The 141,846-nt window shown below is 36.0% G+C and overlaps 15 protein-coding genes and 1 pseudogene across 29 annotated transcripts in view; 9 read left to right on the top strand and 7 right to left on the bottom strand.

Moving 5' to 3' along the window:
• Positions 1-3,740, top strand: part of LOC109011274 (protein MALE DISCOVERER 1-like) — a 6,385-nt gene extending 2,645 nt beyond the window's left edge. For 3 of the 4 annotated variants that reach the window (XM_035688914.1, XM_018992394.2, XM_018992395.2), the window contains 8 exons: positions 755-856; positions 948-1,009; positions 1,101-1,565; positions 2,219-2,409; positions 2,530-2,662; positions 2,761-2,918; positions 3,000-3,191; positions 3,297-3,740. In XM_035688914.1, coding sequence (XP_035544807.1) covers positions 755-856; positions 948-1,009; positions 1,101-1,565; positions 2,219-2,409; positions 2,530-2,662; positions 2,761-2,918; positions 3,000-3,191; positions 3,297-3,557 — 1,564 coding nt within the window. In that variant the 3' untranslated portion in view covers positions 3,558-3,740. The remainder of the gene's footprint in view (positions 1-754; positions 857-947; positions 1,010-1,100; positions 1,566-2,218; positions 2,410-2,529; positions 2,663-2,760; positions 2,919-2,999; positions 3,192-3,296) is intronic. The other variant, XM_018992396.2, reaches the window with a different exon arrangement.
• An 844-nt stretch (positions 3,741-4,584) lies between these two features.
• LOC109021212 (protein DELAY OF GERMINATION 1-like) lies at positions 4,585-5,686 on the bottom strand. The gene has a single exon (XM_019003809.2). It carries the CDS (start codon positions 5,539-5,541, stop codon positions 5,011-5,013), a length of 531 nt encoding a protein of 176 aa, XP_018859354.2. The 5' UTR covers positions 5,542-5,686; the 3' UTR covers positions 4,585-5,010.
• Positions 5,687-14,607: 8,921 nt separating this feature from the next.
• LOC109011279 (CBL-interacting serine/threonine-protein kinase 12-like) lies at positions 14,608-17,594 on the bottom strand. The gene is made up of 2 exons (XM_018992402.2): positions 15,824-17,594; positions 14,608-15,122 (listed from the first exon to the last, which is right to left on the bottom strand). Exon 1 carries the CDS (start codon positions 17,351-17,353, stop codon positions 15,875-15,877), a length of 1,479 nt encoding a protein of 492 aa, XP_018847947.1. The 5' UTR covers positions 17,354-17,594; the 3' UTR covers positions 14,608-15,122; positions 15,824-15,874.
• Positions 17,595-22,952: 5,358 nt separating this feature from the next.
• LOC109011276 (calmodulin-binding receptor kinase CaMRLK-like) lies at positions 22,953-26,989 on the top strand. Of its 2 annotated transcripts, XM_035688915.1 has the most exons (3): positions 22,953-24,480; positions 24,838-25,587; positions 26,554-26,989. In XM_035688915.1, the coding sequence occupies exons 1-2, from the start codon at positions 23,076-23,078 to the stop codon at positions 25,548-25,550; spliced, it is 2,118 nt and encodes a 705-aa protein (XP_035544808.1). In that variant the 5' UTR covers positions 22,953-23,075; the 3' UTR covers positions 25,551-25,587; positions 26,554-26,989. The 2 variants fall into 2 exon arrangements, with proteins under 2 accessions (XP_035544808.1, XP_018847944.2); XM_018992399.2 differs by lacking the exon at positions 26,554-26,989 and having other exon boundaries at positions 22,987-24,480; positions 24,838-25,759.
• An 813-nt stretch (positions 26,990-27,802) lies between these two features.
• Positions 27,803-33,552, top strand: LOC109011280. 2 transcript variants are annotated; one of them, XM_018992404.2, is made up of 8 exons: positions 27,803-28,485; positions 29,048-29,108; positions 29,891-30,117; positions 31,292-31,493; positions 32,048-32,167; positions 32,273-32,373; positions 32,459-32,583; positions 33,278-33,552. In XM_018992404.2, the coding sequence occupies exons 1-8, from the start codon at positions 28,051-28,053 to the stop codon at positions 33,342-33,344; spliced, it is 1,338 nt and encodes a 445-aa protein (XP_018847949.1). In that variant the 5' UTR covers positions 27,803-28,050; the 3' UTR covers positions 33,345-33,552. The 2 variants fall into 2 exon arrangements, with proteins under 2 accessions (XP_018847949.1, XP_018847948.1); XM_018992403.2 differs by having other exon boundaries at positions 27,824-28,485; positions 33,282-33,552.
• Positions 33,553-36,948: 3,396 nt separating this feature from the next.
• Positions 36,949-42,168, top strand: LOC109011277 (nucleobase-ascorbate transporter 2). 2 transcript variants are annotated; one of them, XM_018992401.2, is made up of 13 exons: positions 36,949-37,535; positions 37,655-37,752; positions 37,931-38,107; positions 38,690-38,790; positions 38,887-38,926; positions 39,086-39,145; positions 39,789-39,973; positions 40,458-40,554; positions 40,635-40,780; positions 40,856-40,947; positions 41,058-41,135; positions 41,205-41,365; positions 41,622-42,168. In XM_018992401.2, the coding sequence occupies exons 1-13, from the start codon at positions 37,442-37,444 to the stop codon at positions 41,832-41,834; spliced, it is 1,542 nt and encodes a 513-aa protein (XP_018847946.1). In that variant the 5' UTR covers positions 36,949-37,441; the 3' UTR covers positions 41,835-42,168. The 2 variants fall into 2 exon arrangements, with proteins under 2 accessions (XP_018847946.1, XP_018847945.1); XM_018992400.2 differs by having other exon boundaries at positions 36,952-37,535; positions 38,887-38,962.
• A 34-nt stretch (positions 42,169-42,202) lies between these two features.
• Positions 42,203-49,138, bottom strand: LOC109011275 (O-fucosyltransferase 8). 3 transcript variants are annotated; one of them, XM_035688916.1, is made up of 10 exons: positions 47,786-48,219; positions 46,977-47,069; positions 46,771-46,870; positions 46,489-46,559; positions 45,549-45,637; positions 44,895-45,015; positions 44,660-44,803; positions 43,682-44,016; positions 43,356-43,596; positions 42,203-42,759 (listed from the first exon to the last, which is right to left on the bottom strand). In XM_035688916.1, exons 1-10 carry the CDS (start codon positions 48,107-48,109, stop codon positions 42,451-42,453), a joined length of 1,827 nt encoding a protein of 608 aa, XP_035544809.1. In that variant the 5' UTR covers positions 48,110-48,219; the 3' UTR covers positions 42,203-42,450. The 3 variants fall into 3 exon arrangements, with proteins under 3 accessions (XP_035544809.1, XP_018847943.1, XP_018847942.1); XM_018992398.2 differs by lacking the exon at positions 47,786-48,219 and adding an exon at positions 48,528-49,138 and having other exon boundaries at positions 42,248-42,759; positions 46,956-47,069; XM_018992397.2 differs by having other exon boundaries at positions 42,248-42,759; positions 46,956-47,069.
• A 3,641-nt stretch (positions 49,139-52,779) lies between these two features.
• Positions 52,780-58,514, top strand: LOC109011282 (shaggy-related protein kinase eta-like). Its single transcript, XM_018992407.2, has 12 exons — positions 52,780-53,157; positions 54,051-54,140; positions 54,334-54,393; positions 54,469-54,741; positions 54,814-54,888; positions 55,000-55,056; positions 56,346-56,486; positions 56,609-56,659; positions 56,730-56,825; positions 57,063-57,146; positions 57,448-57,549; positions 57,843-58,514. Exons 1-12 carry the CDS (start codon positions 53,143-53,145, stop codon positions 57,936-57,938), a joined length of 1,140 nt encoding a protein of 379 aa, XP_018847952.1. The 5' UTR covers positions 52,780-53,142; the 3' UTR covers positions 57,939-58,514.
• A 1,322-nt stretch (positions 58,515-59,836) lies between these two features.
• LOC109011287 lies at positions 59,837-65,798 on the top strand (annotated as a pseudogene).
• A 2,506-nt stretch (positions 65,799-68,304) lies between these two features.
• Positions 68,305-70,708, top strand: LOC109011283. Its single transcript, XM_018992408.2, has 2 exons — positions 68,305-69,558; positions 70,204-70,708. The coding sequence occupies exons 1-2, from the start codon at positions 68,852-68,854 to the stop codon at positions 70,421-70,423; spliced, it is 927 nt and encodes a 308-aa protein (XP_018847953.1). The 5' UTR covers positions 68,305-68,851; the 3' UTR covers positions 70,424-70,708.
• A 1,903-nt stretch (positions 70,709-72,611) lies between these two features.
• Positions 72,612-74,921, top strand: LOC109011285 (60S ribosomal protein L11-like). The gene is made up of 5 exons (XM_018992413.2): positions 72,612-72,745; positions 72,834-72,941; positions 73,074-73,116; positions 73,213-73,408; positions 74,510-74,921. The coding sequence occupies exons 1-5, from the start codon at positions 72,743-72,745 to the stop codon at positions 74,709-74,711; spliced, it is 552 nt and encodes a 183-aa protein (XP_018847958.1). The 5' UTR covers positions 72,612-72,742; the 3' UTR covers positions 74,712-74,921.
• Positions 74,922-75,868: 947 nt separating this feature from the next.
• Positions 75,869-80,403, bottom strand: LOC109011284 (rho-N domain-containing protein 1, chloroplastic). 6 transcript variants are annotated; one of them, XM_035688919.1, is made up of 3 exons: positions 80,217-80,403; positions 76,774-77,121; positions 75,869-76,545 (listed from the first exon to the last, which is right to left on the bottom strand). In XM_035688919.1, the coding sequence occupies exons 1-3, from the start codon at positions 80,320-80,322 to the stop codon at positions 76,154-76,156; spliced, it is 846 nt and encodes a 281-aa protein (XP_035544812.1). In that variant the 5' UTR covers positions 80,323-80,403; the 3' UTR covers positions 75,869-76,153. The 6 variants fall into 6 exon arrangements, with proteins under 6 accessions (XP_035544812.1, XP_035544810.1, XP_018847956.1 ...); XM_035688917.1 differs by having other exon boundaries at positions 76,765-77,121; XM_018992411.2 differs by having other exon boundaries at positions 75,869-76,542; positions 80,217-80,402.
• A 706-nt stretch (positions 80,404-81,109) lies between these two features.
• Positions 81,110-84,731, top strand: LOC109011273 (pentatricopeptide repeat-containing protein DOT4, chloroplastic). 2 transcript variants are annotated; one of them, XM_018992391.2, is made up of 2 exons: positions 81,110-84,139; positions 84,255-84,731. In XM_018992391.2, exon 1 carries the CDS (start codon positions 81,271-81,273, stop codon positions 83,902-83,904), a length of 2,634 nt encoding a protein of 877 aa, XP_018847936.2. In that variant the 5' UTR covers positions 81,110-81,270; the 3' UTR covers positions 83,905-84,139; positions 84,255-84,731. The 2 variants fall into 2 exon arrangements, with proteins under 2 accessions (XP_018847936.2, XP_018847937.2); XM_018992392.2 differs by having other exon boundaries at positions 84,258-84,731.
• A 2,401-nt stretch (positions 84,732-87,132) lies between these two features.
• On the bottom strand, positions 87,133-88,979 carry LOC109011281 (receptor-like protein 51). The gene has a single exon (XM_018992406.2). It carries the CDS (start codon positions 88,798-88,800, stop codon positions 87,475-87,477), a length of 1,326 nt encoding a protein of 441 aa, XP_018847951.1. The 5' UTR covers positions 88,801-88,979; the 3' UTR covers positions 87,133-87,474.
• A 2,410-nt stretch (positions 88,980-91,389) lies between these two features.
• Positions 91,390-103,556, bottom strand: LOC109011298 (cellulose synthase A catalytic subunit 8 [UDP-forming]). Its single transcript, XM_035688293.1, has 25 exons — positions 103,351-103,556; positions 102,852-102,948; positions 102,600-102,661; positions 102,352-102,408; positions 101,631-101,690; positions 100,725-100,781; positions 100,540-100,582; positions 100,165-100,242; positions 99,106-99,436; positions 98,886-99,036; positions 98,691-98,776; positions 98,055-98,137; positions 96,775-97,023; positions 96,269-96,345; positions 96,056-96,113; positions 95,820-95,973; positions 95,207-95,473; positions 94,421-94,766; positions 94,132-94,269; positions 93,884-94,009; positions 93,588-93,800; positions 93,182-93,449; positions 92,898-93,097; positions 92,341-92,694; positions 91,390-92,226 (listed from the first exon to the last, which is right to left on the bottom strand). Exons 1-25 carry the CDS (start codon positions 103,450-103,452, stop codon positions 91,639-91,641), a joined length of 4,245 nt encoding a protein of 1,414 aa, XP_035544186.1. The 5' UTR covers positions 103,453-103,556; the 3' UTR covers positions 91,390-91,638.
• A 15,846-nt stretch (positions 103,557-119,402) lies between these two features.
• LOC109017890 lies at positions 119,403-120,101 on the bottom strand. Its single transcript, XM_018992438.1, has one exon. The coding sequence runs from the start codon at positions 120,099-120,101 to the stop codon at positions 119,403-119,405; it is 699 nt and encodes a 232-aa protein (XP_018847983.1).
• Positions 120,102-141,846: the final 21,745 nt, after the last annotated feature.

Consider the following 141,846-nt stretch of genomic DNA (forward strand, 5'->3'; position numbering starts at 1 on the left):
ACTCAACAACACAGACACATTACCCCTCAAATGGTGGTCAGTACTCTCGACTCTCTATCTTATTTGCTTCTTCTGCAAGATTTGTGATATCATAACCATGCTTACTAGAATAATTTTTAACTGAAACAGAAGCTTGGATAAATGAACCCAATGAAGAGTAACCTTTTTTGGTATATAAAATAAAATTGGAAAACTTGTGTCCGTGCTCCTTTAATTTTTTAATCAAGTTTTTCTCTGCAATTACAAGAGAGAGGTGAGAAATCTGATGGCCAAAAGGGCTCGTTCTAATAATTTATTGCTCAAATGAGCTAATTGACAATACAGGATATACTGAAGTAATTAGATAATTAAAATCTCAGAGATGTATAGTTTGTACATTAATGAGACTAAATTTGTTCTAAACTTCTATACATTTTATTCTCTATTGAATCTTGTTCCTGTGTCACATTTGAGTTTCTCATCAATCTGAACCCAATTATATGTGGGCACTGGGCACTAAGTACTTCATTGTGACACTGCTGCTGGAACTATTTGGAGCATGCAAGATATCTGAACAATGCAGAACTTAATCATACACTAGATATATATTGCGTTTCAGTTATAATTAATGGATGTGAGACACATTCTAAAACTTTGCGCCAGCATTTGGGAGATTGACCAGCATGCCTTGCTAAAAATTTCTTCTAGTTGATAATGTAGAAAGGTCTACAGTTCTCTCCTAGATTTCTGATTCTTCTTTACATTGCCTGTGCAGTGCTGGACAGAGAAATTCAAAACTGATTAATAAGGCAGACTCATTTATAATCCCAATTAAAGGAGCTCTTGGGCGTTTTATCCATATCCTGTGTACGTCACGGTATGGAGATATGATTTCTGTTTTACCATCCTTAAATTGCACTGGTTGTCTTTCATGTTCTTTGTATTGAGACTGTTGCTTTTCCATCAAGGTTCAGGTTTGGAAAGGACACTCCGAATGGGAAAGGAGAGAGTTGCTGCAGCAGTCTACCTAGTGAGTGGAAACAATTTACCAATCCTGGTGCAGTGAATGCGAAAATTGTGCTACTGAATCACAAAATGACCTTGTTCCTTTCATTAAGCAGGTTCATCTGAGCCACACATGGTCCATGCTGCTCAGAAGTTCGTCAGTTTCGCACGGCGTAGACTACTTGAGCAATCCACTAACCTCGCAGCTGCACCTGCTAGTGATGGACCCCCCTCTGGACAAATCATTGCTCTTCCAATTACCAAGAGTAGTGGGGCTTTGCCAGCTGTACCACATGAAAAGAAGAAACAACACTCCTCACCCGCACCACAGTCTTCACCTGCTGATCACGAACAGTCTTTCCAAAATCCAAGTGGTTTTGTTCAAGTGCCAGGCAATCAACAATCTTCTAGTGGTGGCACCTCTGGAAATATGTGGAAGTATTTCATTTCTATAGCTGGTGTGGCCGTCTTACTCATGGTTGCTGCAACTGTTTTCTGCATGTTACGAAGCCAAGCAGTGGCAACCATAGGTCCTTGGAAGACTGGATTGAGTGGACAGTTGCAGAAAGCATTCATAACAGGTGATATTTTGACATGAGATAGGAAAAAAACATAACGAGCACAATGAGAAGAAAAGAAATTTTTTTATAAGTAAAAAAGAAGAAAAGAATATAAATAAATAAAAAAGAATCTGAAATCTAAATGAGCTAGTGGAACTATCAATTGAACACATTATCACATGGTTTAGCGTCTAGGGGGTTTAACACGATGGTATAGAGTGAAAACAAATAAAAATGGAATGTAGTTTATCTCTAGGACAAATCAGATTGTTGAACTGGCGCATGAACTTCAAGGCTCACCCTTAAAGAGTCATTGGAGGATAATTAGTTCTGTCCACAGATATTGAATGACTCTTTTGTGTTTTATGAAAATTGAAGTTTTGAATAGATCACCATCACTCATTACCGAGATGGTAACCTTGTGAATATAGAATAGTAAATGGAAGCGCCACGGATACATTAGTAGTGCCGTATGATGGTCCCATCCAAATCTTCATTAGATGCACTGCTTTGGAGCATGGAACTTTTCTGCTTCTTGTGCTATGCAATATGGGTTCGACAAAATCCCAATGGTCTTCAAACATGGCTGGTGTCTTAACCATAAGCTTATGATGTCCTTCTATTCTTTCCAGCTTATATGGCAAGACTGATTCAGGTGCATATATCAAATGCAGGGGTTCCCAAGTTGAATCGATCAGAGCTGGAAACAGCCTGTGAAGACTTCAGCAATATTATCGACACTCTGGATGGTTGCACCATTTACAAGGGAACACTGTCCAGTGGAGTTGAGATTGCCGTTGCATCAACTTCAATTAAATCTTCCAAAGACTGGTCAAAGAACTCAGAGATGGCATACCGGGAGAAGGTCTCTTGCTTCCGTGGTCACTGGAAAATTTTGGAACAGTGTCCAACTCATTTGCACTTGAATCTCAAGCTCTTATTTTCTTCTCACTTTATTGATTTATCATTTTTTGACCTGCTGTAGATTGATACACTGTCACGGGTGAACCATAAGAACTTTGTCAATCTTATTGGCTACTGTGAGGAGGATGAGCCGTTTGTTAGGATGATGGTGTTTGAGTATGCCCCAAATGGAACCCTCTTTGAGCATCTGCATGGTAGCACTCTTTAACTTATATCTACTGTAACTTATATACTTAAGTAAAATATTGGTGGCTTGCTAACTGAGAGGCTGAAACATTTCTCCTGTTTTCAGTTAAAGAACTCGAACATCTTGACTGGAATGCAAGGATGAGGATTATGATGGGAATAGCATATTGTCTTCAATATATGCATCATGATCTAAATCCACCCGAGGCACATTCTAACCTATGTTCAACCGCTGTCTATTTAACAGATGATTATGCTGCTAAGGTGAACTTTCTTTCGAACATTCTGATTGCCTTCATTAAATTTTGATCGTAGTGTAATTTACTCACTCTCGTGCTTTCTCAGATTGCAGAAATATGTTTCTTGTCAGAGGCTGCATCCAAGTCAAAGAAATTAGGTGAAGACGAAAAAGAGAATTCAGAATTGCCCCCACTTAAGGATCCGGAAACAAATATCTATAGTTTTGGAGTATTGCTGCTCGAAATAATTTCTGGAAAGCTTCCTTTCTCAGAAGAACAAGGGCACATTGTTAACTGGGTAAGGATCCCCCTTCCCTCCATAGTTTGTTCTTTGGGGCTAAGTCAGTATTGTACAGTCATTCCTGCAAAAGTTTAGATAAATAATTTATTACGACCATGCCAGGCTGCTGAATATTTAAATGACAAGCGGAGCATCAGCTACATGATTGACCCAACACTCAAGTCCTTCAAAAATGATGAGCTTGATGTTGTCTGTGAAGTTATCCAAGAATGCATACAACCAGATCCAAGGCAGAGACCAACAATAAAGTGCATCATTGCCAAATTGAGGGAAGTGATTGCTATTTCACCTGATCAATCTACACCAAGACTTTCTCCCCTCTGGTGGGCTGAACTCGAGATCTTATCTGTGGAGGCGACTTAAGTCCTCTCCAACTCTCTTCCGTGTGCTGTAAGTCAACGTCTTTCTCTTTGTAGCTGAATGCTAAAGAATAGCCTTTAATCCAGTCCACCTGCACATAACTGAATCCTATCATTACATACTAGGTACTCAATCCCTTTTTTGTCTCTGTTTTCACGTGTATGTTCTTATTAATCATTCTATTCAGATTCTTCTTGCTTCTCCTTCACATTCCTAGCGATACTAGTTTGCTAAATTGTTTAACAAGTCGTGTGGTGCTGTTTCCCTCCTGCATAATATGTACCGGATATTTGTATATTTATGAAACAATGTTTGAGATGTAAAATATTTACGTACATACTACTCGGAAGTCAGTCCAGTGTACGTATGAAAATGAACCTCTTAATTTGTAGGTCTTTTTCTTTTGTTTTCCTAGGTTGTCGAGAACTGTACCTAAAAAAAAAAAGTATTGAGAACTCTGAGAAACTTTAATCATCCATAGCCTGCTTGCTTTTGGGTTGCGCAGTGGTCAGCTAATTTGCTATTGCTTGCGTAACCTATCGATGTAGAATGATCTTATTATATTATGAAGCAGTCGTCAGCCCAGTTGAACTTAATATTACCGGTAGTGATGTGAAAATTAGAACAGAGATAGGAACGAAATCCTTCACGAAACAGAACACAGCATATTCAAAACCGTTTGGCAACTTCATTCCTCCCCGCTATCGCTTTTCGATCGGGGTGAGAGGTTGATGAATGCAGTACTACCACTGAATGCTTTATAGTTTTTTAGAACATCTTTATTTTTATTCTTCTGTTGATGTCATATATTTTACACAAAAGTAATTTCACAAACTGACTTGATCTGTCAAATTTATTTTACAATCTGACAGACTATATAAAGCGACATCATTTTGCAGGATTACTTTTGTGTTAGTCACTTTGTGACTAGTATTTCTCTTCTATTACAATTTATCTGGTGGAGAATTTTTCACCGAATTGGTTTACCACGCTCGTGTCCAACAGGCAATCAAGTCACATTCAATTGACGTATTTAACGTGACTTCAACACGTAGTATTAATCATCTTTGTAATTACTACAATACTTGATCTTTTAACCAAACCCAAAACCTACAAGGTTATTATAATCTGCCTAATTAATATATATGTAATTACTAGATTCTCTCATCTCTGCTCTCTCTCTCATCTGAGCTCTCATCTGAGCTCGCTCTCAATGGCTGCTCCCGTTTCGACATGTAATATGTATCATTTGGATGCAGCAAATAGTGGCTGCTACCAAGACTTTTTCATTTAACATAACACGTCGTTCTATCTATATACCAAGTCATTTCCGTATAGGACTTCCCCTACCATGCCTCAGATCTCTCCTTTTGCCCCACTGGTGGACACAAAGATGAAGCTTCTTACTCACCGCAAGAAAATCCACAGCCTGCCTTGGCGTCAATATCCCTATCAGTTACTTAAGCGTGTTCAACCTCAGCCTACCCGCCTCCTCCAAAACCCCCACCATTGCTTGCTCGTGTTTGTCCAGAGCTCTGTCCACTTCCCCGTTCATCTCCCCCACCTGGCTCAACCCCTTTGCAATCCCCACTATGGGATGGTCCGCCACGTCCTCCTGCAAGGTTGCCATCCTGTTCGTCAACTTTTCCTCGGACCTTAGCGTCTTCCCTTGTAACATGTTGATTGGGTGAAGCTGTTTGGAAGAGAGGTAGCCGAGATTGGCACTAGAGCTGCTCGTGCCCTGGAGGAACTCGCTTAGATGAACCTCAATCTCCAATCCACATAGGGCATAAACGAGTCGGATATACTGGGAAGGTCTGCAGCCGGCGAGCCAAAGCAGAGAGTTTTCCCAGTTGGTGCACCAGGCAGGAGCAAAGAAGGCAGAAACGTCGTTGTGGGCAAGTTGGCTTCGCTTGTCAGCGTAGTCTTGGAAGTGTTCGATGCATGCACTTTTCTGCGAGTTGGCTAAAGTTGTCTTCATTTTCATTGTTGGGGGAGTGTAGGGTTAGGGCTTGGTGGAGTTCGGAGAGTTATTGTTTTTGGAGGTTCATCCATTTCAGGAAACAGCAACGGCCCCGCTCCTGGCCATCAGTTGCCATATGAGATGGTTATTGAGCAAATTTGGGCCATTCCCGTGATATTCTCGTTCACTATATATGCTTGACAAGTGAGGCCGAAGTACACCTGAAGAAAACGAAAAGGGTGATGATCGATGTCGGTTTTAGAGAAACTTCTGGGCTGTTGCGCGCCAGGAGCGGAAAAGGATAAAAAAGTCTTCAATCTTCCGCGTTCTAACACATTTGGAGTGTTGCTATTTGAACTTGAGTAATGATATAAAATATATTACATAATAATATTATAAAATGAAGATATTTTTATAAAATAATATTATTTTTATAAAGTATTTTTTAAAAATATCTCTAATTTAAAATATAATTATATAAAATATTGTGAAAAATATTATGTATAAATCATTTTCTTTTAAACTTTATTTTACTTTTGGGTACGAGGAGAAGAATAACTAATGTTTCTTTTTGCTTAATTCGAGAATTTTTATTTAGTCGAGTAATGATATTTGCATTTATAATACAATCGCTCATTGAAAAAAATTGAATAAATATAAAATATACGTGTAAAAATAATATTTTAATGATAAAATAAATTTTTTTAAAAGAAATGTAAGGTATTTACAGAATTTATGAGTGTTCCTGATATTATTTTTTTCTTTTAGAAGCTTCTAAAAGAACATCTTTGATCAAATTACCATATTGAAGATGGGGGGAGACGACGAGCCCCGAAAAATGGCAGGCTGAGCTCCAGGTCTGATCACGGAGTCGGGACTTGTAGCGTCTTAGAAGTTGGAAGCACCTCAGTTTCAGTTTCAGTTTGTGAACACGTAGAGAGGTGTCCTCATCTAATAAGCGTCATAGCTTAATCACTACGCATTGCCCGATGCAATATATGTACACAAGTAACTTTACACGTACAGCTGTCGAGCAGCACTTTAAGGTTGTGTTTGAATGTTGAAGTAAGTTGAGTTGAGTTGAATTGAGTTGAGATGATAAAATATTGTTAGAATATTATTTTTTAATATTATTATTATTTTGAGATTTGAAAAAGTTGAATTGTTTATTATATTTTGTATTGGAATTTGAAAAAGTTGTAATGATGAGTTGAGATGAGTTTGGTAATCAAACTCACCCTGAAATAATCCTAATTCCTACCAAAAAACTGAATTTTTTTTCTAAATACAGATCATTGGTATCCATTAAAAAAAATGTTGGGAAAGATAAAAATTATGTATTCTATCTTTCTATTTCTTTATTTATTTTCAAAACAAGACGCAGTACTGTCTCTTTTTTCCCAACCCAAGGCTATTTCCATTATTGATAATAGTTTCCACTTTCCACTCCTTTAATTTTGGAATTTCCAATAATATATCATAATATAATTTATGAGAGTAAGGTTTTATTTATTTTTTAAGATGAATTAAAATAAAAATTAAAAATTAAATAAAATATTTTTAGAATATTTTTATTTTAAGATTTAAAAAAATTGAATTGTTTATTATATTTTATATAAAAATTTAAAAAAATTTTAATAATTAGATGAGATGAATTCTAAAAACAAACAAGGGATAAGTAGGAAGCCAGATAGAGCTCGAGGCAGATAGAGCTCAGGAGGACCTCTTTTATGCGTTTTCTTGTCGCCTTCCGAATTCCTTGGTTGGCTGCTGAATTAATTGTTTCATGTTGATAATGTATAGACATGACAAACTTTTGATATTTATTGATTAGAATGATCAGCAGAGGGCTCTATCATGACTTATATAGAGGATATCTCTTATATTACCTTCATGCACAAAAATTATACAAAGATGCCAGTGTAGACATCATTCATCGATGATCAACCACCAACTCAAAATGTAAAATGAAAGAAGAAAAATAAGATAGATTTGATCAGTTTCGATCAATATCGCTAGCTAGCTGCATGCACTTAATTAGATTCTTAATATCCAAAAATAATTTGGCATGCAACATTGACTAATTAATGATTGTCTCTTCCGATAATTAATAGCTGTCTAAATTAATCTAGTATTGTTCCACAGTTTTCAGAGAAAAAATCGGTGGTCTATCCATTGTTTTGGATGTCTAGAAGGAAGCAGATCATAATCTAAAGAGAAATATTTTAGATGTGTGCGTTAGATTGTAAAATTATTTTTATTGTAAAATAGATCTAATGGATTCAATGAAATTACATTAGTTTGTGGATTTACTTTATATAATCTATTTGTATATGTAGCAATTATCTAATTTAATATTAATATATCAACGAAATCGTCATTATGAAATCTAACATTAATGTATCAAGTATAACAAAATAGACCATGAAAAATTTATTAAACACTTACCACCAGCTTGTGTTTGTTGATAATTAAGAAAAATCTACCACTAAAATATTCTCATTGTGAATCTATATGACTTCAATTTGAACTGATATCACTGAGTGAAATCATGATTAAGTAGAAGATTTAAGAAGCAAAATACTGATTTTTGCCAACTCTCACTCCTTTGAAATTTATGCAAGATCCATTTGAAATGCTTATTCAACATGCAACAATTTATCGATCTTTCCATCAATCATATCATGATTTGTCAGCTTGAATTATGATCGATACATCGCATATTTGCTTTAGACTACAATTTTGTTACGCATTCCTTACAATGCACCGTTTGTTCCATTCAAATGAATAGTCCGTGTGATCGATATTAAACATGATCATAATAAGGATAAGGAATAGCTAGTTAGCACGCATCAGTCATCATGCACATGACATAAGAGATTTTGTCAAAAAAAGGGTAAATGGCCAAAATGATTAAATACAAGACTTATGAAGCCTTAAAATATAAAGCATGCATGAAAGTAATAGAGATTGTAATTTTAGGAGAAAGATTGAGAAAAGAGCAGGCAAAATTGCTTATATGTATTTTTGTATATCTTGTTTTTTTCATTACAGCAGAGTATAACTTTATATAGCAATGTACAAAAGCGTGGAAATAAGAAAATCAAATCCTAACAAGGAAGGTACAAATATTCTAACTAAATTACAGCTCATTCATTTGCATTTATTCTAGGAGATTCTTTGGTCCCTAATTTCAGCCGAGAAGATGTTGAGGAGCTGTGATCATCCGTGACTTGGGCAACTGAGTTGTATTGCTTTGGTGGCATATTTTGGGCATATTTCAACCCCCTATTGGGAGAGTGGATAGTGAGAACTTCCCATCTTGAGAAAAAGAGAAGACAGCAATGGAGATGGAAGTGCTTTGGTGAGTAAGTTAGCCAACTGTGAGCTTGAAGGAGTATAAGCAATAGAAATGATCCCTTCTTGAATTTTTTCACAAATCAAATGGCAGTCTAATTCAATTTATTTGGTACGTTCGTAAAAAATGGGATTAGTTGCAATGTGCTAGGCAGATTGGCTGTTGCAATATAAAGTAGCAGGCTGTGAGTGCATAACTTTGAGATCAGTAAGAAGATATTTGAGCCATACAATCTCACATGAGGCAATTTTCATTGATCGATATTCATCTTCGGCAGAGCTTCAAGAAATGGTAGTTTGCTTCTTGGATTTCCAGGAAATGAGAGATTGACCAAGAAATACACAATAACCAGTGGTGGATCTTCTTGTATTGGGACAAGAAGCTCAATCTGAATCACAATATGTAGTGAGATGACAGGAAAAGGATGCAACGAAAAATAGACCTTGTGCTAGAGAATTCCTGACATATTTTAGCACCTTATATGCTGCTTGAAGATGGGGGAGACGAGGGGCTGCCATGTATTGGCTGAGCAAGTGATTTGAGTAAGTTAAGTCTGGCCTTGTAATGGTCAAATAAAGGAGTCTGCCAATAAGTCTCCTGTATAGGCTTCGGTCGTCAAGCAGAGTACCTCCATTTTTTGAAAGCTTGAGATTAGAGTCCATGGGAGTTGTGTTTGGTTTCCAATTAGAGAAGAATCATGCAATATATCAAGTGCATATTTGTGTTGACAGAGATGAATACTAGTGGAATTTCTCGCCACTTCCAGACCTAAGAAATACTTTAGTGTGCCAAGATCTTTAATCTTGAATTTGGTGTGCAAAAAACTCTTGAGGTCTGAAATAGCTTGAGGATCATTAGAGGCCACAACTATGTCATCGACATATATGACTAGTGGAAGGAAAGAATGTCCAGATTGCTTGGTGAATAGACTATAATTAGCTCTAGATTGAATAAAACCAAAACTAAGTAAGGATGATGAGAATTTAGCATACCATTGACGAGAAGCCTGTTTAAGGCCATATAGAATTCTTTTCAACTTGCACACTTTGAAGGGATGAGAGGATTGGAAAGTTGTTTACGCTTTTCTTCTTGCTGGACAATGGCATATACTTCACTTAAACTTGGTAGTGGTTTAAGTAAAATAATTTGGGCCTTGATGTTAGTGAAAGAATCATGAAGTCCCATGAAAAACTTCATCATCCAGTCACATTGCTGGTTGGCAATGACATTTTCATAGCACCACATGTGCAAGTTGGTATGGTTTCAAAATTTACAAGTTCATCAAGCAAGCTCTTCAATTTTGAAAAATAAAGGCTAATTGAGTCGTCTCCTTGAGAGAGAGCATTGATAGATTGTTTTAATTCATAGAGCTGATGACCATTGTTTTGTGCAAAATGTTGTTCTAACTCAAGCCAAAGAGCGGGAGTAGTTTCAACATACACAACATTGTTCTTGATTTCCAAGGACATAGCATTTTGTAGCCAAGCTACAACCATGTCATTGCATTGAAGCCATGGTTCTAACAAGGTACTGGAATTAGATGGTTGAGAGAGAGTTCCATTGATGAACCCTAGTTTCTTCTTGATACGCAGAGATCTACGAATGGTGCGAGACCAAAAGTGATAATTATTGGCTGTCAAAAGATGATTTGTGAGAAGTGTGCTCGGGCCATCGTTGGGATCGAGAAAATAGGGGCTAGAAGGGTCTTTGGGGTTGAGGTTAATGGCAGCCATTTTACTGGCTGTGATACCATAACAGAGATTGTAATTTCACAAGGAAGGTTGAGAAAAGAGTAGGCAAAATTGCTTCTGTGTATTTCCGTATATCTTGTTCTTTTCATTATAGCATAGTATAGCTTTATATAACAATGTACAAAAGCGTGAAAATAAAGAGATCAAATGCTAACAATAAATGTATAAATATTCTAACAGAATTACAGCTCATTCATTTGCATTTATTCTAGGAGATTCTCTTGTCCCTAATTTTAACCGAGAAGATGTTGAGGAGCTGTGATCATCCGTGACTTGGGCAATTGAGTTGTATTGCTTTGGTGGCATATTTTGGGCAGATTTCAACAGGAAGAATGCCCATCATGCACTTCTCATAAGAGATTATGTCAATAAAGAAAGTCAAATATAAACAAATCTTGATACTCGGTTCTACTTTAGAATGATGTTACTTGCTAAAATGATTAAGTATATAACTTAAGAAGCATAATGTTGACTTCCCGTGCACTTCTTTGAAATTCATGTAGAATCTCTCTGAAAATATAAAACATGTAAAGTTCATCATACATTACTCAATGGAAATTATGACACTGTTTGGATTTGAGAGATTGGATGAAATGTATTGAAATAGTTTATGAATAGTAATAAGATTTATAAATTGAAATTTGTGAATAGTAATACTGAATAGTAATAAGATGAGCTTTTAATTCAAACCAACTCTATGTAATTTAATAGAGACTCCATGTGACTTAATAGAAAAAGTCAACTAAAATTGCGATGTTACTTGTAAAATGATTGAGTATAAGACTGAACAATTACGTACATAACTTCGCCGACTCACTCCCTCAAAAATCACATAAAATCCCTTCAAAGATAAAACATGTAATATTCATTTTTGTGTTGCCGAAATGGTGAAGTACTAGATGAAGAAATCATGAAAAGATCACATTGCCGACTTCCTGTCAAATGTCTACCTATTCACATGACATAAACTGATCTTTCCCTTGATCTTCCTATCAACATGCAAGGGTTTCTCTCCATATTCCTTTCAATCTTATCATCTCCACCGAAACCCACGTTTATACGCTTCTAATTACTTCAGACACCTCACCTGTAGTTGACGGGCACTCCAAGCGACCCACAGCTTTTCCTATTCAAACTACACAAACTAGTAAGAATTCCTCCCTCTCGATCAACAGGGCAGATCAGTTTTTATATACAGCAGTCCTGTAGTACTCTAAGAACAACACATTCTCTTTCACAAAAACAATATTGCTGTGCTTCTTTTTCGTCTTCCCAACGGTTATGTCAGTTTTCTTCACTCTCTGCGTGAGTAAGGCCTCACTTTTCATCTTCAAGAGAGAGATCAGAGAGAAGTGGGAACCGATATTTCTATAAATCTTCACGGATGGCATTGGGTCAAATCCGAATCTGTGAAGTGACAAGCATTGACAATATTAATTGCCGTCAATTCAGACTTATATATAGTACTGATCACATCAATGAATTGCATTATTGCTTATGGGAAAGAAATTATGTTGCATTATTCAAAATCTCCACACGACTCACAAGATCTCCGATGATTCAAAGCTCGTGATAACCACGTTCAGTCCCTTTGGTCTTATCTTATAATGCACGGTATCTTTTCTACCTATCTTCCTGTACGGAAGTAGATTGTAGAGGGAAAATGATAGTTTTGGAAAACGAAAGCCCAAGGATTCCTAACCTTTTGGGTGGAAAAATTGTGCATTGATTTGTCCACCTAACGTCCAGAGAAAATAGACATGGAAGTACGCAAAAGCAAAAGCGTCTCTGTTTCTATCCAGACAACTCCTTGAATGGCTAAAATTACTGTTGTTGGCACATCGGTGGCAAAAAGGTAGCAATAGATCGTGATGTATATGACTTTTTGCACCTGCTAGCTAACTGACAGTCTTGCTTACCATGCTCACCACCTTTCCAATCCAAACTTTTTCTTTGATTTTTCCTAGCATGCTCTGGATTTTATCTTAAATTTGGCACGTGGCTTTTTGATTGTTGTTGTTGTCATCGTCTGTTTTCACGAAAATAGAAACACCTCAGCATGACTTGTGAGTTTAGAAAACTCGGATATACTATTTCAAAGAATCGATGTTTACAGATTATCTGGTTTCCTTTTATGTCATTAAATTGACATCCTGATGATTCAAAAAGGTCCCCTCAGCAGTCACTTGTCGGCCTCTTTACTGCTAAAAAGTAATGTACAGTTAGTTATATGACATTAATAACATTATCAACGGCGCATGCTGCGAAACACAGCCCCACATGTGGTGCCATTCATATTTCATAATATGTCCATGCAAGCACTATCTAATATTAATAAAGGAAAACGTTCGAGTTTTTCCAGAATGTGTGATTCATGTTTTGTATGCAGCCCTCGTGACAAGAAAGGCCTACACCCAATAATCTGAAATCAATCTCTCAAGTGAATTGTGTCAATACAACGAACCGTTTCTTGGCCAGACTGCAACATTATCAAAAACTAAAGGCAACAGCTCGATCCAACTCCACTTTCTAGTTGGCATGTTTGACGAAACTCGTATTTACAGCTTGGGGGGAATATATTTTCTTAAATATTGATCCCTATTGCACATGAATCTTAAATCATCCAAGACTTACATTTTGCAAAATTCAGAGAATTAGATGACAGTAGACACGAAGAATCAAAAACTGATGCCACAATTAATCTGTCCATTGCTCTTAGAAGACTGAATATGTGGCGAGGAAGCAAACATGAATGGATTCCTTCTAAAAAACTAACGAGACTTCTACCATAATGATCAAGCCAAGCTACTGTTGGACCTATATCCTAAAATAATTAGTCAAAATTAAAATTCGAGTCATTGTAAAGAGTAAAAAAATTAGAGTGGCACTAGAACCACCGCTCCCAATTACCGCTGGGAGCTACCATTAGCTGTAAGATTTTTTTTTTTTTTCATACATGTATTTTTTAACACTTTTAAATATAAATATTTTTTTAAAAAATATAATATTATTAAAAAAAACTTACTCAATCACTAAGTAAAATAAAATAAAAAATCACAACGGTAGAAATAAACAGTAAGAGTAATATTTTCCAAAAAATTAACCATCTAAGAAAAACGCCTGCCACATCATCTATCTATGCTATAACCCCAAAAAGACTTTTAATTTGAACCTTCCCTATAATCACTTATAAAGCTTAGTTTCACCTAGTAAGTAGGTAATGCAGGTGCCAGGACTTAACACCCATAACTACCTTTATAACCTACTCAGTAATCTATGTGGATTATTCGTATTCCCAAATGTGAGACTCGGGTTATTACAAAAGGTAAGAACTTTTCTTGCTCGGAAATGTGAAATTTCACTCACCACCTACAATACTCAATCATGGGCATTGTGTCTACATCAAGAACTCATGATATTTGCTCGCCCTCACATCAGTTTCCTTAATCAAACATCTAATGACTCAAATTGAAAATACATCTCTCCAGTTTGTAGTCAAATATCCACCATACTACTTGGCTACTGTAAAAAAGAAAGACAACAAAACAAGAACAAAACCAAAGATCTCTCATTTCAGTAACTAGGGATCCCATGGAATATGTACAAACATAGAGGTCCATGTCCTAATGTTACTAATTCCCATCGAGAAAAAGCAATCTAGCTCCTTGCAAAACATTTTAGTGAAAGCAATGCCCTACTATCAGATGACAGGGTTTCTGCATATATTTTGGCAGTATGAGATAATTGGAAAAGCAAGAAAGATTACATGAATTGTTTCGAGGGATGATTATCCACTTCTATAAATCCCAGTACAAAAAATCCTATCAGATTTACCAGCATCTACTTACATGCACTTGAGGATGTCCCTCCTGATCACCATCATATACCAAATTTAGGTGATATTCCCTTTCATATCACCACCATTTCACCAAATTTAGGCAATATTCCTTCTTTTATTAGTTCAAAAGGTAACCAAAGTAGCCCCATTAGATTGCATGACAATTCATCTTACACAACTAAAAAAGGCAGAGCAATCCATCAAAACATAGTTGTACAAGTCCCCAACTATAGGAAAGTGGAAAGTGATATAGAGAAGCACTACAACCACAAAGAGATTTCACAAAAGTAAACTCACACTAACATGGCTTCATGTAATACGTTCTATCTATTTTATAATAAAAATAACTTTATAATTATATACCGCATCAAACTATGTTAATTTATGAATTTACTTTTATGAAATTCCTTTGTGGTTAAAGCATTTTTCTTCTTGTCATGAAGAGCGAGTATAAGGTAATATCAGCAGTCATATTAAAAAAAAAAAAAAAAACCCTGTACAAAGCAGCTCTAAATCAGAATGTCTGTGCCTAAATTGCACTCCAATGTCAAAGTTTCCAAATCAAAACTTAGTGCTCAGCGTCAACACCTTCACAAAATTAAGCTCCACTGCTCAAAAGGCCTCCATTGATTGATACATATCCAACTTTCCACAAGCCCTGAGTAAACCCAATACAATTTCACAATCATTCAAAGAAATCCTTACAATGGATATTTTATGACATCCACTACTTTCACACGAAGAAATGCAACTATCCTCTTATCTTTTGGTCAATTTTGCAAACATGATAAAAACAGAACAAGGAAAATCTATTGAGTCCAGGATTCCAGCTCAAGCATCTAAATATGGTCACTTCTATTAATCAACCATTCAGATGAGGAATGCCTCAAAACCAAACTAATCCTTAAGTGCATTGTCTATATTCAGAATGACAGAATTCTTATCCATGTCATCTTTGCCAGAAGAGCAAAAAGCAGCCAAACCAATCGGACACATTATATAACCCGTCAAAGAAATAGAGCTGCACAACGAACTTTAAAAAAAAAAAAAAAAAAAGAACAGTTTTGAGAGGACTCGCTTCTCTAATTGTTAGCATAATGGAATGAACACATGAAATGAGAATTTCTAGCAGTTCTCTACCTCGAAAAAAAGGGCAAGGATGAACAGTCGAGTAAAAATTATGTATTCCATTCTTTGTAATCTAATTTGGGATTCTCGATACAACAATAGAACTTAAATTATAGATGCATCTAAAGCTCCATCTAAAGAACAATATTCGAAGAGAGTAGCGAAAAATATATGTTTATATATTTGCCATACACAAGATTCATCAAAAGATAGAGAGAGACAAAGGCATACCCTTCTCCCTTCTCCCTTCTTTCCCTCTCTTTCTCTCTTTTCCGTTATCCTTTATTCAGTATCCGAAGGTAGAAATGAAGAAGTAACCGAAGGTAGAAATGAAGAAGTTTCCGAAGGTGTTTGGAATGAAGCAGATGAAAACGAACAGGCGGCTTCCTCTAACATCAAATTCTGCATACCGGGTCTCAATTCTCTATTGCAGAAGTCCTCGTATTCTCCTCTATCTCCGCCTTTCTTCTTCACCTCCACCACCACCAACGACGGCGTCAACTCGAAAATTTCGGCAGCAATGGTTAACGGTCCCTTCACGCCCTCCCTCGACCCCTCCAAGCTGACCCGGCAATCTTTCTTCCTCACCGTGAAGCTCACCAGCTTCGCGATTTCCTCCAGTTTCGATATAATCTTGGACACCGGTGCGCCCGATACGAACCTCGCCTCCTCTCCTCCCTCCTCGAACAACCCGGAGAGATCGAACCCGCGCGAGAACGATATGATGTCGAACGCGTTCAAGCTCGCCGGTCTCGGCAATGTATTCACCCTCCTTGTAATCCTCGTATCGAACCCTGATTCCGAGTCCGATTCGGATTGGTCCGAGACCGAGTTTTCATCCTCATCCGCCTCCTCCTCCTCGTCCACAACATTACAAAGCTTGTCATCCTCAATATAGAACTTGATGAGTTTAAACCCTTTTTTAAACCACTTGTTCTCCATGATCTCCGGGATTGTAATCCGGGTTTCCGGATTTGTATCCAGAAGACGGGTAAGAAGCCGAGTCAGCGACGGAGAGAACCATCTCGGACATCGAAATTCGCCCTTGTAAATCTTTTTGTACATAGCCATTATGTTCTGGTCGTGAAAGGGCAAATAGCCGGCCATCAAAACGAAGAGTATAACCCCACAGGACCAAATATCCACCTTCGACGCCTCGTACCCCTTCCGAGCCAAAACCTCGGGCGCAACATAGGCCGGCGTGCCGCAAAACGTGTGGAACAGCCCGTCCTGGCGAATCTGGTCGGAAACGGCGCTGAGACCGAAATCGGAGACCTTGAGATCGCCGTTCTCGTCGAGAAGGAGGTTTTCGGGCTTGAGGTCGCGGTGGAAGACGCCGCGGGAATGGCAGAATCCGACGGCGGAGATCAATTGCTGGAAGTACTTGCGGGCGACGTCCTCCTTGAGGCGACCCTTGGCGACCTTGTTGAAGAGCTCGCCGCCGCGGACGAACTCCATGACGAAATAGATCTTGGACTTGGTGGCCATGACCTCGAAAAGCTGGACAATATTGGGGTGGCGGACGCGGCGGAGGATGGAGATCTCTCGCTTGATGTGGGCGATGAGGCCACCCTTGAGGATCTTCTCCTTGTCGATAACCTTGATGGCGACGCTCTCGTCGGTCTTGACGTTGCGGGCATGATAGACCTTGGCAAAGGTACCATGGCCAAGGAGCTTACCGACCTCAAAGCGGCCGAGGAGCAAGGCCTGAGCTTCCTTCTTGGTGGTGGTGGGTTTGTGGTTGGTGCTGTTGTTAGCCATTGCGAAATCAAAAGGACGATATGAAAAGAAAGGGTGTGTGGATGTATGTTGGTGCTACGTAAATCAACATGGGACGGTAAGAGACCGAAGACAGAACAAAGAAAGCCTAGAAGGTGTTAATTTGGCATTTTTCTGTGTGGGTTTTTGTGGGGATGCGAGTGGCGTACGTTTAACTGTGGCAGAGAAACGGGAAGTCGGAGATTAGTCAGTTTCGGTTTGGAGAAACAGATTCCTTTTTAGTTGAAAGGACTCACTGGGTATATACTGTTATACTGTTATATATATATATATATCCGCTTCTGTACCTTTTTTTTTCTTTTAAAAAAATAGGAAAATTAAAATGATTTGTCATTCGTATTAGTTATGCAATATGCATAGTATTAACAACGAACAAATAATGGTGAAAGGTACTACAAAATGATAAGACGTCATCCTCAAATACATGGTTTTCTTTTTACCATATTGTTATTGATATTGTTCGTAGGGCAGATACCATTGTTGTTCTCGTCATAAAAAAATAAAAGCATTATTTACATGTTAGATTATCTGGTTGTTTACATATACTCGGTATGGTTTCATCGCTGAGTCATTAAACTTTTTTTTTTAATTATTATATTATATAAAAATATGTACATAATTTCCTTAATTAAATTACTTTATGGAAAAGTTTTTTTCTAAGTGAGTTCATACACCAAATCACGCATCGATACTGATATGTAAGGTATCCGTTTAATGAAATAGTGCGAATTGAAGACTGAAATGATTTTTGTGAAACAGAAGATCTTCTCTTCTCTCAAACTTTTTCTTCTTTTATTTTATTTTTAATAAAAAAAGACATGTTAGGGTCCATACTCCAGTTTAGTATACCAAACTACTTGTACCCAGCAAGGCTCTTGATTTTTCCTTATCACCTAAATATCAATTAAATTAAAAAATTAAACTTTGAAAAATTATAGACATAAGCCTCACATCCTGTACACTACTTAAAAAGCATATGATTTTACTTTTTTATTTTCATATTTCATATTGAATTGAAATTTAAAATATAAGGATAAAAAAGTAAAATCATATATTTTGAAGTAGTGTATAGGAGAGGAGTGTGGAGCTTCTGTATAGCACAACTCATTAAACTTGATATGAGAAAATACATGATGATTCTCTTATCACTAATAGTTGGTTTTGGTTATATAAAATTAAACCATCTCATCTTATCTCATCTCATATAATCATTATCATTTTTTCAAATTACTATATAAATATAATAAAAATTTTAACTTTTTTAAATTCTAAAATAAAAATAATATTAAAAAATAATATTATATAATATTTTATTTAATTATTAACAAAATATCTCATTCCATTTAATCTAAACAAATGAGACATAAGTATGAGTACAGATCACTCCAAAAAAAAATTCAAAACATCGTTATTAGAATAAGTAGTTTCCTTCCCCCACCAACGAATGGTTGAAGGTCAAATATAATTGAATTTCTCACCACTTAAAAAAAAAAAAAAAAAAAGAGTAGTTGTCATCGCCACGTTTGATTGTTTGATTGCTTAAACAAAATTCAACTCTAAAACATCATCAATGGCCATCTTACATCCGACCAAACTGTCACCAGCTATATGGGTAAGCAGAAGCAATAGACATTATGGCGTGGACGTGTAATTTATTGGTGGTTTCGTGGCTTCGTGCAACTCGCGTAGACGTGCCCATCGGGTCCTTAATACAGAGCATCTCCAAACCCTTTGATCCCCACGGTTTGACGCCACATTCTTAGAAGAGAAATTAAAACCGCCCCCCACCTAAGAAATTGTCTTGCAGTTTAATTATACTTCATAGCCAAGACAAAGATGGATGAACACTGCAGCGCGCACGTTTTGGGGCGGTGTGTATAAAAATTGTGGATGGCTTGGGAGATGGAAAACTCAACATGATGGTCGGTGATGATTTCGCAACACCCAAGCCCCATGTGTTATTTCCACGCCCATCTGTCATTTGTCTGTCACGCGGCCATTTCTATCACCTGAGTCAAACAGTTTACATAGAGGGAAGCATTTCTTTTAGGTAAATTGGATTAAACGCAAATTCGACCATCTCATTTAATGCTGTAAAGGCCACGTTATACATATATCTCTTTGAAAAATTTATTCTATCATTCTTTTTTTATTATCCGATGATGTGATATTAAATAATAAATTTATAAAAAAAATATAATAAATAATTTCTAATTATCTGATACTACGTCATAAAATGATATCTCTGAATACTGAAATAACTAATATATACCCTGGGCTGGCATGGGACGGGATGTTTGGGCCTCGGACTGGACTAAGGGTCTGCATGGGTTCTAATATATGCTTATGGCGGATTGGTTGGTCCAGTTTATATTGAGTGGGGTTTTGTACCCACGTTTCTGGATTATTGAGTTCTTAGGAGATGGGTGGGCTAGCTTCTCTGTCTCAAGCCCGCCTGGGTGAGGGCAGATTTATTATATATATATGTAGAGTGCATTCATTACATCAACCAGGTGAGAGGATAATGTTCGAGTCCAGAGGGATTCTGGACCTATATGGTGGGGCTGGGTTGCATGATTTTAGTAATTAATATGGGATGGATGCTGCAAGACTCCAGAGTCTAGCCCAATTATGATATCAAGTGGACTTCTCGGTGCAGCCAACCGAAGATGCAGCACTATGTCTTTTTTATTACAAAATTTTTTATCTACCGTCATTTTTGTATTTTTTTATACATTTCATTAATACGATTAATTGTATCATTTTTTTAATATAAAATAATTATTTTAATCAATTACATCAATAAAATATATAAAAAATACATAAAAGTGACTATATATAACAGAACTCTTTTTTTTAACAGATTTAACTACAAAATTGGTCAATGTGATTTATCTTGAAATCAAGTCAATTTAGTTTATGTACTTTTCAATTGAGTCTTTTATGCCCCGTGGGTTTAAATAGATCAAATTGGTCTCACCCGTCATAATTCTATTAGTAATCAATCAATTCAACACCAATGATAGTTCAACACGTTTCACTTGATAGACTGCCATGTGTGCATCAAGTGTATAAAAAATAAAAGTTTCAAAAGAAATTGTTAGAAAAATCTAAAAAAAAACTAAATCAAATTTATAAATAGAATAAAAAAAATTAAAATTTAAGAATATAAACAAAAAAAAAAAAAGGTTAATTGTTTTCTCTTTTTTTTTTTGGAAAAAAGAAACTTAAGAACAATAACATAAACATTGTTATTAAGGACATTATGTAAATAGATTACCTTTGCATTATTAATTATCAAAGATTTTAACTTAGGCATCCAAAATTATCAGTGTCTAAATTATAAAGTACCAGAAAGATAGATATATAAAGCGACAGAAGTAGTCTAAATAAAGTCTGTTGTTTGTTTTATCTTCTTCTTTTTGCTAGATAGAGCCATTTGTTGTTCGAAATGGATTAGACTTGAATACTTTAGATGATGATCTCGATCGAGTAATAATAAAAGTAAAACGACAGACTTCGATTTCACCCACCATGCAATGCATGCATGCATGCATATGTGTCATGAATCGGCACAAAGTAATAACTTATTCACATAAGACGACAGAAACCATTAAAGTACTAAAGTACTCTGCATGCATGCTTTGAGCAAGATCATGAAGGGAAAACATATATATATAGGTAAAGTGATTGCTGACCTAACTTTCGGATGGTAGTGAAAAAGTTGGGAGTTTTGATCTATCTGTAGTCATATGAAGTCGTGATTATGCTGTTTCTGGTGTTTTCGTTTTCGAGAGTGAGTGATCAGTCATGGTGTGGATCTATCTGAGTTGTCATTCTATTGGAATGTTGGTTTGGATTTACGTGGGTTAGGTGATGCAATCCACTTAACTTACCCTCCCTTTAAACAAGATTAATTCCTGTCTGCCTTCATTTTCTTAACACAAAGATCAATACAATACAAAAAGAAGTAAGCCAAAAGTCACGTGCCAGGGCAGGTCGACCATCCACATGCATAAAGGAAATCGTGGAGCAAGTTGCTTGCCAGCAGCTTCCAAACCCATTTGATTGTTTTTATCGGATGTTGACGATGCATATTAACGATGTTATGGGGTATATATATATATATAGGTTGCCTTGACTAAAGACTAAGGCCGCTAATTAAGGTGGATGACTTAAAAATTATTCAGGTGATCAAGGTCGTCGTTGTGTGTATATATATATATATATATATATATTTCTTTATAAAAATCTTAATAGGAGGAGTGATGTAACTCTTTATAAAAACGATCAGGATAAATTTGTTCATAAATCGTGTGAGACTTCTCAACATATATATATATATATATATATATATATATTGCATTTTGTGGCGGGAGTCTTTAAATGGAGATCAGACTCCTTCGCTTTAAGAGGTACCATAAGCACTTCCTGTTTAAATCTAATTTATAATTTCAAATAATTATGTACGTTTTGGGTATGTTATAATGCCAAACTATCAAGTGGCTCATTCGTCTTTATGTTGATGTTTGCAAGCCTCTTGAATCTTCTATTTATCTTCTTTTTTTTTTTTTCTTTTCTTTTATTTGTGTGTAATGCAGCTTTATTTCTGTTTTCTTTATTATTGATAGGAATTCTCTTGTTAAGACCTTATAGAATCAATTAAAACCTCAGATTCATACTACAATCACGATGATTCAATAAAACCTTTAAAATAAGTCTCAGAATTCTATGAGTGAGAATGGGTGGATCATCACTTATTCAATGCTACAGAGAGAGAAAGAATTCAAAAGCTCACTCAAGCCAAATAGGTTTGTGACAAACTTAAATCAATAAGATATGAATTAGTTAATTCCCTTTCCTTATTAAAATGCCAAATGTTGTTATATGTAGCTAGTCATGATTTGCAGATCATCATACGCATGTGAATTATTTAATATGAACTACTTTTGCACGCTTGGCATTTATAATTGTCGGTTTCTTCATGTTTATGCCAATGTCTCGATTCTATGTTTTTTGCTAGCTAGGCTAAAGAGCATGGCTTGATCATCCATTTTGTGAATTCACTTCTGGTTTTTGTTGGGTTAAATCACAACAATTCAAAATGATATTCCTTTACGAGAAAATCTATTTATAAGTCTTATTTTTTACACACCCAATACATCACTGATATGGATACTATCCATATCAAGTATGCTAAAAATGGTTGGCGTATTGTTTTTTTTTTTTTTTAATTTCAAGTTATAATGGGTTCAGCTATAAATGATGTGTTAGTGCACCAACTTACCCTTTATTTATCAGAATGAAAGAAAAATCCGGAATGTAGTTTCATCTGCAAAATATGCAAACGTAATTGATCTACATTTGTGAGAAGTTGAGGAATAAAATGCATAGGCAAAACCTAAATCAAGGTGTATGTTGTCTCCTCCAACTAAAGTCAATACCAGTCAAACACTAGCATTAAAAAAACTCTACCCCATCTGATTTATATTTGGTCCCTCCCTTTGACTCTCCCGTCAAAGTTAACGCCGTTAGTTCCCACTTCACTAGCCTTGTTCCCACTCATACCAATAATACCCATTTTCTCTCTTAACACCAAAAATATAAAGGCCCTGCCTCCTGGCATTTCATATGCTCTCTGTTTCTCTCTCCCAAAGTATGTAAGCAAGAGAATCTCATTTTCAAACTACCTTTGAACCGAAAAATGAAGACCTTCTGCAGATTTTTGGTCGTTTTTTCGCTGGTTGTACTTGTGGAATCCGCATGCAACAGTACAGACCAAGAACTGGTCTTCAAGGCTTTCAAATCAGTCAATGGATTTAATCGTTCTTGGTTTCAGTCTGCAGATTGGAACTGTTCAAGGCCTCATATTACAGAAATAAGGCTTCCCTCCAGAAATTTAAGCGGCATCATCTCATGGAGGTTCCTCGGGAACATGTCTCAGTTGCGGATTCTCGATGTCTCTGGGAACTCTCTGCAAGGGTCTGTGCCTGGTTGGTTTTGGTCCCTTTCAAGCTTGGCATATGTTAATTTGTCCAAGAATCGGTTTGGAGGGAGCATTGGATTTGAACCCACCATGAGAAATGGTTCCTTCTCGTCGGTTCAGATGCTCAATCTGTCAAGCAACAGGTTCACCAATTTGGTCCGGCTCGGTGGTTATCCGGAGCTTAGAGTTCTTGACCTTTCGCGCAACAATTTCCGAGCTTTGCCTTCTGGGTTCGCCAACCTCACCAAGCTAGTGCACCTCAAAATTTCAAGCTGCAAAATTTCAGGCAATGTAAAACCTATTTCAGTTCTTCGGTCATTAAAATATTTAGACGTGTCCAACAACTCCATGAATGGTACTTTCCCTTTTGATTTCCCTCCACTTGGTATGCTCAACTTTCTTAACATTTCACTTAACAATTTCACACTAGTAGTTGACCCAGACAAGTACCGGAGATTTGAAAAATCCTCGTTTATCCATTCTGGGACCTCAATTTTCAATCCTTCCAAAACGCCAAGCATTGATCATGTCCAACCTCAATCCAAAACCCCACCTCACAGTCGCAGACCCGTCCAAAAACACAACCCTTTGAACAAAAACTCCAGCACTAAAAACCCAAAATCAAAAAATAAAGCTCTGGTTCTGGGTCTATCATGTGCATCTGCGTCTGTCTTTGTTTTCATGGCCATCTGTTTGGGCTTGTTGTACAGAAGGAATAGACTTGCAAGACAGAACAAATGGGCAATCTCCAAACCGGTCCAATTGCCCTTCAAGTACGAGAAATCAGGACCGTTTTCGTTCGAGACGGAGTCGGGTACGTCATGGGTCGCTGACATCAAAGAACCAACCTCGGCTCCAGTGGTGATGTTCGAGAAGCCATTGATGAATCTGACCTTCAAGGATCTGATCGCCGTCACTTCACACTTCGGCAAGGAGTCCCAGCTCGCAGAAGGTAGGAGTGGGCCTGTGTACAGAGCCATCCTCCCGGGAGAAATCCACGTGGCAATCAAGGTCCTGGAAAACGCCAGGGACGTCGATCACGACGATGCCGTATCCTTGTTCGAGGACCTTTCCCGGCTCAAACACCCCAACCTACTCCCCCTCTCTGGCTACTGCATTGCAGGTAGTGTACTGCACCTTCTTTTAAAATTCACATTTAAGTTTTTTATATTCGAGAATCTTGTAGCATCTTTAGATATTTGACCAACTGTAATTTAAATTTTTTTTTTTAAATTGACCAACTGTATTAATCAGCCTCACGGGTTTTAACTGCTTTCAGTACTGCCCTGCACCGTAGACTGTTGTTTAATGCATGACCATTGTCACGGAAATCTAGCGCAGGCCATGATTAGATTCTGTAGAGATTCGTCACATATGGACGCTCTTAGATTGATCCTCTTTTTTTTTTTTTTTTTCATTTTTCATTTTTTTTTGTCTTTTTTGTTGTTGTTTTTTTTTTTTTTTTCACCTTCCTTTTCAGGGAAAGAGAAGCTGATCTTGTACGAATACATGTCCAACGGCAACTTGCACCGGTGGCTTCACGAGTTACCGACCGGGGAGCCCAATGTGGAGGACTGGAGCGGCGATACATGGGAGCTGCACCATGCCTCTGGATCCCAACTATCATCACCGGAGAAATTGGTATGGCTCACGCGCCACCGCATTGCTGTGGGCATAGCGCGAGGGCTGGCATTCCTCCACCATGCCGGATCCAAACCCGTTGTGCATGGCCGCCTTGTAGCTGCTAACGTGTTACTATCCGAGAGTTTCGAGCCACGTATTATGGATTTCGGATTTGGAAATATGAGGACGCAAGATGCGGGCCAATGGAGCACGGAGACGGACGTGTATTGTTTCGGGGTGGTACTAATGGAGTTGCTAACGGGTAGGGTAGGGTCCGTTGAGACGGTGGTGTGGGTGAGGAGGTTGGTGAGAGAAGGTGTGGGGGCAAGAGCGCTAGACCCGAGGGTGAGATTAGGAGGGGAAGAGCTAGTGAGGGAGATGGTGGAGAGCCTCCGAGTCGCGTACTTGTGTACGTCGGAATCACCTGGGAAGAGGCCCACCATGCAACAGGCCTTAGGTCTACTCAAGGATATACATCCCGCTCATGGTGCGGATCTCACTCATCTCGACCCTGTCTTGTCCCAGAGAATCAAGCCCCGAGATAATGGAGTGCCACCCTCGTGTACTTAATTTGAAGCGCATGCCAATAGAAGACTGGCAAAGAGGGGTATTGCCTCCATACTTAACAGCTTTGATTGAGGCAATGTGTTTACACCTGTTCGTGACTCTAGACAATTATTTTTGTGTCTTGATTAAGATTTTATGTCACAAAAACTTGCTGAATTTTAAAACTTAGAATGAGATATATTGACATATATTCATAGTTTTCAGATTATTTATTCAGTATCTTAATGTTTTTTCGAGATATCTGATGATGTTAAATGTTGTGGAGTTCATTTTATGTATCTTTTGATTTCACCCTAAATCTTAGAGTTCAAACTAAGTAAGAATTCTGAAACTATTTTAATTTGTGATGTAAAGATAAAAATGAGAGTGAAAGGAAATGGAGAAGAAAGAGAAAATGTAGAAAAGATGGGAATTAAGGGGAGTGTGTTTGCATGGTTGTGTTTTGGGTGAGGAAAGAAGGCAGATAATCCCAGTTAATATTGCTTCTCTCTTTGGCGAGCTGGGTATACCTTTTCATCTCTTTTCTTTTCGAATGAATACCATTTCTTTTTCTTTCTTTTCCTTTTCTTTTTATTCTTTTTATTTTTTAACTTCTTGTTACCTTTATTCCTCTGATTTTACTTTTTCTTTAGTTTTGGAAATTTTTCCTATTCGTGCATGAGGTTTAATTCCTAGTAATTCCTTTAGAAAAATTATATATATAGTTACCTAATTTTAAGATATAACTTAATGTTAATTTGTTGTAATTTGATGTTAAAAAAAAAGGCAGTTTATTACAACTTATATGAGCACTTGGTGCTTAAAAGAACACAAATAATAGATGATCCGTAGCCAAGCTTATAGTACTTTACGTGGGATATGCACGTTGATATAAATATGCAAGTAGTTAAAACCGAGTGAGAAACTCGGAAAATCTCATACATTATATGCTGTCAAACTAGTTTTCTTTGTCCACTTGATTTGAGTAATTCTTACATCTTCCTATCGATGGATGGTGGACATGCAGTACAGAGGCTGGAGTTTCTGCGTCATTCAATGCTTGATTATTTACACAAATCATTCTCATGATGATCCTCTGAAGCTGGCATTTCAATTCCCAGTTGGAAGTACATGCAAATTGGAGTGAATAAAAAAAAAAGGCAAAAGAGAGCTGAATGAAGAATGTATCGTATGTAAAGCAGACAGCGACTTCAACGAAATGCCGTGCATGCCCTGTAGGGGCTCTTAACACTAATACCAGTTAAATTGCCACTTGCCCCGCGCCCTGTCCGTCATGCATGGTGTAGCTGTAATTTGCTGCGCACACTTTTCTTTATGGAAAGAAAGAAAAAAGGTTGTTGAATGGCATACAAATCGGCTTAGGGCCAAGTGCTTTACCCAGTGTTGTCTTTTGGACCATAGAGGTGGGACTCTCTAGGAGTTTCTTATATGTCATCCTTTTAGCTTTCATGTCTTTGATACTTTTGCTTTGGATAGTCTTTTCTTTTCTGTCAAATTACTTAATTGTATTACATAAATAAGAAAGATAATCTGGTTTCCATTAACCCCTGACCATGTCAAACCCACCGACAATCCATCTGCTGCATTTTCATTAACAAGTGCATCAGTAGTGTAATATAGCTTGAAAGGTAGCTAGTGGTCAGCTTTCCACTAATGATGGTTCAACCGGGTATAAGATTTGCTTCGATTTCTTTCTATACGACAAGTTGTTCAGCTCCTACTTTAAGATCATGTATGTGGGCTCTAAGATGTGGACTATAAATGTAATGAAAATACTACTACTCCCTGTTCTTGCTTTGCACAAAGGAATTATTGATTCTCCTTTGCTCACAAAAAAACAGAAAAGAATCATATTTTTTTTCCCTTTTTTACTTCCTAATCACGTTTTGAATTATATATAAAGATTAATTATGGTTCTTTCACTAAAGGGGATGTTTTCTTTCTTTCTTTTTGGGTTTCATACAAGTTGAATTGGAGATGAAAAATAAAAAAATTCTTCTCATCAGTTATTATTTATCATCACACCTTACATTCTATTAAAAATACTTTCATATCCTATAAAAAACATTCTCACGTCTTATAAAAAAATTATAGATATGAAATATGAGAGTGAATTGTAACTGATGCATAGTAAATTCTCAAAAAAATAACATTGTTCTTGCGTAAATATGTTGTCATCCAAATTGGGATACCACTGGATCGGGATGCCCACAAAGGCTCAAGCTCTTTTATACGTGACCCATAGTTAAATCATCAAATTTTAGGTCGGCCCAGCCCATAATGCCGGAGTTTCCTCTTCGAAGCTCCTAGTACTAGCTCTCCAGCTTCGTCCCCCCCAAAACCCTCGGTTCCTCCCCAAGTTTAATTACTGCTAAGTTTTCTTGCAGGCCTCCAATTCGAAGCCTTAACAGCTTCCTCTTCTGCGAAACTGTGAAAATCGACCTTAACAAACCCAGTTCTCCGACTCCCATATTAGATCCCTAATAAGCCCTAGCTCCTCCCCATGGCATCGAAGAAAAAGCAATTCGAAGGCATTGCTATGTTATCCATGTACAACGACGAGGAAGAAGAAGAAGAAGAAGAAGAGGAGGAGGAAGGTATGGAAGATGTAGTAGAACAAGAAGAACAACGACCAGAAGATGAAAAAGCAGAGCGACAAGAATCAGTGCGAGAGCAACAAGACGACGATTACCGGGATTCGATAATGACAGAGCAAGAAGACCTGATGGCAATTGACGAAAGAATAATTGGTGGTGATTCTGCTAACGACGACACGCCGCCGATTGATAATGAGAGTACGATGCCACGGCTTCCGGTTTCGGTGGTGTCGCCGCAGCAAGAGGCAGCGTTGTCCGGTAGTTCGAGGATGAGTAGAAAAGGGCAGCTTACGATTGTGGATTATGGTCACGATGAGGTTGCTATGTCTCCTGAACCAGAGGTACTACCCTTCTTCTTTTCTTCGTTTTTCATACAAACCGTGTTTAGTTGCCACGAGACTTTGGGAAATGGTAATAGGATTCAATAAATTATTTTTTTATGATGTTTAAGCTACGGTTGAGAGTGCTCTGTGCGCTTTATGTATCAAGAATCAATCATACTTATAAAAAAAACAAATGAATCAAGATTCAGTCATGAGGGGAGGTTATACGAGCGTTAGATATCGTATAATATATATTTCCCTGCCACCAAATGGTGTTTTTATCTGATACCGAACGTTGCAATCAAGATTGGAGATTTTGTGCAAAGTTTCTGGATATTTGAATAAGTTGTGAGGATGTTTTTGGAGAAATTTGTAACTTCGTGGAACATTTTTTTGGATAATAGGTTTTGTCAATGTTCTTGTTGGTTAAAACTTCAGCGAATGGTGCCTCTTCCTCTGAGAGAAGTTTGTTTGTTTGTTTTTTTTGTTTTTTTGGGTGGAGGTTTGGTGAACGTACTCTCAGTTTTATCCTAAATTGCATTGTCTCAATTTATATTTTTCTTTGTGGTATTTTTGGTAGGATGGAGAAATAGGAGGAAGTGGTCGAGTGATGTTTGGAGAGGAGCTTCAAATTGCTAATGGTATGTATGATGTGTTTGTGAGTATTTGGTACTTTCTTTTGTACTTCCTGCACATTTAATCACTTTTTTCTTGTGACATAGGCGGTATTGTTAAATAACATTGTATATACTTGTTTTTGTAAGTAACATTGTATGTGCTCATGATGCCCTCATCCTGCCAATTAGGGTGGTCATTGGGAGATGGACATTTGTTTTGCAAACTGGCACGCTGACATTGTATATCATCAAAATACGCTTATGATATTTTCAAAGGGATAAATGTTACATAATGGCTATCATTGTTTAAATACAGCGTTATATTCATGTATTGAAATGGTCACATTGATTTGCAGATAGGTGGCCAAGTTGCCTACTGAGCCATTTTTCCTTTGGTTGCCAGAGTTGTTGGAAATGCAGAAAATGGTAGAGTTTATTGACAAAGATAACATGAACATTGTGAATGAATTGTGTCATTGCCCTATTGATGTCATAGTTCAGGTTAAAAAAATATTGCATGAGGTGTTTGATTTCTGCACTTATTGGGAAACATGATGGGTTGTTTACAGTAAAATTTTAAATATAAATTAAAACACAAAGCATATTTGAGCTCTTGGTCATATACTCAGATTGTAAAGTGGTGGTGGGGTGAGTATGGGGAAGTCAAGTATGTCTTACTGATATAAAAAAAAAAAAAAAGTATTAAGTACACAGGAGTTAAAACTCATATGTTTGTTTATGTGTTATTTTGTAAGTCCAATAGTAGGTCTCCACTTTTCTATCTTCAATTTCGTTGTTTGTTATAGGTAATTTCCATGAGAAAATGCCGACTGGATCTATTCAGGCTTTAACACCTAGCAATCAAGTAACTTCATCATCTGATCCATCACATAATGATGCAATGAATGATGCGGTGCATGAATCAGATGGTGCACACAATGAGGAAGCTGTCATGGAACATGAAAAAGAAGTTGATCCAATGGATAAGTTTCTTCCACCACCACCAAAGGCAAAATGCTCAGAAGAGCTACAAGTAAGCTCCCTTCAAAATTTCTAATGTTTAGGTATGTATGTTGTATACTCCCTGTGTACTTGAATAAATTTACAATATTGAGGTAAATTTTCACTTTGTGAGATTGAATAAATTTTCATTTTTACTTTTAAAGAGAAGTAATTTCTATTCAAAATTTTATTTATTTATTTCTCAAGAAGATTGAGGTTATTTTATTGCATTTTGCACATTACAAAATTCTTATAATTACAAGATTGAGGTAATGCAACTTTTCTTGCCTAAAATGATAAATTTGAGCCGTTGTCCATTATATGCATATGTTGCCTATTGGTTTGTAGAGATGAGATTTTACTGTGTCATATTACTTTTTTTTTATCGGTATGAAGACGAGGTTAAAATTTTAGTGCTGGACATGGCGTTCATCATACTTCATCCATTTCTTTCTACCTTTTTTTTTTTTTTTTTTAGCATAAAGTTAGAACATGAGTAAGTCGTTTTACTTACTTTTTCACATTGTACTCATAAAAATATCTTACTTTTTTTTATTTGTTAATCTTCTGTTAAGCTGCTGTTTTGGATTTGAACAAAAAAACTATCATGAAACCTATGTTATCATCAATGTTGAATCTTAAGGAAAATTTTCCATTTTGGATTGAATGATAAAATGTGAGGATTATTTCCATTGAATTATATATACATTTTTGAGGGAATTACAGTGATAAGTGCAGTATAATGTTGTGTTTAAAGCAACTCCACAAACTCTATTTATTGCAAAGCTGTTTTGGGCTTGCTGAAATTAGGGATGTTTTGTGCCTGTACCACTTAACATAACCTCTGATGCTTACACATCCAAATTATTTATGTATGCAAGTTTTTTTCGCACTTTTTAATGAAATTCTTGTTACTCATAAAATAGTCATGTATGCAAATTTAAGTGATAGCTTGTAGGGTATGCCCCTGTGAAAAAAACTGTTATATCTTAGGGTAAAGGTGGCAAAATGACTTGTCTTATGAATCTTTATTGTGGTTGCATTGCTGTAATGTTGCTTCTAATTTAAGATTTTTCTAATATCTCAAAAAATTTCCGTTCCATGCATTACTATGTATTATCAATTAATAATATTTTTATATTGATGTACGGTATAGCATGCTTGATTTCCTTTGATGTCTATATCCTTTTGTTATGTTATTGCAGAGGAAAATAAATAAGTTTCTTGATTACAAGAAAGCTGGAAAAAGCTTCAATGCAGAAGTACGCAACAGGAAGGATTATAGGAACCCAGACTTCTTACTACATGCAGTGAGGTATCAAGATATTGATCAAATAGGGTCTTGCTTCAGGAAAGATGTATTTGACCCTCATGGATATGACAAAAGCGACTACTTTGACGAAATAGGTCATTAACAGTTCCTTTTGCAGATCTCTCTCTCTTCTCTGTGTTTATATGGCAGCCCACAAATTTCTGTAGCGTGCAAGATGGTCACTACAATCATGAATATATATTAAATTCATAAACCCAGACCCTTTGTTTTGGATTGCTTTAAACAAATTGAGAAGTTAAAACATTTGTCTATCTGAAGTCAGTGTTATGGAACATTATCGGTCTTTTTGTCATTGCCTTTGCTTATATCCAGTGCGAGGGTTGATGAATATTCAATTTCATACTGTGGTTGAAAGGGTGTATTTCTTTATTGACCTATATTATGTCAGGTATATGTATTTTCAGAATTATGGGGTCAAAGCTTTAGTCTCGACTTACCAATGAAGATATCATGGTCAAGTTATTTTGTTTGTTGTTCTGATCTGTTCATCTTCCTGATCGCATTAATTTCTTTGTTTGCTGCTTTTGTTTGTCTTCTGAAGTTACCTGACAATGTCCATCTGGTATTGCTATCATAGATCTCTTCAACATAATTGCTTGCCACTAACATCTCATGTGTTGTGTAGCAGAGGCTGATATGAGGCGTGCAGAACAAGAAAAGAAGAAGAGTCAAAAGGTCGACTTTGTTTCTGGAGGAACACAAGCTGTAACAATTGCACCTACATCAAGAATTAATATACCTATTCCAGGTCTGAAAAAGATCTTATTTGTTAATTTAGTGGGTTATGCGTTATTTGTTTCCTTTTAAAATAAAATTGGGCAATGCCATGTTCTTATATTAAGTCCTTCTATAGGTGTTTCAACTGCAGCTGCTACTGGTTTGCCATCTGCCCCACCTGTGGCTGATACTGCTACGAGGGACGTTCGACAGAACAAGAAGTCTAAGTGGGATAAGGTTCTCATAAAGGCATATGCCATTTATAATTGCCAATCATATCAGTAGACTCGCCATATTTAAGTGTTTATTTGTTTTGTTTCAGGTGGATGGGGATCGAAGAAATTCTTTGCCCTCTGGGGGGCAGGATTCCATTTCTTCAGCTGGGGCTCATGCTGTACTTTTATCTGCCGCTAATGCTGGCGCTGGCGCTGGATACATGGCTTTTGCGTAAGTTTTGTTAACAGCTTCAAACGATATTTTGTTACTTTTCTTCTCCCAGTATTTCTATACTTATGATTTTAAGTTTGTGTCAAATGTTTGGATAGTGATAATACCTGAGAAGTGTTGAGAATGTTTGTGAATAGTAGTGAAGAAGTAATAATAGAATATTAATTAGTAGTGAAAAGTAATGGATAATAGTAAAAAGTAGGTGAAAAGTAATAATAAAGTAATGAATAACAGTGAAGAATGTTGTATTGTATTCATGTATTGCTCTTGCAAGAATTATCTGGTGTCTGTTATATTCATGTATTACCCTTGCAAGTTGCCCAAAGATCGGCTATGAACACTGAATGTGTGTGTATTTTCTCAACTGCCATAATGCATGCATCTGAGATGGGCTTAGGATTACATACATATATGAGGAATTACATGTTGCAGTAACTGCTAATGCATCCGAGTAAATGGTTAAATGGGGTAGCTTTGGGGTTGTGGGATAATGAATATGTAGGGATGTCTTTATTATTTTATTCAAAAGTTCTCCGATAGCTGAATTTATCCATCTGAGGTCAACTGCTGATTCATGTTGTTGGGTTTGGGTAAGATAACATGGTGGGACTGGCAGTTTTATTCTGATTTTGTTGCTGTAATAAAGAAAGAAAAGTATGTAACTAAATAATTAATGTTTTTCATCATGTGGCAGGCAGCAAAGACGGCGCGAGGCGGAAGAAAAAAGATCTAGTGAAAGAAAGGTGGAGAGGAGATCGTGAGCCATTCATTGTACTAGTTACTACCATACAACAACATTTTTGAAATGGATAAATCCGTTTTCTTTTTCCTTAGTTAAGGCCCGAGGGCAAATGTATGGGCTTGTATTTTATTTTAAACCATACGTGCTGTGCTGTCTACTTCAAAAATGAAAATCATGTATTTTTGTCTCATTATTGGCATGGCCCTCATTATCGATGTCTGTTCTGACGGATTAAATGGCTTTGTTTTTGTTTCCGTCCCTTGATATTATAGTACATCAAGAACAGGTACTCTCTCTAATTATTTCTTCATGTTCAATTCAAATAACACCAAAGAAAATCTGTCCTTAATTAAATAACCATTATTCAGGAACTTCAGCCTACAGCTTCTAATTAATTAATACTCGTTGTAGATAAGCGTGTTGAATAACAGTGGAAAGTGGAAGGTTTAATTATTGTGCTCTCCCAACTCGAAAAATATTTAATAAAGCCCAAACAACGAAGAATGCACGTCCAATTAAATAAGATTGTTGATAGAGGAGTCGGCACTTCGCACCATCGGCATCCATCCTTTTCAATAGGGTGATAAGTACTCTCGGATCTAATTCGTGGTAGGGGAAATCATTTGTGATATATATATATATATATATATATAAAGTAGCCATTCCTACCCTATGGTTTACAAATTTTTCTTAAATTGTTGAAGATCTTCTCACATTCCTATCTTCAATTATTTATTTTATTTGAGTTTTCTTGATATGGGATGAGAGTTTTTTTTTTTTCTTCTTTTTTTGGTTACATCATGAGCAATTTGGTATTCCTTCCTAATTTATTTAGTTTTCTTTCCCCTTTTTATTTTAGTAAAAAAAAAAATCATCCTCTATCCAAACCGGAAGGAATCTTAGGAGCTAGCCCACCTAGTCATATCCTTCACACCCCATCATCATCGTCAACATGCTATCTTTCTTTATTTGAATGGCATGATCTTACAAATCATTTGCTTGAGGGGTCGTCTTTTCCCCCAGCCCATCATTCCTCGGTCAACGTCGAAGCTGGTATCCATGGGCAGGCAGTCGACAAAATCATCCTAGCTTGCCTCCACTACTACTACGTACTCATGCTTTGTTGATTCTACTTCTGTCACCATCGAAAACCATGCTTTCCCATTCGGCGTCCCCCCTAGCTTATCTACTCGAAGTCACATACAAATGCAATGATCTCGTACTTATTTTATTGTTATAAGTATTGTTTTGCGATTACATATTCATCATGTCCATTTTGTTGCTCTTCACCATTTAAATCTCCTAATTAAATGACTTTAGAAATGCTTTTTTTTGTGATCAAATACTCAAGGAAAAGGCTAATGGCCCTTGGTGAGCTTTAGGGATTATGGGTTCAACCCCACCAAATATTAAAGCAGCACTACTAATCTCTTAAAAAAATGGCCTAGAAAACAAAATCTCTTTCTACTCTTCTTTTCCTTTCCTTTCTTTCTTTCTTTTTCTTTTTGTTATGAACGATAAGAGAAAAAGAACAAAAATGCAATCAGAATACACAATTCACTTGTTCCTTACATATAATGCTAGTTGCATAAACCTCTGAAATATTCTCAAGTACTAGTGCTGTTAATTAGTGTGTACGTGTGTTTAGATCGATCTCTATGTATGAATCCTTATATATAGATTCTACATCATGTATTCTAAGGTTGAGTTGTGCAGTAACTTGCCCCTTTCTCTGGTAGATCATGCTGCATCACAGCTTCCCTAGAAAACTTTTGGTTTTGCGTGCGTGAGAGTACCACATGCAGATGGTCATGAACTTCTTGTACGTGGGATTGTAATGCTATATATTGACGACTAGACAAGCTTTTGCATGCAAAAGGATTTCGAGCGCTGCAGATGTGCACATACTAAGAGGATGCAATAACAGCCTGTTTGTGGATCGAGAGTCAAATCTTTTTGTTCAGCACTGTGATATTCAGTTTATAAATTTCAGCTTCTACTAATAAAGGATGAAGTAGCTTTCCATTTCCTGTCCCTGATTACTGCTCCTTTTTTGGGTAGTGATTCTCGTGATCAAACAAAACAGCATTACAATGAACCTTTAAGCAACTTCATTTCCTGATCTTCGAACGTACAATATATAAGGAGAAAAAACTCTAAGCAAAATAGCATGGTCGCCCTAACATATATAGTACTGTGCGTGGTATTAATGATGGGAGCATTGCGTTTTGATCTATATCATGTAAAGCTGTAGAATCTCATGATTCATGTATGGTGATTACTGAAATCTTAATTATATAGGAGACAAGAATATTTTCGCCTTCTCATCTTTTGAAGATATAGCTTTTTGTATCTGTGGGGTTTATTCCATGATAACAAACTGCTCTTTTCTAAACGACATTGACACTACTTCCATTGGTTACCAAAAGCTAGGCGTTTTTAACTTCTGAAATAGTTGTTCTCCAGTTTTAACGTAAGATACAGGAGAAATTCTGTTTGCTGTGCACGCGCACGCCTTATTTGATGAAACGATGTGTTTTATTAAATAAAAAAATACATTGTTTTGGCAGACGTCCATCCCCTTCCCCCTTCCCCCTTCCCCTTCCTCAGTGCGAGATCCATCTGAGCCCTTCCTCAGCTCGAGACGGTCATGATCTCCTTCCTCAGCTTGAAGTCTCCGTCCCCTTCCTCAGCTCGACCTCGGCCCCTTCCCAGATCTCTCTCTATTTGAAATTGATTTATCAGAGTTGCTCGTATTTTTTCTGTTTTTTGAAAAAAATAAAATTATATGTAATACAAAAAATTATATAAAATGTTGTAAAAAATATAATTATATAAAATATTATAAAAAATATAATTGTATCAAATATTGTGTATAAATAATTTTATTTTATATATTATTATTTCTGTATTCATTTTGACAGTACTATTAATGCTCAATAAATGTTATAAACTAATTTCCTTTTGTTTTTGTTTTTGTTTTCTCTGGTTGGCAACTTGGCCCGGGCAGATGGTCAGAGCGGTAAATATCATGAATGAAGTTTGCTGGCACTGGCAGTGAAAAAGGTGTGAGCAGAGGAGCTCTAGTTTCGATGCAGCTTGTCTTTTGGCATCGAAAAGAGACGTTAGAGATTCGTACACTGTTCCTTCACACGTTGAGGGCACCCTTTCGTTTACACGGAAGAAGATAGCAGTATTTTTAAAAAAAGATATGTAGCAGAGAAGAGAAGCCTTTGATTATATAATTCTCAGCCAACCAATCAATACTCGTAACAGACTAAACACATACAGATTATGAAAGAAAACAAAAACACAAGAAAAAGAAAGAGAGCAGAGATGCAAATGTAAAGTAAAAAGGCGCAGATGGAGAGAAATTATGAGTGCTAGCCCATCTGAAATTAGATGCAAAACGTTCATCTCTTTCTTCCTTTTCTTTTCCTTTCTCTCCTTTTAAAACAAAAGAATAAAATATTTTTCAGAGATAGAAACATCTTCTTCTAAAACACCCAACTTGCCCTTTAATTTGTTGCAGCAGTTACTTTTTCTGGGTGATAAATTTACATGCCAACCACGTATTAAAGAAGTTGAGTTGTAAAATTAATGAGAGAAAAGTGAGGCAACGGTAACCTTCAGGCTTCAGTTTGTAGGTTCCTTGAGGGGCTGGTTGGGAATTTGAATAGGTTAACGGAACTTTTTTAAGAGTGAAAAGCGAAGCAGGGGAGATAGAGATGTAACTACAGAGAGAGAGAGAGAGAGAGAGAGAGCTAATAGTTGGGCGGCAAGTGCAATGTTTTTGTCAGTGCGTTCTCTTTCTCAATCCATTTGCAGTCTATCTCCAACTGTTAACTTCTCTCTTTCTCTAAACTTTTTCTTCAATCTCTTGCTTTTGCTTCTATCGTCCATTAGTTGTTTTTTTTCTTTCTGCTTTCCACCGCGATTGACTCTCTCTCTCTCTCCCTCTCTCTCTCTCTCCCCCTTCGCATTGATTTGTACGTCTTGGTTCCATTTCGGTAAGCAAAACACCCCGAGAGGATCTCTCTCTCTCTCTCTCCACCCCCCTCTCTCTATCCATTCGGATTTGGTGGCAAAATAAGAGTTGTGAAGTGGGCGTGAGCCATGGAAGCTCCAAAACAAGAAGAGATAAGCCATCATCCACCAATGGACCAACTTCAAGGCCTTGAGTACTGTATTGACTCGAACCCGTCATGGGGTATGGCCAGTTTTATTCCTTTTCCCAACCCCGTTTCTCCATTCATTGATTTCTCGTTTTCTGGCCCATTTTTTAATGTTCTCTGTTTGTTACCTTCTCATGTTTGCGTGTGAAAACAGGGGAGGCAATAGCTCTGGGTTTCCAGCATTACATTTTGGCCTTAGGAACTGCAGTTATGATCCCAACATTCCTTGTCCGTTTAATGGGCGGCACAGATGTGAGCCAATTCTCTGTGGTTTAGATTGTTTATCACAACTTTGTTCTGAGTTGGAAATCAGATAGTAAATTCCGTGATTTTGTGTTCAGTTTTTAAGAAAAGTGTGATTATTTTTCCTGCCCATCTACATGGGCTTGCATAGTTGATACGACTTTTTTTTGTGACTTTGATCCTCCAGAATGATAAAGTGAGGGTGGTACAGACTCTGCTTTTTGTTGAAGGAATTAATACATTACTACAAACATTATTTGGGACCCGGTTGCCAACAGTGATCGGAGGATCTTATGCATTCATGGTCCCCATTATATCCATAATTCATGATAAGTCCCTGATGAGCATCGAAGACCCTCATCTGGTTAGTCCAATGATTTCGATCATTTTTCATTGCTCACTTCTTTATTATTTTTCTTAAAAGTTGAACCTTCAGTGGAAGGGACTTGTTCTTTCGGTGGATACTCGTGTGACCTACTCACTTACCCAGTTGTCTTTATCATATCAAACTTAATCTATTCAAATTTGTGTGAAGATCCAAGATAGATAAAGGTGTTCTAGTGTGGATGGGCGAGTTGGTGGGTCCAAGTGTGTTTTCGAACATAATCTTATCTTTGTAATATTAAATTCTCAATTCACAGTAACTCTTATCAGTTAAATGTAATGGCAAGCTGCAATATTTTTTATTTCCTTTGGCATTGAGTATTGATAACAAAGTCCCAACTAATAATTTGGAGTTGCATACGATCTCGATAAAGAGTTTCTCGTAAGTTTACGTCGAATAATTTAAGGATGAATTCAAGGGCAAGCTGCCGTTGTATTTAGCTGCATTCATTTTTTAACATGTTATATCATAAGTACCTGATACCTCATATGCTGATTTTGGAGAATTTGAGTGCCTACTTGTTTTATAGAGCAAAACTAAAGGGCTTGCATTTATTTGTAGAGATTTCTTAACACCATGAGAGCAGTCCAAGGTGCTCTGATAGTAGCATCAAGCGTACAAATTATTTTGGGATTTAGTCAAATGTGGGCCATCTGTTCCAGGTACGGATTTTTACAGTCTTAGTCAAAGTTACGAATCCGAGTATCAGTTTTTCTTTTTCCATAGATTACATGATTGCATTCTTTTCACCTTTTCAGGTTCTTCAGCCCTCTTGGAATGGCCCCAGTGATTGCGCTGGTGGGTTTTGGTCTGTTTGATAGAGGTTTCCCTGTGGTATAAGAATATTATTGCCAATTTTCTTTTCAATCCTCAGTATTTTTCCAAATTGAACCTAAAGAAAAAGTATCACTTGTTATGTCCTTGATACTGTATTTTGATTTAGTGAATTTCTATCAGGTTGGACGGTGTGTGGAAATTGGTGTTCCCATGCTTATTCTGTTTATAGCCTTCTCCCAGGTACTACTGCTATGTCTCTTTTTAGCCAAGATTACATATAAATTTGTGCTGATAAAAATATATAAAAGCACGCTTAGGCATTGCTATTGTATATATCCTGTATACTTGGGTTTTTACCTATTCTTTACATCAATTAAATCTTGTTTACTGATTAAAAAAAAAAACATCCTGTAGGGAAAAAAAGAAAAAGAGAGGCCACATTGAGTAGCATAAATACTTCCATGCTTAGGAGAAACTTTTACTTAAAAAATTAATTTGTTAGGTTAATCATGGTTGTGAATATCTATTAATTATATCATAAATTTTTAAGCTTTGTCAAAGTAGGAATTTTTGGAAGTTAAAGCTCAAATGTAGTATTTAAGAGTCAACTCAGTCCGAATTTTAAGAGAAGTTCTCAGGAAACTCATTTTAATTGTGCAGAAATTGAACAATATTACATTTTCTAAAACTACTAGTGATTTATATGGATGATTTAAAAGGGTGATCGGGCAAATTGGGAAAAAATGTCCTTGGGATCTCTCTTTCACTGTTGCCAAATGTGCTATATTGTGCCAGGTCTGGTTTCTTCGTTGCATAAAACAGATATACTTGCCAGATATATGATAAGCATTCTAACCGTGGCTGTTTGTTTTTTTGTATACAGTACCTAAAAAATTTTCAGGCAAGACAACTTCCAATACTAGAGAGGTTTGCTCTCTTGATATCAATCACTGTGATATGGGCATATGCGCACCTCTTGACAGCCAGTGGAGCATACAGACATCGACCAGATTTAACCCAACTTAACTGTCGAACTGACAGGGCCAATCTCATTTCTTCTGCTCCATGGTTGGTAGCTAAAGTAGCCCCTTGTCAAATAAATGTTATCAAATGTAAGAGGCTAAAGACTCTCACTGACAGATGATGATACACAATATCCAGGATTCATCCTGCTGAGGATCATAATGGTTTCTGAATGTCACATCACCTTTGGGGGGTGGGGGAGGAGGTGGTTAATCTCCCCCCCCAAAAACAAATTTAAAAAAAAAAAAAGTAAATGAGGATCAAAGCTTCACTCTAATTAAATTTTGTTTACTGGAAATTTCTGGAGAAGAAAATGGGCTTGTGATATGCAATTGAAAATCATAAAGAGGAAGCGGCAAATAGAAAGATTGATTGCCTCCATCTCACACATTGCACTAGAACATGATGTGATACAATGATTGAAAGAATATTCATAAATTCTTCTCCCAAACTTGGTAGAAAGATTGTGAAACATTGGACGAAACTTTTATCAACTGCCTGTTTGACCTTGAAATTGATTTGTTGTCAGGATAAAGATCCCATACCCTCTTCAATGGGGTGCTCCAACCTTTGACGCTGGTCATGCTTTTGGAATGATGGCTGCCGCTCTAGTTTCATTGATTGAGGTATTACTGTGTAAACTATGGGATCCATCAAAGATGTAGTAGTTTTGATAGGAGAGTAATGTTATTTTTTGCTTTTGTAGTCAACTGGTGCTTACAAGGCTGCATCACGTCTAGCAAGCGCTACACCACCTCCAGCTTATGTTCTTAGCCGTGGTATTGGCTGGCAAGGAATTGGGATCCTGCTGAGTGGACTCTTTGGAACATTGACTGGCTCAACAGTCTCCGTGTATGCATGATTCCTTCTTGCCTTTTTAACATTCTCACTTATATGCTGTGGCTCATAATTTATGTTAAACAACAGAGAAAATGTAGGGCTTCTGGGAAGCACTCGTGTTGGAAGCCGCAGGGTTATCCAAATCTCTGCTGGTTTTATGATATTCTTCTCTATGCTAGGTGAGGGACAGAATATATTATTCAATGTACTTGCCTGTATAATCACGATTCTTGTTCTTGAGACTAATGTTTTCGCTTTTAACTTAACTCTGATTTCTTGATTGGTGCAGGAAAATTTGGAGCTTTGTTTGCATCAATACCCTTCACTATATTTGCTGCTGTGTATTGTGTTTTGTTTGGTCTTGTTGGTGGGTGTTATGCTCATAGCTTCTCTTCTCCTCTTCTCTGCACAAGTGTTGACATAATTTTGTTTTCAGCTTCGGTGGGGCTGTCATTTCTGCAATTCACGAACATGAACTCGATGAGGAACCTCTTTATCACAGGTGTAGCCTTCTTCCTAGGTTTGTCTGTTCCTGAGTATTTTAGGGAATACACTGCCAAAGCTCTTCATGGTCCTGCACATACCAGTGCTGGATGGGTGAGTTTGTCTCGTTATCTGTACTCAAGTTTGCAATTTGAAACTGTATACAACCGCCACGAGAAATTACAATCTATAAAAAAGAGTAGCATTTAAAGGATCGCACTTTTAATATATCTTCTCATCCATGCTTTTGTACTGATTTAGAGTAATAACTTGTGCATATCACCACTAGCATCACTATTTACATTACCTTAACTCTTTGAAATTTGATCTGACCATCATCCCCATCAACTTGTGTTTCTTTGATGTGCAGTTCAACGATTTCCTTAATACAATCTTCTTTTCATCCCCGACTGTTGCAATGATTGTTGCAATTTTCTTGGACAACACACTCGACTACAAGGATAGTGCCAGAGACAGGGGAATGCCATGGTGGGTTAAATTTCGGACATTTAAGGGAGACAGCCGTAATGAGGAGTTCTACACCCTCCCTTTTAATCTCAACCGTTTCTTCCCTCCTTCCTGAACGAGTGTTGGTGCCCATTAAGAAGAAAGATGTCAGAGGAAAAGCTTCATTTCCTGATGAGGAATTACATGATGATCACAATTTCCGTGAAAGAAGAGTGCAACAAAGATCCATATGTTCTCTGAATGGCAAAGGAATGCCACCTTTGCTTGCTCTTCCTCTTTCATTGCTTTATAATATATTTGACTCGGATTATTTGGGGTATAATGCACTAATTTGTACGTCCCGTTCGGCATTAGCAATCAGTTTGGTTCGAGAGGGACAAGTGGCATCAGCTATTAGAGAGACCCAATGAAAATTAAATAGGGTTCTGAACACACTCATTGATATTCAAGAGATGGTAGTACCAAAATCTAGAGACGAATACATATGCAAAAATGTGTTGGGCTTCATCTATACCCATTTATATTGCTATCAAAAGATGAACTACAATTGTCAGAGATTTTGAATCATACTCATCGAAAAAAAAAAGATAAGGGAAAAAAAATTACACTGTAAGCTTGAACACTCTGCATATGCTATATCCGCTGGAAAATCTCAACTATGCTGACCAGATAAGGGGTAAAAACGTTAAAAAGATAAGAGAGCTTAAAAGAGTGGCCAAGATAAGGACATGCTACTGAGCTTTGCACATGCACTCAGGGCACCTTGGCTGTCGATAAATGCTCCGACCAAAGCCCCTCACACGCACTCTTTGACCTTCGTCGATCATCTTTTTCACTCTGTCTTCAAAACTGTTCCATCCAATTGTGCTATTCTCCGACAAAATTGTTGCCAGCCTCTTCTTGTTAGGCCGCAAGGTAGGAGCACGGCCACCACCATAGTAAGTTCGGAGTCCAGTCACCAGGGATGAAAGTTGGCTTCCAGAGTCGGTCATGGCAAAAACATCCGCAGTTGCACATGCAATAAAGTCCAGTGCAGCTAACTGTCATGCACAGCAACTCTTTATCTTTAGTAAATATACTAAACAACGTGAGTAGAGAATTGGAGTCCAGATTGTAAATGTATACTAACGATACTATCCATTTCAAGTGAAATAGAGAGGATCCTGTTCCGTATAACTCTAGGCACCCATCTTATGCACTCTCTTAATTAATACCATATGACATCAGGGAAGGCACTGTGATTATTAGTGACACATACGAGATCACTTACCAAGTACATGGTGCTAATTAATTCAGTACGTGGTGTTAATCAATTCATTCTTTTCCTAGGCAAGTATATGGTGTAATTTTAATGCAAAATAACCTCGCACTACAATATAATTTGGTTTCATGAATGACAGAATTTCATGGCATTCAAAATAAAGAACACCGACTACTAATTAGAGATTTGCATCCTGTTCAGTTAGTACGTACAACTTTAAATCCTTTGAACAAGGTGCCCATTGCCTACTTCTCAGTTTGTCTTGTGGGCTATATACAAGGAACAGATTTAAATTCTTCCAAGAATTTAAAGAGAGAGTTTCCATACTGTGTATGTATATGAACCTATCTTTTTCAGAGAAGACTAGTTTTTTACCTGAGAAGAGAAATTTCTAAAAGGTGCAAGTTCGTGGGGAGTTAGAATGGTTTCCTTTGTGACCAAATTGGGATAGAGGCTGGTGAAGGAATCCATCCTGGATTTTTCTCCATAAATATGAGAACCAGCCAAATAAATGTAAGTTCCACGCTTAAAACCAAGTCCAGATAGGACCAGTGCTGCTTCCTCTGGTGTCAGTGGACATCTTCCCAACTTTCTTAACTCTGTTGGAGAAACGGGGCTGCAAACAGCAATACAGTGTGGCAGATAGATTGGTAAACTAATATACATTCGTAAAAACAATGTTAAACCTCAAGAACCCATACCTTGAGTTCTTTAAGCGCTCAATAAGCAGAGGAAAATGGATTTCTCTATAGGCTTGAAGTTCCTTTTTCTCACTTGCTCCACCTCCAAATTCACACAGGGAGTAGGCCACCATGTCCATTTCAAATCTCAAATGTAGAGCAAGATATTTGGATGGGCTTCTAGCAGCATCATTCTCATTCGATAGATTTTCGGGCATGAAGTTTCCTAGTAATTGTCTGTCCAGCGTACTCCGTGCAGCATCATATTTTCTAATCCTTCTGACCAATAATGAACCAACTCGTTGGATTTTTGGCACGAACTTCAAAGCATGGAAGTTACATTTGCATCTTAATCTCTGTCATAAGTTCAAGTATAGTTTAACTGATTTGTAAAGGCATCATGATCATGCATACTGGATAACAATACAGGAGTAATTCAAGAAATTACATGTAATCCAAGTAAATGGAATGGTGAAGAGCAAAGGCCATAATTACTTAACAGTAATCAGTTAGTTTTTTTTTTTTTTTTTTGAGTAAATCATTGAGTCTGAAGTTGAAGTAGACGTTCCCTTTAATGGGAGGCATGCTTCTGAATTATTGTGTGATTGAACTATGCATAGGTAAAAAAAAATATTGTATGACATAAGAATATTCAAACTTGTAGGGTATGTTAACCAATTAAGAAAAACAATCCACCTAGGGAGCATAAAAGATTTGACTTGAGATAAGCACCAGAGAAGGAAAAGGCCTATATATAGAAGAGTGCATTTAGAGTAAGTCATTTTAGTTATATAAAATGTGTATGTACTCATGTATGTGTACATTTCTGTTTTCCGATATATGCTATATGCCTAATGTGCAAAGAAATTTTCTTATGTCGCAAAGCAACTCCAAAATGATGATCATAACTCATCACGCTTGTGAATATTAAGTGAAAAATTAAGCCCCAATCAACAACGAGTATATTAATATTCAAACAGTTAGGGGAAGTTTTATAACCTGAAGTTTAGAAGGAAATGGATCAAAGCCTAGTCGATTTCCAAACCCAAGGAAGTGAACAATTCCATTTTGTAAGAGGATGGGAAGTATATTTCTGATGTAATCAGCAGGCTTTGCCTCCTTTGGAAGATCTGCATCAGTAATCTGAAAAGCAAGGTAAAAGCTTTAGATCGTTATCAAAATGAGTGTAATTTATTCATTACAGTATGTTACACAAATAACGAAGATAGCATACCAGGCTACCTAATGCTTCAATGTCAAGTGATCCCAGATCAGGAGGGAGTTCCTTTACAATATTGATTTCATCCTTCAAAACATTCATAAAATACTCCTCTTGGTAAATATCACCAAATTGGCTGCACTTTTGTCAAATGAAATGCATGAATCAACTGAGGCATGAACGCCAAGGTTAAAAATTTCCAAATAACCACTAATTCCATTTAGGCGACCTAATTGAATCAGGGATATCATGAAAAACTTCAGTGGTCAACCAGGAAACCAAGGAATGAGTGTATAATCCAGCATAGTTAAGAATATGTTCTTTGGTTCATGTCTTTCAGATGATCAGAAGCAATTGTTCATTGAAACTTATGATACTACTATATATAATATCTACTAACTGTATACAATGTAAAGCTATAAATATGTTATTCATACTCATGCCATCCATGCTGATCATCAACCTCGATCTTAGGTTCATAAAGGTGATAGTGACTTACGGCATCAATATTTGCATTGCTTTAGCTTTTCAGGTCAATATTATTGAACAAATCAACTTAATTAGTTCTCGTTGAATGTAAGATTTGCTTCATGAACTGCTGTTCTTTTGGGAGTTTACATATTTGCATTGATTTTTTTATTGGGAAAAATGCTAGATATGATCTCAAACCTGGGATCGTTCCAAACATTGCTATATAGAAATCTTGGAATAACCAAAGTTGCATTAAGAAGAGATGCCACAGCAACAGCATTGCAGATCTGTGAGCATTACCAATAGCTTAGTCAGTTCAACTAGTGGAGTAGGTAACTGAAGAAAAACCACAAGAAGAGACTACAAAATAAGCTCCCCAGAAATACATCTGAAAACAAGCTAGAAATAATCAAAATAATAACAAAAATTATAGTTGATATGCAAATAATGTGTGCTCAACTTATTTTCAAGTAGCCAAATTCATATTTTGTTTGATACATGAAGTTTGCAACTAAATCTATGTAATTGAGGAAAGAAGATTCAGTCTAACAGAGCCAAAGCTTAAACACTTGGCCTCAAGTTTATATTATGCCCTATTCTTACATAAGCGTCCTGAAGTTTTTCAAAAGTCAAATTCTAGGTATCTTATTATTCCCCCGGAGTGAACTATAGTTCTCAAATTCTCAATATCAAGAACCCATTACTTGAGAGAGCTCTCAGAAAACCCTGCAGAAGAAATTAGCAAAGTTTACTAGTAAGCACACAAAATCCAATACATTCAGGATAATTACTCCTTGCTCCATGAACTACTCACTCTCAACTATATACACACACGTAACTCCTTCAACAAGTGTCAGATAATGGTGAGTGGGTGAAGCTTGAACTGTAGCTTCTCCCCCAATTCAAAGCCCTTATTCTTCATAAAAATGCAGGATCCATGGCCATTTTCTAGACTAACGTTTCAGACAAAGAGCCCCCTGAAATAACGAGGCTGATGCTGTCCTAAGTATTTCTTTTTCTCAATAAGTGGAATTGCATTGTTGCCCCCAAATATTTTACTTTTCTAACTCCAAAAAATTCATCAGGGTTTAAATTATTGTGTACGGATAATTATGAACTTGGGCAGCTTGGTACTTACAGCAACTCGCTGTTGATTGAGACCCCCATTTGCACTGATTAGTATGTAGCCATTATTTTTGTCGAATTTTCCTGTCCAGGAAAATAACTAATTCAAGAGTATTTACAGTAATAGTAACCTGCTGCAATTGACTTGCAAAAATTAAAATAAAAACTATGATTAAAAATTTATAAGACGATATTATTATTTTTTATTGTTAATTTCTAAGACAATATTATTGATACTCTTATAGCACTACATATTTCCCATGAATCAATCTAGGCAGGATAAAAACTCAAATACCTAGATTGCTTGGAAGCTTTCGGTCCGCACATGGTTTCCATGCAGATGCCTTTGAATATGGTTCCTCCCAGAGTCTTGACGTCTCTTGCTTAAACTCTTTCTATAACATAGCTAACATCTCAGATATTGGGATAAAGAAATCCCGTTACCTAATTTGACAAGCGAATCTGAAAATGTGTACCAACCATAGAAGTTTTGCAGCTAACCTCTGCAAGAGCACTGGATGCCAAGTTTAGTAGCCGGTCATACATCTGTATCGGTAATTTTTCATCATTGATGTAGGCACTTCTATCTTCCTCCTTTGAAAATAAGATGTGGTATATATGAGAACAATTAGTCGGCATGCCTTAAGAATATCAAAAGAATTATAAAATTGATAATTAATTACAGTTTGCACATTATTAGAGAAAAACCTTGGCAAATGACTAAAGATACTCTATAAACCAAATGATTCACATAAAGGACACCCAAAATGCATAATGCCCATAACCACCTAAAATCTGAGCTTGCAGAGTGAAAACAGGTACAGAATGGCTTCCAATTCTTGTAGAGAACAAAAATATACATATGCACGTCTTTAATCCACAGCTTACATGACAAACAGCAGGGTAAATGTTACATAAGTGGACTTCAGTAATTGAAGCGTTAAAAATCCATCAATGATGCTTATATATCAGTTTCAGCAGGAAAATGAATAATAAAATAATTGTTAAATTGTATCTGACAGGAGTGCTTGGTGACAGGTAGAAAGTATAAATAAACGTAAAAAAAATCAGACAACTTAATCACCATTCACCACGATGGCTGCAGACTAACAAGGAAACCAATAATGAAATAGTAAATTTCTCAAATAAGCACCAATTGGGATAGAATATGATTGTCACGTAAACTCGACAGCTACATTCTGGCCAACTCCAATTCCATCTCTCGAGTTTCAACATAGTCATGGACCAGTACTAACATCACTAGCTAATTCAATAGTAGGGCATCTAGCATTGCCTCGGAATATATTTACCTCGAGCCCACCTGATTTGCTTTGGGCTGGATGATACTGAAGGTTTCTCGAATAAAAAATGGACATCATGAGGGAATCAAGCAGGAGAACGAAACCCATCAACACAATCATAAAAGCAATTGACCTCATGTGCTTTCGAAGCCACAGATGCCTTTTCCCCACATGGCCTCCCTTACAAGCAGTATGGTTTGCAGAATCATTCTTCCATCCATTAAGTAATACAGTTTTGGGATTACAATGATTATCTCCCCATGAAATTCTCCTTCCAATTGAAGGATCACTTCCTGGTAATGTTTCTGGCCCTCTAAAGTGATAGTCCTTCATCCCTAAAAATCAGTCAGCATTCTGAAATTCAGGACGCTAACTTCTTGGGGGCAGTTGCTTCCCCATTAGACCATTACCTCTGTGTAAAGCTTCAAGTATCCAGGAATGTAACACAGCACCACAACCACCATTTCTTATTAATACAACGATTAGAATAAACTTTTTAACCAGCACCAACCTCTACTTTTAGGGGCGCTCACACACACACACAAACCAACCACCAACCTATTAGACCATATGAGGCAAATTCAGGATTTGGTGGTACGTATTGGCATGTGAAAAAGAAAGATAATCTATAAATTAAGAACACCCAAGAATCTATTCAAAGCGAAGCTAAGAAGTAGGTGATAGTAATAGACATAAAGATGAGTGAAAAGCAAGCGAGAAGCAGAAGCCCAACAACAATTTAGGAACCAACCTTTTGAAACAAGAATCATATGTGTAACAGCTACTGGCCACCAACCAGAACAAACGTTGGTTTTGCGCTTTCTGGGTAAGGCAAAACTGTAGGCCGAGTGGCTCTGTTTGAGACAGAAATGGTCGGACGACCATGGTCATTTTGCCTTGATTACGCACGTTTGACAATATCTTTTCCCTACAAAATTACATTTCGTACGTATTCTTTGGACATGTCATGCATCAATTGGAGATTTAGATGGACATCACTGATAATGCTCTTGATGAGCGTCTTTAACGAATTCAGGGTGCTTCGGGGATCATCTTATCTAATTACATTATCCGTTCTTCTTAGATAGCAAGATAAGAAACTTTGGCCTCGAGTCTTGGGCTTCAAGAGATTAGCCAGTAGCTACCATGAAAAAAAGGAGCACCCGGGCTGTCTTGACCAACCGAATATATGGATCAAATGATCACGTCAGAAATTAACTTCCAAAAATCTCAGGGGTGAGTGAGGCATAGCTAGATCAAGCCTACAGAAAAAGTTTTCCTTGTCTAGCTTGCAAATTTGGCGAACTAGTTCGAGTACATCTACCTTGCCATTTGATCCATAGCTGAAGCTGCAAAATGCAGGAAAACAAATAGCCAGCCCCCTTTACATTCATAAAGAGAGAAAATCTCTCTCTCCAAACTGCACCAGTCTCTGGCAGCAAGCCAAGCTCCCTAAACCGAAACGGGGAAGAGGGAAAGACTGGTCGTATTTGTCATTGGGCCTCCTCATTGCCTCACGCGGCCCAGTACCAAATTAATCGGGCCTTTTATCTATCATGTTCGGCCACCAGTTCTCTATTTCGGACAGTTAGGACTCGTTGGTTTTTGTATGAGAAATTTTTTATTTTATTTTGTGTGAATAATTGATAAAGTTATAATAATTAGATAACATGAAATGAAAATGGTTGTGAAAAGGCCTTAGGTCTCATTTGGATTCAGAAAGTATTTCATCTCATCTCATCTCATCATTATATTTTTTTTTAATTCTCACATAAAATATAATAAACAATTCAATTTTTCTAAATTTCAAAATAATAATAATATTTTTTTAACTTTTATATTTCATCTAAAACATCTCATCTCCCAACCTTCCCTTTTTACACGTTCGGTCTTATTAACATCTAACATGGAGAAAATGTTTGCTGATGTACATTCTAGATTCGTGACGGAAGTTGAAGATAAGTTCAGTCTCATTGCAAATGAGATATGAATGCTTCTAGTAGTTCCATTGGAGGCGGCCCATTTGATCACGTTGTGCGCAAGAGAATTGGCACTCTTGCATATCTTCTTAATTTTTCTTTAGGTCTCGTTTGAAATTTAGGCTGAACTGAAATCAATTCAGTTTAATTTAATTTTAAGTTAAATTTAATATTCAAACACTCAACTCTCAAATCAAAACTTTTTTACACACATGACTAATAATATTTTTCAACTCAACATCTATTTACACATAAGATTTAATATTTTTCAACTTTTCATAAATATATTAATAAATCATCTTAAGTGAGCTCCACAAAATTCACTCCACCATCTCAATTCATTATTATTTATAAAAAAACTCAATTCATCTTAATTCAGTTCAACATCTAAACATGAAATCACATAAAAACCAAGCTATCTCTTTCATCAGCAATGATATTATCTAATTCGATATTAGGGACTCGTTTTAGATGGTCGGGCTAACTTCTAGTGAACTGAATTACAACCAACTAAAAAGCCTACTTCTCCTAGCAGTGTTGCATTCTTGGATTATCTCATTGAAAAGCCTAGTTTATGGATGCTAGCAAAAGATTAAAGTCACGGTGTTTGCATGCATGGACTATTTAATTACCTAATCACCACATTAGAACAATAACCCAAAGTAATTTTGAGGTTAACTGGAAGTATCTGATACAATCAGCTTGTAGTATTCGTTGCCATTGATGAGATATGGATAAGAAAATACAGAAAGCTTGTTTATTTTCAAAAGTCGTCTTTGGAGACTGAGAAAGGGCAATGACGTTACTTTCATAAAGTAAGACACCCTCTTTTTCATATTCTTTTACTAATCCTTTCATTTTCATTTTCATTTTCATTTTCCTTTTTCCCCCTTGTGCATGCCTTTAACAAGGCCAATAGCCTGGAATCAAAGACAGCCACGCTTCCTCCTATATCTTTTCCATTGATCATTCTCATGTATTTATGTGCATGTTTGTCTTATGCATTTATTTTTCCTCGTGCTTTACTCGACCGATGCATAGTGTCGTAGAGTACTTTAAAAATGGTGCATTTACCACAAAATCATGGGCTAAAAATTAAAATAATGCCATCATCGTGATTCGTATCCATATAACACATATACCATGATGTTCATCGATTTTTCAGTAACACATATACCATGATTTTTTTTTTTTTTTTAACTTGGCAAGCAGGACTACACATTTTACCAAGGTGGGTTTTCTCCCTTTTTATTTTATAACAAGATTTATTTATGCTTGAAAATGAATATTCATGCTGTTAGTGATTGGTTAACATTGGTGTAACGTTCATTGATGCGACAAACGTTCATATACTATCACATCAATAAAAATAAATAAATAATTGGTATTGTATGATATAAAATGTTTGGGATTCGTAATTATCCGGACATAACTGCTTGCTAATTTTGAAAAAATAAAATAAAATAAAAAATAACAGCATGTGGAGTGAAGGGGAAATTACATGTGGCGGTGGTGGTCAGTTTTTGTTCTCTAAATATGTTTCACATAAATATTAAACATAGGTTAAAGAGTGGGTGGGATTTAGAAATGAGTTAAAGATTGATTGAGATGGTTTATAAATAGTAGAATAAAAATTGAATTATTTATTATATTTTGTGTAGAAATTTAAGAAAGTTATTTTAGAATTTGAAAAAATTGAATTATTTATTATATTTTATATGAAAATTTGAAAAAGTTGTAATGATAAAATGAAATGAGTTAAGATTAGTTGATGTGTGTTTTGAATGCAAACAAGTGATGCTAAAGCGAGGAGCGAGGGATCTTAACAAACGTTCAATGTTAATCAGACGATCCATACCCATTCCTATTAAGGAGAAACAACTATTTGCGATTTTAGATCGTGTTTAGTTATTGAATCAAACTCAACTCATATCAAATCAATCATTGATAAGACTCATTATTTTTTTAACTTCCTATAAAAAAAAGTTAAACTCATCTCAATATATTTCATACATTTCAATCTAAAAAAGTTAAATTTATGTCAATGGGATCTACAAAAAAGTTAAACCTATATCAAGCTAAAAAAGTTAAATCAATCAATGGATTCACAAAAATTACTATTCACAATTCAATTCAACTCATCTCGAATTCCAAACTGTACGCTTGGATCTCAAACTCATCCAAACTTATCATTACAACTTTTTTAAATTTAAACACAATATATAATAAACAATTCAACATTTTCAAATCTCAAAACAATAATAATATTAAAAAATAACTGCCTTGTTTGGATTTAGAGATGAGTTTAGATGATTTTAGATGAGTTGAATAAAATATTACTATAATATTATTTTTGAATATTATTATTGTTTTGGGATTTGAAAAAGTTGAATTGTTTATTATATTTTATGTAAAAATTAAAAAAAATTGTAATGATGAGATGAGTTGAAATGAATTTCCAATACAAACAAGGGCTTAGTGTAATGTAACTTGTATACTTATTTGTCGCAATCAAGAGTCTTGGCAATTAGGAGTGCGCTTGTGAACTTGATGATATTTAGGAGTTATTTGAATTGAGAGAGCCTCTCAACTCAACCTATCTCATATTATATAATCATTATAATTTTATTAAACTTATCCATAAAATACAATAAATAATTTAAAATTGTCAAATTTTAATACAAAATTAATATTCTATTTAATTTTTATCTCATCTTAACTCACCATCTAAACCTCTCATCTATTAAAAAAAAAAAAAAACAAGCAGAGACGGATAGAATGATACAAAGAATATATGCATCTAAAATAAATATAACAAGTAAATTCTTCATAATATAATAAGAAAGGTGATACCAAATAATAACGAATGTTCAAAGTGTAACAACCTTTATTAATAAATAAAAATCGAATAGATGAGAGGTTTGGATGATTTTTAAAAATCGAATAAATAAATATAATGATTTTGTTTTTGGTTTGGTTCCTATTTTTTGCTTTTAATGGATAAAAAGGGGCAAAAGAAAAAGAAGAATGAAGGATGAAGTAGACAGACGGGCAGACATTAGCCAATCGGATTGACGTCGGCAGAGACTCCAAAAATTCAAAGTCCAATATCGTAATTTTGTCAAACTGTAGGGCCCCTTTTGCCCCCAACAGCAAAGAAAGAGCGAGACAGACAGAGAGGGAAAGGGTGAGAGAGAGAGAGAGAGAGAGAGAGAGACGGAAAGTTTAGAGAGAAAGTCGAGAGAAAAAGCTAAGTGGGAATCACATGGCCTTCTTGTTTTTGTCTCTCGCTGGGGCCTCCTCCTCCTCCTCCTCCACACTATGATCTTCTTCTTTTTCTTCACCGATTGATTCAAGGAGAATATTCCCCCTCCTCCTCCGCCCGGCATGGCCGACGATAAGGTACTCCCCTCCCCGTTCACATTCCCCAACTATGAAGTTTGTGTATTGATGGTTTCGTTCCTGAGAGAACCTACAAATGAGCTGGATTGTTTTTGCTTGGAGCGTGGGCCTTCGAGTGGGAAATGCGGGATCCATGATTTCTGGGTTTTTTTCTTTTCTTTTTCTTTTGTTTTCTGTGCAACCAAATGGCGTATTAGGGTTTGCGGTGATCTGTGGGGAGATTCTGGAGCGAGATCTTGTTGGTCTAGTTTTTGTTTATCTGAGATCGAGGCTAATGCTTCAGATGGCCGGATCTTTTTTCTTTTTGCTTCTGATTTTTAGGCTTTTGTTCGCCTCTCTGATCTGCCTCTAGCATCAAGGATCTTTTCCTCTTGACTTAATTATCAGTTTTCAAAGCTCGATTATATTCACTCGGTCAAAGTTTTCTTTTAATCATAGTAATTGGCTCTTTTATTGGTTTGGATATTTTGAACATTGGGTTTCCATCAGATCAAGCTTATTTGATAGATGCCTCGGTTCTTGACTAGAATTTCCAGTGTTTTTGCTTAATTTTCTTGGTGAGGGGCCATTGTATTCTGCTTAGATTAAGAGTGCTTCATGAGTTTAGTGGGTTTGGTCTGCTTATGTTGTTATTTAACATCTTCAAGTTTTGAGGCATTTTTGCGGATTTCATTTCTTACAGTCTAAGCTGATAATATGCGCTCAAATTATTGAGTTGCGTGTTTTTCTTTTCTTTCATAGTCGAAGCGATGGCACCCGCTAATTAGTGTTTTCTACCAAACAAAATTTCCCAGCCCTTCCTGGAAAGGAAGTCATTTGCCAATATCGTGTACACCTATTTGAAAGTTTTGTTTCTTTAAATCCTTCAAACCTCGATGTGAAATATTTTGCAGGACATATCTGGTACTGTTGTTGATGGAAATGATCCGACAGGTCACATAATTTCTACTACGATTGGAGGCAAAAATGGAGAACCTAAGCAGGTACACATTCTTGGGAAGACCTTTTTGTTGCTCTCCTCTTTATTTCTTCTATCAAGTCTATGGTGTTAACTGTTTTAATTATTAAAAATATGGATGTTGAACAATTTGGAGATTTAGACAGTTTAGTAGCTAACCAGGTTCAGTTTCCTAACATGTGAAGTTGTTGGCGTCTTTTGTGTGATTTTCGTTGTAGACAATTAGTTACATGGCAGAGCGCATTGTGGGGACTGGGTCATTTGGAATTGTTTTCCAGGTATGATTTGCAGCTCTACCTGTCTTTATACCTTTTATCTAGCAAGAAATATGACTTAGATTTTTCTTTTCTTAGGCAAAGTGCTTGGAAACTGGGGACACAGTGGCTATAAAGAAGGTCTTGCAGGACAGAAGATATAAGAATCGTGAACTGCAATTGATGCGTGTGATGGATCATCCAAATGTGATCTCTTTGAAGCATTGTTTCTTTTCCACGACGAGTAGAAATGAACTTTTTCTCAACCTTGTAATGGAATATGTCCCAGAGACCATGTATCGGGTCTTGAAACATTACAGTGACGCAAATCAGAGGATGCCACTCATCTACGTGAAACTTTACATGTACCAGGTATACATGATGCTTGCTTATGCTGTCTGGCTTCTCGCATGTTCTCCCTGACACTAACTGGGGTGCTTCCAGATTTTTAGGGGGTTGGCTTATATACACACTGTCCCTGGAGTTTGCCATAGGGATCTGAAGCCTCAAAACCTTTTGGTATGCTCTACTCATTGAAAGAAAATGATCAGAATGTTGTAACTTCGCTAAAAAGAATTCGAGAATACAAATTTTTGACTGGTTTTACTAATTACTCATAATTGTCTACAGGTTGATCCTCTCACTCATCAGGTTAAGCTTTGTGATTTTGGAAGTGCAAAATTGCTAGTATGTCGACCTCTTAGTCTCAAAGTTTAGCATGTTTCCTCCGGTTCTAATGCAATTATAATTTTCCAGTCGACTAATTATTTATACTCCAGGTTTCGCTAGGGCTTTGTTAGGTTCATTTTCCTAGATGGGCTTAATGTTCCTTGTATCTATTTCTGCACCCCAACTAGGTGTTTTCTCTTTTATACATCCAGTGTACTTGGCTATGTCTATTGATATTAATAAATTTTTTACTTATAAAAAAAAAACATATTTTTTGAATACTTGAGAACATTTTTATTGATTATAAAAAAGTAAGACTTATAAAAAAAAGTAAGACTTAATCGAAGTACACATGGTGTATGCAATAGTACATCAAATGAGAGAGAGAGAGAGAGAGAGAGAGAGAGAGAGAGAGAGGAGTTTATGGAGAATTTTGTGTTGGCTGCCACCCATTGTTATAGAACATTGAAGAAGACAGTTTTAAGGTCCTCAGTGGTAGTTGATAATTTATTGCCCTCTGTATGTACCACATTAAACAATCCGTGATCATCTTCCACTAGGTCTCACTATGCTGAATATCAAACCACCACTTCCAAGGATGTAACAGATCTGCCACCTGTCTATTACCCCACCTTAACTTAAAGAGATCATCAAAAACAGATTATTATGTGTATCATGTTATGAATAATGTTATTGTTTATTTAAATTTATTTAAAGTTATTGCACCTGCGGGATTAGTTGGGACGCTGTTCCCGGACACCCGGTGCCAATAAAAAAATGTTATTGCAGTTTAGGCAAAAGATTTGAAGTGCCTTATTGAGTTTACTGTAACTACTAAGCAATATGTTCTGTTGCTACTAATCTTGTTTATGCGGGATTGCATGGTTTCTACTTGTATAATAATTGACAGTATATTCCTTTCCTGCTAAAGGGTTGCATTCATCTAGTAGCCAGAATAGGATGATGGTGCTTTTTATTAGCAAGTCTCTCTTTTGATTTGTTTCTATTAGGTCTTGGAAAGGGAAGTTTAGCAGCCATGAGATTTTTCAACGATTGGAAAGGGATTTTATTTTTGGGTTCTCTTTATTTTTTTGTGGCAAGGGGTGGCGGAGGTTAAATTTGAGGGTGCTGGTGGCTTTGTGTCTTTAAGCTCCCTGCTTAGCCAGCTTTTGGTTGTTTGTATTTGGAAGACACTTTGATTTATGACTGCTTACAATTTTATGTTGCCAAATGGGATTTTCTTTCTTTCTTTGGTTTATTTCTAGTTTATTGTTTCTGACATTTGCTATAATTTTCCTTTTGATCAGGTCAAAGGTGAAGCTAACATATCATACATATGTTCACGATTCTATCGGGCTCCCGAGCTTATATTTGGTGCCACAGAATATACTACCTCAATCGATATTTGGTCAGCTGGTTGTGTCCTTGCAGAGCTTCTTTTGGGGCAGGTTAGCATTTTTTCACAAATCTGACTTTCCTGCAGTCTTTGCATGGATAAGATTTTTTTACTCTCTCTCTCCCCCCAAATGCAGCATATTATATCTGACCTATTTATTTTGTAATTTTTTAGCCACTGTTCCCTGGAGAAAATGCAGTGGACCAGCTAGTAGAAATTATCAAGGTTTGGTTTTATCAATGATGCTTTAGTGCATGCAACCCTTGTGATCAACATCTAATGTTTTATCATACAGGTTCTTGGTACGCCAACTCGTGAAGAAATCCGTTGCATGAATCCGAGTTATACCGATTTTAGGTTTCCACAGATAAAAGCACACCCTTGGCACAAGGTTTGCACTTTATTTCCTTTTTAATTAATGGAATTGTCAGGAGATTAAGTTAATATGAATAGGCATCATCTGCCATTTGCATTCTTAATTCCTTGTTTATTTTAGGTGCACTTCCAATGTTTATTTTCCTAAGGCTCTTAAATGATTAAAAAATTAATATGATTATTCTAATACTAATGTTTTCCTTCTAAAAATTTTATGGTACATTCCAGCTTACATTTAAGTTTCTGGATTTAGGTTTTCCACAAAAGGATGCCTCCAGAAGCAATTGATCTGGCTTCACGACTGCTGCAATACTCGCCAAGTCTTCGCTGCACAGCAGTGAGTTCAGTTCTGCTATTATTTTTATAGGGATATGGGACTGCATTTATTTTGGTGTAGCCAATACTGATCTGAATTTATTTTGTAAATACCACCAATACATTACTTTTTGATAAGTGAGTTGAGCTTAACTAATGGCCAAAAGAGACGTTAATACCAATATATTTTTGGTTAAGAGTTGTACTGTTATTTTATTATCTTTTGTGTATATGTGCCAGTGTATACGGACCTTTTCTTTTTTTTGAAAGGGTGTGTTTGTGATTGTTCTCCTTTTGACTGCGAGTTTCTTTTGTTATCACAGCTAGAAGCATGCGTGCACTCTTTCTTTGATGAACTCCGAGAACCCAACACTCGCCTACCAAACGGTCGCCCATTGCCACCGCTTTTCAACTTTAAACAGGAAGTATGTATGGATGTGCTTCTTTTGCCAATTTATCTTTAATATGCATGCCCATTATTGATTGGATTCAGGATGATCCTTCAGCACGGATCTTTTAATGGCCAAATACTGACATACCAAGAATTTATTTATTTATTTTTTCATGTCAAATCTACCAGTTAATGTATGTGCCAGTTAATTTGTGGATATGGCTCCAATTTTTCTTTTTTTTTTCATTTGTTGGGTTATTGGGAAAATTGAAATCTTCTGCAACTATGAAGCAAATTGTTTACATTATTTCTCTATGGTGATTACAGTTGTCAGGGGCTTCTCCAGAGCTTATTAATAAGTTGATTCCAGAGCACGTGAAACGCCAAATGGGTCTAAGTTTCTTGCATCCAGCAGGCTCCTAGGTGTGGAAAGTTATATGGGAATTTCCGTCTACCGGTTAATGTTTGGCACAGGGAGGTACTATCTTTGTGTTGGAATCATCATGCATTGAGGCCTGACCAGTATCATTTATCGCTCTTGCGCTCTACCAAGACGCACAGAGACTCAAATGGCTGGATAACTGCAATTCCTTGATGAGTTCGTTTCTACGATACCATCCCTATCCCTCCCCCAAACTTCTCTTTCCAAGCCTCCTTTCTTAAGACACCATTTTGTTTCTGTACATGTTTTGATAGTTCAGATAGCTGGAGATGGACTGATCAGAAAGCTGCTAGCAGAGGAAAAGCTAGGGGAAGTGTATCTATAGCTAGGAAGAAAGCCCCTGATAGAATGGCTGAACAAAAGGGGGTGGTCTTGTAGTTGGTTGTTGGGTATGGTTTATTTGCATGTTGTTTCCGTTAGTCCTTTGGTGGTTTTTTGCTGGTTGAATTGTATTTGCAGCCTAATGTTGCTACTTACTGTTTGTCCGAATTAAATGCTATTGTTCTGTGTGCAGTACCGCTTTGCTTGTTCTATGCATTGATTCTTGTTGAAGATAAGCTTTTGCATATTTACCTTGACTTAGAATTGCATTGCTGACTGAGAAGTTGCGTGCTACACCCACCGTGGGTCTAGCCCGATCGATTCTCCGGAAAGGTCATTTGGACTTTCTTTTTTTTTTTTTTTTTTCTTTTCTTTTCATACATTTTTTTTATATCCTTAAACATTAAAAATAAATAAATCACAACATCATTGAAAAATATTTTCTTAATTATTAAGTAAAAAAATAAAAATTGAATCGAGATCCACTATCGGTAGCATTCATCTATTCGTTTGCTAATATGATTCGTTGATTCTCATTATTCAGCTCAGACTGCCTTTTTGGTTATGGGATTAGTGAGTCGAGTGAAGTACAATGTGAAGACTTTGCTTGCCTTCGGACAGTGCTAATGTGCCATATTCTTCCCTTTCGCAACCATTAGAGCCTCCGGAGCTTCTTGTCCCACATTCTGTCTAAACCCAACAGCTGTAGAACTACTAGAACATCCCATGTGTCATTATTGCCTTCCTAGCGAGGCCTGGCTCCTCGTTCCTCTTCTAGTTTCGAAGCAAAGTGGTAGGAGCCTATGACCCACTTTCCTCATCACTTGCTAACTTTGCCACATGCTCAGTTCGGATAAACTGTAGAAGTTATAGGGCATGTTAATGTGGCGGCCTCTACATCTATGGACTATGTTGAAAATTAGCAATCCTTAATGAGTAATGTATACACGTATGTCTTTTTTACAACTATGTATTAAATTAAGCATATTTTTGTAAATTGATATTATTTATATAAGTTATTTTATAAAAATGTCTCTTATTTTAGTTGTATAATGAATTGTAAAAATGATTATACGTGAATTAATAGATAGCAAGAAACCCCCACCTATCAGTGTTGACTTGGCAAGAAGTGATAAGTGTCATTAGTCTTTCTTTTATTTGATATTGTAGATGTTAATATTGTCAAGTAACCATTGCATTTGCATTATAATTTTAAAAAGGCTAAAACATCAATTATTTTTTAATATAAATGATTTAGAAGGCTTTCACATCACTTTGAGTGGCAGAGTAGCACCACTTCAAGTGACCGCTATGTCAAATTAATCTTTTTATTTTTTTTAAACTTTTTTATTCATATTTTTTTTATCATTTTAAAACATTTTTAAAAAATATAAAAGAATATCAATATATTACTTTTTTAACTATTAATTAAAAAAAATTAAAATACATCACATATCAAAGTTAAGTGAATAAAATATATCTTTTTAAAAAAAATCTAATCGAAAACAATTCTGCAAACTAATACTTGAATCCCCCAGCAAGAGAGATTCCTTCCATAAATGGTTTCCCCGTTTAATGTTCACTCAATGGTGGATGGACTTTAGTTTCCAATTTAATAGCATTAGACTGACATACTGTCAGTCCGACGACCGAACCACATGTACTTTTAATCCCAGGAAGCTTTCAAGTTACTTGTCTGGTTCTTGCTTTTCTTTTGCTTTGCAGTTTTGTTCCATGGAAAGTGTAAAGCTGGGTTTTGGTTTTTTCTTCTTTCACTTCTTCTTTTGGATGCCAATGGTTACTGCTAATACTGACGGTCTACTTTCTCTCAAGGGTGTTAACTATGACGGTATGTGCCACGAGGGCCTTAAAAAAAAAAAACAAAAAACATGTCTTGCCTTTCTTCTTCTTTGGTTATTTGCTCATTGATATATTTATTTCTTATCTGTTTCCTTTGTACCGAATCTGTCATTTTTTTTTATGAAGCAGTGGCTGCTCTGATGGCGGTGAAGAGTAAGATGAAGGACGAGTTACATGTGCTGAATGGGTGGTATATTAACTCTGTTGATCCTTGCTCGGGGAACATGGTCGCTTGCTCTGCTGAAGGTTTCGTTGTTTCTCTGTGAGTGTCCCCCATTCTGCCATCACATTGTTGCTCCTGTTTGGTCTCCGAGAAAAGTTTTAAACAATAATGTGTGAGTCTATATACATCATACCCTTCATTCTAATTCCAATGTTACTTGTTTCCTATTGACGTTGGTAGTGAAATGGCCAATATGGGTTTATCAGGAACGCTTTCGCCAAGTATTGGCAATCTGAGTCATCTTCGAACAATGTGAGACTTCTTGGCATTCTGCTTGACTTTATTTCTATTGCGTGTTTGGTTATACTTGACCAAGCTACGAATTTTCACTTCTATTGTTAGCTTATTTTTTTTCAATGTGGCTCATTTGGGAGCTTCAATCATCATAATGAGACTTACTTTTAGGGATCTCCTTTTTTGGGATCACCTTTTAGATTCTGAATTTGATACACTGCTCACTGCAAGTTATACATTATATTGCATTCACCAATGGATCTTTTCTATTCCTTATTACTGCAGGTTTCTGCAGAACAATCACTTATCTGGTTCTATCCCACCTGACATAGGAAAGCTTTCTGAGCTTCAAACTCTTGACATCCCGAATAACCAATTTGATGGAGAAATTCCTGGCTCTTTGGGATATCTAACTCATCCAAGTTACTTGTATAGTTGTATGGCTTGAAAGATAAATTGAGCAGTACTACTCCTTCTCATTTTAACATTTTGTTCTCTCTAACTATATGTTCTGTATACCTCTGCCATGCAAACTTTTCAGGCGGCTCAGTAAAAACAAGTTATCTGGTCAGATTCCTAAAACTGTTGCTAATCTCACAGGTCTTTCATACTTTTATGTGTTCCATTCGATTTCACTTCTGCTTTCTCTATTTAAATTTTTTAAAATGATTTTAATTATCTTTCACTGTGTTGCACAGGGATTTATCATTTAATAATTTCAGTGGTCCCACTCCAAAAATAGTAGCGAAAGGCTACAGGTGAGGTATTTTGTGAAAGAGGAATTGTTTTGTAACGATAAACCCTATTCTATTTCCAGTACTTGTTAAGATTTTATGTCGGATTTTTTTATGCTAATGATCCTACACTCAACGATAGACTCATTTTAGGGGTGGGATTAATCATTATATTCTAGTCAGGCCTCCCCACCTGGTAGCTTAAGCTTTCAGTTGGATGCTGCAACACATATCTGAAGCTTATGCTATTCTATTGTCTTAATATTAAGGTCCTCTTTTGGCTTCTGATTTTTTTAACTGATTTTATGAAGTTTCTCATACGCAAGTCCTATCTGTCAGATCTTCATTTGGGGTGTTTGTGTTGGGCGCTGCTGTGGTATGTATCAGAAATACCAGAACAGGAAAAATGAAGTTAGTGCAAAACCAAAGTAGCAGCCTTTCAGACTCAAATTTTCTCCGTACAAGGAATTTCTCTATATATACCAAAATAAATTATCTTTACTGCAGCTTCTCTTTGTGAATGTGCTTCAGCACTTCATATTCTAATATATACAATTTCGTGGTCTACAATAGGAAAATAAATCTTTCATAGCAATGTTGAGTTAAGCAGTAGATAATTTTTTTTTCAGCATCATTACATTCGGCTATTTGACAGTTTTTATATTTTGGTTGCAGTATTACAGGGAATGCTTTCTTTGCACTCCTTCATCAGCACAAATTTGCACAGGTGTTTCAAAACCGATAAATGGTATGTTGTTGCAAAATGTCAAACTCATTGGCAATAGTTCTTAAATACGTCCGAATGCATCTGCATGGTAATTTAATTACAGATACAGGTTCATTTAAGAAAGTCAGCAATCATCGTCGTCGGGCGCTTTCTATTGTCGTAGGCATCACTTGTGCATTTGTGGTTTCTGTGATGTTGCTTGTTTTTCGGGTGCATTCGTACAGGTCTCGGCTTCTCTTCACATCTTATGGTACTTCCTAAACTATAGCATTTTCTATCAATCAATTATATGATGGGGATTGTAAGAAGTGAGGACTCAGATACAACGACCTGGGAGAGCTAGCGCCACATATGCAGTATAACCTCGAAAAGACTAGTCAAGTTGAAGCGCTTACTTAGAGTCGCTTATAAATCTTAGTTTCACCTAGTGAGTAGCCATGTGAGACTTAACACTAATCAGTACCTTTATAACCTACCAACTCTGAGGGTTAATCATATTCCTTCTATGGGAGAGGGTTGTTACAAATTCCTCCTCTTAAATTCACACGTCTTTGTCATAGTTGTGTTATGCAATGCTCTAGTTTCACATGACTGGCCTTATTAGGTGGCTCTGATGTCACATGTAACAATCCATAGAAGGACTAGTCAATTGAAAGCTTCCCTAGAATCACTTATAAAATCTAGTTTCACCTAGTAAGTAGTCCATGTGGGACTCGGTTGTAGGGTGTTACATTTATATTCCCAATATAAGACAGCGATGTTACATTGGATGTGCTCATATATTTATATTTTCAGTGCAGAAAGATTATGAATTTGATATTAGCCATCTCAAGAGGTGTTACATTTATATTCCCAATATAAGACAGGGATGTTACATTGGATGTGTTCATATATTTATATTTTCAGTGCAGAAAGATTATGAATTTGATATTAGTCATCTCAAGAGGTTTTCATTTCGTGAAGTGCAAAATGCCACTGGAAATTTTAGTCCCAAAAACATCATTGGGCAAGGTGGATTTGGAGTTGTCTATAACGGATATCTTTCAAATAGGACAATGGTGGCTGTTTAAAGGTTGAAAGATCCAAATTACACAGGAGAAATGCAGTTTCAAACTGAAGTTGAAGTGATTGGCTTGGCTTTGCATCGAAATCTCTTACGATTGTATGGATATTGTATGACGTCAGATGAAAGGTTGCTTGTTTATCCTTACATGCCAAATGGAAGTGTTGCTGACCGCTTGAGAGGTTTGTTTCATAGTGGCTTGTCTACGCCTCTCTCTCTCTCTCACTCTGTGTGTGTGTGTGTGTGTGTGTGTGTGTGTGGAAGAACTGAATTTGTTCAAACTAGTGCTTCTCAGCTGCAACATCTTATTGTTGAGGGCTAGGAAATCTCAACCACAGTTTCTAGTTTTTTTCTGTGACTGAGAATCTTTTTTCCCCTCTGAACTTTTTTCAGAAAATGATCATGCCTGAGGTACCAACTTGAATTCTTCTACAGGGATAGATAATATATATCTTTTGTGCTTTCATTTATAGCCTTTTCAAGTACCCGTTTTACAAGTATGAGTACCTATTTTTCCTGCTATAAGTGCCTATCTACATTATACTTAATTCCCTGGATTTGGAAGCTATTTCATACATCCCTTTTTTGTTTCAATTAAAGCTAAATCCCTAGTGCAGATTTTCTCTTGTTCCTTTGATGATTCCTAAATTGCTTGCTTCATATTGGCAGACACTTGTCAAGAGAAACCGTCCTTGGATTGGAACAGACGAATGAGGATTGCTGTTGGAGCTGCCTTCTATACTTGCATGAACAGTGTAATCCAAAAATAATCCACAGGGATGTCAAAGCTGCAAACATTTTGCTTGATGAAAGTTCTGAAGCCGTAGTTGGGGATTTTGGTCTTGCTAAGTTGTTATAGATCAGAGGGATTCACACGTCACTACTGCAGTGCGTGGTACCGCAGGACAAATGGCCCCCGAGTATCTTTCAACTGGAAAATCTTCTAAAAAAACTGACGTTTTTGGATTTGGCATACTGCTTTTAGAACTCATAACAGGTCAAAAGGCACTAGATGCTGGAAATGGTCAGGTTGAGAAAGGAGTGATTCTTGATTGGGTGAGTAGTTTTAGTCATGTAAAGTTGTTTCCCTTGGTCTTATGGATAACGATTGATAAAAGGCCATTCATGACTCTGTAAAATGTGAATTCCAGTGAGGACAATACCATGGTTATTACTTCAGTTTCCACTAAAATCCATGGAATTGTTTTTGATGACTTGTTTTGTAAAGGTGTACTTCGGTGCTACGTGGCCTGATATCTTTTATTTGTGTTAAAATATAAATTAGATGGTTAAATTTATTTCTTCCCATTAATTTAAGATTTTGAAACAATTGATAATTTAACATAATATCAGAGCATAAATTTTTAGTTTGAACCCTGACTTTATACTAATTCACCCCCAATTAATTAAATACATCATGTGATGGGCCCATTTATTAAGGGGGAGTTTTGCATATATGTGATGGGAATGCTAGAATGTAAATTAAATACTATGCATCAGCTACTATTCATTCTCACATCTCACATCTATAACTTTTTCATAAGATGTGGGAGTGTTTTTTATAGGGTGTGGAGTGTGGAGTTATGAATAGTAGCTGATGAAAAGAATTTTTTATTAAATAGTTAAATTCATCTAGTTTCATTAACTTAATCTTTCGGGACAAGTGACAATTTAACAATTTTGGAGAATGTGTCTTTGGCCTTTAGTTGAGCATAGTAAAAAAGTAGTTTTTCCTAATGCTGGGACAATATCTGCTCTACAGCTTTATTGATTAATCATTAGATGGATTCACCATGCTTTTTCTTTGTCCATATCTGGATTTGGTTTTTCTTAGTGGTCCCGTACTTCGAGTTTCTTCTAATTCTCAACGTGTATAAGATTTGATTCCTACTTCACGTATTTTGAAAGGATATAATTTATCATCTTCACGGGACAGATTCCTCCAAAGCAACACTGTAAAAGTTAAATATTGTTTGTCTCATCCATGCTGTAAATGGAAAAGCTGCATAAGGAATGTTTCTAAATAACAGTCAAACTATGCAGGTTAGAACGTTATACGAGGAGAAGAGGCTGAAGGTGCTAGCAGATAGGGATCTAAGAGAATGTTTCGATGCACTGCAGCTGGAGAAAGTAGTAGAGGTTGCTCTGCAGTGTACACAGTCACATCCCAGCCTCTGGCCAAAGATGTCAGAAGTTTTGAAGGTCTTCGAAGGTCTTGTCGAGCAATCAGGACATACAGAGGATTCGCAAGGTGGAACCAACCTTTGTGAAGCGAGGGCTTGTAGCTTTTCCAGAATTTACAGTAACACTCACGAAGAATCTTCTTTTACAATCGAAGCCATGGAGCTTTCTGGACCTCGGTGACAAAGAAGTTTAGGAGGATCCAAGTTCAACTGTAAATGAGTTTTGCGCCTCATCAGAACAGATACTATATGCAAACTTGTCATCTTCTTTTGCTTGGATCAATGCAAGTGGGATTGCATCATCTGCAGGAGAGCTAAAACTTATAAAATCTCTTGAGCATCTGATGTTGGATTCACAGGCTCCCACACAGTATGCAATAAGTATGAAGTATCTGTTTTCTGAAGTTGGATTTATGAGAATTGATATATAAGTGATTTTTCACAGTTGAAGTAAAGTCATCAAAGTTTTTTTAAGTTGTGAAACCTGATATAAACAGAAAAATGCATGCATGGCTTGCATGCTTGGCTTTTTGTTCATATTTCAAGTTGACACTCCAACTCTTGCTTTGCCTTGCCATGTGTATGAGTGCAGCTTAGAGACAATGCCAAGCTTAGATGGTGGGAAAATAAGATGATAGATACATGTGTAATCAAACATGTCGGCAAAACATTACACTTTTTTCATATGATTGATCCTTTAATTTCGGGCCACTTGGTTGATTCGCTGGCGATCCGAAGTGGAATCGATTCCCTTTGCCCAAGGAACTTACAAGAAATCTGTTGGCAAGGAACATGCCACGAGACCATTTCCCGCTGCCAGCCATCAGCCAAGTCCATTGTGTTCGTTTTTCATACCAAGGGAAAGACGTGTATTAGCAGCAAACATTTATTTTTTCTGCTTATTTTAGGCCCCACGTGCCTTTAATGTTTTGGGTCTATACCTATTTATAAGTTCAACTAAGATTCATGCATTTAAAATTCTCAAGTTTAGTCTAAAATATTAAAGACATTTTCCCCCTTAAACATTGAATGTTTGCACCTGTATGTTTCATAAAAGTCCATTTTTTTTTTCTATTCTAACAAATTTCACACGACTCTTCTCAATTCTTCTCCCTTTCAGCCTGTCTTACTCACATTTGCTTTCTCTCATATCTAGGGTCATAACCAGCCACTATTCACCCTCGTACCTGACAGTTTTTTTTTTTCCCATAAGATGTAGGATAGTGAATAGTAACCAATGAGAAAAATTATTCAACTTAGAAACATTGAATCTACCGAGTTTTTGGTTAAAAAAGAAAGGAAAATAAAATTAGTATTTAGAATTAGTGAGTTTCGTATCATAATTGTGCGCCGTATATTCTTAAGAGTAATGAACATATATTGAGTAGTTGAAAAATACTTTTCCCCATACTGAATTACATTTCTAATGTAGATTTTGTACTATCATAGATAACAAATATATATTATATATAAATTAATTAATTACTATAATGTTAGTTTGAATACATACATGGTTATCTACTCATATCCCAACATGGCCACCCACTGATATATCAGATGTACGTTGTCCTCCCAATAATGGTAGATGTTGCAGATTTGAATCAGGAATTGCCTTACTACAATGCAGAGATTATGACCTCCAACATCCCCTCTCAATTGGGTCCATAATTATTGTTTTTTGGGATTGCACTCTTACCCACACTTAATACAACCATAACATGATTATTTGATATTGCTTGATAAAGTAAGTAGGACCACTTTCCTCCTATTTTGGTCCATATACATGACAAGTATATAGTGCTATGCTTTTATCACAAAGATTCTAATTTTGATCCTTTCCTTGGATAACAATGAAGTGATTAGCACTCCATTCTTAGCTTAGATTGCTCTATTAAGTGTATTAGGATCTTCTAATCCCACTATGAAAATCCAAGAAATGACAAGGTGGATGGATACATCGAATATTTTTTTGATTTTCTTAGAAGAAACGTTAAAATAGGTATTGTTCGAATTAGATAAAAGTTTGAAAGAAGATTTTATATAATAATAATTAGTTGAGTCTTAATGAATATCTTATATAATATTTAGATGATAGTTCAGTTCAAAATACTACTCTAATTACTTTTAACACGACTCTATCTATAGTTATCTCATATTACACATACCATAAGATTAGTATCAACAAATTCTTGAGTATCCTCATTAAAAAAATATGTTTGATGGCTCAAGGCATGCACGAGTACTGACATGGAAACTTCAAACCTCCTACGTGAACATTTTATTATCAGAGTCTACTTTGAATTGCCAATCTTTCTCGTACATAGACCAACATTTTCAAAGCTTTGCTGCATAAAACAATGGATTTTATGGGCCCATTTTCATCGCTCCATATTTCAATTTCATTAAGGTGCCGTCTGTTGAGTTGAGATGAAAGTTAAATAAAATATTATTTTTATTTTAAGATTTAAAAAAATTAAATTGTTTATTATATATTATGTGAGAATTTAAAAAAATTATAATGATGTGATGAGATGAGATAAAACACTTTAAACCTCGTTTAAATATATAAACAGTTTCATCTCATCTTATCTCATTATTATAACTTTTTTAAATTTTCACATAAAATATAACAAAAAATTTAATTTTTTTAATTCTAAAATAATAATAATATTAAAAAATAATATTTTATTTAATTTTTATCTAAAATTATTTCATCTTATATCACAATTCAAACTGATCTTTCTTGAATCCAAACCGGACTAGTGAAAAAGTACCCGGGTTTGTTTCAATGGTCATGTATGTACAAGGTTGATAGACGGCAAACAAATCGCAAACAAATCAATCAAATCAAGTTGACTTTACACACAAGTTTTAGTTTTATACTATCAATTTATACTATAAAATTTGGTGAAATAACATAAATCAAAACAAAAATGAATACAGTTCTGAAAATAATAATTATTATTTTACCCATTCAAAACGTCACCCGAAAAATCCAAAAGAAATGGTTAAGCCAAACGAAGCGAAAATTCGCATTGCTTTCTGCTTCTGAAACAGCAATACGAAAGTAACGCATCCAATCCAAATTCAATCCCTTTCTTCACCTAACTTCGCACTCTCCTTTTATTTATCCATCTGCCAACTCCAAGGAATTGAGATCTCTCTTTCTCTATCACTAACACGCTGCACGCAGAGAGATTTTTGTACATTTCGTGAGGTTGGAAGTGGAGAGAAACCTTCACCTCCGGCTTTTACATTATTATTCTTTTCCCTTTTTAGATTTTTGATAATTTACTTGGCTGTTGATTGGAGCTATTTGAGATAAGGTTTTGTTTTTCTTGGTTTTCTATTTGTATATATTTTGCTTTTTTTTTTTTTTAGATTATAAAAAAAAACACCTTGGGTTTGATTATACATTGTCTCTGCTCTGCTACTCATAGAAATAAATATTGGTTGTCTGATTTGGTGCATATAGAGACAATACTGCTGGTGGGTTTTGTGAGGAAATCTTGAAATTTGATGTAGTGGTGGCCGAAATCTTGTTTGCTAATGAATCAGGAGGAGCAGAAGGTACTACCGGGTCATCTTGATCCGGGGACGAGTGAGAATTCGAGCAGTTCAGTTAATGGGGTGGTGCCCGAGACTATGATTTCGGTGAGTTCAGAAGAGAAGGAATCTACGTGTGTTGGTGAAGCAAAAAATGGGGTTTTGAACGAATTGGGTAGTGAGTTGGGGTCAAGTAAGGTTCTAATGGACAGGCTTGAACATTGGGTCAATCAGGAGGTGATTGATCGGTGTGGCGGAGGTGAGGAACCGAGTCGAGTTGATCGAGGGACAAGTGAGGATTCGAGCAGTTTGGGTGGTGGGGTTGTTTCTGATACTGGGATTGTCATTAATTCGGATGAGGCTTTGCCTGTTGGTGGAGATGATAGGGGATTGGGAGCAAAAATTAACGAATTGGTGTCGAGTAAGGTACCTAGCAAAGAGGTGCATAAAGGGGTCTCTGAATCGGAGAAGAATTCGTGTGTGATTGATGTGAAGTGCAGTAGTGGTATTGGGTTTGGCGACAATTGGGATGGGGAGAGGGTTTGTAGGATTTGCCATTTGGGTTCTGAGCAATCATCAGAATTGGATACTGGTGATTCTGATATGACGACAACAACAGATTTAATTCAGCTTGGTTGTGGGTGTAAAGATGAGCTTGGCATTGCACATAGTTACTGTGCTGAAGCGTGGTTCAAGCTAAGGGGGAACAGGTAATTGTTTCACCTTTTTTATTTGGCTCAAAATTTATCTGGAATTTCTTTTATATGTATTTGTAGGAAAGTATTATGTGTCATTGTTGGGATTTTAGCTGAAGTTTGCGACCTTGGTTGTCTTCTTATGTGATTTATGTAATTTTATTTTGCTTCCTTTGAGGGAATTAAACCTTTTGTTACCAATATGTATTTTGGTGTTGTGCATGCTTGGAACAATTCTTTTCTCATAGTATCCTTGCAAATCATGCAAAGCTCTATCTATAAGGTTTGTCCTCTGTGGCACTTTATTAATTTTGATATGTGGAATCAAGATGCTCTTTCTATATGGTGCATTGTTCATGGAGTAAAATAATCATCTGGTTGTCAGATTCAGGATTAATGGTGAATGGTTTCATGCACTAATGATCCCAAATGTGTATGAAGGGAGCTGTTAAAATTTTATGAAATTGACTCTGGTGAAAACTGTTAGTTGATCAAAGTGAATCTGCAAGTTCCCTGTTCTAAACTAGTTTCATGATTAGCTGATGTATCCTGAAATGACCGCACTCTTATGCTGGATTCTTGTCAAGTGCTATAAGAAACTAGCATCAGAATTCACTACTCATGCAATTCTTTCTTTCTTTCTTTCTTTTATACATGCAGATTGTGTGAGATTTGTGGTAAGACTGCAAAAAACGTTAAGGGTGCTGTGCATAGCAGATTTATGGAGGAGTGGAATGAAAGGAGATTTACAGCTGGCAGTAGTAACTCCTCAGGAAGAGGTGGAGGATGTTGGCGGGGACAGCCATTTTGTAACTTCCTGATGGCATGCCTGGTAATAGCTTTTGTGCTGCCATGGTTTTTTCGTGTAAATATGTTCTGATATGGTAGTGAATAAACTTGCAAATGTTCTTCCTGGGAATATCATTTTTTTTTTCACGCATGCATGGTGTTGGTGCATCATGTGGGGTTTCTGGCATTATTTTGGTGTGACAAAGACACAATGCCTAGTTAGGTCTTCACATTTGGCCCTGAAAGTTTGAGGCTTCAGTGTTCAGATGATAAAAGTTGTCGCCCCGACAACTAGGGAGCACCAGATCGGACTGTTGTTCTTTGCTTTGCAGTTGATGTGGCCGGTAATGTTATGAGAATTTCTTCCTTGGTTTCATATCTTATCCAAAAGTACTAGATTTTGCCTTAAATTTGATTTTTTAAGGATGAAACATTGTCTGAACCACAAATTTGTTGGCCACAAGTATGGCAGGCATTTGTATATGGGAGCCATTTACATTCTCTGGTTTTCTGGGAGACAAAGAAGCGTGATGTATATTGCTAGTGTTGTGGTGTTTCCCAAGTGCCCTGGACGTAAATTTTTTCAAAACTCTACAAGCACTTATTGCATGATCCGCAATCAAAAGTCAGTCATGCACATATATATAATAATAAATGAGTTTTTTTACTCATCATTCCCATACACCACATTTATTGGGATCCAAGAGAGTTTTTCAGTTGGACAAGTTCTATTGTTCTTTCGCAAAATCCACTTAGAAATCGGGTAGAAAACTCGAGATTGACATTTTAGGTGGAATAAGAAATTATACAAGGGAACATTATTTGAAGAGATTCACGACTCATGAGCAAAAGAGCATGAGGTGTTCTCTCTCACACCAAATGAGTGTGTTCAGAAAACATAAGACTCTTAAAAAAGAAAGACCAGCCCTTGCTCCCTTCCTCGAGGAGCTCCAAATCCTCTCTTTCACCCTTCCATTTCTCACTGTATATGATTTTAACTCTTTTTTTTAGCTTTTTCTTGCATAGTTTGGTTTCTTTCTTTGGTATGTTTGTTAGGTGACTTTTGTTACTTAGATCTATGCGTCTCCGGATCCACCACCCAACATGCACTGGCCCTCCTTATTCCATTTGTCGTCTACATTCAAATCAACCCATCTCACAATTTTTCAAGTAGCGTGTGAGCCAGTTGCTCCCTCTCTCTACTCCCTACTCCACTCACCCAACCTCCATCTAATTAGAGGATCTAAGGCGTTTTCATTTGTCGTATTTCTTTCCGGTTAGTTCTTTTGAAAGCAGATCTATCATCTTCAAATCAAGGTGTCTATGTCTAACTCTCCCACCGCTTTATAAAAGCAGATCGTTGCTTCATTATTTTTATTAAGGGAAATGCTTTTATTAAGAGATTTTACAAAAATAAATTTACAAATTAACGTGATTTGATGTGATATATTAAATTATAAAGTTATTTTTATTATAAATTATATCTAACGTATCACATAAAACTGTATCAGTTTATAAATTTACTTTTACGAGATCTTTTTATGGTCGTAACACTTCTATTTTATTAAAGAATGACTTTAGTCTCTTATAGACCTTATCTTATCCAACAATACAAAGCTAATGGATTTAGAAAGCACCATCTTGACATGCCAAAAAGATTCAACACATATCTTCTAGTTGTAAGATTGTCTCACAATGGACGTCTTAAAGCAACCGAATAAATGAATTTGTTTGGATGCTGAGGTGATTTTAGATGATCTGAGTTGATATGTGAATAATAATATTTTATAAATTCTATTGAAATGTATTTAAATATAAATAAGTTGAAATATGTGTTTGAATGTATAAAATATATTGAGATGAGTTTAACTTTTTATAGAAAATTAAAAAAATAGTAGGTCTCATCAATAATTAATTTGGAATGAGCTAAGCTCACTCCAACAATCAAACAGAGACAATTGCCTCATGCCGAATATATATAGAAATGTTAAATATACTTAACAAAAATTTATAAAAAAACTTACTTATTCACATGTCAATTATTAATACACTAAAAATTATGAAATTTGAATTTTAAAAGAAAATTAACCGACTAAATTTTATAAATAAAATTATAAGTAAAAGTAAAAATATATGTAGTACTACTATATAATTTATTTTTTATTTAATAGATATTTGTTGAGAATCTCACCTATTTTTCTTTCTTAATAATTTTATTTAAAAAAAGTAAAAAAACTAAAGGGTCAAGGGTGACCTGAGGGTTATTATCGTCATTTTGGGTCTAACAGTAACCCACCACAAAAACCCTAGCACGCTCGTCGCTCTCTGTTACTATACATACCATCCCGACTACTCCCATCTCCCTCGACCTCACCCCCTCCAGTCTCAGCCGCTGCTTCTCCACACCACAATGGTACCTCTCTCTCTCGCTCTCTTATTCCACATATATATAATTTTCAATCTGTTTTTATTAACTTTTATTTTGATTTGTAACGAACCAGGCTTCGGAGAAGAAACTCAGCAGCCCAATGAGGGAGATCAAGGTCCAGAAGCTTGTCCTCAACATTTCCGTTGGTGAGAGTGGTGACCGTCTCACCAGAGCCTCTAAGGTTTCTCTCTCTCTCTCTCTCTCTCCCTCTCATTTTCCTTATCCTGTTGTTTGTTTCCCGAGAAAAACACTCTAAATCAAGCTACATTTATTTATATTCTGATTATTATTGATTTCCGATTTTGCTTCTAAGGTCTTGGAGCAACTGAGTGGCCAAAACCCCGTCTTCTCCAAGGGTACGATTCGCAATTCACGTTCGAATAGAGGTTATTGATTTTCTCTTCTTTTGTATTTTTTATTTGATCGGGCTGTGTTTGGATAAATGGGAACAGCTAGGTACACCGTGAGATCGTTCGGGATCAGGCGTAACGAGAAGATAGCGTGCTACGTGACAGTGAGGGGGGACAAGGCGATGCAGCTTTTGGAGAGTGGGCTGAAGGTGAAGGAGTACGAGCTTCTCAGGAGGAACTTCAGCGATACTGGGTGCTTCGGCTTCGGTATTCAGGAGCACATTGATCTCGGAATCAAGTAAAATCTTTGTAGTAGTTAGTATTGATGTCCTAAATTATTTGTTTGCGGCATTTGTATCGCGCATGCTAATAAGATGAAGTTTCGCTTGATACAATCATAGGGCTAATCTTGCAATTGGTTTATGAATAACTGCGTTCACTTTGCTAACAGATTTATGTTCGTGGTACTATAGTATATGTTATATTTGAGCACTCTGGCGGTTGAGCTATTAAGCACTTAACATTTGTAGTTGTCATAGGAAGCAAGTCGTTTGTTGTGTTTGGTCTCTTTAATGAAACATGGCATGTGTAAACTAGTTATGCTATGCTAGTGCAACCGTGCAGAGGGTGCAAGGAGAAATTTATATATTTATTTTTATTTCTAGGTGGTATGTATTTGCACGCAACTGTACAGACATATCACACATGCAAATATTGGAAAGTGGGAGGTTCCTGGGACTTAGGGTGGAGCAAGTAAATACTTTTATGTATTCCGCCATGCATTCACTCTTTTGGCCATATGGCTTAAATCCATTCGCTGATAAGTGTGGTCCTAAGCCCCCTCACCCAAAAGCAAAGTGTTCTTAATCGTATATCCTGACCTGTTAACATCTAATAGATAATGGGCTTTCTTAAAGTGTGCATGCTGTCATAATATGATTCTGATATTCCTGTAAGGGTGGATAAGAGGGCAGGAAGGAGCAAGATGGAAGAAACCCTTTATTGTTTCCCCTCACAATATGCACAGTTAGATTGTCTTTGGTAATCTAAATCCACTGTCTGTGGTCCTCAAGCTCAGAAAGTAGTGACTCCTGGACGTAAGATGCCTTGCATGAGATTGGTCATGTTAGGTCCATGACTTCTATGATTCATTCAAGCCACTTGATCTTTATTCTCATGACATTCTCTATTTATTGCTATAACATTGTGATAACCGATAGAAGATATAATTGCAATGGTAGTTTTTATACCATTGCTGTATTGTATGGTTCAATATTCCGGTGATTTCATGTTCTTCACTCCAAAGCTATCTTGGGTTTGATTCGTTTGAAGCTTCAATGTCATATATGAAAATGCAGTTTGGTTGCTGTGCTAGAATTAAACTGTTTTTTTTTTCCAGGTATGACCCTTCAACTGGTATTTATGGTATGGACTTTTATGTTATTCTAGAGAGAGCAGGATACCGTGTTGGCCGTCGTCGTAGATGCAAATCACGTGTTGGGATTCAGCACAGAGTTACAAAGGAAGATGCAATGAAGTGGTTCCAGATGAAATATGAAGGAGTTATCCTTAACAAGTCTCAATCGCTCACAGCCTCTTAGAGAGATCCCTATAACCTTGGATAACTTTCTTGAGTTTTGCCGAGCTGTAACATTTCATCAATTGTTTAACAGGATTTATATTTATTAAGAGGTTCATGAGTTACTTGGTGATTTCATGTTTTGATCCAAATTGCTTTGATGTATGAGGGCAGGATACTCTTTCTAGTTGGGTTTAATATGCTGCAACACAGCCTTTTAGTTGTTTTGTTAGCCTGATGATTCACTTGGTTTATACTGCATTTTCGTTAGATGCTAATTGCAATGGCTGCTATCCTTTTGGCTTAGAATGTGGTGCCTCTTCAGTTGGGAATATCAACTGATTAGAAATGGTGATGGCTACTTTATAAGATGGCGGCTGGTTCCTGGCCCAGGAGTGTACCAAATGTAATCTTGTGCTCGCAAGCGTCAGTATAAAATGTCGTATTTTGTTTGCTTCTATCGCTGTGACTGACACCTTTCTGAAGCTTGACAGACCAGGCTTCTAAGCCTATTCTCATCCCAGTTCCCCAACTGCCACCCATATGACCTCTCCTCAGACGAGAAGGGTTCGATAATGCTTTTCCTCGCATAATGTAATTAATGGTTTTGCTCCGTGTGACGACAGACAAATCAATTGTCTCCTTGCTCATTGGAGCTGCTTTTTGCCCCTTGTATGGCCCATTTTGGGAATTTTCGGATTCTGCTAATCACTAGAAGTTGCAGTCTGGTTTTCTACGTTGTTGAGACCAATTTATATCTGGCTGGCATTTGCCATACGATGCCATTGACCCCGATGGAATGGAAACAGTAGTCCTAGTCTAGAAACTCATCCAGGTCCACCATCTCAAATTCTTGAAATATGCAACAGATTACCATAGTTACGTTTCGTGGCCGACAATCAAATTGGATTCAGAGACCAGCCCGTCAACACCTGCGCAATCCTTCCTACGTCTAATATGAAAATAACTTACCTTTTATTTACTCTGTTGCTCAAGAAACAAGAAGATAGGCTATTTGGCTGTAAATATTTGTTGGGGTTTTCTTGACCAGGAGGCAGGAGCAGACAGTACCCTTGAAAATTCCACCATAAAAAGTCATTGGAATTGAACACATTAAAGATTGTAAGAAACTCTGCAACAGATGGGCTTAGAAGAACTACACATGTTAATCCAAGAGGGGGAAAAAGAACAGCTCGTGCTGTCTAACTGCAGGACGGAGGGTTCATTACAAATTTACAACCAGACTATTCATGTAGCTAATTTTGCACCTCATGAAAACGAGAGCCGTTGAACTCAGTTAAACCAAACAACTAGGGAAGATGAAAACGAGACACTAACAACAAAATGGTGGACCTTCAATGTATAGCAAGAAATATTTTCAGTTCACCTTCTTTTGTCAGTCCTTTAATAACTTTAAACTCCAGCTTTCTATGTCCTCCAATCTCAGGGAGACTTCGCATTGTTTTAGGACCTTAGTAATTCTAGAAGCTCGCTCTTCTTCAGTTTTGAGTAACCCTTAATCCCTCTAGACTTTGCAAGTTCTTTAAGTTCTGTTAGTTTCATTTCCTCTATTCTCCGAAACTTTAACTCATTGCTTCCAGCTCTAGCCTGTGACACTTCATTATTCAACTCAAGTGTCCTTCCTCTTGAGGTTGATGGAGATGGTATGGGGGATCTCTTCACGAATTTAGATGGTGGTCGAGATGGTATTGGGGATCTCTTCACAAACTTAGATGGTGGTCGAGTTGACTTTAAGCCTGCTACTGGTGGACTGTTCTCTACTACCTCCTCTTTCTGAGGCACACCTCTTCTTCCTGTCAACACCTTCTTACCTTCTTTGTTAGAAGGCTTGTCTGCTAAGATAAGAAAACCTAAATTAAATGGGTCATAGATAAGTAGAACATATACATTCTATTTCCACATTAATTAACTTTCAGAGAAAGTGAGGTTTTGACATGTGAAAACTTGGTATGGAAGCAGTTGTGTGATAGAATCTGACAAGCATAATGTTGCAGGGGAGAGGAATATAGGTTCAACATTTCCATAACAGCACCAGATGGTGACGTGACATTTACCCGCATCACCTTTAATTTGTTTCCTTGATTTGCGAAGAGCCTCTAGAATTAAGTCAGGCGATGGCTTATCCTTAGACTCATTGGAATTTGTCTTCTTAGGACTTACAGACTCTCCCTTTGAGATTGAAGACTGGATTCGTCGGAACAGAGCAATAATCTCTTCCTGGTCAGATGCGTTGGACTTTTTACCATTGGATGATGACTGAGGTGTCTCATTTTCACCCTCATTTATTCTTCTCGAGGCAGAACTTCTCCAAGGAGGTCCGCGTCTTCTATTTCCATCAGATCTTATGCATGAAACCGTCAAGAAAGGAAAGTCCTTTTGGGAGTGAAATAGTGAAGGTCCATCTGCAATCTCTGCCAAATTTAACAAGCTGCATCAAAAAATGATCTCTCAGTGTGTAGTTCACAAAACATTAGGTCCAAACAAACATAAGAACCTGAGGTGGCTAATAAAGAGGAAATGGTAGAATTAACATAGGCGATCAGAAGCAAACAAACAGCAATATAATAAAGAAGAATTTTAATCTCTCCGTAAAAGTAAAGATGAAAGCCAAGAAATGTCTTAGTAATTATAAAGAGGAACTGTATATGTGTTGCGCATTTGTCCAACCTCAACTTTAATCTTATATACTTGCGACATGTCTAGACCTTTTTCCTTTTCAGAAAAATAATCCAAATTAATACAAAATTTTAGACATGGATCTTATTTCTGGAGTGCTTATCTTGTGAGGGTCGGACTAAAGTAACATACGTTGAGGTAGTAGTAGTACCCTGGTTATATCAACCCATAAAAAATGATCTACCAGTTCCACAGGAAGGTGTAACACACCACAAAGAGTTAGAAAGAATAATCTCACTTCAAGGGTGAGGACCTCTGGGTAAAAGAAGAAGATAGAAGGAAAAATTGAGTTTTCTGATACTGTTTGGATAAATCTTCAGAGCAAAGTTGCTCAGTACATATAACCCATGTATTGGGCCTGGGCTAAAAAGTAACAAGAAGATAATAAAACCGCAATTTGCAAATTAGTTAATGCTACAGGCCTAAGCCCACTACCTGTTACAACCAAAGGCCCCATACAGTAATCTTAAGCCAAAACACACGGGAAAAAGAAGTAAGAGTAAAAGGTAAATGTGGCCCATGGGCTTGGGCTGAGCCCAAGTTAATTAGGCTTGTTACATTGCCATCCCCTTCAAAGAACCTTGTCCTCAAGGTTGAGAGCACCTCAACAAAATTATATATATATCCATCCACTTCATAGCTACCAACTCCAACCTAAAAATATGGTTGAAAATATAACACAACTTTGTCTCCAGAAAAAATTCGTTAAGATCATCTCCCTTGGTGAGTCAACCCAAGCTTGCCCAAGACAACACAGATGCAGCAGTGAGGTACCTCACCAGCAGTAGCTTCCCCATAGAAATCATTCCCAGCAAAAGGCCATTATTTGGTTCCAGCCTCTATTGAAAGTAACTCAGTGCATGCAACGCGGTGTTTGGATTCATCTCGTTATTAATAACAATCACAGCCTTTGTAACTGACTTTTCAAGATATGATTATGCAGTTTCAACATAAATTCCTCTCTCTTGCTTTATTACATCAAGAATCATCTTGACAGCCTCATTAGTAGCCTTGCAAGCCACAACTGTAGCATAAATATCACCAGTATGCCCCACCATGTCACTAGATTGACACGCACCTTGGGATTGGTTACATGTACAAGTTAAGGAACAATGAGTATCAGTGCAATTCCAAGTATATATTGACCGACCCAGACAAATGAGACATCTTGGTAAGTTGCCCAAACAACAGCAAATGCTCGATAATAAAGCAACCAATCAAGTTTACAAGCCCCTATACTGCCTATGCCAAAAAGGACAACCAAAAGCTCAACGAACCAGAAGAACATACGTTTGTACAGAGTAACCAAGAAGCATGAAGCAATATCAACAAACAGGACCACAGATACTATGTTGATGTTTACAAAGCCCAAACCTCTGGAAGTTCCATTGTCTCACTTTTCTATAACCAAGCTAGTAATTTTCCCATAATTGTAGAACTTCTCCCGTAGCTCTTCAATCTCTATGTAACCACTCAGGTTTTGATCAAAGAATGCAAAAGCTTTGTGTGAATGCTCATCATTGCCCATCTTTTTAAGGTGAACTGAAACTGCAACAAACTCTCCATAATTGAGAGTTCCATTCCCACCAACATCAGTAGCTTCCATTAGTATTTTAAGATCTGCATCAGGAATATGTTGGCCAAGCCTTCGCAGTCCGACTCGAAGCTCCTCAAGGTTTATCTTGCCCCTTTGGTCTACATTCGTCATATCAAACACCTCCCTTAAGTTCACCACTTCCTCTACCAACAAATGGTTAGCCATTTGTTGATTTTGTGTCATGATCCTGAGGGTTAAAGGTTTAACCAAATTAGTATCCAACAGTCTTAGGCCTTTGGATCAATGGTTGGGCTTTAACAATTGGTATCAGAGCAAGGACCACGTCACGGGTTCAAGTCACGAAGGGGGTAACCTATAGGTTGGATTAAAATGCTTTGGTACTATGTATGGGCATAGTGTTAAGTCAGTATTGATAAAGTGGGCCGCTGTAGACGTTGGATTCGAAAGTGTGGTGAAATGTTATAATCCTGAGGGTTAAAAGTTGAACTAAATTAGCATCCAACAGTCCTAGGGCTTTTGGATCAATGGTTGGGTCTTTAACAGAAGGTCCCTTGGACCCTCTATCTTTGGCCTGGTCTGACTCATACTTGTTTTACGTGGTTGAACAGAACAAAATTAACATAATAGGTGAATAAACATGATTTGCAGAATGGGTCCTACACTCCAAACCAATAAAAACTTCAGAAATCAGAACTATAAACAAATCTTGGATGTACGAAAGATTAAAGAAACAAAAAATTGATGGTTGAAAGTTTGAGACAGTTATATTCTTGACACGCCGTTACTTAGTCCAAACATCCATTAACACACGCCCATAATAAGAAGCTAAAATTTCATATGAACTAGAACTACTAATTTTAACCACAATGTGTAAGTTCAAGCATCAAATCAGAAATCAGCTATCAATCAAAATAATCTTTCTTCCTGGAAACAGCACAAACGTAATAACAAAGGTATTACTGCGTTGAGTTGCACAGTCAATAAATTCAAAACCTAACACAGATTAACTAAAACGACCGCAATTCAATCACAAAAAATCAACGACTAAGCATGATAAGGGCAACACGTTTCTACAAGTCTCAATACCAGCAGAAGCACCAACATTCCACCCCAGAAAATTGCAAGCGGAGATCCGTTCCCTTCAGGAATCAATCGTCTCCGAAAGCGAATACAGTAACAAAAGCTTAGTCTTTCATTAATAATAATAGATACCACCCATAGCATCCAGGAAAACAATGAAAGATAGGATATGGATGTTGAAAGATTTGACACCTTTCAGAGAGTAAATGGGTTTTCCTCCCAGCCTGGGCTGCCCGCGGAACGAGAGGAAAATGGGAAGTTGAAGGCCATGGAGATGGAGAGCTGCTACTGCATTCATATTCTGCTGGAAACTCTGGATCTGAGATTCTTCTGAATATGTAAATGGATAGCCGATTCTAATCACATGTTATCCTACACGTTTCACTTGTGGCCCCACAAACTTTTGATATGGGGTAAGGCTAATTATAACAATTGGATCTGGTACTTACTGTCTGTACCTTTTGTTTTTCAACAAATTATAAGCATAATCTTTAACTTGAAAAATGATATTTATTAAATTTATCTCGTTAAGAATCTTTGCAATTCATTTTTTTGGAAATACTTAATAATTTTTCTCGTTCTACCTTCTTCCTTTCAAGCTTTAACTAGTAAAAAATAACAAAAATATTTAGATAATAAGATGAGATAAATATTTTATAAATAATAGTAAATTAATTTATAAATAATAATAAAATAATTTGAGTTAAGATATTTTATTAAATTTTAAAAAAAAAAAATTAAAAAAAAATTATTATAAAATTAAAATATTGTTAAAATATTATTTTTATTTTGAAATTTGAAAATTTTATTTTATTTTTTGTATTTTATTTAAAAATTTAAGAAATTTGTAACTATTAGATAATAATAAGACGAAAAGGCTTAAAATTTAAAATAAAAAAATAATTATATTTAAGTGATGTTTAAAAAAAATATTTTTGAAATAAGACTGAATTTTCCAAACAAATTCTTAATTTATAAAAAAAATATTATAAAATAAAATTATAAATTGATATGATTTATTAAGTTAATTTAAAAATTTTACGCCACCTCTGCACTTCCTTCATCAAGATTGGCATCAAGCCGATCAACAGCCTTTCTAAAGCGCGTCTATGACACGCGCCAATTCTTTCATTGTGTAGCTTCAAGAGTCATATGAGCCAGAGCTTTCATGCGCGCAAAAATTGTTAGGTTATCTCCTTGATTAACAAATTTCTCCCGCGCTCTTCAAAATTGCAGATACAGAGCCATGCTGGTCACGCCCAAAACTGCATCAATCTTCTCGGTCTCTCTCCCTTTCCACCATAGCAATCCTGTTCCTAAGGGAAACAATGTCGAACCCAAAACTGGTTTCGTTTTCTTCAAACCAGGTTGGGTAACCCCTCCATTACCTACCAATTCGTGTACTTCTTGTACCACAGCCCGCGCCTCCGCTTCTTCCACCATTTACGAAGTTGTGGATGTTAATAACGAGATTTGTAGTTTATGTCAAGTTGGCAATTTGAGAAATGCCATGCAATTGCTTTGCAGGTCTCAGAAATCCGAGCTTGAGACCAAGACCTACTGTTTGGTTTTGCAGCTCTGTGCCGAGCTCAAATCGCTAGAAGATGGTAGAAAGGTTCACTCAATTATTTGTTCTAATGGCTTACTAGTGGAGGGAGTTTTGGGTTCAAAACTTGTTTTTATGTATGTTAGTTGTGGAGATTTGAGAGCAGGGAGACAGGTTTTCGATAATGTTGCTAATGAAAAGGTCTTTCTTTGGAATCTTATGATAAACGAATACGCAAAGATTGGTGATTTTGGGGAGGCTATGTATATATTTAGGAAGATGAATGAGGTGGGAACTGAAGCGAATTCTCATACCTTTTCTTGCGTTTTAAAGTGTTGTGCGGCCTTAGGAAATGTAGAAGGCGGAAAGCAGGTTCATGGTTATTTGTTAAGATTGGGTTTTAGTTGTGACAACTCGGTTGTGAATTCTCTAATTGCTTTCTACTTCAAGGGTGGAAGAGTTGAAAGTGCAAAGAAGTTGTTTGATGAACTGAGTGACCGAGATGTTATATCGTGGAATTCTATGATAAGTGGGTATGCATCCAATGGTTTTGCAAAAAAAGGACTTGAGATTTTTAAAGAGATGCTATGTTTGGGAGTTGGGGTAGATTTGGCGACAATGGTGAATGTCCTTGTGGCTTGTGCAAGTATTAGTAGCCTCTGGTTGGGTAGACCACTCCATGCTTATGCAATAAAAGCTTGTTTTGATCGAGAAATCAAGTTCAACAATACTCTACTGGACATGTATTCAAAATGTGGTGATCTGGATGCTGCAGTTCGAGTTTTTGAGAAGATGGGCAAAAGAAGTGTCGTGTCGTGGACTTCAATGATATCAGGTTATGTCAGAGAAGGTCTATCGGATGGGGCAATTAGATTATTCTACAAGATGGAAAGAAATGGTGTTAGCCCTGATCTTTTTACCATCACAAGCATCCTTCATGCTTGTGCTTGTAATGGCTCTTTGGATAGTGGCAGGGATGTACACACCTATATAAAGGAAAAGAAAATGGACTCAAGTTTGTCTGTGTCTAATGCTCTCATGGATATGTATGCAAAATGTGGAAGCATTGAAGATGCTCGCTCAGTTTTTACTCAGATGCCTGTAAGGGATATTATCTCATGGAATACCATGATAGGGGGTTACTCAAAGAACTGTCTTCCCAACGAAGCTCTTAATTTGTTTGTTGAGATGCAACAAGTGGTAAAGCCCGACAGCATAACAATGGCCTGTATCCTTCCAGCTTGTGCCAGTCTAGCAGCTCTAGAAAGAGGCCAAGAGATTCATGGTCACATATTAAGAAATGGATATTCGCCAGATCAATATGTTGTTAATGCACTTGTTGACATGTATGTAAAATGCGGTGTACTAGTTTTTGCGCAGTTACTCTTTGACATGATTCCTTCAAAGGACCTGATCTCATGGACAGTTATGATTGCTGGGTATGGCATGCATGGGTTTGGAAGTAAAGCTGTAGCTACAATTAATGAAATGAGAAATGCAGGTGTTAAGCCTGATGAAGTTTCCTTTATTTCTATACTTTATGCATGCAGTCATTCTGGATTACTTGATGAAGGATGGAGATTTTTCAACATAATGAGAAATGAATGCAATATTGAGCCCAAGTTGGAGCATTATGCTTGTATGGTGGATCTTCTTGCCCGTACTGGGAATTTATCAAAGGCGTATAGATTTATCAACACGATGCCAATTAAACCCGATGCCACTATTTGGGGTGCCTTGCTCTGTGGTTGCAGGATCCACCATGATGTAAAACTAGCAGAGAAAGTCGCAGAACGTGTCTTTGAACTGGAGCCAGAGAACACAGGGTATTATGTACTTCTGGCCAATATCTATGCAGAGGCGGAAAAGTGGGAAGAAGTGAAAAAACTGCGTGAGAGGATTGGTCGGAGAGGATTGAAAAAGAACCCAGGATGTAGTTGGATAGAGATCAAAGGCAAAGTTAATGTCTTTGTGGCTGGAGATGGTTCACACGCACAAGCCAAAAAGATAGAATTACTATTGAAGAGACTAAGAACAAAAATGAAGGAAGAAGGTTACTTTCCTAAGACAAGGTATTCTTTAATTAATGCAGATGATATGGAGAAGGAAATGGCTCTCTGCGGGCACAGTGAAAAGTTAGCCATGGCTTTTGGAATATTGAGCCTGCCTCCCAGCAAAACCATACGAGTCACGAAGAATCTAAGAGTATGTGGTGACTGTCATGAGATGGCCAAGTTCATGTCAAAGTCTACTGGCAGGGAGATTATCTTGAGAGATTCCAATCGCTTTCACCATTTTAAGGATGGCTATTGTTCTTGCAGAGGTTTCTGGTGAATCAAGGCAGAGTATGAGTGTCAATGTGAATGAGTTCATATCTAGAATCATTGCAACTCAAGTTGTATCTGGAGGAATGATTCATGAGTTGTCATAAATTATGGTTTGTTGACTGAGATAAACATATATTTGATGAAGAATTAGGAGTAGGATATATGTTGGATTAAATGAAGTTATGCTAAATTCACAGATCATACTATGTGATTACAGATATACTGAGAAGCTCCCCCCATATGTAAGAGTTTATGAATCATTGATGTCTCACGTAAAAAATGAAATGAAACAGTTTATCATATGATGGTCGTCTCGTTTGTTGTTTTGTACTCATAAATTTTCTCCATTCTTGGCAGTAGTAGTAAAGCTGGGTAATCACTCTGGAGAAAAGAAATGACTTGCCCACCTTTGTGTTGGAGGTAAAGGAATTATTCAGTGGGGAGAAGCATAAAGGCAGCCAAAGCGGGTACTGCTGACTTTCAAGTAATTCTGGAACATCTTCATAAGATGTGCAAAATAGGTTTCAATATGATAATCGCAAAAAATAGTGTTTTGTTAGGTTTATTATTGTGGGAAGGCTTACAAAGCAAGTCACTTGGAATCATTCTGCTCACCATTAGAATCATTCATAAACTGCTTCTAAAGCAATCTTTTAATACTATAAAGCAAAGAGATCAAATTGATGATTGATTTCTTCCATGTGGGTACTGTGAGATCTCGTATTGCAGGGTTCAGACAATTTTATTGCATGGCCAACGCTGTTGTTTTTTACGATATTGTGTTGGGGACCACTTTGAGAGATGTTTTATGTGCTGTACAGCTCACTAGTATGGATGTAACAACATGGTCCTGTGCTCTTGTGCTGCACAGCTCACTAGTATGGATGTAACAACATGGTCCTGTGCTCTTAATATTATTAACGTAGAATTAGCTTTATTTCGCTCTTGGAAATGAGCATAAGCTTTTAGGTTAGACTTTCCCTTCGACGTCAAAAAGTGAAACCTTGCTATAGAAACACCATCAAATTATTTACTCTGAAAATCTTAGCAGATTGATAAAGATCAGTTTAGTCCCATATCTTCCTCTTGATCAGTTTATCTACCATCTACGTTTGTTAAAACCAATCCTTCTACAGGACTTTTTATTTGTTGTATGGGCCAACTCTGTAGTTGCTGGTGTGAAATGATTATTCTTTTGGCATCACTCAGACCCACATCTGTGTATGTCCGTGAGAGAGAGAGACTTTTTTTTCTGTGTATTAGCTTCTTTCTATACACCGATAAAAATTTTGCCTCATATTAGACTTCAGTCGTCAACAGCTTTCATCTCATCTTTTAGTGAGAATGGCCTGATTGATTAACACACAGATGGATCAAGATCCTAAAGAAATTGTCCCCTCTAAACTCCAGTACGGATAGATACTATGAGGAATCAACAATACCATTTGAATTGCCCAGTTGTTAATTAGCTTCACTTTAGTTTTACAGATGAGAGGCAGCCATCTTGAATGTCCCCTTCATCCATATGTAGCAAAAGGCAGATTGCAAATGCAGTGAACTGTAATCACGGGCTCGACGACACCATGATGGAAAGAGTCCACCTGGGGTGTTGAGCGGCAATTCATGTCTTACCTTTGAAGTCTGGTGAAGATTATGTACCTTCTATGTAATTCCATGTTTTAAATCTCAGCGGCTTTAAGAAGCTTGTATATACACAAACGTTTGGTTCTGAGTCTTCCTGAGCTGTGGTTGGGTTATACATGCCAAGTCCTGTTGTGGCATAGATTGTTCAAGGGCTTTTGGCCAACACTTTGAATGTCGTTTTTCTCATCTTTAAAACAATCGGAAATAAACTCGTCCTCATGCAACACAAAGCTTATTTCCAATTCTCGAGTTAACTAATAGAAAAGCCATTCTGGTTGGTACGATATTTCAACACTCAGATTAGAAACTTATAAGAATATATATAACGTCATAGTTAGTGGCCACCAAGAGGAACAAGAAGTTTCAGTCTCATTTTGGCAATCGATTTTACAGACACTACAAGCTAGCTGGTTTGGACATCCTTATCTGTTAAAACAGGGAGCACGACTACAGGGTACGTAACAAGATTCCTAAGAATTGAGTAAATGTATTGACGCTCACCACACGGGTACATCACAACAAGAGGATAAGACCCAGAGAGATAGTAGAAGGAAAACAAAAGACAAATTCCGTATAAAACAGCACCAAGGATTCAAAATGACCGACAAGAGCAGACATAACATAACACCTCAATTGTGATTTCTTCCAGAGTGGAAAGATTTTCAAAACCATGCTGCAGTGAAACAATGAATGAATTTCTTCTCTGCAATAAATGGCAGGTCTTAAACCCCTAAAAGCATGATAATATGACCAAGTTGATCCAAGCATCCAACACACAGCAAAGCTAAGCAAGAAGAGCATATGATTGGTAGGATATAAGTTCATTCCTCTACTGAATCAGATAACCATGTTAGTGTCTGCTCAACAATAAATTTTCTGTGGTTAAGAAAGATAATGAGAGGTGGAAAAGGAGTGAATAGAGGCTGAAACACAAAAAAATATGGAAAAATAACAACGAAAGGACAAAAGGAAAATCATGAAAATGACAAAGAATAAGAAGCTAAACACCCCAGAACTAAATCACCTTCACCATAGAACCTCATTCGTCAAGCAAGGAGGAAGAAATTGAATCAAACATCTAACATTTATACACTGACCATATATGGTTGGATCGGACACCTCTTACCATTCTCCATCAGTCATTATAAATTTTTTATAATGGTGTTGCGACGGAAAAATCATCATCCTATCAAATCACCATGTAGAAAAAACATTATCACCCCCATTCATCACCAGTACCGAAAGGTGGCTAGACAAGTCATCTGCAGCTATCTATTAAAAACCTAGAACGGGGGAAAATTCATAATTTTTTTTTTTTTATAAGTTAAAAAAAAAAAAACCTAGAATATTGTAAATTGTGGGTCTAGCAGACAGGAGCTCATAGATGGAGAATTCTTCAGGGACTTTTCTTTGATTGGATGTAAAGCATGATAAGTAGAGATCAAAATTACTCAACAACGACGAGAATGAACAAAATTGTACGAATGAGCTTAGCCGTGCGGAGGTTTCTTCTTGAGTTTGGCTTCACTAGTACAATAATAATAGTAGATAGACAACAAACTAGATTCAATTAAAGCGAGTGGCAAAAAAGTGTGAAAAGGCAAAATGCTTGCAGCTCAAGAAAAAGGCAGGATTCATGAATTACAGACCACCCACTTTTCTCCTCAACGGCAGCTAATAATACACACAATTGAACACACCTAAAACAGTGAAAAATGACAACTCACTGCTCTTTTCTCCACCAAATGATCAAAGCGGCAAAAAAAAATTACAAACCAATCCAATGATTCCTCTCTCTCTCTTTCTCTGCACCTACTCTTCTTCATCATTAAGTGTATAATAAATGAAACAAAACTCATCTCTAATTACTAATTTCTCCTAATCTAAGTGAAATAAAATAAGCAAAACGTCTTTTTTTTTTTTTTTTGTTCCTTTAACGACACCATTTTGAGAGAAGAACTAAGAAAATAATAAGAAAAACAATAGAAGAAAGCCCAATTGCCACTCCAAGAACAACCTTACTTGGTCCGTGATGATGTTCTTTCTTGTCATCGGAATCGTCCCCATCACTCTCATCGTAGTCCGAATCACTGGTACTATCATCCGCAGAGGAATCAGCTTTAGACGGAGGCGGCGACATCGGCAATCCGTGCTTATCACATGGAGCAATGCCAAGCTTCAACTTTGATGACAAAACTGAATGGTTATAGCACAAATTGCTATTCCCCCCGACCTTAAACACAGCTAACCTCTTAATGAAACTCCCATTGAATGGCATAACCCCATGAAAGTCATTGTTCGCGAGATTCAAGTACTTCAAGCTCTTCATCTCCGAAAAGAACCTCGGAATCGTACCATTCAACTGGTTTGAGCTCAGATCAATGTGAACCAAACTCGGTATTGCCGACATCGACTCCGGTATGGACCCGGACAAAGAATTCGACGCCAAGGACGCGTTCTTTAGTGAAATCAAGTCCCCAAACGAAGTGGGTATCTCACCAACGAGCGCATTCGACGAAAGATTCAAGAGTTCGAGGTCTTCGAGAAGCGTGATGGAGCTGGGTATCTTCCCCCTGAGCCTATTACCCGAAAAATCGAGGTGTGTAAGGTTAAGATTCAAGTGCCTAGGAATATTTCCGGAGAGATTGGCGTGGGAGATGGTTATGGACTTAAGTTTCTTCATGTTACCGAGAATGACATAAGGGCCGGAGGCATTGACGGGCGTGGAAGAGACGGTGAGGTCGGTGAGATTATGGAGGCGAGAGAGCCAGAGGCCAGTGAGAGTTCTGAGGGAGTGAATACAGGTGAAGGAAATGAGGGAGGAGGCGAGTTCGGAAGGGAAACGAATGGGGGAGATGGGGCAGTTGAGGAAGGAGAGAGAATGGAGGGAAGAGAGGGATTTGAGGGCGGTGAAGGAAAGAGCGACGTCGTCTGCGGAGCAGTTGGAGAGGGAGAGGGAAAGGAGGTGGCGGAAGGGCTTGGAGGAGTCACAGAGGAGGGTGGCGTTGTTCTTGCTTTGGCACGGGTCCTTAGAGGTTGGGATGTTGAGGGACTGCAGGGCCCTGAGTTGCTTCGGATCGAGCGTGGAGGGTGAAGAAGATGAAGAGGGAGTGGTTGGAGTAGGCCTAGTTGGGGTTGGGGAGGAAGTGGGGGAGGGTGTCGGTGACAGGGAGATAGATTTGGAGGCCGTGGTGGTGACGGAGAGGATGAATAGCAAGAGAGTGAAGAAGAATCGCGGTGGTCGTGGGGGTGGTGCCATTGTTGACAGAGACAGAGGCAGAGATGCGCAGAGCAAAGACACGGTGGAGTGAGCTCTTGGAGCTTAGGAGAGTGTGAAGTATACAGATTTAGGAGTATGTAATCAGTGTTGAAACTGAGATAGCATTAAACTTAGTAGGGTGTATGACAGTTGTGACTCTACTTTCCTCCCCATGGCCATTGGCCATGGCTGTTTTGTTTGATTCATGCACTCATTTTAATTTATTATTATAATTTTTTAAATTTTAATATAATAAATAATTTAATTTTTTTATAATATTTTATAATCTCAATTCAATATTTAAATATAGAGTCTTCATTTGTTCCGTAAACTCATCTCAATTAATTATTATAATTTTTTAAAATTTTAATATAAAATATAATAAATAATTTAACTTTTTTCAAATTTTAAAATAATAATAATATTAAAAAATAATATTCTAACAATATTTTATCATCTCAACTCAGTTTACCATCCAAACGTAGCCTTAGGATGAGTTTAGATCTAAGTTCATCTTATCTAATTATTATAATTTTTTAAATTCTAACATAAAATATAATAAATAATTTAAAATTTTAAAATCTCAAAATAATAATATTATTAAAAAATAATATTTTAATAATATTTTATTTAACTTTTAATTTTCATCTCAATTCGACTCAAGTCAATTCAACATCTAAACGTAAGTTTACAGAATATGGAGTTTACTTTGTTTTATCATTTTTATTTTTGTAACTCATTTTGTTCCCTCTCTTTTTACAAATAAACTCTATTGAATAATGATGAAGGTGAAAGACAGCATTTAGACCCTTAAATCAATAAATCTTATCATTGTAGAAAAAGTAATACTATTCAAAGACTTTCGCATTACACATTATTTGATATAATTTAATTTATAATATTTAAATTTTAAATTTTATTTTTTAAATTAAATTATACTGAGTAAATGACTTATATAGTCTTTATATATATATATATTGCTAGCACATTTTTTTTTAAAAAAAAGTAAATAAATTAAAAAATATATATTTTAATTATGAATACCATTATTTTTGAAAGGTAAGAAGGGCTGTTATCTTAATTAACACGTAAAAGCTTAAAAGGTAAAAAGGGTCAAAGGTGAATTTCAACTGGTGGCAGTAAATTAATAAAGATTTAAAAAAAAAAAAAAAAAAAAGGATGTTCGTTAAGAAGGCTTTTATTAATTATTTTATATATATGTAGAATTTGATATCTTTCGGCTTCATTTATGTGCGTTGTTTCCAGCTCGTATTCTCTTTTTCATTATTTCTTTTGGGACCCACCTTTTAATGACTGTACTTGATTATACTTTTTTTTTTGGGTCGGATAAATAAGTGGCTACTGCACCTTCATACCAACACACCACATGACAGACACCTGATTTATAAATAAACTCTTATCTTTTGTAACATTAGCAATTTAGCATTGGGATTTTAAATTGAACTTTAGGTTTTTTTGAAAAATTAAATATATATATGTTTCTTTGTCTATTTGTTATTTCATTAAATAAATTATTAATATAAAAATTTATCACATTAATTATCATTAAAAAAACTTTAGCATTGTATTCTTTTATAAATATAAATAGAAAACTCTATACTTTTTTTGCTATTTATAGGATTCACTTTTAAATTTGAACCTTAAGATTTCGGCAAAAGTGACTATAGATCTTGAGATATTATGTGCTAAAGTTTTGTAAATATAATGTATAAGAAATTGATAATTTTGCTACATGAAATTGAAAATTGGTACAAGACATGACGTCTGGTTGTTTTCCAACCAAAAAATGATACTTGCAAGTCACGTGAATTATTTTTCATAAGCAACAAAATCCAACATAAAGCCAAAGTGATATATTTTAGATTGATACTCAAACGATAATTTAGGGATACATGATAAGTATAATTTTATTTTTTTCATTTTATATATATATATATATATAAGTATGCCATATGCCCTTGTCCTATGTTCAAGGTTTTGGTTTCTTTGTTGTTTACTTTCTCAAATAATTTCATTGCCAAATTTGGGAAGGCATAATAATGACAATAATAATATGCAAGTTTGCAAGGACACTACTTTGAACTTTGTCCACAAAATGCTACTTAACTCTTCTATTTTTGGGTAGTGAATTGATCTCAGATATTTTATGAATAATAATGAAAAAGTAATGATAGAATATTGAATAGTAATGAATAATAATGAAAAGTAGATAAAAAATAATAATAAAATAATAAATAGTAGTAAGAATACTCCACTACCTAAACTAGCCCGTAACTCTTCTAGAAAATGTTTATTTTCATAGATTGGGTTAGAAGCAACTGGGGTAGATTATCAAACTAAACTACTTTCTGTGATCTCAAGTTTAGTGGTGAAGAAACGGTAAAAAATTTTAGTGCACATTCGTGTAAGTGACCGTTGAGGCCAATATTCTGTGGCTCGAACCCACATTATTCCCTAAAAACATGGGTGTAAGTCCTTGTCAGACAATGTGAAAGTGATATGTTAACCAACCAACAGTTCTACTGTTCTAAGATGATGGATTAATGCCGAGTGATAGGAGATCAAACAAAAGAATTCGACAGGTGCTTTCCTGGCATCCTAGAATTTCAACTCATGGAAGAAAATATTTTTCTCAGTTCGCAAACAGATTATCCAGCACTCAAAAGATCAATACGTATTTGTCCAAAACTTACATCAATATGTCAGGAACACTCAACAAAGAGCTAAGCATGATTCCCACTTTAATAAATGGCAATCATAATCATCATCAGATTGGATGGAAAATTCTGGGAAGCATCAATAGAGAGAGAGAGAGACCTAACAATCTATAGAAATGCAGCTTTGGGCGACGGTTGAGGCATCAGCACTGCCCACAAAGGGATTTATCTTCACCCAGACAAGCGAGAAGACTGAGGCCAACAGCACCGACCACAGAACAACAATGGTTGGAGTCCGGTTTTGGCGGCCCATGAGACCCTTTAGGAAGGGATAAAGATGGAGAATGACCCAGAAGGAAAAGAAAACCTTGCCAAAGAGTGGCCCCCATGCTTCGTATCCTTTATTAAGAGCATCAGAAAATCCAGCCACAACACCCACCATATTGACGATGATGAGTGTTGTCGGAGGGATCAAAACTGTTGTCCACTTGACAAGGTAGAGCTCACCAAATTCTCCATCATCGGCTGCTTTTGAAGTGACTGTGAAATTGGTATCAACGCCGGCCAACATCTTCAGGAATCCTTGGAAAACAGCAAAGAGATGGGCCGAAACACCTCCAATCACCCAGAACTGTTCATTGCGCCACCAGTCTTCAATGCTGACACCACTCCACCGCAGCTCAAGCACGCTGGTCACAATAATGGAGATGAAAAGGCCAAGAAAGAGCATACTTGCAACGTTGGACAACTGCATCAAACGGAAAGGTATGTTGTGAAAATAGCTTTTGTGGAAAATGAACATGAAAAACAGGACTGTAGCAAGACTTGATCTTTAATTTTAAGGGTAAGTAGAAGAAGTTACCGTTGGTATGATAAATTTTCCAGTGAGAAGGCAGATTGCTGGGATTGTGCAATAAGCAACGAGAGGGAGGGAAGTAAATGGATAAACAATGGTGTTTATGTAGGCTAGTCTTTGAAGATACTTGAGGCGGCCTCCTGCAAATCCATACCATAGCGGACAGTGTCTGCTAAGGAAAATCTCAACAGATCCAAGTGCCCACCGGAGAACTTGGTGCAGTCGATCAGAAAGGTTGATAGGGGCTGACCCTTTGAATGCAGGCCTTACGGGCATGCAGTAAATTGATCTCCATCCTCTACAATGCATCTTGAAACCCGTTAAAATATCCTCAGTGACCGAACCATATATCCAACCAATCTGCAAATTCAGAACACGAAATTTTGAATTAATGCACTGTCTCCAAAGTAAGATTAGTAATGGTTAATGCTCAAGTGAAAGATCAGGTGTAAATGCTGAAATGTTTGTAGATGGAATCCAATTGTCTGTTGGAATCCTAAATTAACAAAGGTGTTGAAATGTATTTCGCATTCTTGTCCAATTGCAATAATAGAGAAGTCCACCTCTTTTCCCCATGCAGTCTTCTCTTCATAACCACAGCCAATGACATGAATTGCTTCCTTGATCAATGTTGATGGGTTGACAGAATCAGGCACTCCTCCATTTTCCATCAGCGTAGACTCAATAAATACGGAGGACAAGCCAAAAGTTTTCTCAAAGCTCATCTGTGAGATCAGCATTGACCTTTCATGCTCATCATAATCTGCACAAGGAAAACGCATCCTAATCATTGAAAGGTCTTTTAATTATTTCCATAAAATGCAATTGCCTTGATAAGTAGACTTACTATCAATCTCCCTGAGGTTAAATATGGCAGCATCGAGCTCTTCACGTTTTGCATCTCTGTATACTTCTGAGGGATCTTTAGAGGCCTTCTTGGAGGGGCAGCAACAAGAGCAGCATCCACACCATGAGCATGACGATGAGGAGGAGGAAGCCTTAGGTAAGCTGGGCAAAGAAGCAGGCCCGTAGCCATAAAGAGCTTGCCTGTTGAAAACGCAACCTGTTCCCACATAAACTGGTCCTTGAATGCCATCTAGTCCTTTCATGTTGACCTGAAATTGAGATGAAGATATTCTCAAATCTCAAAAGCTCCACAACTGGTGTAATTATGCAGGGATCTGTCATGGCCATTACAGCATTGACTATTTGAACGAATGCAGCATGTATGCTAGCTTTAGCTTTAAACTTACATCAAAGAAAACCGTGTTGCGATTGGCGTATCTGTCACTTCGATCGATGCCATCAAATCTCTGAGGAAACTGAACGTAGCATACGTCTCCACGAACTTGAGGGTCCATCAAGAAACACATTGCCTCTCGAATTGCCTTGCTATTATTAACATAGTGATCACAGTCAAGATTGAGGATGTAAGGCGCATTTGTGAGAACTGCAGACACCCTAACCTGAATAAAACCAAGAATTCAAGTGTTACTGAAATGTTGATGTTCCCATGCAATCATTTATTTTCGTTGAAATTTAAACATACCAGAGCATTTTCAGCACCAGCTTTCTTGTGGTGTTGGTAGCCTGGTCTTTTCTCTCTGGAGACATAAACCAGTCGAGGAAGTTCATTTCCCTCTAAGTCATGAGTACCACTATGCCCAAGGAAAACCTGAAGAGGTGAAAAATGGATTTATGTGAATATTCACAGTACTAAACAAGAAATTTGAAAGCTAAATATTGCACAACTAACTTAAATTTTAAATTAGAAAATCAGCTATAGGCTAGATTGACCTGAATCATGCCTGGGTGGTCACGGCTGTTATTCCCTGGCCAAGGTGTTCCATCTTCCATAGTCCAGCCTTCTTCTGGCATTTTCTGAGCGTTTGCAACTAAAGCATTAATTCGCACTTTAAACTCTTCATAATCTCTCTGTAACAAAACAAAAACAAACATTGAGACGGTTGCTTTCAGAAACACATTAATACATAATTCATCACTGCCATAAATCTAACAGGCTATTTGCATACACATAATTAAGATATTAATTGAGTTTCATCCTGAAGCAGTTTCAGCTACTTGCCTTCATTGCTCTACGTTCCTTCACAAAAGAAGGTTGCACTTTATCCCTCAAGTAGTCAATCTTCTGTGCAAAGTAAAACTCTGGTGCACGTGGTTCAATGGCATATTTTTTGCAGAATGGTACCCACTTCCTTGCAAAGTCAGCAGTTTCAACAAGAGATTCAAATGAAAGCATGGCAGCTCCATCATCAGACACATAGCAGGAGACTTTATCGACAGGGTAGTCCACCGCAAGGATGGAAAGCACAGTATTGGCAGTGATCAGTGGGGGTTCTTTCATCGGATCGACTGTACTCACAAAGAAATCCACAGCAGCAAGCTCAGACGGTTCACCCTCCCTTTCATACCTGAAATGGCAGTGAGTTTACCATTAGTACGTATTCAAGTTCAACAACAGTTCATACATTTATGTGTAAACTTTACTTCATTCATTAATCAGGTCCAACGTCAGGTATGCTAGCTCTTAATTACCATTTGTGAATATTCAATAGCTATATTCACTGTTTCTCTAATCTCTCCATGCATGTCAAATCTAGTAGGCTTTGGTTTTACTTGCGGGTAATTTAGCATGGGGTTCATGCAGAAACACCCCGTTGACAATGTTCCTAACCAGGCTTAATGCTAAATTTTCAGAAACGAGAAAAATCTGAGTTTCACAGAGGATAAGGACATTAATGGTAGGTAGGTACATGAAATCTTGTTGCAGTATTAAACCATTTCCAAGATATTATAGCTTGGACCTTTGACATCTACAACAATATGAATTTGAGTAATAGATCATATGTACCTTGCAGATAGCTCATCGATATATGTCTCTCTGTTGATTGGAGACCATTTAGGGAACTGATCCAATACCCAAGAAACAGCAAACCAGATCTCACATATGACAGAAGTGAGCCAAAGGCCAAAAGCACTGTCTACGGGGTTTGTTATTCGGTAATGGAAAAAGAGCGATAAAACTACAAGCCGCATAATTATAACACATCTGTATGGTGTGAGTTTGCTGGATGGAATTGGAATAACACTTGAAAGTAGCTGTACAGCCTCTGGGGACCTGCGAAAGAAATCAGCACATCTCATTAATGTCTATAAATTTTGTAGGACAAAAGCAAATATCAATATTTCACTAGAGAATGGTCCAAAATATATAGTCACAAATGTGAGAAACTATCTCATGTATCCCATTGAAATAGATTAAATAACGATTAGTTCCTTTCATCCACAGATTACCACAAAGAAAATATCCAACCGACAACCATCAATCGACACATGGACTAGGTAATAGTTTTTCGGAAAAGAAAAAACATGTTCCCTCGGGTAATCCTTCAGGAGACCTCTTGTTAGGATCAACTTAAAACTAAAATATATTCTCAGTTGAAATGAAGTTTATTTGAACTTACTGTTTCTCTTCCATCTGCTGCTCTGGTGGAATTCCATCCTCCTTTTTAGCCTTAATTTCAGCCTTAGTTGCAGCCTTTTTCTTCTTGTTCTTCTTATCCTTCCAACTCTCTACTCTGTTCTTCCATATTGGATTCCCAGATTCATCATTCATTTCTTCAAGAAAACATCAATCAGTTACCAAAATTATCGTAGCAGACCAAAAATCATTATGACACCAGAGATCAATATTACTTACCACTATCCACCGTAGATACACTACTGACATGTCTAGCATGAACTCCAACATCCTGTACCTGCCAAAATGAATGATACTAAGCTGTGAACATCCTACCATTCTCAATCACCATCACAAGGACAGTGGTTTTCATCTCACTTCCTAAAATTATAAATCATACTACCTCCAACTAGAGTTGTATGTAAAATAAAGAACGCATGGTGACATTCTTACCTGAGAATCATTAAGGTGAGCAGCCATTGTGGATCGATCGCCGGATGCCTTTAGTCCAGCTTCATCGATTGACTTATCTAGAGGATTCATAGTCACACTATCAGTTTAGGAATTTAAATCAAGAATCCCAACGTTAGCATTCAGAAGACTGCCTATTATAGAAGACACAGAGCAATCCAGATTAGAGCAACGTAATTTCTTTTTATTAGAAAGGTAAAATTAAAGAAAGTAATTTAATGTATTTCACAATCGAAAGAGGATTTGATCTAATCCCCTTCCTCTCAACACCAATAAATATGTCAGAAAACAGTTGAGCATTACATGAACTCATAATATTCCCAGAGCTAGTTATAGTCACGTTGATATCCTCTTTAATGGTCATTTCCGAATCATATAATGCAAAAGATTAACCTTCAAACAATCGCAAACAAATATAATGCAAAAGATGAACCCTTCAAACAATCGCAAATAAACTTGAATTTGAGATTCCAGAGCTGGAGAGTTACCTTCATATGGAGCAGCACACCTCAAGCATGCTTTCCGGCCTTCCTTAATCTCATAATCAACACAAGCCTTGCAAATGGAGAAATTGCATTCATGGCAAGCCACAAACACCTCTCCATTGTTATTGACCCCAACTTGCTCACCACAAGAGTTGCAAACAGGAAACCCAGACTCCATCATATTATTTTTACTTCCCCTTTCCTTGTGGACGCAACACCTCAACCAGACCTTCCGATGGGTCTCTCCGTGTGCTTCTCAATCGTCCTTGCTTCGATGGCTTTATATGAATAACCCTATTCCCAAGTAGGGTATTGCTGGTCTTTGTGAGAGGGTGGTGCATTCATTTTTATTATACTGAGAAGGGTTGGAGGGTGGTGGTTGGAAGGGCCTGTAGGTTGGGGTGTTGGTGTCATTGATCTGCACAGACAGAGAGAGATGAGAAGCAACGTCTATTTTTTTGGTATGAAGAAAAGAGAATTTAAAATTTTGCGGGAAGTCTAAGGAAGCTTTCGGTTGGGCAAGGTACATCTTTAACTAACCAACAATATTGCAGACAAGTCTTCAAGGAAGATCAGCAGCCTTGCATCCAACATCACAATCGGTGCTCTACATTAATGGATTGAGGCCAGCAGTACTATTAAATGGGTCAGGTAGTTTTGGACCTTTGGTCTTCTTAAAATAGGCCTAACCATGGATCGAAGTTGCTAGCTCTAGTTGTCGGAATTGTGACATTGTTCTTCAAGTACTACTTTCAAGGTTAGAGATGCAGACCACAAATTCCACCACCATGGATTGAATGGTCCGTCATAAAGGATCATGTTAGGTTTATAGTGACGAGCATTTGTCTAATTTGAAAACAAACTTTTCCACAATCTCCGTTAAATGGGTTTTTCTCATTCGGCAGTAGATGGTCTAATATTCACTTGCCCAAATTCTTGACCATTATTTTGTTGGTCCCGCTTATGTAATAGGCATAAAAACCCAACTTCAATCTGATTGTACTAGCGTTCGGTTAGTCAGTGCATCCTCTCTGGAGATGTTTCATCTGAGATTATGTTCGATCTTTTGTGGGAGGTGAATTATACTCGGTCTCTCAAACATAAAAACAGTTAAAAAGGGCATTCCAATCAAGAGTCGGCTCTTTCTTCAGCCCCAAATTGAAGTCGCTCTGCGATTTACATATTCCTATTTGGCACAACCCATCAATCGGTAGATCATCCATGTTAAAAGCCATGCATTCTGAGGAATGTGGCGGAATCCCAAGGATGTGCAAGCTGCATACCACATGATTGTGAATCCATGTCCTGAAAATCAAATATTAAGAATATACCACCGGAGACAAGCTCGTAAAAGGACGAGGTATAACTGAAAATGTCTATTAATGACACCAAAAAAAAAAATTCAGACTGTGAATGTGCCTAAGATGGGGGGATGTTTAGTAGAATTCAGAAGAATCCGATTGGATTTGAGTATACAAGGAATACAAACAAAAATTACATCATAATGGTAACAAAAATGAAAACACCTTAAAATCATTTCCCGAGGAATAGATCTCCGTAAGATCCTCAACGGCATGAGGGGCTTCACCGAAAACCAGAGACATATAACTAGTTACCATAACAGTTACATGTCATATACTGGACCAACTACTCCCAACTTAAACAATCTTAAAGTTCACTGATATGCCCTCAAACAGGCAGCCGCACCGCGTCATTTAATTGAGCTTATTGTTAAGACTCCTGCCAAGTATCCTTGAGATCTCAACCATCATAGGAAGTACAGAATGAAGCATGGTCCCTGGAGTAAAAAGAGACCTAAGCAAACTGTCGATAATCTTCCACTATGCCAAAGATGGGTTTGCCCTCCAAAGTTGGGAATATCTATCCACAAATTCAATAACGTGCAGCTTTTTATCTACGATACAGAATAGACTTTCACAACTTTTGTTGTATCACAAACAACAAGGTTTTCTGTTTCAGTTGGAGTGGTGCAAAGCCAATTGACCTGCCGAAGTGTAAGCACACAAGATGAGAAGCTCTATATAAACAGAAACAAAGAGAGACAATAAACAGAGATCCAAGAAGTTTGCGGAGAAAATGCAATAAGAACTCACTTTTTTGCTGAGATTGATGTTCAAATGTGGATTGTTGTTGCCATTAGATTGCCCTGCATCAAGGTATCTGGACCAATCCCAGACCTTCACAGACTTATCATTTCCTCCTGAAATAATGAATTTCCCTCTCTCCCCAAACAAAGAGAATGCCCTGCAGCGAGTAGTTGTTAAAATAAACTAAGTTTTGTTTCATATAGTTGCATACAAGCAAAGCACTTACACACAAGAGACGGCAGCAGTATGCCCCCCAAATGAGTAATCCAAATGCAACCTCTTTTGTCTACTTTGATCTGGGTTTTCTACCTCGCCACTAGGACTACCATCTTTAGACCTTGATTGAGATCCTTTCCGGGGTTTTGTAGAGCTTTTTGACCTCATGGCAGCAAGTTCTAACTCGATATTAATCACATCAACAGCACCATCACCCCTCGCGACAGCACACATCTTGCCTAAGTTGTCCAACATATCAACTTCTGAAACCGCTAGTGCATGAACAAAAGCAGGATTAAAGCATTGTCCCGAACTACCACTACTGTTCGCGTCAGGCAAACCTGCAGTTAACAAAAACACGGCAAGGTTGAATTAGTTCATGCATTGATACTACACCAAGACTCCATTTGTTTTCATGATGTATAAAATCATTAGTAGAATCATGCGACAAATGTCAAGGTCTATCCATCTTTTATAATTGACTTGTAATATACATATCACATTATTGTAAAAAATAACATTGTATAATTTGTGAGAGGCTGTAAAGCTTTCAATTAACTCTTTATCAATTATTTTGTTAAATTCCATTTCCACCACAAATTGACCTGCTTTCTGTGAAGTCCACTTCTTAACCACAACTTCACAAACTGGCAACTATTGCCCAAGCAACATATACTCACATCAATCTTTGGGAGGCTACAGGTCAAAGGTCTGACAGTTTTTTTTTATAAGTTAAATAGAACTTGAAATTACAACTGAAAATATATATATATTTTCATCAAATTACAAGATTGCAAGAAGATTATATTCTCACCATAAGGATTGCTTAGCATTTTGCATAGGATGAAAAGATGAAAAACTAAGCCCTGTTTCGGAACAGATGTATATAATATAAGCCGAGGTGGGTAGACAATTCATGTTCCAAGACTAGCATGCTAGACTTGATGCTTTTCAAAGCCCATGAGAAGTGGGGGAACAAATCTCATTTTGGTTAAACCACATTAGGGTCTTGGAAAGTGCAAAATCAAATACTAGAGATAAGGAGAGACCAGAGTAGACAGATATATACCGAAATCAAGAATTTTGTAAGGGCGCCCTTTGGAGAAGTCCCACAAAACTAGCCTTGAGTCAAGACCTCCAGTAATAACTGTTGACATACACAAGCAGAAATTGGTACTCAAAAGAATTGTTAACGGTTCAGAAACTATTATTAGATTTTGGGAAAAGTAGCAAAGACAGCATTCATGTTACATGTTAGTAGTTCAACAACCATTCGGTCAACATGTGAGAAGATTAATGTCAAATAAGGAACCCCTAAAGACCTTAGCTGCATTCACAGTAACCATGGCTCCTATATCATCATTGAGACTCCAAGTGCAAGCGTGAGTGGACATCAGAGAGAGGAGAGAGAGAGAGAGGGTTACAAAATAAATACAATAAGTACCTTCCCAAGGTCTCCAAGGAAGAAATTGCACACTGCTACAGATCTAGAATATAGAGTTAAGGTGATAGAAGTACTAGAAATGTCTCAAAACAGACAAGTAAAGCAATGTAAAAGAACAGAACATGTTACATAGATGGCACATGGTGAAGGTTGAACAGGGAATACTTTTAAATTTACCAGGATACACTTGAATGGCCAGCCCTTAGTGTTTTATAAAGGCAATGCTGGTGGATGTCAATGATCTGCCATAGAGATCATATGATCAGCAGCTAACCACAGTAAAGAAGAACTACTACCTTTTATTCTTGTTCTTGCACTTAAGAATAACATAAGATGAAAATGAATTTCATTGGCCAAAGAAAGAAGTAGATCAAGAAAAAACACGAAATGGTTAAATTGAAAAAATAAACCCTTCAAGACTTCAACTAACTGAGAATAGTTGCAAGAAAGGATAGGATGATGTATTTGAGGTAACAACAAGAGTAAAAATAATCATATCAAATCATAGAGAATAAGCACAATAGTAAAATCATGTCTTCTGTCATAAATCAAATTATATATTTTTATTATATTATGTCTAATTCACATATCATATGGAAATGTATAATTTTCTGAATAGACTGAAAGAAATAATCAACCATATACAGAATCCATGAATTCCTGATTTAAAATTCGTGACTCGAGACTTTTACTGAATTGTTTCCAATAAATAAAAGCACACTTATAATTCACAACTTGATCCGTTGCCTCCACAGTAAACATGTGGGTACAAACAGTGCACAATAAGAAAGAAGCATTTTAAATATTCACAAAAACCCTCTATGACAGAAATAAGCATTGTTAAAGATGCTGACATGCAAGGCCCAACAAGAAGATAAATTTTTGTCAACTAAAACATATCAATCTAAGCTGAGCAGATGCTAGGAGACACCTTCCCCCAAACTAAACCCCCGCCCCCCACAAACTGTTGAATACATAACAAATGCAGTGAACATACATTTGGCATAAAAGCGTTATGAGCTGAAAAAAATGCATACAACTCAACACATACAATACTAAGAGAAACAATTGAATTAATTCATAGAAGGTACCTTCACTTCACCACCATCATCTGCAGCAGCAAGAAAAGAGGACTTAGAGTTGCATACAACCTGCATAGATGGAAACAAGATTATTTTGGAAGAGCTAAGATTACCATCACCAAAACATCTTGTGGCCTAGACATACAGAGGTAGTCTAGCAAACCAATAAGCTAGCAGAAAAACATGAATAGCACAAAAACACACACAACTACCATCACTAAAACAGGAGGGAAATGTCATTGAATAGGGCCCAAAATAATTATAGTGCTAACTGTATACTACCTATGTACTTGGGCTATCCTTATTTTCATATTAATAAAATTTCTTTTAGATATTAAAAATAATAATTATAGTGCTAAATCCTTAAATCGATTGAAAACAGAGAGAAATGTAGATGGAAAAAAAATGCAGAAGCCATAAAATGTAGCTGCAAATACTGACTCTATTTTGATGCCGGAAACTCATATTCCAAATTTTTAATTAAAAAATAGATAAAACTTGCAAGGAATGAGTATCAATTTATGTGACCAACTTGGCTCCTGTAAGGAAACGACCTCAAACTCAAAACAAAAAATTAAACATAAAAACAGCAATGAGGAACCCATCTCCAATATGAAGTATGGAACCTAATTACACTCTTTTAACTTTTAACAGAAGTAATATATGGACACATCAGTGAAAACTACAACGATTATAGTTAGACAATAAGATGCATGACTAATATTTCTACCTGATTTATCTCCTCTTTATTATAAGTATAAGTCTCCAATGGCTTCCATGCAGCGGCCTCCGAAAGAATAATGGGGGGAAAAAGAGAGAGAACATCACATAGTGACCATGATAAGATATACTGTTTTCTAGAAACTACAAATGTAACAATGAGCCCTGTGCAATAAGCTATATGTAACAATAGCGACTCTAAAATCAGAAATGCATAAAAATTCCAAAAATTCAACACAGGCTCTGAGAAAGGAATACCATGTGCACATCAAAACACTTGACCTCCTTTCCTGAAGAAACACTAATAATCTCTTCGTTCCCTGATTCAAGCAGCAATTATTTGCAAAAGATAATAAGTAAAGCTTTGAATATAAAGTAAACAGCAAACTCAATCAAACGCTAAATACGTTACCAATGAAATCAGGTTTTACAGAATTAACTATTGACGAGATATTAAGGATTTAAAATCCATAAAAATATTTATATATTAACAAAGACAATCATACCGACCTGACTTGAAACATAATGATGAAATGGGTTCCTTTGCAACATCCATCACAAGTTGTACGTCTTTGCATCGCATATCAAACCAGCAAATGCAACCATCCTATTTCATTAAATGCCCCGAATAAGAACATAAAATCTTAAGGATTCACTAACTTAATATCGTAAATCCTCCTCGTTTCTAACCAAAACCTAGTGTAACTGAGAAGATAACAAGACCTTTCTTTTTTGGTTCTTCGCATTGAATATAACAGCACCACATTGTTTTAATTCATCTAAAAAGTGAAAACCTCAGCTAAAGTAAAGTCAAATAGCCATAAAAGTTTCTCCAGAGTGAGGACCTGGACATGCTCAAGCCAAGTCCCCAGAATTGAAAAGCCCGTGATTCCATATTTTAAATTGACCGTGTTTCCAACTCTCTTAAGCACCCAAAAAAGGAAGAAATTATGGAAGAAAACGTTCCCAGAGGGAAACAGAGGGGGAGAGGAGAGAGTTTACGGTTTACCTCGCCGGAAGTGGCAACGAGGCCAGGACGTTCGCGAGAGGCGATGCAGCACGTGGCCGTGGCCTTGTGACCCCTAAGCCTTCTCGGGCTACTCTCCGTCATGTCGTCTTCGCTCTCTTTCTCGGTTTTTCACTCTCTATGCGCACAGGGTATGGCGAGTTCTTCTATACAGTATACACCTATCACTTTTTCTCATACTCCAACAAAACGTGATGCGGTATTTTTTTTTTTAATGTTAAATATTCGTTTAGCAAGTATTGCAATTTATAAGTCTCACACGTTATATACTATTTTATTTTTTATTATTTTTTTAAGTTTTTTAAAAAAAAAAATTTGATTTTATTTTTTTAAAACAATTAAATTATTTTACTCATTATTCATATACCACACATTTAATAAGAGAAAAAAATTAAAAAAAATCACAAAAAATATGGTATGTAGTTTATGAGGCTTATGAATAGAATTTTTCTAAAATTATACCCAAAAGGCCAAATACTCCCCCCCCACTCTCACGTTCTTCCTCCGCCAGGCAACATCTTCTTCCCGCTAGCAGCCTCTTCTTCCTACGCCAATGGCCTCTTTATGTTCGCCACCATCTGGAACTGCCGACGAGAACCTAGCCACGACGGACCCACCGCTAACGTCAGCTTGCATCCACGAGTCTTCACCTCCACATTCAATGTCACAGGTTTTTTCTTTTTTTCTTTTCCTATTTTATAATCTTTGAGCCATTTCTATTTTTCTTATGTGCTACAATCTCATTTTTATGTTTTTCTTTCAACTCACACAGACATTCAGCTCGCTTCCAGATCAGTGCTTGTTGTTCGATTCTACATGGGGCTCTCATTTGATGGTTTACCCCGTGTCAACTCTTGCAAAGAAAATCGAGCACCAAAAATCACAATAGATAAAATTTGGATTTTTCTTTACTTTTTTTTTTGTCTACTATTGCCCGAAAAACACAGTATATTTGATAGATTTCATTTCTCAATTTGTTTGTGAACTTGGAACTTGGGGTGGGTGTTATTACAGGGTAATTTTTTTGTATGCCTTTGTGTAAGAGTGGGAATTGCATTAAAAGCCAATTGGGTTGCACATATGAGTGCCATTGCGAGCTGATTTTTTTTTTTTTTTTAATGCACTGTGTAACTTTTGAGAGTTGATGAAGTATGATAAAATTACATTAAAAGGTAATTATTTTTTTCTTTTAGTTTTCAAATATATGCTATTTGTAATTTAAATGTACGAGTAATCAATTTTTTTTTTTGTTGCTCCAGCTACATTTATGAACAATAAATATCTTTATTTCTTAGCTACATGTATGAATAAACATGCAGTGCAGGGATTCCTACCTATTAATGAAGACCACTATAATTCATTTCAAAACTATGATTCTTTTCTACTTACTTTTTTTAAATGAGAAATTTACATGATGATTGTCTATTGATTCATTGAAGTAGAATCTATTGAGGTTCATAAAATTCTACTTACCAAGGGGTGGGAGAAGTGGGGGGAGAGATTTATAGGATTGCATTGGATAGAAAGCAACGATAAACATTGTACTTACATTATAAACATTGTTATTTGCTGGAAAATAGATAAACATAGTCCACAATACAGAAAACGAAGCAACTAGTTAAGTTGTTGTGTCATTGGTAAATGGATACTTAGGTGCACATTGCAAAATAGATGGGAATTCAAGAATGCAAAGTCTATTTACCACTATAAAAATAACAACATTATAAATTGTTCAAAATGTTATTTTTTGTTTACAATATTATTAACATGTCATGTTTTTTATACAAATAAATTTTTCTTATATTTTTTTTTATCTTTAATGCTTATAGTACCTTTAGTACATTTAAGAATGATCCAATCAATGATAGTAGTCAAGCACATGCCTTTATGATCAAACAGGAAACGCTCTGTTTGGTATTTGAAATGCACAATTCAAAATGATATCAATATATTGGTTAAATTATGTTTTGTAGCCAGAAACCAAAATCCAATAAGCCTCATTACCAAACAGAACCAACTAACACATCAAACTATCATTTTACAACTCGCAGCATAAAGCTAAATACATTATCATCAAAACAAACTAAATCAGAGAACATATAGCAAAGCTTGTGATGCAGGACACGTAGAGCTACAGTAGCAAAGCAATAAAGATAATAAAGGAAACTCGTTGGACTTTCCTTCCGAACCATGATTCTGGCAAAGCAATAAAGACAATAAAGGAAACTTACACTTCCGCCATTTACTTGCTGACTTTCTGCAAGATTTCCGTTGGCATTAATTTAATTTATTTCTTTCCTAGTTTGTCGTTAGTTTTCCTTTTAAAATAATTTCTTTACTTTCTTGAAAGCATATATATTGATCTCTATTGTAAGAGAAGGGTAGTTTTTGATTATTAATAAAGAAAAGTGGGCGTCGTTTGCTCCTCTGTTACTTCAGGAAGACACAGATCTTCCTCGTTTTAATTTTATTAGCTTCCGCTACGTCAGCTTGTGACTGCATTAAACTTAAGCAAATAAAGAGATAAGAAGAGGGTAATAAAATAAACAAACAAACCAGTTCATTGCCCAATTCAAGAGCAACATCACTGAAGACGTTTCTGTGGCCAGAGTTGCAAACCACCCTAAACTTATATAAATCAATGTAACTAATTTTATCTACAAAAGAATTGTGCTATGTCCAACTCAACCACCTCAGAGATACTAATGCTAAAGTCAGTTACACTTGGGTCTCAGCTCCATCCTCCCCATATTATAGATAATTTCACGGTCTTCATGCTCTTACATGCTTTTTCCAATGAATCTATTTGAAAACATAATTATCATATGCTTTAAGTTGTAACAACATATAGAAAACATATATACTTTCTATATTAGCACTTATTGATTTTGGAAACTAATTTATAATGGTCACCATAACACCCAACATCCAGTATATGAGAGCGGTTATTAACATTTTGCCACAAATCTATGCCTTTGCAGAGAAATGGTTCACGAATATGTCTAAGAACAACAAATAACTCCATGATAAAATAAGGATAAGAGGACACATTGTCAAAGAAAGTGGTCATTTTGTCAAAAGAACTCCATAAACATCAAAGAACTCCATCAACACATTTGTCAAAAGAACTCCATCAACAAAGAACAGCAAAAAACTCCATCAACAGATTTGCCAAAAGAAAGTGATCATACACACGGAAATAGCTCTAGAAAGTAGACCCCATGCACAATTCATTAGGCAAACAACATTACCAAAAAATACCTTCTACATAAGATATATCAAGGGTACCAAACTGAGGGGCACTGTGAATATTGGGGCAAAATGTTTTCTTTAAGTCTTTTTTACAAACACTTGTTATTCATTTCTCAAAGTGGCATTATCAATTCATATCCCTACATATTTCCATAACCCAGATTACAATCACCATAACAATGAGATTACATTACACGACATTTGAAACAAAATCAAAAGATTGTTTTTTAATTAGCGCCCCCTTTTGGGTACGCAAGGTACTAAGAGTCCTATCACTACCAACCAGTAGACATCATCTGGCTGGGTCTTGTCGATATCAACAACAAGAAAAAAAATACAGCATCCAAATGAAAACAACTTTACATAGGTGTAGGAGTACAAACAATAGAAACATCATCAACTATGGCTCTTGGCCCAGACAATGTCCTAAGTGTAGGAGAAAAATTACTCAAATCGCCTTTGTGAAGAACACCGGCAGGAAGCTCTCTCTCTCGAGGTTGAGATCCATCTCTTTTATGGGGGTCGAACTCAGTCTGTCGTGACTTTGAGGGTCGAGCTCTGTCCTACACCTGGCTCGAGGGGTCGAGTTGCCATTGTGGTAGTGGTAGTCAAGAGTCTGAATTTATTTCTGAAAAGAGGTTGTGAATCTTAGAGGGAGAGGCTTGAGGGAGGGAATGGTTGATTTCTGTGTTCAGGGAGGGAAAAGCTTGAGAGAGAGTAATTTGATTTCTGGTTGAAAGAGCGAAATCTGTTTTCGGGGAGGGAGAGTTGAGAAGGATCGGAGGAAGAAAAGTGGACTCGGTTTGCCAAGTGGATTTCATGTGTCGTGTGATCATAGACCGGCTTATGAGTAGATTTTTTCCTTAGATAAACTTGATCCGGATTGGTGTAAAATTGATTAGTTATTTTCCACCATTATTTTATTTTATTTTTTAGGTTAATTTATAAAGAAATTCATGACTACTTTATAATTTGTATTATTTTAGCAAAATTTTAATTCACTTCAATAACATAGATCGAGCATGTCAGTTTTGGAATTGGAATGAGAATTTTTAATGATTTCATTCTTATTAAATATTAACATTTCCATGTATGATTTGCTATTTTGAAAAATTAACTCTCACTCAAAAATATTAAACCCTCCAACTATGTGTTTACCTATTAAAATGAAATTATCATAATGTTCAAAACTATGAAAAAAATCTTATTTGTTTAAATAATCTTTTTTTTTTTCTCTTGGTCAAAAAATAAAAAAAAATATTTTTCTTCTCAAGTTTGACTAGCTAGACTTATGAGTGACAATATGTAATACGGCCCGTTAATCCAACACGAACAAAAGTTCGGGTTAAGACGGGTTGACCCGTTAAGACATGATTGCTTAACGGATCACTAATGGGTCAGCCTGTTATGACCTCTTAAGAAAGTTGAATTTACATTTATATCATATTTGAGATTGTAACATTAATATTTTACAATGTGTGTTTATCATATTTGGTACTGTTGGGATTTTAATGTCAAAATTTTTATTGTTTGGATTGTAATTTTGTACTCGTAGTTAGTTTTTTTATTTTTTATAGATATTGTTTATATTTTAATATTTATATAAAATCAATCAGGTCTGTTGGGTCGAGTCGTATCGTATAGTATCAATCTATTTCATATTCAGTAATAGGTCTAAACGGGTAATATCGTGTCAATCTGTTATCTTAGTAGGTCATGTTAAGGTTTGAGATTTTGACACGAAATTCTTAACGGGTCGTGTTCGGGTTGACCCATTAAATATAATGTACATATCTTGATACAATCCATTAATACGATTTGACACTCCTAACTAGACTTATATTTAGAAACTAAGAATCGGATATTTAGTGCACGATTGGCATTATTTAGATTTTATAATATAATATATTGAAAACTTTTATTTTTGAATTCACTAACATACTAAATACATTATTAATGTGAAAACTTGACACATTGGACAATATATATACTCCGAATTGTTTGGTCTAGTTCGCCTTATTTGAGTGGACTTTTATGTTAAAAGTGACAATATGTAACATGACATGTAAACTCAACACAAATACTACACGAAATGAGCTAGTTTAGATTTGATATAAATGGGTTCAGATTAACAAGAGCTGACCCATTAAGATATGATTAATAAATATGTCAGTAATGGGTCAACCTGCAATAATCTATTTAAATTTTATTTTAAAATTATAATTTTATTGTTTTTGAATTGTAATATTGGTATTTCTCATTATGTTTATGTTTTTATTGTTGTGATTGTAATTATGGATTTATGCTCATATTTGTTATTGTAAGGTTTGTAATATTGGTTTTATTATAAGTTAAAATTTTAAAAAATATTGATATTTTTTGTTAGGAAGTAGTCTTATTTTTTTTTAGATATTGTGGCTACTAATACATATAGATTTTAACTTTTATGTGAAATTACGTTAATCAAGTCAAATGAGTTATGCGTGCTAGTTCTACCCATTTACATGAAACGAATTGAAATGAGTCGTATTGTGTTGACATATTTTTAGTTAATTATTAAATATGTCAAAATGGATGACACGACATTACTCGATATTTAAATTAGTTGGATTTGAGTTTGAGTGTTTGACATGTTTAGCTTGACAAGTCGGGTTTAAGTTGATCTATATAGTCGAATGTTTATGATATGACACGACCCGTAAACACAAATTGCCACCTCTATTTTATGCTATAAAAGAAGAAGAAAAGTAGGCTTTTATGCTCAAGTTTAGCTGCTGCATAAGTTGTTGTATTTTGCCTACGGTTCTCAAGAAAAATTATATTTTCAAATTGGTGTATAGAGTGTTATATATGGAAAAATTTCATTTGAAAGATATATTTTTAAATTTGAATCTTACAAATCAGATATTATCATTTTAAGGGATGTGGGTAATATGCTCTATACATTGACTTGAGAATAAAGTCATCTCTCAATCCTCGTTATTAAACATTTCTATTATTATTCATAGAATTTGTTAAGAAAAAAAACAAGAAAAGTCCTTATAATGGATTATATTATTGATACTAGATATTAAGGCCTGGTTTGGTTTCATAAACCTTTCAAACCATTTCATTTTATCTCATTTCATTTAATCTCAATATCCAAACACCATTCAAATACAAATATTTTTTAATTCTAAAATTTTAAATTTTTAACTTTTTCATCTAATTATTACATAATTATTATAACTTTCTCAAACTTCAAAATAAAACACAAAAAATAATTTAACTTTTTCAAATTTCAAAACAAAAATTATATTTTAACCATTTTTTAACTTTATAATTTTGCATTTAACTTTTTTTTCTCTCATTTTCCAAAACTCCATAAAAATTTTAACTTAAATCATTTCGCTACTATTAACAAATTATCTTACTACTATTCAAAAATTTCTCACCTTATCTCATATTATCTGTATAACTAAACGAGGCCTAAGTATGTCGACTATTGGTCCATGGTGGAACAAGTCTCATTCAAGAGTAATTTATTTATTGATTGTTTGGACAATTGTTTAAGGAAGATTTATATGTTTGTCATTTAAGAAACGACCATAACAATGGTTAGAAATGAAAAAACAGCAAAAGGAGTAGCAAAACAGTTGATTGTACATCGATTGTTTTATTTTGGCTTCATCGAACTCTAATTTTGATGAATTGATTTTGGCTTGTTGGTAAGAGAGTTTCATAGCTTCGGAACTCAAGTTTTAGGGAGAATGATCCCTTAATGTCATTAAGTTAATGAGAAGATCGTGAAAGATCTTAAAGATCAATGCTTCAGGATTTAAGCTATCTTTAATTTCTAAATTGTAGTTTTGAAATGAGATGCATCTTTAAAAAAAAAGTCCTAATTTAATTGTGTAATGTTTTGAAAAAAGAAGAAGTCCAGTCAATAATTAGTAATAGAGTCCCGCTTCTAAGCTATCCGGTTGTTTTTTGTAGAAAATCAGTCCTCCTATTATGAGTTGCCACATTAGAAATCACACAAAGTTGAGAATAGATACAACAACACACAATCATAAACCTAAGTCACAGGAGCCCCTCCCTATTGAAACTCATCTCACCATCACGATTTTTGTTTTATCTCTTCTATCTCTTTGTTGCGCCGCCCAAGAGCTTTGGAAGTTCCACCGCCACCATATCAATTCAACACCGATAGATTTTAACCCACAACTGCAAAACTACGAGAACCCTTCCAATACAAAACAACTTCCAATTATTGTTGCTTCGTGAACGACAACACCAAGTGTGAAACGTTTGAATGTCGCCACCGCCACAGTTGCGACGATCGGTTTGCAGGCGGGATGCTCAGACTCGATTTACTTCCTTAGTAATCGAAAAATCGAGAGATTCTCTTGGGTCTGTGTTGATTCCCGACCAGGCCACCATCAATGCAATCTGTGCCAAGAGGGAGCAACTTCGCCAATCACACGCAGCCGCACCAGATTCATACAATAATTTTTTCTTCATCTTTTCCTTTGCTTGTTTACAGGTAAAGAATCAGAGAAAAATAATATGAATGAAAAACTTTGATCTTTGTGATAAATTGGTCGTGTTTCAAGTTTATTCCATTAACCCATTAATTTTTTTCATTAGCGATAGTAATGAACTAACTTTGGACATTAATCATTAATTTTTCTTTATTTTTTGGGAATAATTTGGTTTTTCATGCAAAGGGTCCAGAAAGTTTTAACTCCTATTGGGGTTCATCAGCATCGTTAGGAGGGAATAATTTTTACAATTTTACCAAAAATACAACTTCAAATGCGAGGGCTCAAAAGAACACCTACCTTAATCATAATCTCCTATGCCCTCATTGCCATGAGCCAATTTTTTGCAGTAGAAATAGCTTTGCCTCCTTCAAATAGCTCTATAAACCATCCACCTCATGGAATTCTATTCAAAAGCAGCAAAACTCTAATCATTAATCAACTGGTAAAAACACGATTAACTCAGGAAAGAAGAATGACCCATCACCAAATGTTGGAGCAAGGGGGAAAAGTTATTTCTTCTTTCGTGTGAGAGGGGCGAAGTGGATAACCTAGGGATCGACTGAAGTGCGGTCACACCATCACTACGTTGTGAAGCCTACGTGGCAACCAACTATTGGGAGTTGTTATTTGTGGTTTATTAGCCTAACCGGTCCTAAGATTTTCTCTTAGTAATAATTAGCGAGAAGATTTGATCATTTCGTTTCTCAAGAAAATCTAACATCTGATATATATGTTCAGGCAGGTGGATGATCAGAGACTTGATCAACTGTTATGAATGTGATTTTTATTCTTTTCCATATTTATTATAAGTATGTCATAGATTATATATAGAGTAATAATATCTATAATATATATTTTAAAATAAAAGAATTTTTATAAAATATCTTATTAAATTATTCTTCATTTTAAAACATTATATAAAAAGTTAGTGTATTTATCGTTTTTCTTCTTATATATCATGCACGTGAACCAATTTGGAACTTGCGTTAATTGAAAAGACATGATGGACTATTCCTACGATGAAAAAGTTGAATTGCCCTGGAAAAAGCTTCCTTAAAATGCTAATATAATTAATTAATACAACAATCAAGCTTTCGCATGGATATGATGACAGAAATCAGAATCAGAACTGTGTTGCAGATAAAGTAGACATGAAACTTGCCCAATGCAAAGGACGAAGGGAGACGGACAGTACTTGGGTCCGATTCACATTTGTCACTTCCACCGATTCTGCTCGTGAAGCGCAGGACAACTTCGAGGAAGCTACTTTTTTTTCTTTTTAATTTTCTTTTTTTGGGAAAAATAAAAATATCTTATTTCTAAGATGTTAGTTACGTGACCTTTTTTATTATCCACTCCCGATAATTTCTTCTTATAAATAATATAATAAACATGAGAAATACTTTAGTAGTAAAAAAATTATATACAAATAAATTCACAAAATGATATAGTTTAATATAATATCTCAGATTATAAAATTATTTTTATGTACTTTCTTTATTCTTTACTTACATTGTAGTATTTCTAAATAAATATGAAAAAATTTACACAGTCTCTTACTATTTACACAATTTCTACACACTATATTTTTTTTTAATTTTTATTATTTTGTTCTCTTATCAAATATTTAATATATGAATAATGATTATAAGAATTGAATTAGTTTAAAAAGAATAAACTCAAAAAAAAAATTTTAAAAAATGTGGTGTGTGGAGGTTGGAGAGGTTGTGTAGCAAAACTCAATAAATTTGTGAGAGGATAATCTTTGGGGCACTTGACCATGAGATCAGGACCTTCATATATGTCGTAGTATCTTGCGAGGATCTAAAAATGTTCTTTATAGTTTTTAAAGCAGATCAATGTGTGGAGATGATGATTAGAAAAACTCAATTAATTTAAGAAGAATTACGAAAAAAAAATTATAAATTAAAATGAATGAAGTGTGTAGGATGATAAGTAGAAAAGCTCTCATCTAAATAATTCACTCCTTCGCGATTATTCTTCCACTTCCTCTTGATCAAGATTTTTACCCAACCCTCTTTCGCTCTCTTCCCTCCTTTTGCCGCCATCTTCTCTCTTGACCAGCTCCAACCTCTATCCCATGTCATGCTACAGAGACAAGGAGATATATTGCCGTCCCACACCCAGATTGGGGTGGTGGTTAAGTCGAGGAGGCCGGTAGGTACCTTCTATTACAAGCGGATAACAAGCCTAAATGTGTGAGTAACACAGGCTTAGACGTGTGAAAACCCTCCATACTACATAGAAATTAGGATCATTTACAATTGCTTGACTAGATCCTATACTTGAAAATTTTGCAAAGAGAATGTGCACGCCATGTGGTTCCTATAGCATTTAATATTGTGTGCACAGATTTTCGAATAGTGCTAATTCTATACATATATATATATATATATGAGTATTTAATGTTGCAATATTTATCTTTAAATTGGACAATAAAAAGTGAATTATTGTATTCAACATCAGCATTTAATGTTGTATTTAACATCAGCATGATCTGCAAGCTGCTGCTGACCGGTCTTGACAATGAATTATTGTATTTGTAACTGTCCGCGTTAATGAAATATTGAAGTTAATACACGACATCATGCCTTTCATGCAACAGAAACATCCTTCTGAATAATATAAACCATATATATCAATGAGATTTAGAAAGCAAACAGGCAAGGAAAAGAACGAGCAGAGCCTTAATTAACATTAATGTGGAATTACAATGATTCAGATCAGTGCACCGTCACTCACATGGCCAGATTAATCAGTTACTCAGCCACATTTAGAACTAAACAAGACACAGACAGAGATGAAAGAAATGAGAAAGAAAGGCTGATCAGTTAGAGAGACAAAGACACAGTCCTAGCTAGGACAAGTTAAGAGCAGCTTGCAGCTACTTAATTCCCACCTTCAATCCAATTTATCTGACAGTGCAGGCAACTGCATGAGCCCAAGACTTGAGATGCTCTTTCATGGCCAGATTGTCGTTGAATGAAGGCAGTATGTTTGGATGTTGATCTTCGAACATTGGATACCGACATGTTTCCTCAAACATCCAGGACTCGGAAACCTCCTTCAAATCAAAACCCAAATCAAGCTCTCCTAGAGTCTTTCTCCTTCGATTCTTGCTCCTCTTCCGTCTTCTCCTTGTCCTCCTTCTCTCTTGCTTCTCTATAGGCCTCTGGGACTCCAGCAACTCCATTTCAACCGGCTCGACGTTGATCTTGGGTTTGACAATTTCAGCAGCAAACTCACCACATTTGGGGCACATGAATGTGATCACCGAAGTCTCACCACTCGAAAACTCATCATGATTTAGCTTATTTTGAAGGACCGGGCTGATGTTTTCTTGTGGCTCTTCAATGGGAGACTCTTTGACATGGTTTCCTGCGCTGATCTCGTCACCAGCAGAGCCTGAAGTCCGGTTTATTGGTGAAAAAACTCCGGTAAAGAACCAGAGAGACTCGAAGCTCTCTATGACCCGTGAAGCCTCATCCATGGCGGACAGCAAACAAAACCAAAGAATACCTTCACACTGAATGAAGCCGGAGGGAGAATTAATAAATAATTTAAGAAAGGAAGGAGCTTCGTGATTTTTGCTACACATTAATATTTTGGAAGGACCCTCTAGACACGATGACAAAATTATAGACTTGCATTACTCTCGTTCGGCCGTTGTTACTGTCTGATGACAAAATTAGCCCTCTTCTCTCTATTTCTTCAGTGCTCCTTGAGGATAAGTTGGGTAATTAGTGCAGTAAGTGAGTACCACGCGCATCAGTCGAATGTGAGAGTAGCGTCCACTTTAATTTGAACTTCTTGATCGAGTATTGACTATTCGATGTTTGTAATCCCGTTAAATTGACGGCAGCTCAACCAACGGTCAAAAACAACGTGGAAGCAGGAACGTAAACTATTTTTTTTTTAGAAAAAAAAAAAATAAACAATTCAAAAAATGCTTTATACCGGAAATTAATACATGCTACATCTTCAGTTTCATGGTGTTATAAAATCTCTTGAAATGATACATAAAAAATGTACAAAGTTTTACAGAATTATTGTATTCTTTGAATTATATCATATGAGAGTTTAGAGTTTAAAATTATTGTTATATCATTAACAATTTTTCAACCAACCAGTTGTGCTACATTTTGGTTTAAACTTTAAACACAATATTGCTATTGAAGATTTACCTTGTCATTAATTTCAGGGTCTCGTAATATTAGTCGAGATGTGCGCAAATTAATTCCGATACTCATAGTTATATATATATATATATATATATATATATATATATATATAAAACCTTTAAACACAACATAACAAATTTTAATTTTCTGAAAATTCTTCACCCTCGTTTTGATAAAATAAAAACACTAAAAAAAATGAATAACGGATGATTAATGTTGTCTCTGATGATCCGACATGCTATCAAATCTGATATAAATTCTGTCACATTTTGCAACTTATGCAGTTGAATAATGCAAATAAGAATAAAAAGCAATCATCGAGTAAAATTACTTACGGTCGTGCAAAGTCGCGTAATTTTATTTTTAAAAAAAATAAGATTTATTATTGAAAATAACTTTTTTTTTTTTTTTTTTTTATGTATATTTGGTATCTATTCACATTTTTTAAAAAAATTATACAATACTTATACACACTACAAATATTATTTTTCATAATTATATACCGATAAAAATTGAAAAAAGAAAAAGATTTGGTCACAGCTTCAACGTATATAGTTTAAGATTTTCTTTCTTTTATTTTTTATTTTTTGAAAAACTAAATATCTCTTCGGGCATTCACATTGCAATGACCAAGAACTTTGCCAAACTTTACTCCAAAATGATCTTTTCCTGATTTCACTACTAATCTTTTTAAAATATCCTACATTTCAATTCCTATTATTTATTTATTCTACTAAAATAATATCTTTCCATTATTTTTATTTTTATTTTTTTAATTAACTTCCCTTTTCAATGGTAATTAGTATATTTCCTCACTCTTTTATCTTTTATCTTTTCTTTAAACTATTGATCTCTAGCCAGTATTTTAAACAAAAAATTAAATTATTTTTAAGGGCTACGTACGATAATATTTTAAAAAGTATTACGTTTTTAAAAATAAGTTTTTTTTTTTTTTTTTCCAAAATTTGCATTTTCTAACATAATATTTTTTAACAATAGTTACTAGTCTTACACTTTTTTCAATTCAAGCATCATCACAACCTTATTACATTACAAATACAAGCCTCATCGTCACCTCGTGCATAACATCACCAAAAGAGACAAAATCCCGATAATTCCAACAACAAACTCACGATCTTTACTGACAAAGTTATCAAATTAATACTCATGAGAGCTGTGATAGCATTCATTCTCACAATTTGTGATATGCAACTCAAGCACACATGTTGAATGAATGGAAATCACATAAAAAATTATAACTCAAGAACAAAGCAATTATTAGAGAGAAAATAATCAAATACCCAACAACACAAAAGAAGAATCAAAAGATCACAAATTACAATTGTGGGAGCCAAATATCATATCAACAACAAAGCCAAAATATCACACCAAAGTCAAAGAACATGATGAGCTTGCCCAAATTGCTTGAGTTACAAAAACTTATTAAACAACAGTGTAAACTATCACAAAATCATACAAAGCTAGTAACCATAGCAGAGCCAAGGCAGAGAATATAGTGCAAACACTTTTACAAAAATAAATCTCAAATAACACAAAGCACAAATCATCAAATGGCAATCGAGCCAACCTATCACAAATATTTCCAAATTACAAACAAAATCTTAGGGTTAGAAATTCTAGATAAACATGAGTAGAGATCCAAAACGATTGCTCTACGAGATTTCGTCATATGGCTCAATAATCAAATAGAGATAATTATGTGCGAGAGTGAGAGCAAGAGAGGTCTTGCCATCAATTTCTCTCGGGCATAGAACATGAGAGAGAGTGTGTGTGTGTACACGCGCGTGCATCTGACTTGCTTATCAAAAAAGATTGGGGTTGTTGTCGACGAATGCGAATAAGACTCGATAGCAAGTAGGGCGCGAGAGAGAGTTGAACGCAAGAGAGTAAACAAAGCAAAATGAAGGAAATAATAAACAAAGCACAACAAAGGAAATAATATAAAATGAGAAAGAGGATCTAAGGTAGTTTTCCAAATATGAGGATTTATTATAGCATTCCCAAATCCAAACTCTAATTTGAGGAGCCGGATGTAAGGGTGAAACTTGTCGTTTGCCCAAAGTCTCCTCTATATTTTGGAGAAAATGAAAAATGGGGGGCCGGATGGGAATGCTCTTAAAGAGTATAAAGCCATACCACATCTCTCTCTCATCTAACCTTTGTCCCCTTTAATTTTTCCAAAAAACTCACTACAGAAAGAAACCTTGATAAGTTCATCGTCCCATATTCGATTTCCTCAATCTCTATTCAAACATTTTTTCTAAGATTTGTTATAGTTTATTTTGTATTCATGAGGCGGTCGAAAAGCAATTATGTAAATATGCACCCATGTTGTCGAAAGATTTGTAAGGTTCTCAAGATGTTTGGAGAATGAGACGAGAAGTAATGGAATACATGATATTTTTCTCACTCTTAGATCGCCATTTATTTATTTAAAAAAAAAAAATTCAAAAGTTGATGGATATTAAAAGTTCTGTGAGGGGGTAAAAACAATAAAGCAGAATACCAGGCCCAGCCACCAGGCCACTATAAGAGAAAATATAAAAAGATGAGTGAGAAATAAGGGGGGACATGACAGACAGGTGGCAGGGGGCTTAAGAGCATGAGTGGCGCAAGTGGGGAGAAGGCATCTTGACACACACAATGACAGACATGCACAAATAGATGTATAAAATGCCTTCAGTTCAAGGGATCTTCTTCTTCGATTCTTTTTCTCTTCCCTTCGACTTCTCCTTTAACCTTGGGACATGGAGTTCAAGTGAAGGTCTTTTCTCTAGTAAAGTTAAATTCAGCATCACTAGTGTACAGTGAGATATGAGGGACCATAAGAGACTGTAAACAAAAATATTATAGTGGATTCCTCCTCTCCAAACGCCTGTAGACGTAGACATTATGCCGAATCACGTAAACCCATATGTTCATTTTTTTACTTTTTTTGTACTTATTTTTCATTCATCATCATGGATGTACGTATGTATCACCATTATACAGCTGCATTAGAACACTATTGGGGGTTCCATACAACACCGATCGAGGCCTAAGTCGACCCAGTGGGCCAAGAATGACTCTTTCTCTCCTTCCAGCCAGTTGAGCGATTTTTACAATATCAACAAGTTCATTATAATGGAATAGGCATAGTGTGGCATATAAAATCTGATTTAGGTTTTTTTTAATGGTCTTGTGATGATCACTTATCGACACATCATGCCTAGAATATGTGGAAAAATGCTTGTTGTAAGTGCCTGGTGTAAACGGCGTACAAACAGAGCTAACGTGGAGACACTTGATGAGAGAGACCGAACTGATGAGAGAGACCTGAGGAGAGAGAGAGACCGAGCTGATGAGAGAGAAAGATCGAGCTAATGAGAGAGAGAGAGCTGATGGGAGAGAGAGACGACCCAATGAGCAAGAGATAGAGAGAGTTGATGAGAGAGAGAGCGCTAATGAGAGAGCTGATGAGGGAGAACATGTGCGTTTAGAGAAAGAGTAAACAATTCATTTTAAATCTGACGTGGCATGGACGACTGCCTGTCAGTTGTATTTAACGACTGTATATAGAAGATCTCGAATACGCGACCTATTATTGAGGTAATTCCTGAATTATATTTTCTTTTATTATAGTGCTCATTAATAGCCGAATTGGGTGGCTATAGAGTCCCCTCAATCATTTGTAGTTTTTCGTTACAAATATATCAGAAATTTGCTGGAAAAAAAAAAGATAGACGCCTTCGAGACATGAAAACAAATTTCCATTTCTAAAAATAATGTTCTACGCATTTACCTCAATTTCCAGAAAAAAACAACTTTAAGAACAAGTGTACTTCGCACATATTTTGTTACCATTGACGAATGGGCCCAAACGTGACCTTTTTTTTTTTTTTTTGATAAAACTTCAACGAGACTTGATAAAAAATATATTTGTAAATATTTCAAGAAGCCGAAAGAAAAAAAAAAAATCAAGTCCCAAAAAACTTTATCATACAAGCCATAAGCGGCGAAAAAAAAGGAGCGAATCCTTGAAGCGAAATCTTCGTCATCTAACAGTGGATGCAACAGTATGAGCCCACCATTTTAGACCGTCTTTCATGTCAATCTCGTTTGTTAATGCTGGAATTTTCCAATTCATCAATGGGTTCTCTGCGTTTCTCCTATCCAAAACCTCCCAAGCTTCCGAAAGATAAGGCCTTGAAGTTGCAGTTTCATCAACAGGTTCTTCTTCCCCACCTTTATTTCCGAATCTTTGCAACCCCGGAATGAGAGATGCCAAGCTCGAATTCCTATCTTCCTCTGAGAAAACAAAACCCAGATCTATAAACCCTTTTAATTCTTCAAATTCAAGGTCAGACAAGCTCTTCGTTTCGCCCCTCTTCCTTCTACCGCTACTTGTGACCTTTTTCTTAGATGATGCTTCGAAATCTGTCGGTATTGTTTCCTCTGGTTCCGTGACTTCTTTTCCTGCAGAAAGGATGGTTTGGAGCTTTGACATGAGGAGGACCGAATCTGGAGACAGAGAACCATCATCGAAGCTTGCTTTGGAGCTCAATTGATCACTCATGGACCTTTTATGGAGAGTGGGGATGCGCAAAAGCTCTGGCTTTTTTGGTTTTCCCTGAATTTGATTTTCTGGGATTGCCTCAAAACTGGATGAATCATGTAGATTTGGTTGTTTCTCGAAAATCTCGACCCCGAACCAGCACGAATCAAAGAGCTTCATGACCTCCTCTGCGTCCATAGATGCTTGCCGACTACGAAGGAAAGATGGAAGATTTTTGTGGTTGGCTGTGCCGTGTGCGGAATTTAGACTCCATATATATGCCCCCAGCCTTCCGAAAACGTCAACTGGTTCAAACACGTTTTGCTTGTGTAAAAAACTTATAAATAAATGACTATTACTAATTTACTACTACATTCTTTTCTTTCCCAAAGCGAGTAGCTTTTTTTCCATTAAAGGAGTGATGGAATGAAGGTTGCTTAAAGAAGTGGTAAAGTAGGTAATTAAAACATGGATGATTCCATATGATGAATGCCAGCGTTGCCGATAGCAACGTCCTGATGGTGCGTTTTGTCTTAGACTGCATTAATCAAAGTCCATACCAATCAATGATAGATGACTGCACCAAACATTAATTCCGTACTAAAATATGTGATCAATGGCAATTAGCTACGATTTTTGGTTGGTTGGTTGGTTGGTTGGCATTATTAGATTAGTTGAAAGGTTCTCTTCTATTATGCGTTCTGATTGAGAATTTATTATATTATTTGGCACTCGTGGGTCCGTATATATATAGACAGATCGAGTATTGGAGATTTGCGAGAAAAACATTTAGAATACATAAAATAAGATCAAACATCATTATATATATTTGTTGATGTCCATATATATATATATATATATATATTGATAAGGGTATCGGAATATATCGTATCTTTCTATGGGACGTTGGAAACTCAGGAAAGACATTTTAGGGAGGTATTTAAATACTCTATTTAATGATTTTTGAAACAATCTTTATTGAATAATGCACACCAAGAGTTTGACAATATTACTGAGAAAGAGTTTGACAATCTTAAATACTTTATTGCTTTCTTGAACTTTCACATCTAAAATTGCGTCACGTTTTACATGATATTTCTAATATAATATAAAACAAGCATGGCTTGATCACATGCAGCAGTAAACATGTCTGCAGCTAGCTTCTTCTTTTTTCCTCCCAACCAAATAAATAAAAATATTCTGTATTCAGCGCGCGGCACCCTGTAGCTTTCAGAGCCATGGATTTATGGCTTTCACACCAGAGTTGTTCTAAAACGCCAATAAATACATGGCTGCAAACTTTGTAATGAGACACGTACAAGTACTACTTTGATCATCATCTTCATTAATTTGCTTGGCAATATATAAGAAGAAAGTTAGGCAACCAAGAAACATTAATACAAGTAGACAAGGTGTAAGTCATGAATATTAATTAAAATTGACAACAGAGTAATTTTTTTCCAGTCAATTTCTAAAGGGATATATTCTAGAAAAATGATAAATACACATCATTTTTTTACAAGACATGTTTTACACCATTTTATAAAAATATTCTCACATTAAAATATTTGTTGTAAAATATATTGTGAAGTGAATTGCGTGTACTTATTCTATGATACTCTTGTGCGAATAGAATAAACACAAAGAGTCAACTCTCACGTGTGCCCTAGCTATGACCCACGAGGACGGCCACGCGTAAGGCGAGAGTCTTTTGTGGCCAACAGGTATTTGACACATGGGAGAAAAAGTGCTTTGCTTCATAATATTATAATTAATTAGTTTGCCATTAATTAGCCAAACATGAAGTTTGAACTTTGATTTGTTTCATTGACTTTTCTTTCATTCGATCTTCGTATTCCTTTATTTCAAGTATGCTAATTTCTATTTTTTATTCTTAATTCGGTCATTCGTCGAAATAAGGCATCGATTATTCTACACCAAACCCCGTTTAAGCAAATAGTATAACATCGATCCTCTAGAAACTTGCAGACGTTAAATAATAATATTATTAATATATACCCTTCGGTTTACAAACGGGCTCCGTACGTTGTGCCCCAAGAGCAGCTCGAGTTGGAGCATTCGGAACGTTAATTTTGGGGGCCCAAAAGGCCAGCATAAAATAAGATTAATCTAGGAGGTCACGGGTCCACAGATTTAAGCCTGATTTGAATAGTAAGTTTATATGAGATATAATAAAAGTTGAATAAAATAATTACAGTTATAAATGTGTAAATGTCACGCAATCACTTTATAAAAAGTGAATAAATACAAGACTCACATAAAAAAAATTAATTTTTTAATAATAAAATTTACTCTTTTTTAAAATAATTACACTGGACTTGCGTATTCCACGATTGTACGTAATATTATTTATAAAACATTATTAGATTTTTCTTTTAAGATTTAAAAATTTTGAATTGTTTATTATATTTTATTTAGAAATTTTGAAAAGCTGTAATTATTAGATGAAATGAATGAGATGAGTTAAGATGATTTCCCTATTCAAGCCATACCAACTATTCATAAAATTTAAAGTTAAAAAAAAAAAATTGAAGGCTTCTGGATCAGGAAGTTATGACAGTTTTACTACAGGTTGTCTAGGGTATATATAGGTACTAGTGGCAACTTGGAAAAAAATTAATTTCCCTTTTAATTTTTCGTATCTAGGTAGTGGCGCGCATTTGCATGTTTTTTTATCTGCCTACCTATTCTTGAAATGATGTTACAACCTAACATGTTTTTATCTTTTGCTAATTAGTGTGGTTAATTACCGTAATTTTTATATTTCATATTCCATTCAGGGCAGTGGATCCATCAGCTTGCTACGGTGGGCTTATCTACGTACAATTTGTAAACGTGTACGTGTACGTGCTTGTCTTTTCCAGCTTCCTACTTTCCCAAAAATTAGGTATAATCTCTTTAGGCTTTGGGGCACGGGCACATTTGCTACATCATTTACAAAGTCTCACATGCTTTAATATTCTAGTTTTAGTAGTGAAGGGCATGTGATACTAGCAAATCGAAAAATATCTCTTCAAATTTTTTTTTTAAACTTAAAAATTTTAAGTGAGAGAGATAGATATATGAAATGCTCAATATATAAATGTTATATGATTCATTTCATGTTTCTTTTTTTCCTCTCCCACTTAATTCTAGTATCCTTTGATCCAAATATCTCAACTTTGATAACTTGAATAGGGGATCAGAGATCTGGTCCGAATCCCCCTATATAGCTAGATAGGCTAAATCTATTGATTAAAAATATCATGTATACAAATGCAACCTCAGAAAATGCATCATCGTGCATGCAGCACATGAACACACAGTTTGAACAAAATGCATTTTCGGTCGAATCAAAACTGGCAACCTTTCTATTACAATTTTACTTTCAACAACACATGATCGATGATATATAGTTTGTGTCCTTTAATTAATTAATTTGTACTTTGTATAAGTTGTGCCTACAACAGAAAATTAATTAACATCGATATGCATGTATGCACGTGCGAATGATGAATTTAATACATGACAGGATCATTATATAATGCCTCGTTAGCAAAAAGCTGGAGATCAAAAAAGAAAAAAAGAAAAAGGTGCATGCATGCATGCCTCATGCTTGCATTATCAGCAATCAATTACCAACGCCTGATCAGCATAATTGAAGTATTAATATTCAATCTCACCTTTTGGGTCGTTAGATATTTGGGAGACTGAATGATTGCATAGCAGAATTGCCGGGCAAATCACCTTTGGCAGTGAACTAATCAATCTCCGGCCGGCCGCCTAGTGAAATTAATCACGTTGCAGGCCGGCTAGCTAGGGTGAGTGGCCGGCCAACTGCCCAAGGTGTAATTGCCCAGTAATGCATCCATACATGACTAGTACGTACTGCTTGCTTTGATTTCGTTGATGAGCAGTTTTGGGCCTCCATATCTATATATAGCTGCAAAGAAAGGTCATGCATACAGGATATTCTCAGCACATCCTCTGCTTTGGTAACTTGTAATTATAAAGTGGTCCTGTGGCTTCAATTCACGTAGCTAGGCTCTTTTTCTCACTTACTAGGTTTGCCACCGAAAATTTGTATAATTTCTCTCTTCACAGAAAGAAAGTTGACATATATGGAGTATCTGATCATGTAAAGAATATGCTAATAATAATGCTCTTATTTCTTCCTTGAAGTCTCGTACGTGCATGCACGTGTTTAAGCATATGGTAATTCTGCAGGACTTCAACCAATATTTATAAAAATATGCCATAAAACCACAGGACTGCATAAGTCAATTATGGAATCGAAAATGAATGCTGCTAGCTGGATTAAAATGCTTGCGGATCGATTCTTATTATACTTTACATACTACCTTAAAGATCAGCATCCTTTCGAAGAAAAGATCGTCAGAGATTGTCAAGGGAGGATGGAGTGCAGTGGATTTTTCCTCTACTACTTTTGACATAAGACGTGATTAGAGAGAGCAGGCGGTTATTTAGAAGAAAGGACTTGACTAGTTGCAACTCCAAATTACTTGCTCTCTTTATATTTATATATATATATATATATAGAGAGAGAGAGAGAGAGAGAGAGAGAGAGGGCTCGTGTTGACATGCTTGGGTTGGATGAAACGACCCCATTTCCAACAATTGAACGTTCTTAACCGATGACAAAGAAGGACAGAACAATTTCAAGTGCACGTAGGCAGCTTATTTCACATGCCTCTAGCTAATTAGAACGTTGTAATTTTTTCATAAGGTTTTGCTTGCTTTTGAGCATAGGGATTTAATTAACTGGCGGGCTGATCAATTTTTCAGAGCATGCAGGAACTTGATTCCGCGTGAAAAGTATAATTCTCCATAGCTAGCCTTAATTTCTACCTTCTTTTGATATTTTGTAGGGGAAGATACTGGCTTTTAAATGATTTGTGGTCTATTTCTTACTAAATTAATGAGTCTGGCTATATGACAAATAATTACTTTGATCGTAAATAACTATACATAAATATTAGTCATTTTTAAATAATGAATCATCCACTGGTTCTCTTAAGCCGTAGCTTTCTTACGTGTCCTCTTGTAGGTAGTTCAAGAATATCTTTAGCGTTTTGACAGTCTGTTGCGTTCTCGCACAGATATTTAACAATTTACGCCCCGCCGCTTGGATTGAGAGATAAAATGAAATGAGTTGGTTTTAGATGAGATAAATAAAATATTATTAGAATATTATTTATTATATTATTATTATTTAAAAATTTAAAAAAAATTAAATTATTTATTATATTCTTCTACACTGTAATACTGATATAAATATCTATATATGCAGTACTGTAGATGTAGCAGAATCAAATTTCATTAGATAACAACTACTGCATGGGCAAATAATTAAGAGGAACGCAAGGAACAATTAATTATGTCACAGCTTCTAAAGACTACTCAACGATGAGTACCCGTCAAGTAGGTTGAATGCTTCAACCAAAAAGTACCTGTGCATATATATTACGGAGTAAAACTCCGAAAGACAGTAACATGACTCATGTACGGGCCGGTCGGGGACCTTCGATCCTCTTCGAAGACTAACAAGAACTAGTGGAAGGCCACATGCATGTTCTGAAATGGAAGCATCAAGCTTTTTTGCATCACTTTTAGTTCTAGTTGGTCATCCGATACCCATCAGAGAAATGGTTAATAAGAAACTGAGAGCATATTCGAGGAGATTTAATGGTTATGCTCTCTTTGCCATCGACCCGCTTGTCATTCTTATCCTCATTAATTTCTGATCTTCACCTTTATTTTTTCACTTTTTATTTTATTTTATTTTATTTTTAAAGTAGAACAACTCCATTCATTCATAACGGGACATTACAACTTTGACCTGAGACATACAGAATACAAACCAACTATTGCTTTTAAAGCTCTCCAATACACAAATTTCTTTGTGACTGATATGGTGTAGTATATTGCCGTAACTCTCTATAGACAAACAGTATGAGAGATAACACTTTGTTCTAAGACAGATTTAACAAACCCCACATTCTATTCTAAGATGGAATTAAATAACCTCATACTCTGTCTAAGACGGAGTAGATGACACAATCTATGGACAAAAATCCAAGAGACTGTATTTTTTTTAACCTAAAACAAAATAAATAACAAAAAATGTAAAAGATACATGAGAAAATAGTGAATTACAGCTTAGAAAGTTGTAGATCCGTATTTTCAACCTTACAGGAAATAAAAAATACAAACACTGAGACTGTGGTGGAGTGTGAGGGACACGCACTATCCTGAAAGTATGACCGAACGTCTGGTCTAAAGAAATCGATGGCCCTAGTCCTAGAAAAGCTGCACGTGGCGGCGATAGAGCTCTCCTTGTGGTGGCGCGTGGATGTCACTTGCGCACTTTGGGTCGCGCGCGCATGTGGCTTACTCGCTGCTCCATTTGATGAAATTCTTCATCCATCTGAAGGATTGGCGCTTTAGGAATCTTGCGGTGGGCATGTGGTGGTCACCTGGTTTCAGAGAACAATAGACCTGTATTTCACCCTACTGTAAATGAAAAAACAAACAAAATTAGAAAAATATAAAAGAAAAACTAGAGAAGAGGGAGGAGGGATGAGCCGAAACTCCAACCCCCCTCTGGTCTGAGTCTTTTGAAGGGGGGCGGCTCTCTAGGAGAGAGCGAGAATTCCACTTTTTATTTGGTTTGTCAAAAGGTTCCCGGAAAGTGAATTCGCATGCATGAAAATCTAGGGCTGAATATGCCTGTATACTTCGTTTTCTAAGTAGTTGTGGTACTTTTCAACTACGCATATATATGTATAATAATGTATTTTATTTTACGTACGGTGTAGAACAAGATCAATTTATGGATACTCACTTGCAAATAATTAACCTCCAAAGAGCTTTTGCCCTTCGCATGTACGCACAGTACTTATTGTTATTATATATCGCTATCCACCGTAACGGAAGATATATAGAGAAGGTACCGAAGACCTAAGCTTCTTTATCATGAAGAGGGGAGGAGTATCACAAATTAGCGACAAGGGTACGGTGGATAATTACTTTCTATCATTAATCCTGCCTGATAACTAGGAAGTTTCAATGAGAGTTTGAAATGACTGGTTAATACTCAAAATGCAGATCAACGAACGAACATAAACTAATAATTAGTTTCTACATCTGAAAGCCATATATTAAACCCTGGTACAATGGTAATATCAATTTTTATATCAGTCATGTGAAACGTACGTACGTGTAGAAAGTACGTAAAAACTCCTACAAATATGTGATGAAGATACTGTCAACTACTTCGCCTTCAGTAGAGGACTGATGGTGAAAGGAAACTGGGACCACGAGGCCATGAAGAAATGAGAATGGAACCCCTACAGAATTGTGCTGGAATATGCTATTTCTTTCCTCGGCATATCCAAATGCTGGTGCGAATCACCAAGTATAAAAGGAGTACTGTTGATCAAATTACCGTGGCAACTCGAGCCTCAGATAGAGGAAGCTAGCGAAGCAGATGTGGGGTTGCTGAATAACAGTGCAGTCCTCCTTTGGCAGAGAGAAATTGCCCTTGCATAATATATAACTTTTCTGTTCTGCCAAAGGAGAATTGCCCTGCCATTCACCCGCCTATTATACTTTCATTCCACCATAGCAGTAGTTTATATACATAAGCTTGCAACAATAATGTTTTCTCATCACTATATCTTCTCAATAAGGATTTGATTTCTCTCTCTCGCTTTTTATTTTTCTTTGGAAAAAGGATCGAGGACTTAGTTTCTCTAGCCATTATAACGAGTAATTAATGTACTGATCTTTGGATGCTGCAGGCAGGTAAATGCTGATGATATTCCTCCGTGGTTTTCAAGATATCAATCGTAGCTACCGGCCAGCAGGGATGATGATCAGATTAATCAGAGTAGCAGTTATACAAATGAACTCCAAAATTGGAGTACGTACTGCATGCATATGACGTTGTCAAGCTTAAATATTAGATCTAGCTCTGTCATGTTGAGGCGAAATACTGATTACAAGAATGCGATTGATATGTTGGTACTTCAATTAATTACTCTCGTTGGAAGCAAAAATATGTGCGCAAGGGTATCCATGCGCATAAACACTGCATTTACGGGTCACATAAACAGTAAATATACTGTTCATATCTCTGTTCGTGCGAACGTAGTTACAATCCCTCCTTCCCCCTCCATAAATTCATTAGTGCTCAAGGCCGCTTTGTATGTGCGCGTTGGTAGCACATACAAAGCGGCCTTGTGGTTCATCATGTAGACGACTATAATTAGAAAATTGCATGCGCTGCGCCAATATTATTTTATTTTTAAGGTTTTTTGTTGTGCCATTGTAAGGGTTCCTGTTACAATAAGAATTAATTGACCTTTCCATGCATGGATCAGTGCTTCATCTAAATATATATACATATATGTCATGTGCGCGCGCGCGCGCGCGCCTGCATGCGTGTGCGTGTGTTTCTCCACAAAGAGCCGGCCTTCTTATGTACAATTGTTCCGTAATTCCTCGAGTACTAGCTCAATGAATTCTTTTCTTTTTTCTAATTAAGCAGCTCAATAAATTCATTATTTCATTAATTATGTGGAAAATTAATTAACTGAAGTTCATCAAACTGATGATTTAAGAATAAATTCAATTAAGACCATGCTAGCTGTTGTTTATAAAGAATTAAGAATAAAGTAATTAACTAATTGAATTCGTTAATTTACATTCCTATGACTACATTAATGACAGATTACAGTTTCTTTTCATTTATAATATTGAGATCATTGGGTATTAACACATGCATGATTTCATGATTTCTGCCGTTTTGTTATGAAATCAATGGTAGCTCTTGCTGTGAAACGATCGAGACGAAGGGCCCTTCGAAGGGTTCACACCGTATGATCTGCAGTCTGCAGGGCTCCAAGACAAACGACCGTACGTATATGTAAAAGAATCGAATGACATGCCTGAAGAACATCGATCGGTTCATACGGGTAGATGAAATATTGAATATTTATGACGTTCTAATTAGAAATTAGAAAATCTGTCTTAAAAAGTCATTTATAAATTATTACTTCATATAAACTAGAATTAGAACTGAAAACTTACAAAACTTTTAAAACGAATATTTTTGTTCAAGAAAGATCATAATTATAAATTGTGAAAAGTTAGAAACATTTTAAATGATATATGTTGACATTCTTGGGCCATAAAGCGTTATATAAATTATTTCTAATCTTTTTAACACTATAAGAAAAAAGAGTTTTTCCGGCAATTTTTATACTGCTGCAAAAAAAATAGCTGCAGTAGAGTATCTATTGCGGCAAGTTTTAAATAGTCGCGAAATTTCGTTGAGAAAGTCGATTCAGTAGGAAGTGGGCCCTATTTTAAGTAGTTGCAGCGAATATAAATATTTTTATAGCGATTTAATTTACCGGAAAAAGAAAACACTTGTTGCAATGCATAAAAATCGCTAGGAAAGAGGTTGGGCGCCAAATCCACAAAATCTTTTATTTTTCCCCCCGATTTCTTTCCCCCTCCACTTCTCTCTGTTCTTCCCCATTCCGTCTTTTGCCGCGTCAGTAAAATTCCCGGCGATAAAAAATATTTGTCGGCGATTTTTTGGTTCTGTTGGAGTAAATCTAAAGTAAAATTTTAATACCAAAAATTATACAGCGATTTTGTGGATTTTACCAACGAAAATGAATCGCTGGTAAAGATATTTCCCCTTATAGTGTGAAGGTAATGGCCGTTAGCTAGCTAGGGCGAGACCCAGCGCGCGGTAATATCATGCATGGCAACAACATGGCCACGATCGAGAGACTTTTACTATAGAATCATGTTAGATACGTGGATGCAATTCTTCTCTTGTACAGGTTTTAGAATTCATAGTACTTTATCAAATCTCAAAAATAGTAATTAATACTTTTCGAGTTAATAGTAAAGCCAACATCTAATCCGTGCATGAGAGAGAGAGAGAGAGAGAGAGAGAGAGAGAGAGAGAGAGAGAGAGAGAGAGAGAGAGAGAGAGAGAGAGAGAGAGAGAGAGAGGCTTGGTATGTGGAGCCTAAGGTCCGTTTGGCATGTGAACTATTATCAAGTATTTTAAGATATTTTCTTTCTAAACATTACTTAAACACAAAATATTTTTTAATTTTTAATTTTTAATTTTTTCATCTAATTATAATCTAAGAAAAATGCTACGATGAAGTCTTACACCACACACTTCTATCTAACCAACATGTGATTAATTATCATTTTTACCTTCTATTTGAACAAATACATATTTAATCATTAAGATAAAAGGATAAAAAATGATAAATCACATATCCATTAAGTGGAAGTGTGTGGTGTAAGACTTCAACGTGAAATTTGATCTTATTACCTAATCATTACAATTACTTTTCCAAACTCCCAAACCCAATAAAAAAAACTAATTTTTCAAATTTTAAAATTAAATAAAAATAATATTCAAATAATTTTTTAATTTTATAATATTTTATTCAACTTTTATTTTTTTATTTTTTAAAATTTAATAAAATATCTTAACTCAAACTATTTTATCATTATTATTAATTAACAAATATATCTAACGGTTGGCATGCTGAAGACATTTTTCTTTCGTAAACAAGGTGATGCAAGTACTCTTAATGGGTTAATTAAAGAGGCAAATTAATTAATCTCATATCAAGTACAAAAAATTATTGAATTTTCAACTTTCCGTCTTTTCCCCACTTAATGCGTCTAACGACTGGTTCAGTACTACCTTCGCAGCCTGAAGATCATCAATAGCTAGGGGACAACGTACGTTTGAAGGGTGGTCACAAAAGATCATTAGACAGAAGCAGCACGGTACTAGATCATCCGCGCGCATGCTCTCTTCCCTGATCTGATCTATCCATCTAATTTTGCAATAATCTTTCCCTCTTCATTAATTTTAGCTGAAATTCTTATTAATCTCGTACATGTTTGAACGACTTCATCATGAAATATGTATATATAATACCATTAATATTGCCAGCCCAGATTGCATATATATAATAAATAAACTCGTTATATGTTTGACGTTTCCTTTACGCTAGCTAGCTAGCTTGATCGAACAGGTCTAAGATTAAGCTATATATGTATGGACAGAAAAAGATCATAATTGAAGTAAAACTAGTACTGTATTAAGCTGGGAAGGGGGACCATATATGATGGCTACAGAAAATGTGAAAGAGAAGATCTAACGGGAATGATCCAGAGCATATGCCAATTCATTTAATTTCCTGCTGGAATATGCATATCTAATGTGCGGATCATGCACGCAGAATAAAAGGCCGAGAGCCATGGATCGAGGTTTTGGCAATACAAACAGAACTGAATGGAGGGAAAATCATGTATAGGAAGTCCTGATGGCAGAGAAGAATAACAGTGCCATTCTGCTTTGGCAGCAAGTAACGCATTTGCATCATGATCAGTGCTGATTTCTGCCAAAGGAGAATTGCCCTGCCATTCAACCATTACATACCTTAATTTGTTGCTTCTCCTTTTGTCACGGCCTTTTGATAATTAAGTATCCATGCAATACTTTAATATTGATCAACTTTTAGTTGAATAGTAATGCCTTTTTTTTTTATTGTTGATGACTACTTCCAGCTTAGATTTCAAACCCATATCAACTTATCTCAACTAATCATTACAATTTTCTCAAATTTTAACACAAAATATAATAAATAATTCAATTTTTAAAATTTTAAAATAATAATAATATTAAAAAATAATATTCTAACAATATTTTATTCAACTTCAACTTTCATCTCAATTCAACTCAACTCAGTTCAACATCCAAACGCAGTTTAAAATAATATAATCTACTTAATAATGTCATGCAGTACGATTTAGTTTCTTTTTAATTTTGCTTTGAATACTTGTAAATATATAATATTGTCTTCTTTCATTGGCAGTACTAAAAGATGATCAGCTACTAGTGTTGAAGTCATGAATGATGAGAGTTGAAAAAATGTTTGAAGTACTCGCATGTATGCTGCAATATTATATATTATGGCAAAGATTATGTCGCTCAATCATTAATAAATTAGGCTCACGGATTTGGCAGTCGATGACCCTAGCTTCATGAGAGGCCGTTCTTTCACGCTTGAAATTAAGCTATTACATACATACATACATACATACATACATATACATATACATATATATATATATATCAATGGATTCAAGGAGCCGTACGTACGTTGTCTTAGCTTGGTTTATCAAGCTCAAGTTAGATCAGTACGTGACCTATAATGACCGACCAGGCTAATTAAGCGCAAGCTCCAATTATAATACCCTAGATTTGATATTAGAGAGTGAAGATCATCGATCACTCATGAGAACCTCTTTTTTTTTTTTTTTTTTTTAATAAAAGAGGACGGTACCTCAATTTTATTGATAGTCCTCACTTATAACGGAGGAAAACTTTGATTACAACCAGAAATCTAAGGATTTATAGATATTCAAGAAAGACCAAAACTCAAGCCTAAAAAATCATAGACATGAAACCAAAATTACAAGATGCCAAAAACAACATAAAGACCAGAAAAACATAAACCTATAAAAAACAACCTGCAAGAAAATACCAACGCAAGGAGATAGTAAAATAACAATGAAAATAAAAGTAAATAAAACATACCTCACTAAGATATCTTCAAATAAGAAAGACCAAGTCTATCCATTCGAAGAAGGCCCCTTAACTTACTGGACAGATAAACTTTATCTTTAGTCCAATCCATATTTAGACCTCCAATTCCTTGTTTTACAAGAAAATCTGTCACCGCATTACATTCACGAAAAACATGACTCACACTATATCTAAGTATTGGTTTTTTGGAAGAAAATATCTAAAAATACATGAGAATAACTCAGTATCTAAACTAGCCATATCAAGTACTGAAACTTGAAAGTGACTATTGGAGTCACTATATATATGGCCTTAAACTATGCAATTATAAAAGGAAGTTCCCTGATTCTGAACAACTTTTCTGGTGTAGATGATATTCGACTAATTATTTGCAAGAACAAGAGATCACCACTTTACCATCTGAACTTATTGTTAAAGATGGAATTGTAGTTCCACTAAAGTTATTTTGAAAGGTAGCAAATTTGGATCGATCGCAGGCGTCTGCATGCATAGTACGTAGCATTTTCTAGTTTGATCAGGCTGTCATAACCCAACACAACATCCAATCCAATTTGACCTGCATGCAACAGCAGCAAATCGAAATGATCAATCAAAAGTGACAGATATTCGAATGTAAAGAATTTTATATGAAGGTTGAATGGAAAGCATAGCAGCACAAGATATTTTCCAGTTTTGCTGCTATGGAAGTGCATGCTGCTATTGAAAATTATGAGAGAGGAGATAGTTAAACGAGCTACCGTAAATATATATCTTATGTAGCTATCTCATGATCGATCACTTCAATCAATATTCAAGGTAGCTTAATTGAAAGTGCTAATTATGCATTATTCTTGGTGGAAACTCCTTAATTTACATGTCCATTAATGCACTATTTGTTCTTATCGGCCAGATGAAGATCACGAAGACAGATTACGACCTAAATTAAACAAAAATACATAATAATATTTCGTGAATACTGATCATGTCAGCTAGCTTGTGAGTGCATCATGTTATACTTGCGTACGGTTGGCAATTGCCAACTCTGTGGCCAATGAACAATGTGGCCGATTCTTTTGGTCGAAATATATAATATATGCAATAGAATTGCCAGACAAATCTCCTTTTTGCCGAAAGCGCACTACGTACAAGAATGCAAGTACGTACGTCTTAGTGGCTACCTGCCAATGGTGATTTCTATGAAGACCTAGAAAAAGCATATCCTGTGGCACAATACCCCGTACGTGTTTTGCAATGAATGAAGGCTGGCCTTCCATTACGTTATTCAGATGGTTTTCCCACTATAAGGTACGTACACATGATATTCAGATGTAAAGGCTCAAAATAGCGGGGAAAGAAACTTACTCTTCAAATGTAAAGAGTTCTTATAGTTAGAAGATCTGGTTCTTTGCCCCGGTTTTGACCTGAAAAGTGTTTCATCTCTTGTCATTTCATTATTATAATTTTTTTAAATTTTTATACAAAATATAATAATAAACAATTCAATTTTTTTAAATCTTAATTCAAAATTTTTAAATTTTAAAATAATAATAATATTAAAAATAATATTTTAATAATTATTTTTTTAATTTTTATTTTTTATCTAAAATCATTTCGTCTTATCTCTGAATTAAATATCAATAATATGAAACAACAAGTACTACGTACGTACTGATCCGGTTCTCTGATTTTACTGTAACACTGTTACTACGGAATTAAGAAGTACAAATCAATAGACCTTTCTTTTCTCTATGATAAATGTTTTAATGGATATTAACAGACGAATATATATATATATATATATATATATATGTAGAGAGAGAGAGAGAGAGAGAGATTTTTAGGGAGAAATTTTCGGATTCTCTCTGTTAATTTTGTCCACCGTCCTAACTCATGTAGTTGATTATCATCATGTGGAAGAGGAAGACGTTAACTAAAAGCTGTACTTTTTACAAACAAAAGTAGGAGAATAAATCATCCATATATATAAAGAAAGATAACGAAAATAATGTGACACAAGAAAGTTAAAAAGAACAAATATATATATTATATTAATGAGTCATTATATATTGACGTACATGATGATCATCAAAACAAAAATAAATGGTATAATATACATATATAGCTTCGATCTTCTGAGATATTGGAAGATCCAAGAGCATATTCTCCCCCACATCATTTAATTTCTTCTACAGGCATCGTACGCTTTCCATGGCTAGCTCTTAGGACCAGACAAACATGCATGGCTGATCTAAAAGGTTTTGGACGCAAAAACTCGAGGCTGCAAAATTGTCTTACGAGTCTCGGCCAATATTGTGCTTAATTACCCCGATCGATCGAGTTACACACACATGCACACACAATTTCTACTTTTCTTTGCTTACAATATACTATGTTTCTTTCTTTTTCCACAAATGGACGGACGAAAATTAACTCCGAGTTATAAAATTACAACGGCGGTTATCATTAATTAATACTTCATGATGCACTCAATATTGCTAGCTGTGTAATGAGAGACTAATTTAATGAGATCGATCTGATCTATCCTTTTTCATGTAATTCCTAAGCAACGTCAATATGTAAATTAGAATCAAAGAGAAAGGAGACATAAATATGAGTACTGACATTAACTTCAGAAATAAAAAGAAGCGCCAGCTGAGAGCTGAAATGCTTTCAAATATCAAGAGAATAAAAGAATAAAGAATTATGAGTACTGATAAAAGAATAAAGATATTAATGGACTAAAATTCAAATACTTCGCGGGTTCAAATGTTACAATAAAAATACATAAACAAAACAAAAAACCTTAATTAATTCTAAGAGATTGACAACCTAAACCACCTAATTAATGATCTCGTAACCGTATGTACATATTACGTTGTTTAAGGGTTGGTTTGGATTCAGTGATGAGATCATGAGATAATTTTAGATAAAAGATGTTAGTTAAAAAAAATATTATTATTATTATTTTAGAATTTAAAAAAGTTGAATTAGGATTTAAAAAAATTGAATTGTTTATTATATTTTATGTGAGAATTTAAAAAAAATATAATTATGAGATGAGATGAGATGAAACTATTTCCGAATAAAAAACGGGGCCTAAATAACCACGCTGCAGTTTTCCTAGCCATGAAGTCGGTGTCAATTAATTCAGCTTATAACTTATTTCTCATTCTAATTTCAAGTTTTTGCGTTAATATTACGTACTAATTGAATTACTGAGTTATTAAAGCATGAATTGCCTGTTGGAAGTTAATTCCGATGTCCATTCAAAAGTTTAGAGCTGATTTTTAATTATAATTGTGAACTTACGTGCCATTGGACGAGAATATGATTCCCTAAGATCATGAAGCATACGAGAATTTCAGCTTTCACTTTTTTTTCCCTTCATTATTAAATGTTAGCAGGATAGCGGTCTCCAGATTGATATAAATTTATATAAATATATATATATATATATAATATATAATATATACAGACACACACTTCCTTGCAAAAAGGCATGCAATACCTGGAGCGCCCGTCCAGAGCGAAATCTTTGGTTGACAAAAGGATGATGATCAGGCACTCTCCAGGCCGTGAAAAGCTCCTGGTTCTTGGCTGCCATATATATATATATATATATATAATCGACAATTGATCTATCCAAACACTTAGAAACTAGAGTTTCAGTGTAAAACTTTAATTGTAGAATTCAGGGATGATTAATATTACTGATATGTATTCCGTGAGGCGCATGCACGCAGCACATGCAATCTGAATTTAATGATCCTTAATTACGTCGTCCTCTAATTTCGATCATCATTAATTAGCGACCATGAATCAAGTTCAAAATAGCTAGAGTAGTACTAGTAGTGTTATCTTCCCCTCAAAACACTACAAGGAGAATCACCTTTACCGGCGATTCACATTTGTTGGCAAAACTAACAAAAATCGCCGCCTCTCACCTATCCCAGCGATTTATAAATCGCTGTAAGTTCGCCGGTATTAAATCTCCACTTTTGATCTACTCCAACGGAAGCCAAAAATCGCCAGCAAATATTTTTTTTCCCAGCGATATTTATTCGCCGCAAATAGTATCTCTATCGCCGCAATTGCACGATGCGATTCAGTTGTTAATCGTTGGGAAATATTAATTCCAGCGATTTAATGTTGTCACTAAAAGAGCAAACATCGCCGAAAAAGGTCAATCCCAGCGATTTTTTGAAATCGCCACAATTAACTAAATGACTTTGAAATATCTTTTCCGGCGATTAAAACATCGCCGGCATAGATCAATACCAGCGATTTAAACATCGCTACAATTGAATTTTTGGTTTTGTGACCTCAGTTGCGGCGACACAAAATCGCTGGTATTGACCTTTTCCGGCGATGTTTTAATCGCTGGGAAAACAGCTGCAGAACACCAAAATCGTTGGTATTGATCTATGCCGGGTCACAAATACCCACTTTTCAACGGAGGCAAACGAAGACCCAAAATTGATAGGGTAGGACCTAGGAAGGTCGGTGAAGTTAGTGGTGGTGAAGGTTGGCCGTGGGTGGCGGCGTGGGAGGCGGTAGAAGGCCAAAAACACCAAAATCGGCAATGGGGTTGGTTGTGCTTCACCGGTGACGGATCGGAGGTGGGGTTGGGTGCAATGGGTTGCTAGGAAGTCGAGAATGAAGTGGTGAGAAGATGGTGGCCAATGGTGGTGCGACGGCGGCGCAGCGGCGGAAAGAGTGTCGCGGCTTCAATGGGCTCGTGGTGGCTAACGGCGGCGCGAATGGAGCTGAGGTTGGTGGGGTAGGGTCGCCGGCGGCTGGGGAAGCTGACGGGCTGGGCGGTGACGGCCACCGCCGTCTCAAGGAGGCGCTGGGTGGTGAAGAAGGAAACGGACGGAGAGAGGGAGGGGGAGCTGGGTCGCGCGCGGGAAGAGAACTGAAGGAGAAATAAGGAAAAAGAAAAGAAAGAGAAAAGAAAAGGAGAGGAAAAAAAAATGGAGGGAAAAGAGATGAGGTCCAATTCTCATAATTTGGGTCACAAAAATGATCCAACGGAAACGATTTCAAAACCACAAGTTAAATATAATAATTTAAACGTAATGGTAAAGTCAAATTGAAATAATTAAATACCACAGTAATTAAGTAAATATGAAAAAAAATTTAAATGCATAACAATAAATAAATATTAAGAAAGCACATAAAAATAATTTTCACCAAATTAAAATCATAAAAATAAACTCATTAAAAATCCAACCAATTTAAAATAAGAGAATAAATTTTTGAATAAAATAAAAGTAATCCTTCAATAAAAATATACTAAAATACAGGATGTTACAGCGTGGGTTGAGGGAGAAGAGGGATTGGGAAGGAGAGGGAAAGAAATGAGGGAAATGGTAAGGCGGGTTGTTTAAATTTAATTTCACTTTTCCGGTGATTTTGATTTGACGCTAATAGTATATAATTTACTAGATATGCTCTTGCGGCGAAAATACGGTGAATATTTTCGTCGCAAATAGTCTTTGTTGTTCAATTTGCGACGATATTAAAATCGCTGCAAAAAGTAAAAGTAATTTCTTTTCCATCAGTTGAAAAATTGGAGAAGGAAAGCAAGCAGCGACTTAGAAATCGTTGGTAATAATGTTTATTAGTGATATTTTTGTTGCAACGATATTAAAATCGTTGGGAAAGGCCTAAATTTTCTAGAAGACTATTTCCAGCGTTTTTTATTCGCCGCAAAATTAGCTACCATGGAGATTTTCCCATTCGCCACAATTAAAATATGGCTACAGTTTCTGATATCTTTTGCGGCGATAAAAAAATCGCCGCAAATGAGTGAACAGTAATTGCAACATCAGATTTCGTATTCATTGCTTTAGATTTCAGCGACGATAAGAGAATCGCCGCAAATAAGGATTAATTGCAGCGATTTTTTTTGCGGCGATAGTAAAATCGCTGGAAAATGCGTTATTTCTTGTAGTGAAACATGCAGCGCCGTAATTTATGCATATTAATTAGTTTTGTTCTTTTTCAAAATAAAGATGATAAGGCACCAACATTTTGTGGATGCGAACGAAATGTGGAAAGGGACACTTATAAGAGGAAAAAGAATAGAATAGCTGGAGAGATCACGACGACAATGGATGTAATTGATCGGAGTAATTTTGAGCATAGTGTTGTGAAACCAATAATAATGAGAAACAAAATAAAAGTAAACAATCACACGACATAAAATTAACATAGTTTGGTAACATATCTACATCCACAGAGCTGCAGAAAATTTTAAAATAGATAAGATTACAATCACATACAGTGAGTTACATAATCTCAATTGTCACTCCCTAGGGTTTTGCTCTCTCTTAATATGCTCTCACACATTTGCCTCTTTTGTTCACTCTGATTTGCTGAACACACTCACAAAATAACAAACATTATATATATAGTAAAAACAGCACTTGAAACCCTAAACGACAAAACTAGGTTCTTCGCTCGAGCAAATGTTGAGTGTACTTCCAACGAACGACCAATCTAACATTGACTCGAGTGGTCTGGTGACCTCTACTCGAGCGAACACTAGGGTTAGTGCTTCACTAAAGCCCAACATCACGCGAACCTTGAGCGAACAATTTGTATGATCTTCGCGATTGTTCGCTCGAGCCCACTATTAAGCACACCTAGAGCAAACTCAAGGATTGAGCGAAATTTATGTCTGCATCTTTTCTGCTCACAAACTATACTCTACATGCAACCCAACATAGAGATATATGAAGTCGAGTAGTCATACATTTGGCCTAGATCAATATTTAAGAATTGCATGTTAGTCATTAGCATTGATACGTGCTTACCCGGCTATCTCCTTTTTTTTTTTTTTTTTAAAAAAAAATTTTTTAAGAAAGAATACAATACCCAATTTTATTGATTACAAACCGAAGGCGGAGGAATACCTTTTACATAAAAAAGAAATTTGGGGTGTTACGTACAAGGATAGAAAGGTAAAACTTCAAAACCAAGTTCCTAAAAAGAAATGAAATCATAAAGTTAAAGTACAACAAACTAAGAAATAATCTAGGAAATTAGTACCGAATAGACAGAAACCTACTAGATCCAGAAAAAACAATTAATGTGTCGCATTGCATCGTAATTGGCTAGACTGTCAACCAACGCATTAACTTAATTATCTGTAAACATGATTGATATATACTAGAAAGTGAAGTGAATCTTAAAAAATAAAACTACTTCGCCTCCTTAATGTACGATCCATTTGACCGCTTACAGAATTATTAGTTTTTATTTAATAATTAAAAAATGATTTTAAGTATATTAAGATTTTTTTAAAAAAAAGAATTTAAATATTTAAATATATTAAATAAATTAAAAAAATACAGTCCATCAAATAGAACGAGTTAGAGCATTCTCATTGGATTAGCTAAAAGCTAAATCCAATGAGAATTTAGCTATTAGGTGGATAAATTACTCACATTGAATTAGCTATATTCCAAATATTTGGAATATAGCTACAGTAATATCCAAACTAATTTCTAAATTTGGAAGACACTATTCATTCATCAAATCATTTTTATATTATTTCTTTATCTTTCCTTTTAATATTAATTATTTCTCTCTCCATTTTAAATGACAATTGAAAAAATATAATTAGAATACAATTACAAATTAATATATAATATTATAAATAGTAAAATATGAAAAAATAAAATAAATTCATAATTAAAAAAATTAAAAAAATTTCAAAATTATTAATTACTCATTACTATATAATGAATAAATAGATAATTCAATTTGGTGATTTGATGTGAATAGTCAAAATTAAATTCATCTTATATTATTTTATTGTCATATAATGAAAAAATGGTTATTCCAATGTAGAGATTTATATAAATAGAATAGCTAAAAGTTAAATTCATCTTATATTCATAAAAAATATACTTTAATTTAACTATTCTAATAAGAGTGCTCTTACTCTAGGCGCAGAGTAGCCCGACACATCTTAAAATGTAAAATATCGTGTCAAATATTATAATAGTTCTAAGGCGGATAAGACTTGCCCTCCTCAGAATTACTATCCGAGAGGGGTCAAACTCGATCGAACCAAATCATCACGTAAGTAGCAGAAAAAAGGAGAAGCCAGAACCATATATAATTATGAAGGGTAAGATTCGAGCCAAGTATCACCAAGGACGGGTGTGTTTCAGGTTCGAGTTACAGATGAATTGCAGGACAAATCTCCTTGCATGGCAAAAGGCCGGGCGCAGTTGAGAGAAATGCATGAGTACTCCGTGACAACTCAACAAAACATTGGCGGCCGCATGTCAAGGAGACTCGCCTTGTAATTAATGCAGCTCATCATGTACACGGGAGCTGATGGCCGGGAAATGACCAATCGAGTGAGTTTCAAGGCATATATATACACCAACCAACTAAAAGATATGGGATATATATGCCTTAGCTCGCCCCCAACAAAAATGCCTCCACTACAACAATATTGCTTTCCTCGTGGAACTGAAGGCTGCTTCGACAACTTTATTCCCTCAAACTGGACCACTTCCTTGAGATTTCACTGCCAACATATATTGATGGAGAAAAGATATTTATAATCGTGAATTGTGCAATCGTCGCGTAATCGTTTTGAAAAAAGTGAATAAAACATGTTATCTACATAAAAAATAATAATTTTTTAATAATAGACTCTACTCTTTTTTAAAATAATTACACGATATTTATGTATTTTATGATTATACGTAAAATTACTCGTATTAATGTCAGTAATGAAATGAAAAACTCACGTGTATGGAGACTACATGGCCGTCCCGATGCATCCCAGGTTGAAAGTGAAATTCTCTCTCTCTTCTTGAACACTTTCTAGCTGTGGTAGCTTACCTGCTTATTGTCTTTATTATATATCAAGGTTTGTGATTGGTCCATTCGAGAATTCTTTATTATATATCAAGGTTTGTGATTGGTCCATTCGAGAATTATATAGGCTGAAATATATAAGAATTGAAACATTAGAGTAAACAAATTAATCGGTCTTCCTTAACATGTCTATACTGGGGCGTGAGTTTGGTGTTATATATATATATATATATATATATATATATATATATAAATGATACGTGACTGCAAGTATCATACAGTCATTTTAAAAAAAGTGAATAAATGTAGGACCCATATAGAAAGAAATTAATTTTTTAATAGTAGATTTCATTCTTTTTCAAAGTGACTGCATGACATTTGCGCATTCTACGAATATATGTAGCATTACTCATATATATATATATATATATA

This window comes from Juglans regia, chromosome 3, assembly GCF_001411555.2.
Source record: "Juglans regia cultivar Chandler chromosome 3, Walnut 2.0, whole genome shotgun sequence".
NCBI classification, from domain to species: Eukaryota; Viridiplantae; Streptophyta; class Magnoliopsida; order Fagales; family Juglandaceae; genus Juglans; species Juglans regia.

Excerpts from the sequence above, each read along its gene's own strand:
- LOC109011284 (XM_035688917.1), bottom strand. The coding sequence starts at position 80,322 with ATGAATGCAGTAGCAGCTCTCCATCTCCATGGCCTTCAACTTCCCATT. Across the intron at positions 77,122-80,216 it reads ACCCATTTACTCTCTGAAAG|AGATTGCAGATGGACCTTCA; the intron begins GTGTCAAATCTT and ends TAAATTTGGCAG. Across the intron at positions 76,546-76,764 it reads ACAAATTAAAGGTGATGCGG|CAGACAAGCCTTCTAACAAA; the intron begins GTAAATGTCACG and ends TTCTTATCTTAG.
- LOC109011273 (XM_018992391.2), top strand. The coding sequence starts at position 81,271 with ATGCTGGTCACGCCCAAAACTGCATCAATCTTCTCGGTCTCTCTCCCT.
- LOC109011298 (XM_035688293.1), bottom strand. The coding sequence starts at position 103,452 with ATGACGGAGAGTAGCCCGAGAAGGCTTAGGGGTCACAAGGCCACGGCC. Across the intron at positions 95,974-96,055 it reads TGTATCTACGGTGGATAGTG|AAATGAATGATGAATCTGGG; the intron begins GTAAGTAATATT and ends GTTTTCTTGAAG. Across the intron at positions 95,474-95,819 it reads CAGCAGATGGAAGAGAAACA|GTCCCCAGAGGCTGTACAGC; the intron begins GTAAGTTCAAAT and ends TTTCTTTCGCAG.
- LOC109011285 (XM_018992413.2), top strand. Across the intron at positions 72,942-73,073 it reads GTCTCACCAGAGCCTCTAAG|GTCTTGGAGCAACTGAGTGG; the intron begins GTTTCTCTCTCT and ends TTTGCTTCTAAG. Across the intron at positions 73,117-73,212 it reads AAACCCCGTCTTCTCCAAGG|CTAGGTACACCGTGAGATCG; the intron begins GTACGATTCGCA and ends AAATGGGAACAG.
- LOC109011282 (XM_018992407.2), top strand. Across the intron at positions 54,141-54,333 it reads AAAATGGAGAACCTAAGCAG|ACAATTAGTTACATGGCAGA; the intron begins GTACACATTCTT and ends TTTTCGTTGTAG. Across the intron at positions 54,889-54,999 it reads TGAAGCCTCAAAACCTTTTG|GTTGATCCTCTCACTCATCA; the intron begins GTATGCTCTACT and ends AATTGTCTACAG.
- LOC109011277 (XM_018992400.2), top strand. The coding sequence starts at position 37,442 with ATGGAAGCTCCAAAACAAGAAGAGATAAGCCATCATCCACCAATGGAC. Across the intron at positions 37,536-37,654 it reads TGACTCGAACCCGTCATGGG|GGGAGGCAATAGCTCTGGGT; the intron begins GTATGGCCAGTT and ends GTGTGAAAACAG. Across the intron at positions 40,948-41,057 it reads GATATTCTTCTCTATGCTAG|GAAAATTTGGAGCTTTGTTT; the intron begins GTGAGGGACAGA and ends TGATTGGTGCAG.
- LOC109011280 (XM_018992403.2), top strand. The coding sequence starts at position 28,051 with ATGGCATCGAAGAAAAAGCAATTCGAAGGCATTGCTATGTTATCCATG. Across the intron at positions 28,486-29,047 it reads CTATGTCTCCTGAACCAGAG|GATGGAGAAATAGGAGGAAG; the intron begins GTACTACCCTTC and ends TATTTTTGGTAG. Across the intron at positions 30,118-31,291 it reads AATGCTCAGAAGAGCTACAA|AGGAAAATAAATAAGTTTCT; the intron begins GTAAGCTCCCTT and ends ATGTTATTGCAG.
- LOC109011281 (XM_018992406.2), bottom strand. The coding sequence starts at position 88,800 with ATGGCACCACCCCCACGACCACCGCGATTCTTCTTCACTCTCTTGCTA.
- LOC109021212 (XM_019003809.2), bottom strand. The coding sequence starts at position 5,541 with ATGAAAATGAAGACAACTTTAGCCAACTCGCAGAAAAGTGCATGCATC.
- LOC109011276 (XM_035688915.1), top strand. The coding sequence starts at position 23,076 with ATGAAGACCTTCTGCAGATTTTTGGTCGTTTTTTCGCTGGTTGTACTT. Across the intron at positions 24,481-24,837 it reads CTCTGGCTACTGCATTGCAG|GGAAAGAGAAGCTGATCTTG; the intron begins GTAGTGTACTGC and ends CTTCCTTTTCAG.
- LOC109017890 (XM_018992438.1), bottom strand. The coding sequence starts at position 120,101 with ATGGACGCAGAGGAGGTCATGAAGCTCTTTGATTCGTGCTGGTTCGGG.
- LOC109011275 (XM_018992397.2), bottom strand. The coding sequence starts at position 48,109 with ATGAAGGACTATCACTTTAGAGGGCCAGAAACATTACCAGGAAGTGAT. Across the intron at positions 45,638-46,488 it reads TCAATCAACAGCGAGTTGCT|ATCTGCAATGCTGTTGCTGT; the intron begins GTAAGTACCAAG and ends TAATGCTCACAG. Across the intron at positions 45,016-45,548 it reads AATGTTTGGAACGATCCCAG|CCAATTTGGTGATATTTACC; the intron begins GTTTGAGATCAT and ends ACAAAAGTGCAG.
- LOC109011279 (XM_018992402.2), bottom strand. The coding sequence starts at position 17,353 with ATGGCTAACAACAGCACCAACCACAAACCCACCACCACCAAGAAGGAA.
- LOC109011283 (XM_018992408.2), top strand. The coding sequence starts at position 68,852 with ATGAATCAGGAGGAGCAGAAGGTACTACCGGGTCATCTTGATCCGGGG. Across the intron at positions 69,559-70,203 it reads TTCAAGCTAAGGGGGAACAG|ATTGTGTGAGATTTGTGGTA; the intron begins GTAATTGTTTCA and ends TTATACATGCAG.